This window comes from Saccostrea cucullata, unplaced genomic scaffold (genome assembly GCF_032062105.1).
Source record: "Saccostrea cucullata isolate Sc308-1 unplaced genomic scaffold, CSIRO_AGI_Scuc_v1 ctg689, whole genome shotgun sequence".
Taxonomy (NCBI): Eukaryota; Metazoa; Mollusca; class Bivalvia; order Ostreida; family Ostreidae; genus Saccostrea; species Saccostrea cuccullata.
The window spans coordinates 101,482-245,660 of NW_026929140.1; the positions used below are offsets into that span (position 1 = coordinate 101,482).

The window sequence follows — 144,179 nt, forward strand, 5'->3', positions numbered from 1 at the left end:
TGCAGAAATTCTGACGAAAGGAAACTACATGTAGTTTTAGGCAACGAAAATATCGTTTTCTGACTAGCAATCCGCAAAATAAATGTGAAGTTAAATCGAAAGTATTTCATCGTTCATGGTAGCTCGTCGGTAGAGCGCTCGCTCTGTGATCGGGAGGTCGTGAGTTTGTATCTCAGCCGCGACTGACCAAGTCGATAAAATAGGTAGCAACTGTACCTTCGCCATGCAGTCGGCAATTTGAAGTGAAAGTTGCGGGTCTTCCGGATGAGACCTTAAAACCGATGTCCCATGTCAGTGGCAGGTGTTCGCACGATAAAGATCTCTCACTGTTCAATGGCCCTGAATGCCGAGTAAAGGTCAAAATTTGAAGTACTTCACCGGCATACGTTGACGTCTGAATATGAGTGAACAGTTTTCGAGAGGGACGTTAAACACTATTATACAATCAATCAATCTAAAGTATTACTTGTAACAAATTGAAATATTGACAATTTTCATTATTGAACAATTCTGCACACTGAATAAAATGGATTTTTTGATATCTTGTGACTTTCATACCCCATGCTAATACGTAGGTACCTGAAAATTACTTGTTGACAGTTTATTTCACGCCCAAATCTCAGGCGGAACAAGCTTGTTAGAAAATGGCTTTCGGATGTAAGAGTCCGAGGTATATAAGGAGCGTAGGGACGTTTACCTAGGCTCTTACTTTTAGGAGTAACATTCTATCCACTGCAAAACACAGGCGAGTTTAAAGCAGTTGTTAATATATTTGAAGCAAAATACCCAGGTCTGTTTCGTTGCTGCGTATGTACAGTGTATGCGTAGGTTTAAGTTCCATCTGACATAAAACATGCACAGGTATGTTAAGGTTACAACCAAACATTCTACTTGCCTATATGATATGACGTCATAGTAAGCTAAGTGACGTGACGTTTAGAGACAACAATTTTTTTAAATCGATATCCAAGATTGATTTGAGATCGTAAAAATGAATCAAAATATGCAGAGGCATAATAAAAACGGAATGTTGACCTTTCTGGGTCTCTGTATTTATCACAGAAGTTCAATACCAAACCTGTGACGACATAACTGTTGATCATGCAGTAGCCGAGTGAAAGTGAAACGTAAGGAGAATTTAAGTAAACAAACACAAGAAAATGAAGCTTAAAAGCATTTAGAATGAACATAAAGTGTGATTCATGTGGGAATAAAGCTTATGAATAAGATATGCTAATATAATTCTACAATTTCTTCACAAAATAAATGCAGACAGGGTGTTTACTTGCCGATCAGCCTTTCCTCTGTCGTTCGCAACAAAAAAGATGCAAATAGTTCAACACTACGCTGCACTCTTTATTTTCTATCTAAAAGTCTTATTCTATTGTTTTTGGAAAGTGTTGCTAGAATCGTATGGTTTACTGGAATTGATCATTTTTTTCGATCTTATGATCAAAATGTAAAAATTTTAGCACGGTTTTGTCCGAAAGTGTTGAATGATTACTAAGTATTTCTGTGATAGGATAGTAGGATTCTAGCAGCACTTTTCGTTGTACAGAGATATTTTTACATAACTATTATTATAAATTGAAATTAATCATCCACGTTGTAGTGTTGAACTTTTCACGTTTTCATTAAGGCATATTTTCTAATTATAGACGTCACGTGGTGACGTCGTCGTGAAGTACTTTCTGTAATACAAGACCCATTGAAATCTACAGAATGCATAATGGTAGCAAAAGTTTTATCCATGACTTTTCCGATTTATAAGTTTTACATATTAGCAAAGGTGTTAATTCGCCGAATTCTGATCCGTGTGCGGCCTTAACAAATCCGTTTGTCAAGTATGTACCTTTCTCAAGCGTTAAAAAGACGTTTTTTACAAAACGAAATCTTAAAATATGCCATCTTTGATTTAAAATTCAAAATGTCATAATACAAATATTAATCCACGTGCTTATCTCATATCCAATATATCTTGGAACTATAAACTGAAGGTTGAAAAATCAAGAACAGGTTTGAGGAAGACCAAAAAAATTGATATGAACATGCATATTGGCCAGAACGGACCGATCGCGATTTCAGGCTTCCGTAGAACGTGTATTGCATGAATGTTAGATAACGCACGACGGATTTCGATATAGTGCTGATAGATGCAGTAGTTAAATTGAGAGAAAAAAATGTGTTGTTGCCCCAGAAACATGCTTGATAATTCCAGATAGGAAAACTATCTGTAAAAAAATGAAGGAATCTTGTGGTTTTTTTTAAAAATGGAATTAAATTAAAATGCTAACCGGGGAATAATACAAATGGTAAGTAAATGTATCATTTCCACAGACTGTTTTGATTTTTAACAAATCTAAACAAAAGCAACTTCATGCGAAGATTAATTTTCAATATTCATGTTATAATTTTTTTTAATTGCTCTTTTTTATTTCTCAAATTTTTCCTCAAAGATGAATAATGCTGGTACATTATTCATAAAAAAAATGAATAACGTGTATAAATTCTTCAGCAAGGGTAGACAACTAATCCCTTCTCTGCTATTTCCTGGGTTCTGAGTCTTGGCCCTGTTCTCGATTTTTTTTGTTAAGGAGATTTATGAGATTATATACTTTTCGTTATTTTTACCATTTCCATTGAAGTACTTAATTATATTCAAAAGGAATACCAAGAAAAGTACACACAGTGCCATTCAGAAAGAAAGAAATTGTTGTTTCTGATATAAGCAGTACATGCAATAGATCAATCAGTATAGCATTAAGATCTTGTAATTTGAGTGGCTCTTATTTCAATTTGAGACTAAATCAGAGAATAATCCGGATTTTTCTCTTGAAAACACATTTTTTTTAAATCAAACAATCTGACACCACTAGTTCATGCGTGTTCTTTCTGTTTAGTTTCTTAAAATTCTTTTCTCAATTATATAAGAATACTTGACTTATCATATTTTAAACATCCGCTTCCTATGTAAGATTAATAACTAAATGTTGGACTAAATTATTTTATTAAAATTTCCAAAAAATATTCATTTTCACTAAAAATATATTAACTAGCTTTGTCATAGATTTCTTGAAATAATGTGATCTGTGTCATACATGAAATACTCAAGGATTGCTTTTTTAAAAAATCATGTTATCTTCAAATTTAACATGTTTTATGTTCACATATTTTTAAGGGGCCTAGACACAGATTCAACTGATTTTTTAAAACCAATTTTTAATGTTTACAATTCCTTCTGAAAGCATCATCTATTAATTAGCAAAAGTCTAAACATGATTTGTTGATCAACAAACAAGAAACAGAACTTGTGGTTTTTCATGATGTAAACAAGGTTTGTGTCTTGTTTTTGTTTACTATAGAAAATACTATATTTATAACAAAATTGAGTGCATCATGTCAATAATAACTGTCGAATCGTATTTAAAATAAACCTTTAATTGAAATTATCTACTTTGAACGAACATATAAGTTTTAGTATATTAACCTGTGTAAACAAAAACGACACTAACCTTGTTTACATTATAAATGTTTGGAGCTCTAACTCTGTCTTGTATCTGGACAACTGGTGTTCAAATTTTTTGATGATCATTAGAAAAACCCTAGTTCAATATTTGTAAAAATGGAAAAAATAGGTTTTGAAATTTTAGCTGAAACTGTTTCCATTCCCCTTTCATATTTTCCCCATTTCTTCATTCGTGATATATCTGCTAAAATAACAATCAAATACAGAAAAAAATTCAAGAAAACAATTTATTACTGCGCAAAACTTTTAAAGATTAGTCATAAAGAGTTCATTTGACCCATTTCCGTCGTTCTCATAAATTAATGTTTGTAAGAGCTTCATGCTATTTATCACACAGGAAGCACATGAAATCTGAGATTAAGCGCCCTAGATGATTTTATCATAATGAATGAAAACTTTTTATTTGCTATAAAGTAGGCTGAGCGCCTAGGGATGCCTAATATATTGAGAAAAATATACATGTAGTTCCTTGATTTTTTAAGTAACATTAAATGAACAAGTTAAAGATATTTAAATGTCATAACAAAATAATGTATAAATAATGTAAGCTTTATTTGCACAAAATGTTACCGTTACGGTTTATTTTCATAACCTATGCACTGTATTAGTTCTGACTTTTTTCAAATGGTTCATAGTCATCAGATGGTTTTGATTATATAAAGCCTGTACTGTATATTATTCAGTTAGTGACAAGTGTACCAGTCAGATTATCATTATTTGTAGCAATTAACACACAATTATTAACACTGAGTAAAAGAATTAGTGATTAATTTTGTAGAAATGTAATGATTTCAGATGAAAGTGTTGAGTAAATATATTAAAAACTATAGATACTATGCACACTGAGCTCACAAAATAATACCTCCGTTTCGATCCAAAATGATTCAATAATGGCAAAGACAAAGTTTTGCTATGGGAGACCCCAAATTAGAGTCAGATCAAAAAGTAAAATAGGTGTACAATGACACTATGTAATAAAGAATCTGCAAAAGTACCATTGAATTTTATTCAGTTGTAAAGGCGGATAACAGATGGGTTAACCCTATAATATTAAAAAAAGAATGGCAGAATACTTGTTTTGCTATGGGAAACATGAATTACGACGTCTGATCAAATAGTTTGCAAACTAATTGAATTCCTTTCATAAAAGAATTAAAACTAGGTTTCAATGTACATTATTTTTAAAGTGTCCTCTCCAGTTTTAATGCACATCTGCCACCATTCTGTCCATGCGCGAATCACGTGATCCAGTCTGCCAGTGACATGTTCCTTCGTGCATTTCGCAGAAGCTAATAAAGATTTTCCCGAGTATTACATGTCTTACTTTGGAAGTAATTTTTCAGAAAAAATGGTCCTTTTGTCAGAAATGGCCATATCTCGGCAATAGCATGGGTGGATATGGATATTTTTTTCCAAAAATGAGCATGGGGACCATTACAATCCGAGTCCTCAGCCTAAAGAGCGTCATTTATCCAATGTGGACTAAGTATTGGCGCCTTCTTTTGTTACATCTTTTGTGTTTAAATTCTGAAGTAACCGATATTTTAATGATTTAATAACTCGTATATTATTGTTATAAAATAATCAACTATTTTGCTAACTTTAAAGATGAACACGATTCGTAAAAGTACTGTTTCCGCCATTTTAGTTCCCGGGTCTCGCTACCCTGCAGACCCCTATGAATAGGGCAAGAACTAGATGCTGTTTAGTTAAATCAGCTGACACTGGTGTGGACGGATGTATACTATACAGGACTTGGTAGCGAGAATAATAAAGTAATACTTCGTCTTATGCATGAAAATAAGATACCAAATAAATTTTAAATTATAGTTGTATAAGTCAGTGCAGTATAGAAACAATATAGATAAACGTAACTGCAATAAAATATAAACAAAGGCAATGCAAGATAACCAGCGCGAACACGGGTCGCCATTCCACGCCGATACCTGTGACAATAAAGCAGTCAGGTGTAACGAATTCTGATTTTTTTTTTTACCGTGTAGGTTAACTGTTGTTCCTTAATTCATGAATAATATTTACAGTGACGGTAATAATTTTCAAGCTTTGTCGCGTTGTAAAATTAACAAACTTCATGAACACATAATTATAAAATTCAGTATCAATAAAAAAAAAATACACGTGAGCTACTTTCATATGCTTCATTGGTCGATCAAATTAAATTTGTTTTATATGTTCGCTAAACATGTGTCTACAAAAACTTTAAGATATTTCTGGAGAGGAAATTGAACGTTTCAATTAGGTCACAGCAGGGTTTCAATGTCTGCAACATTTCATGTTATCTCTACGCTATCATTTTATAGTCGTGGACTGCTCCACAGAAGTGTGATTAATCATGTTCACTTCTTATCTCTTTTTAAAATCCTTAGGGGTATCAAGATCCAAGAAATATTTCAAGAATGTAAACTTGCATGTCTGGACTTAAATCAATTATAAATTTTAGGTGCATCTATTTTCTTTCTGAGCAAGAATTTTCTATAGAAAAAAATAATATATAAATTCAAAATTTTCATTTTGCAATACATTTTACCAACATCGGCATCATAGGTTTTCTACCCTATACTATTGAAAGTAGTATCGGAAACGGATAGAAAACCCGTGGGTTCCGACAATGGCATTTTACAAAACGACTCTTAATTCCAAACTTCTCTTCATACCTCAATTTGCATTCGTATGTAATATTTTTCTAAATATATACACATGGTACTGTAGATGCTGCTATATTTATACCTGTCACTAATTGTCCTGAATTATTTAAAATTTCTAGACAGATCAAGCATTGACAGACCAGAGCGGGGGGCGGGGTTCCATGGCTTTGATTCCCTTCTTTTTTTTTGTGCAGAGAGAAAGAGAGAGAATAACTTTTCTATAATAAAGATATTAATACGTCTAGTCATTTGAAAAATAAAAAAAATTGCTGTCATTTCTGCTCGCTAGATCTGTAGATTATCTCGTATATGCTTTCCGCCGTGTACCTTCACAACCCCGTCTATAAGGGCTCAGAACATCAAAAAGCTGTTTGATTAAAATCAAACCTTCACTAGCTCCTTTTTCTTCACTCGACAAGCAAAATAAAAAGGAGCTCACATCAAAGTGATTATACTTATCAAATTGACAAATAATTTTTATTTTTCTAAACGTGTGCTTCGTCCATACGTTTCGTCAGTAACATGGGTAACAAAGTAAACAAGTTTACCATTCGTTCGTTACGTGTTTGGTGTTCTCTAGTGAACATTTTCGGAATCTCATACACCTGACAGCGTACTACGGACTGCAGACTTTCGAACAAAAGACCGCTTTCAGGGAATGTATAGAAATTCGTTTTCGGTCTTTCTTAAAGCTGCTTAATCCGAAACAGGCACATGTTTTCTTACACAATAAAAGTACGTCATTACATAGAAAAAATAAATAATAAGATTGATTGAATAGTTTATTACAACAATCCTTACAAAGAAAACATAGATCAAAAACCTTACTGACAAACAGAACTTCCTGACGGGAAGTTAAGATCTGTTGTGAAGTCACCTTTGAAAAAAAAATAATTTATTGGTTTTATCCTATTATGAAGATAATTCAATCCCGAGTATTTTTTTCCATTAGTAGAAGTCATAGAAATCATAATATATATTTTAAAAATTAAGGAATTAATTGAATATAATCCATAGATCTACTTTATTTTTATATAAATATGCATATTTAAAGAATTAAGCCCAATTTAAGGAAAATCAGATATTTGTATAAGGAAGTTTGGTAACGAAGGGTAAAATGTTGTCTGTGTACAGGTATAAGTACTTTGTTGTGAAAACAAATATTCGGAATTGTTTTTCATGAGATAAGCGATAAATCTAATTTTTTCGAAGGTGGTTTCACGCGATATCAACATAGGAATATTTTTTGTGTGTCCTTACAAAAAAAATCTTTTTTTAACTTTTGAATTTTGATATTTTTTAAAAGAAAAAGTCCTTGGGGATATAATTTGACAAAAGTTGAAACAATTTATAGACAATTATTTTTCAAGAAGAAAAACGAATATATTTTTTGCGATTAGAATTGGACTAGGCGGCTTTAACTTTAGTGTACCAATTTTCACTATTCTGGGAATTTTTCCATGCATGTGACACGATTTAAACATGGCAACAGATAAAAGAATCAACAGAATTACAAGCGTAATTTGTGTTTATTAGGTGATAAATTGTATCTATATGCATTTTGATAATATGCACAAACGTGCAGGTATTGTACAAGTATCTGCAATATATATATTTTTTGGAAATATATATGGACCACAAGAACAAGGGACAGACAAAGTTGAAAACATTTCTATGGAAAAAGGAAATATGAAAGTCTAGAATCGCCGTCAAATATTTCACAAACCCTGTAAACTAGTAAATAATTTTTGTATTTTCCAAATGATGCCGAATTCAGTTATTGATTTCGTGAGAAAAAAGATAAAAGAGGGTGCATTTTTTAATACGTGTTTTTTCTTTAAATAAATATCTATAAATTGATCTTAGTCTAACATCCCACACCCCCCACCTCCACCACCCAAACCCACACCCACTATTCAGGTGATAGGTATTCACTGTCTACCTCATTACACTTAATGAGTAAAATCACTTATTAGTTATATACTCAACAATTGAAAATAGAATGTTGTGAAAGATACCATCATTAATTTATCATGTTAATCATATTTTTTAAGTTAAGTTATTGAGAAGTTTGGAAAATAAACACATATTCTGGATTAGATAAACAATAAGCAGTATGCATGTTTATCTAAGAAATAATGTTAAGAGGGCTTAAATTCTCTAGAATTTTGTAGGTTTGCAAGGGGTTAATTGTATCTTCATAAAAATAATTAATAGTAATTTTCTACACAAATAGTAGAATTGCAATAATCAATTTTAAAATGAAATGCGATACGTAGAGGTATATTCGTTTTACGCTCTTGACATGTTCCATCCCTTGTAAAGTCCACAGTCCATAGTACGTTGTCAGGTGTTCGTGATTCCGAAAATGTTCATTTGGAGATGATTTAGCAAAATCACTCAAAGAAGCAAGACAAGTTTGTAATGTTGGAAGAAATTTCCAGTCAAAAAACGGAAAACGATTCTGGAATCGCCCGAGAAAAGACTTCGGTTGGATTAGAACCGTGCAAACGAAGATGCGAGAAATCTAAAGAAATTCAAGAAAACATAAAAGAAAAACAAAGCACACCATCGATTGGGGTAAGCTTGGAAATCAAGCATGATTTGCATGAAAATATTACTGAATTTGAAAAACAATTTTGTGATTTTATTCAAGATGTAATGGCAGAGGCTCAGAGAAATATAAAATATTTTGAAGGTGCTAGAATAAAGCATTGTTTAAATCAATGGGAAGAGATAACATCTGACAAAGAGATTATAAAAATTGTCAATGGCATAGAACTAGAATTTAAATTGGGTCAAATGCCAATCCAAACAAAAATTCCTAAAGAATGACAATTTAAAGATGAGGAGAAAATAGCTATTGACATGGAAATAGATAAAGTAATAGCAAAAAAGATTGTCTTTGAAAAAGAATATGAGCAGGATCAATTCATTTCGCCAATTTTTCTTAGACATAAAAAGAATGGTACATTCAGACTTATTTGTAATCTGAAAGAATTGAATGAGTTCATAGTGTACAGGCATTTTAAGACGGAATCTTTGCAATCAGCATTACGTATGATTACAAAAGATTGTTATATGGCTTCTATTGATTTGAAGGATGCGTATTATTGTATATCAATTTCTGAAAAATATCAGAAATATATGAAGTTTGTGTTGGATTCAAAATTATACATGTTTAATGCTCGTCCCATGGGGTTATGTATGAGTCCTCGTTTATTTACGAAAGTGCTTAAACCCATTTGTTTCTTCTTTGAGGCAAAGTGGACATCAGTCTGTTGTTTACATTGATGATACTTATTTACAAGGAGAAACTGTTGATACAGTGTATATGTAACAAAAATGTAATGGCTACAATTGAAATGTTGTCAAAGTTTGGATTTGTTCCAAACACAGATAAGTCCGTGTTTTATGCAACACAGAAATTAGAATTCTTAGGGTTTATTTTGAATTCGAAAGAAATGTCAGTAGCATTGACAGAGCATAAAGTGAAAAAAATTGTATCATTATGTTCAGAATTTTTGAAAGTACGAAAGCAAACAATATAAGAGATCTTAGTGTATTGATTGAGAACTTAGTAGCAAGTTTTCCCGCAGTACTACATGGTCAATTATTTAACAATCAGTTAGAAAATGAGAAAATAAAGATGTTGAAAGCATCAAATGGGAATTTTGATGCTCAAATTACACTCTCTGAGTTAGCACTAAGCGATATCAACTGGTGGTCATGTAATATCTCTAAGACCAAGGCACCAATGACCAGATGTCAGCCTGACATAGTTATTGAAACTGATGCGATTCATTTAAGTTGGGGCTACAATTGTAAGAGTCTTGAAATATCAACAGGTGACCCTTGGTTAGAAGGAAAAAATAAATTTCACATCAATGTGCTCGAACTGAAAGCTGCTTATTTCGCCTCTTTGCCAGGACAAGCATTATTCCCATGTGAAAATTTTGATTGACAACACAACGGCTGTGGCTTACATAAAGGAACGGAGGGGGGGGGGCAGCAAATCTTTGCAATGTAATGAATTGGCCAGAAGAATATGGTTATGGGCTTATGATAAAAAATTTTGGTTATCAGCATCACATATTCCAGGTAAAGATAATTGTGATGCAGATTATAAAAGTAGACATTTTAAAATCGAGCATAAATGGATGTTAGATAAAGAAGTTTTACAATCTGCTATTAAGAAATTGAGGTTTGAACTAGAATACGATTTATTCGCAACTAGAGTCAACAAACAGTTTGAAAAATATGTATCTTGGAAGCCAAAACCCGAATCATTTGCCATTGATGTATTTTCTATATCATGGACAGATCTAAAATTTTAATGTTTTCCTCCTTTTAGTGTCCTACCAGCAGTATTACAAAAGATGTCAGTGGAAAGAGTAACAGGAATAGTTGTGTTAGAAAATTGGCCAACTCAGTATTATTATTCAACAGTTATGAAAATGCTCATTGCACATCCGTTGTATGTTCACAACAGAAAAACATTGTTGCAGATTCCGAATTCCGGACAAATTCACAAGATATGGGACAAGATAGATCTACTGATTTGCCTTTTATCAAGAGATCAGTTGAAAAAAGACAATTTCCGGAAAACGTTACCAAAATACTTTTATCATCATGGAGATCATCTACATCTAAACAAATTACAAAAGTTATAACGGAGATGGCAAGTTTTCTGTGGTGGACGGCAGATTAATCCGTTTTGTGCAAATTTAACAGACATTTTGGTGTTTCTTACGTAACATTCGGACAAAGGTAGGGGCTATTCTGGCATTTACACGGATAAAAGTGCTCTTTTAAATACAGTTACTTTGGCTGATAATGAAAATGTGTTAATCGGTGAACATCCTGTTGTAAAAAGATTTTTGAAAGGCAATATCGATCAAAAACCTTCTTTACCACGATACACTGAAGTTTGGGATGTATTATTAGTGTTAAATTGGATGAGGAATATAGACCTAAATGGAATTTGTGTGAAATTGTTATCATGGAAACTGGTCATGTTACTTGTTTTTTATCATGTGTATCTGGACAGAGGATACAAACATTAAAAAGTTTTTTTTTTTCAATTCACAGTTTGCAAATTACGGACGATACGGCAACATTTCGCATACAAACTTGACGAAACAAAATAGACCGGGTTATCATTTACCAGCTGTGTCTTTTTCATGTTATCAAGAAGATAGGAATTTGTGTATTATTTCACATTTAAGACAGTATATTTAAGAGACAGCAAATCTTAGAACTTCTGATCAACTTCTAATTAGTAATCAAAAACCTCATGCGGCAGTGTCATCTGACACTCTTGCGCGATAGTTAAGAAACGTTCTATAGCAGAGTAGTGTGGGCACATAATGTCACAAGTCGGTTGGTCAAATGAAAAGACATTTGCGAGATTTTATAATTAAGAAACTGTTAAATCATGCAAAGAGTTAGATGTGAAAGTATTAGAAACTTTACAAAATTAGTTTTGTGTGAAGTAGTATATAGAACTTAGTGCATTCAGATAAACATTGGAAAATATGTTGTTACTTGTGTTGTATTTTTATTTTTAATTGAGTGCAATGGAATAAAATTGATTCATTTCTTCACTGGATTTTATTTAATTAAAGGTGTAGGATTTATGAATAAGACATCATTTAACAGCCTTAGAGCTTTAACGTCTCATGTGGTTCTGGAATGACCTTAACTGTGATGAAGTAGATTTGAAAATTAAACGAGACTTACCCGGAAGTTGAATTTGATTGTACATCTACAAATCACTGGAAAGGAATGGAGAAATCACATGCCCGACCCAATATTTTTAATTTCCCTACCCTTGTTATAAATTTAATTTTCTTCTTTTATCGGCTATTAAGAGGCAGTCCACCGAAAAACCAGGCAGTAATGTATTAATAGGCGGCACATCGAATGTGAGGAATATTTGATATTTTATTAAAAACAATATCAATGTAGTCCAAAAGGAATAATGTAATTGAAGATTTGTTTGAAAATTGCTTATTTAGTAAAATATCCCTGTGTTTTGTGTTTTTGAATTCCCCTATATAAACCATTGACTGTAGGTCAGAAACAAAGAACTGTAATTTCTAATACATTTTTATCAGGACTATAATTCACACTTAACTAAATCTAGAAATATTTCATCTTTTTGTTTAAAAAATAAAATCGGTGGGAAAAACACTTTTGATAGTAGTTTTCTTGCAAAATATATAGACGTTTTTGTGAAATTTTGTGATGCAAGAGCTATCTCCCGTGGCATCGGTAAATCTGCTAAACACCTTTTATCGGAATCCTAGTGAAATATTTAGAATCGATACACTAAAGAAAATTATTAAACAAAAAATAACTCATTAATTTTTCAAAATATTATTCATTTTCGCCTCCAAACGTAATATTTAAATAAAAATTGGCTATATTATTCAGGTTGAAATTCCGTTGAAATCACGTTTCCATTGATGTATCAGTGACGTCATATACCTGACTAATATTGCGTCACAATGAAATAGCTGCAAGTTTCCCAGAGAAGTTTGTAAATACTTTGCATAAAGTGCAAGAAGAAAAAGATTTAAATAATTTCTCTTTTTCTGTGAAATTACTCTGCAGAATACTTTTTTTTCATACACGGGCGGCGTCTCATGTAGATGTATTAAAACAAGTCCGTTTTGATAAGTACTTTTACACATGTCTGAGAACTTTTTTTTCTTACTGATTTACTATGATATGCGTAAAAATAATTAATAATTAATAATAATAGTGTTTATAATGGACAATTCTTATAAAGTTTGGAATCAATCATGAATGTTTTAGATTTACGCAACATTTAATTCAACGAAGTTGAGATGTTTACTTCATGATATTTGTTTAAACTTAAATATATTTACCTATGCAGTCAAATCAAAAGAAACAACCTGCGGTACGATTAAAACTGAAAAAAAAAAAACCCACTGAAAATTGTAATAAAAATATATTTACTGAGTTAGATTACTGCTGAATTCCCCACTATAATTTGGCACTAAAACGGAAGATGGTTTAGTGAAACATTTCGTTTTTTTTTTTATTATTATATAATTTTTTTATTAGGCGATTGAAACAATCACACACTCACATTTAATACGGAATTTAATTAAACATGTGACTATATTGGCCAATTCTAAAAGTTTTCACATACAATTTAGTCATGTACCCCCCCCCCCCCCCACACACCTTGCTTTTTGTGAGCGATTTATTAAATAATGATACTATATCACTTATTATTCATTTATATAAAATCAAAATTTGTAAAAGAGGAAAATATGGGGGAAAACGCTTTACAGATGACCGGTTAAAAAAACTTGGATAAAGTCGAGAGTGTACAGTGCAGGGAACTAATTTTGTTACATAAACCAGCATCAGGATCAGCATAAGTAGGATCAGGATACAACTAGCATCAGCATCGGCATTTAAAAAATCAGCATTACTTAGATCAGCATCAGCAAGCAAAGGATAGAACTAGCATTGACCAAAGTGAAAACAGATAAAGGAAAGTCATTTAATACGAATTACAAATAAAAATTACCCCAAAAATTAATTTTAATGGCGATGCTGTTTTTGAATTATCCACTTCCGGCAGGATAATCCTACTTTCGGTAGCATTACTAGCATTGACCTAGTTTCAAACCAGCATCAGGATAAGGATCAAACCAGGATCAGAATAAGGATAACTAGCATCAAAATCAGCAAGCAAAGGAAGCATCAAAATCAGCAAGCATAGGAAGCACCAAAATCAGCATTGATGCTGTTAACAAAATTATTTCCCTGTACTGTACATGTATATCAAATATTTTCTGTATTTAGACAAGTTTAATTTCGTCACTGATAGAATTTAACTCTTTAATTCCTGAGAAAATAGAAAAAGAAATTTTACTTGGAAATAAGATAAATAATGAAGCTATAGAAAGCTGTCTGCTCTCAGTTGTTGCATGATGCATGTACAAATACATTTTTTTTTTTGAAATACCGAGTATCAAGAAATCAAACATGTTTTACAACATGTAATCTTCATGTACGTAAAAGACATTAGTAATTTAAATAATATATACATTGAATCTATGGTTACAGTCAATTAAAAACAGAAAGCTGACTGGAAAGAAATAAAAGACAAGCATATACTTCTGATTAATTATAATGAAGAACCAAATAGAGGAAATATTTCTAAATTTACGGTAAAAACCGACCCCGATTAAAATAAAACCGATCCCGATCGAAAATAATGCAAAATTAATAAATTTATCAGACTAAAGGCACCTGCCACCTATATAATATGTAAAAAAAAAATGAATAAAGAAATTCTAAAACAACGTTGCAACAAAAGAGCCAAATTTAACGAAACAGTTATAGTATTTTCTTCTTTATATAATTCCGATCGGGATCGGTGTAATTAGGGAAAAATCATAAATAATAGGTACATTGGACTCCTTTTATTTCTCTCAATATACCTGTTCCCACCAATTTTATCAAATGACTCAAAAGCTTGTACTTTGTATTCATAATAACATGAGGAAAAAATTCTGTCATAGTAATGTATTGGATTTTATAAGGTATCGAAAATTGGATGCTGAATTCAAAAAGGTACCTTGTTCAACTCAATTTTGGACCACATATCCTTTTTCTAAAGAAATAAAATTTGCAGTCTTGTTCATTATAAAATAAAAGGTAAGAGTCTATGCTATAAATAATATTGATTGACACATCCAGCTTTTGAGTATCTGTTACGTATTAAACAAAATAAAAACATAGTAATTTTTTTACCCTCAAGTTGACCTTTTTGCACTTAAAATTAGGCATTTACCAAAAATAGGACTAGAGGACCACTAAAATTTTTTTTGATGTTGTCATGTGTAAACACTTACTATACTAAGTCTACATGCAAAAAATAATTAAAATCCATGACATGCGATGTGCCACCTATTGCCTGGTTTTTCGGTGGACTGCCTCTTAAATGATTATTTTTAAACACTGAAGCCAGATAAGCTAGCGCTATCTCAAGTGATTCCTCCATTCCTTTCCAGTGATTCGTAGAATTACAATCAAACTTCAACTTCCAGGTAAGTTTCAATTGCATCGCTCATACATTAGAGAACGTCGTTCGTACTTCGGTCTAATATAGGCTAATGTTTGGTCAAACTTCGACCGATAATCGTCAGATGCCTGTTGCCCACCACTCAACTTCCCGATTACCTTAGATTCAACGGAAACTTGACGATGCTTGGAAAAAGATCGGCCAATCCTTGAAAGATGTGTTAATGGTGTGTTGCCGATGAGGAGCGAGGTTGTGAGGCATCGTTGGAAACATCGCTGAATTTAACTACGAATTATTTCCTACCGATGTACCCCAACGATTTGCAGAATGGTTTCAGTCACCGTCCTAAAAGTAGTGGTATCCGACCGGCAACCACGCCATTTCCATAAATAAACGCATCGGTTAAGTATCAGTCATATTATCCAGCGATGGGGTATACGATGAGAAACCGATGCGGTTTTTGATAAAAATGACATGGTTGCCGGCCAGGCCTCACTAGTGATCGGACGGTGACTGGGGCCATTTTGCGAATCGGCGGGGTCATCCGTAGGAAATAATTCGTAGTTAAAATTAAGCGATGTCCTCAACGATGCCTCACATCGCTCCTCATCGGCAACCCATCATTAACACATATTTCAAGGATTGGCCATTGTATGGCCGAGCATCGTCCTATATCCGTTGAATCTGAGGTCATAGGGGGGTTGAACAGTGTTCAACAGATAGCGGCAGATCATCGGTCGATGTTTGACCACGTAGTCGACCGATGTACGAACGATGTTCACCAATGTATTAGCGATGTAATATACATCGGCCGATTATCCTGGAACATCGTTTTATGATTAGCAATGCATCGCTGGGCCTTTGTAAGGCCGGCCGGCAAGCACGCCATTTTTATCATAAAACACATTGGTTTCCCATCGTATATCCAGCGTTGACAATGTAACTGATACTCTAAGGACTACTAGGATACTATAACTTGGATCAATGGACACAAAATATTGGTCGGCCGACAAAGGAAGAGGTCAAAATCGGGCAAGACAACGGCCGATGAACATGAATTAATGTGACTGCTCCCTCTAGCCCGATACTCATGTTGGCCGATCATGTTCTTTTAGCCGATAAGACCAGTACAATTTAGTCGCCCGACCATCGGCTTACATGTGACCTAATCATTACGGTCGTCGGCCGTTGATCGTTTTTGTAAATGTGACTGGGGTTTAAGGTTACAGGTGCTTTTCAAAATTAATGGGTCTGCACCATGTCGGATAATTTCTATTCCGGCCGTTTGTTTTTTCAGCCACTCAATCATAAAAAATTCTATTGTTACTCAACCATTGGTTAAGATGTGATTGAAGCATTACACAATATAAAACATGTGGTTGAATAGTTTCAAAATAAAAATCAAGGTTATAGCTATAAGAACTAAAATTATTTTAGTATAGGAAAAGATTAAGGTGGTACATAGGGAGGCACTCGTAATGTATTACTGAATTCATTTAATCCTGTTTTAAAAATATTTTGTTTCAGTTTGTGAGAATCAAAGATGGAAATCCTTTATTTGTTCTTCTTTGTCTATGTTCCTTTGTTAATTCAATGCAGTAAGTTGAAGTTACCTTAGATTTAATTTAGAATTATGATTTGTTTTATTTTCATTGGTCATTATTTTGAAAGCGAAAAGTCCACATGATCATAAAGAAAAGGGAGAGGGCTAAAATAGGCTTTGCCTGCTGCCAAATCCCATTCACTTATGTGAATAAAATTTTGTATAAATAAATAAAGAAAAGATTTAGTTATAATGTGTCATTGAAAAATTAATGAAATGCTAGTAATAATTAAAAAATCATAATGCATTTTTCTAATACATTTGTATGTTTTACATCCATTTTTTGTTTTCTTTATGGCTTTGGATGTAAACTATTGTTTTTGTTTTAATTCAGAGGAAGAGGATCCCTGTTCTTACACGGTGTACCGTAACCTTACTGACTTGCCAAAAAGAAATCCATCGTTCTTTATGGATTATTTACCTATCTGTGACATTAAAATCACAAAAGGATGGTACAGAGCAGAATATTATAAAATGTCAACTTCCCCACCTTCCCTTGGATATTGTGGGACTCTTTATCCTTTCTGGTTCAGTGGTCAGTGCTTCTACTTTATCTTCTTTTATCGTTATGTTACAATCATTATGTAATTTTAAACGCTGGAAAACTTGCACTAGATTTCCTCTGTGCACCTTTAAAATTACACCCAAAAAATGATGACTGTAAAATTTACCTCAATATCATGATAACTGTGCCTTTTGGACCATATGAAAGAAAAAACAGTATCGTTTTTCAAAGAAAAAGCAATATCTCACAAGCATAAAAAAGAGTGTCTATTTGGGTGATTAAAAAAAATTTTGTTGAAAGAGTTTTCCTGTATTTTAACAAAAACAAAATATTCTCAATTCGGGTATAATGGGATTAGAAGTAAACTTTAAAAAAAAAAGAAAAAAAGAAAAGAAAACATACATTTAAACAAAGTCCATACTAAAATGTTTTTTTTTTCTTTTTAGGTTCACATCCACCCACTGCTTCAGTAAATGACGCTACAGCATGTTTAAAGGGGTTTATTGAAAATTGCACACAGAAGATTGACATTAAAGTAAAAAACTGCACAACATACATGGTTTATCATCTGAAACCTGTTTTTTATTGTAACTCGGGATATTGTTTTGGTACGTTTGAAATTTCTGTCTATATATTATATATACACCATTCATCGGACAAACGATATTCAAACAGGAACGTGCAAGGTCGATGTCGATATGTTTTTCTGTGAAGCCGATATATCTGTTGATTGATCGAACTGGAAGAGCTGAATATTTTACATTATTTTGCATAGAGATTGACAAAACAAAATATAAAATAATAGAAATAAGTATGTTGAGCTTAGCAGATTGTTGTTTTACAGAAGAATAGATGTTTTTCATTTTTAAAACCATCAAAGGGATATGTGTTTCAAAATCTTTATTTAGTTACATAAATCGATATGCGGTAATTTACTTAATTATAATTCAATGCTACATATGTGTTAATTTTAAAAATCAGATTGATTTATATCCATTAATTAAACCATCCGTTATGTTAGGCTCAGTGTTACAGTATACTTGACAAAGGGTAACACTTTATAAATAGTGCCTGTTTTGGAGGATAAATGTTGAAATAAACACCCCAGGGAAAACAGTTGTCAACCGACTCGTCAGCGGAGGTTGACAATGGTTTTCCAAGGGATTTCAATTTCAATTGTTACCCTCCATTTATTTTATTATACTGAATGTCTTATATTGATTTAAGGATGTCAGCAAAAAAAAAAAAAATCTTTGATCGTCTAAAGGTTCAGGTTCAGAAAGTTTTCAAACTCCCTGCTACTTCGAAAAAGATTTACTGACCTCTTTTTTTAATTGATAATCTAAGTGTCCTTTTTCATCTAAAGTTTCATTATTTCTGCACTTGCAAGCATGTTTTGTCTGTCGTGTGTTGTTTCCAAGTAAGCTACAACGGACGCAAAATTTTATTGACGTCACGTTTATTCCGCTTCTTTCAAAGGCGTAACTGGCGTTTTGAGAATTCTATAGTGAACCGTATAAGCGCATAATGTTGCGTAGGTTGAGGATAATAGAACGGATTGTTAATTGCGTGAAAACCAATCAGGATTTAGTACTTTAGAACTTAGTAAGTTCTTCAATAGGTAAACAAGCTTCAGAATAAGACAGAAAAAGTCAATGTTATTTAATGACATACCGAAATTGTTATCGTACAGTCTATCCATAGTACCATAGTTTTCCCAGAATGTTAGACCGTGAATTTTTTTTTTCAGAATGACGCATGCGTATTCCAAAATTATGCACGAGCGTAATTGCTAGCGCTCGATAGCGCTAGCAATAAAACAAAATGTCACATGCGTATAAATCGTTAGTAGACTTCTAAACGTCAGTTGTGCGTTTGAAAGAAGCCTAATTAACGTGATGTCAATAAAGACTTGCTTCCGATGTAGCTTACCTGAAAAAAAAAACCCAAAATGAAACATGCCTGCGAGTGCAGAAATAACGTAATTTTACATGACAAAGGACTCTTTGGGTATCAAACAAACAATAAAGAGGTCAGTATATCATTTTCGAAGCTTTCTTATTGAGAAAAATTGAGGCGTTGAAATTGAAAGGTTTCTAAACGTGAACATAAAGACGATCGATGATTTTTTTTTTGCTGAAACCCTAAATGAATAAGACATTCAGTAGATAATGATTTTCCTTGGGTGTCAATTTCGATTGTTATCCTCCAAAACAGGCACCTTTTATAAAGGCCTATGATTATGTGACAAAGTTTTAGCTTATCAGATAGCTTTTAATAAAAGAGAACAACTAAATATAATATTTATTTTCTTACAGAATTGAGTGATAACTGTAAGTATTTTATAACTTTATATTTTTTAAGGGAAACGTACATGTATGACATTCAAAAGTTTTACACAAGTATACAGTCAACAAATTTAATTTCTTTCACGTTAAGAACCATCTCTACACTGTTCATTAAGGAGTTCTGCTTCTATCGTATTTTTCTGCAGTTAGAGTGATTTGCCCTTAGATTCAAATACCAATAAATAGAAATTCACATTACATAACTCAATTTGTAATCGATTTAAGTAAACGAAACATGTATTTTCTCCATGAAAGTAAACATCCGTGATTTCTATTCACCGTGTCTGTGCTGTGCTTGCACATTTTTCCTGGTGGTAAATGCCACGTAACATATATTGATTATTAAAAAAAAAAAATAAGCTCAATATTTACACCCTTGTCCAATACAATTTTCATAATGTCCCAAAAATATTTTGCACCGGTGTAGAGAGGGTACTTAAAGCGTTATATATTTGTTGAATGTCTTCAGGTGTAAAAGGAGTTCCATCAAATCTCAGTGTTTCCTACCACAATGTTTCTTGGGTATCAAAAGTTTTTGGAACATCTACATTACATTCCCCTAGTGTAATGTTCAAATGTAGCTTTACACCATTACCTGACACTTCATTATTTTACGAAATCTCGTGGTATGTGGACGATATCGAAGTTGTGAGGAGTGAAACGCTGTCATATAACTCACTGGAAAATGCACTGCTATCATCAAAACAAATAGCACAGAAACAGAAAAAAGCCGGATCAACAGTGCGTTAAATTTTACTATTCTTTGAATTGAAAAACATTTTCAATTGAAACTTTACTTTTCAATAAAATATCGATTTTTTTATTTGTGTAACTTTTTTTTTTCAGATTTCCTGTCTTGTTGGAGCCAAATATAAGGAAGATGGGTTTGCGTGTAAAACTGCTAGTAGTAAACCATTTTTTGCTGGCATAAAGGTATATTTTTATGCACCCGTAATCGAACATCCGGGGTTATGAATTTTACCCTGTCTTTGTCATCCGTTCGTCTGTCTGTTTGTTTGTAAAGAAAAAACACACTTTTACTTGGCCTATAACTTTTTATTGATTGGAACTACGGATTTCATATTTCGCATGTGATTTTCCTGTTACAAAGCCTTTCTTTGGATAAAATGTCTTTTGACCTGACCTTAGAGTTTGAGCCATTTTTACTTCAATCTTGGCCATAACTTTTTAAAAGTTGGTGCTAGGCCTTTCATACTTTACTTGTATATTCCTTGTGACACGACCTTTCCTCAAATACCAACAACTTAAATACTTATACATTAACATTGGAGTTTGGCCAATATTTAAGGAACCTTTAATATTAGCAATAACTTTGGTGGTAGGGTTTTCACACATTGTTTTATTTTTGTCAAGACAACACTTGGGCTACCATTAATTTGACGTTAAACTCCGAATTTGACATATCATACTTTTGGAAATCTTTAATCTTGGTCATAACTTTTGAACAGTTGGCACCAAGGCTTTTATTCTTTACATGTGAAATCCTTGCATCGTGACAATGCTTCTGACTTCTTTAACTGTCTTTGGAGTTGACGACTCTTTCACTGCTTGGACTTTGTCTGTGTCAGTTGATATTCCATTTTCACTTACAACATGTCCCAAGAACTTCACTTCTTTTCGAAACAGCTGACATTTCTCTGGGTTAAGCTTTAGATTAGCTCATTTTAACCTGTCAAAAACTTTTCGTAAGTTGTTAATATGTTCTGTGAATGACATTCCTGTCACAATGATGTCATCTAAATACACAAGACACAATTCTTTGTTTAATCCACTAAGAATTTGCTCCCTTAATCTTTCAAATGTAGCGGGGGCATTGCATAATCCAAATGGCATTGTACGAAACTGCCAAAATCCATTTTCACTAGTTGTAAATGCAGTTTTTACTCTGTCTTCTTCTTCAACCGATACCTGCCAGTATCACTTTTTAGATCCAATGCAGAAAACCATACTGATCCAGATAAAGCATTCGGACAATCATCTGTTCTTGGTAATGGATGTGATCTTTTACAGTTACATCATTTAGTTTCCTTATTCAATACAAAATTTTGTGTTTCATCATTTTTCTTTTTCACGAGAACAATGGGTGAAGCCCAAGGGCTAATTGATGATTATTCCTTGATCTTTCATTTCTTGAATAACTTTAGAAACTTCATCTCTCTTTGATAGTTGAACTCTCCTCGGTCTTTGTTTGATTGGTTGTGCAACACCAGTGTCGATTTTATGCTTGACAAGTGAGGTTTGTCCTAAATCCTGTGAATTTCTGCTAAAACTTTTTTCATATTCAAGCAACAATTCTCTCAAAACATCTTTTTCCATAGGAGTTAACTTCTTCGAAGAATTTTCAAACATTTGCTTGAGATGATCTGGCACGGTTATGGATAATATCTTCTTTCGCAAATTATTTACATCTACTGTACATCCTGCTGAGAGAAATCCATTATCTCACAGACTGGCTCACACATACAAACTAGTGAATCTTTGTACAACACTATGTATCAGTACTGTTCATTACTCGGAGAGGTATCACATCATTTTCCAGGTTGACCAATTCTTTAGCCATTATAAGATCACATTTGTCATTGAAATTTTCTGTTGGCTTCAACACAGCGGGTGTGTTTATTTAACCTGTCTGTTACAATAGCCAGGAACAACACTTTCACTTAAAGGAGGGATTTCTTTAGTTTTCGAGATTTTGATTCGGAAACTCTGCAAACTGTCACTTTGATTAACTGTAAAACATTCGACTTTCTCGCCTTTAATCTTCAGAATTCTTTCACTGAATAAAATGTCACAGTTATTTTTCTCTAAGAAATCAGCACCCATAATTCCTCATTCTTGATATCAGCTATCCAGATTTCATGCTCGATTCTTTGTTTTCCTATTTGAATATTCACAATGGCTCTTCTAAGAAGTGGTCACACGTCTCCTGTAGCTGTCATGAAATATTTATCAATCTCTGTAATGCATGGTATATGCTCTGGTTTCAATCTGTTTACAAAATTTTCACTCAAAATGTAATATTAGCTACTATATCAATCAAGAAGTCAACTTTTGTATCTTGCACTTTAGTTGTCACATATAATCCATCACAATCATCAGAATATTCAATCTCTAAAACTTGGGCTTGTTGTTTTCGATCGAGCTCCAGCCCCTGAGTTCGACCAACTCACGTTTCCCGAATTATGTACACTATCATTTCTCTGGTCCTTAGCATATATAAGAACTCTGTTTTGAAACAAGAGACATTTTACTTTCGTGAAATTCCATAGTCAAGCTGGCAAGGTCTTGTTTTAGTTTTTTTTCATTTCATCACTAAATGTTTAATTAAGTTTTCTGCCTGTTCTTTGATTTTGTTCCTTATACTTTCCTGCCCATTTTTGATGGGTTGATCCCAAAGATCTCAGAGGCGTTGATTTTGGGGTTGGTAGTCTTCTCTTCTGAGCTTCGAATTTTTCATCACTTTTAACAATTCTCACAAAACTACGATGTCTTTGTCTAATCAGCAAGATTGTGTGTTTCTAAACGGACAGCTAGAATTTCTGCATCAGTTATATTCTTTGGTCTTGACTCTCTTACTCTGTATCTCATGTCGGGGTCAGGTAAAGCATCTATAAAATGATCTAACGCCAATACATCCCTTATAACAGAATCTGCATTAGGATATGCTTGTCTTGTCATTTTACTTAATTATTGCTTGACCAAGTTCTGGAATTTATTCGTCTCTAGATTTCATCTTTGATTGTAACTTTGCTTTATACATTTCTGCACAATTCACTGATCCAAAGCGATTCTCTAATGATGTTACCAAACTTTCAAACTTTCTTCTCTCTGTTGCCTTTAATTCATTCAAATTAGTCCATTCTGCTCTTTTCAAACTTCCGCTAAATAAAATGCCTTTGTTTCATCATTCCACTTGTTAATTTCTGCTAAAATTTCAAACTGTTTTAAATATTCCTCCCAATCATCAGTTCCATCATTATGTTGCGGTTTCATTCTCACGGTTTTTGACTTTTCATTGCTACAATCTCAACAAGAATTTTCTTTTTCACTGTGCGTTTCTTTTGGTGATCAAACATGAGTCTCCATTGATGAATTACTTGTACTTGCGTTTTCAGTTTGACTTGTTTCTTGTCCCATGGAACTTAGTGTCGATTTTCCCATTTCTTCCAATTCTTTCTTTAGAATCTGGTTTGAAGCTACCTTAGGAGTTGAGGTCACTTGTGGTTCACTTTTTAAAAAGCCTGTGGTTTGACAAAAACTTTCCTTCACAAGGTTTCTTGTATCCTTTTTTTTTCATTTCTTTTAATTCTGAATTAAGATCACAAATCTGGTCATGAATCCCACTTTTCATCAAATTCATATTAGAATACATAAAATTCACTTGCTCATGCAGACTAAATATTTCTTTCTTGAAGAATTCTCTCTGTTGTTGTAACTGATCACAAATCTTTTCTTGAAACACATAGAAACTCTTCTTTAATTCTGTAGAAAAACCTTCCTTCTTTATTTCTTTGAGATTGATTGACTATGTGATGGTGTCTTAAATTCCTCTTGTATTTCATCTTCCCAGTTTTCTTGATCTTGAAGCGGAATGGTCTCTTCAAACTGTTCTTTATCCATGATAATTTCCAAATCCTCTATCTCCGATGGTTTCTTCAAAGTAACAACTTTAGAATATTCATCCATTTTTTTCACAGCACAAATAATCTCTGAAATTGAATTGCAAAACGTAAACAATAAAAATAACAGTCCCACCGCTGCCACCAATTTGTCAAAAAAAAGTTTGGGTTCGGATATTTAACGAGCCAAATGCGTAATGTAGCGTAACCTCTTCAGTTTGAAGAATTCACAAAAGAAATCCAGAATACTAAGACACTATGAAGTTTATTAAAATATAAAGATGATGTGGGATTGTTTATAACACAAGGAAATGAATATATATATATATATATATATATATATATATATATATATATATATATATATATATATATATATATATATATATATATATATATATATATATATATATTCAAACACCAATTAAACTATTTGTTACCCTTATATAATTAAAGAAAATTACTGGTGAAGTTTTTTATGCTAACTCTGGTAAATAAATTGTGCTGAATTGACGCTACCAACAATTATCACCAATACTCTTCTTAAGAACAGCTCTGGTGAATCAACGCCACCAACAGCTTCCTATAATCAAGTCTTATCACCTGTAACTCGGTGTAAAAACATCACCAGCACAAATGAGTTAATTCCTATTTAATAAGGGTTATGTTTCAAGAATTCTATAAGCGCACCATGTATAATCCAGATTTCACCTAAATTTACCAATGAAACTATTCCAATTATTAACCATAAAATCACCAGTTTAAATTAACAAATAATCCAAAAATATACCTCAAAAATATGCCTCTGACATCTTCGGGATTCTAGAAGAACTGCAAAGTCTAATGGTTTTTGTTACGGCTTTTAAGGTAGTCCGATCCTTAGGTTTATAAAATTAGCAGTTAAGTAATCAAAAGTACTCATGAAAGTATCGCTGAATCCATAAAGTTATGTAAATTTATCCACGGGATTTCTTTCAAGTTAAAAATTGAAGTTAATCATATTATGTAGGGAAAAATGTCAAATCTCCAATATTTTTGTAGAAAAAGCGAATTGGAATATGAGCAATGCATTTTCTTATTGCAAATTGATCAACAAATATATCTTAGGTTAAAAAACGATAGGTATCCAGGCCTTCAGAGAAATTGCCATGATTTTTATACTTTTTGGTATTTTTGGTCTTCTATTTCTGTCATATATTCTATAATACATAATGTAAAAGGCTTTTGCTATCATTGCAAGACACCACAAATCACTCTTTATATCATATCATGTTGATAAGCATTAGTATCTAAGGCTGGATTCAAGAAAACCTTATCTCTCTAAAACTGTATCATTTCCCCCCCTTTTATAGGGTATAAAAGTCAGCTTTTATAAGACCTATTCCAAGACTTCCAAAAACCTTGAATCTTATAAAGATGAATAAAATGAAAATTGTTGCATAAAAAAATTTCATTTTCAAACTTCATTTTGATGCATTTCAAATAAAACATTAATTTTTTGAGTTATCCTTCCTGGCTGAGGATCGGATATCCTAAAGTTGCAATCAAAGTACTTATTCCACCAGGAGGTCCCATCTTCCCATTTAGCCTGCTTGCTAAGATTCCGGCTGACCAATACACAGATCTTATCAATGCATCTTTGTGTAAAGCTAGGATTATATTCTATCTTAGAATTAAGATTGTTTTACTTACTTAATGTCTAACAAAATTAATCATAAACTTTAGAAATATTACCTAAGTTTTATATGACTGTATTACGTTATTTGTTGTCCCGAGTGCATTAATCTTGACGCCCAAATTCTTACTTGGCAAGTGATACCTTTAGAAAACATGTGTATCTAGATGAAAGTTAACTTGGCAAGTAGTAGTTACCCCATATCATACTGTTGGTTATGTGTAGATACCGGATGGGCGTGGTCATAATGACACGAGGGAGCGTAGCTCCCGAGTTGTCATTATGACCACGCCCATCCGGTATCTACACATAATCAACAGTGTGATATTGGGTAAATGACTTGTACCATTATTTTCAAAAATCATTCATATGTTAGTCAGCTTAGGAATCGGTCGGACTGGTTCGCGTGATTGAAACATTAAGTGTTTGGTTTCAAAGATGCATAAATGGATTTTATATGATTTGGATTTATATGATTTTACGCTCCTTTGTGTCCTTCTGACCACGTCAATATAGGGTAAGTGATTTGTATACAATACTTTTCAAATTTTGCTACAAATTTTGCCCCATACTCGGCACTCAAGGACATTAAGCAGTGGGGGATCTTCTTCCTGGCAAGACCTTCTGCGACATGGGACCTCTGTTTATACTCTATCCCAGCAGGCATTTCAACGTTGATTCAACGTTGAATCAACGTTGCACTTTAACGTTGAATCAACGTTGAATTTTGGTTGCATATGAAAGTTGAGGCAACGTTGAGACATAACGTTGTTTCAACGTCAATTTTCAACGTTGAATAAACGTTGAAAATGGGTTGAATTTTTGGTTGATATATGGTTGATTTTTGGTTGTAAATGAAAGTTGAGGCAACGTTGAAGCTTCAACGTTGTTTCAACTTCAAATATCAACATTGAACAATAGTGAACATTGGTTGAAATTAGGTTGAGATGTGGTTTAAATTTTTCGGTTGTACAAACGTTGATATTTGGTTGAAATCACGTTGAATTCATATTACATTTCGCTTTATAAGCAAATACATTTCAAATTCTAATAAAAAAATTTATTCAAGTTGCGTAATATTTATATAAGTTGTAATCCAGTATTACGATTGTGAGAGAAATTTTTTACATGTATTTTTAAGGCAAACAATTTGGATTCAATCACTGAATCTCAAAAATCACTGCTTGACAAAATTTATATTCCTAGTGAAAAGTGCACGTGGGTCACAGTAATCACATCCAGGTCCTTCAAAGTACGCGTCTGCCTTACACTTCTAAGGTCCAAAAAGTGGCGGATCCATTGATTTTAATCACGCATATAGTTAAGTCCCACGAATGAAAGAAATGAACAGGAGAATCCACCCTCTAAAGCAAAAGCCTATTGATAATAGAAATAAAGATGTTAAAGCCATTTGTTCGATAAAATGTACGTAACACTTTATTTCAAACGATACAAATAAATATACATGTACATGAATGATTTAAAAAATCAGACAAAGGAATATATTGCGGTACTTGGATTTAATTAACATGATTAAAAGAATTATAGTTGACTTTATGTTAAACTTCGTATGAGTATGATTACAAATAATTATTACTAAAGAAAAATGTTATAGAAACATATACATAGTGTACTTACAAAATGTTGCATTCCTTTGTATAATTTTCACGGGCGAAGAATCTGATGCAATCAAGGCTGACTATACAATCAATTCCCTGCACCACTGGTTGATTGAACCTTACGACGAACTACAATTAATTAAATTGTATAATATATTAATAGACTAACTTATATTTCATAACCAAATGAATATCAACAAAACACGTAATACACGAACCAAGGATGTGCATTTCACGCAGATTTCAAATATCCTTATAAAACAAGAATTAAATGATGAACAGATACTAAAAAACCTTAATTTCTTAAATTCATGAAAAGGAAATAATACTTATTGTAGCTTGAAAAACACATGAAATATGAACAGCAAAGAAACGCGCACTTTTTGTCCATCAGTTGAATTCAAATTTTGACCTAGATAAGCTGCAAACAGCTATACTCTGCCCAGCAAGAAAATTGCATAACAAGGTTATCCTGACACTGAAACTGACCAACTAAGCGAGAGGCACTCCCAACTGATATGTCGAAGGTTTTTGGGGAGTGGATCTTAAGTAATGCAACTTGACCGGGGTTAATTGTCAGTGTGAAAATTCTTATGTGTTTATTTGAATTTTTTTTATATTTTGTGAAAAGAAAGATTATAGAATTAATACACACAACAAAAGCACAATCTAATAAAGTAAGACTTCTTAGATTCGCTCTGTATACGTATAATCTGCGCAAGAGTATACGGCACGGATCCATATGAGTCTTATTTTAAGAACATTAATTCGGAATAATTATTTTTATTAATTCTATTGTAACATGGAATTACAGCGAGATATTGGATAAAGATGTTTTTATTTATTAAAAGCTTATATTTAACATATTTTATAAATACTTAAAAAAAAATAGCATTCACAATTTATTAAAAAAAAACAAACCATTTTTGAAACATAATTATAATGAAGTGTTAAATGTATATGCCATGCTTCATATAAACTCATATTTAAAATTTTATAATGGTACCAGCTATTGGCACAACTCTTTTGAGTAAATCAATTTATAATGCATGCGTTTCATTTATTAAGTATAATTAATATATATTTAATATATCCTAACAATGCATACAGCTGTGTGTATATTGCGAAAAATCGCATGGATTAGAAGTTAAAGACACCTTTATATTTTGAACTTAAAAACTAAATGCTCAATACTCGTTACCTGTTGTTTCAATGTTAAATTTTCCTAACTTTCCTAAAGTTGAAAATATTTTGCATTTTCCACGTTGTTTCAACGTTGAAATCAGGAGACATTCAACTTTGCATCTTTGAACCTTGTTTTAACTCTACAATATCAGAAAATACTCAACGTTGAAAACATGTTGAATCTTCAAGGTTGTTTCAACGTTGAATATCGACGAGCACTAGCATTCAACGTTAAAAATATGTTGCAGCTTCAACGTTTTTTCTACGTTGAAATATCAATGAACATCAAACGTTGAGAATGAATATGTGGCAGCTTCAACGTTGTTTCAACGTTGAAATATCGACGAACATTCAACGTTGAAAATATGTTGCAGCCTCAACGTTGTTTCAACGTTGAAAAAAGGTTGAGGATTCAACGTTGAAAATTGGAAATTAAACGAAACTTACCTGGAAGTTGAAGTTTGATTGTAATTCTACGAAATCACTGGAAAGGAATGGAGGAATCACATGAGATAACGCTAGCCTATCTGGCCTCAGTATTTAAATCCAATTAATAGCCGAAGATGTAAATACACAAAGGGTAGGGAAAAATAACAACTTTTACAGGGTCGGGCATGCGATTCCTCCATTCCTTTCCAGTGATTTCGTAGAATTACAATCAAACTTCAACTTCCAGGTAAGTTTCGTTTCATTTCCAATTCTACTTCATCACTGTCCAGTTCATTACAGAACCACATGAGATTTTAAAGCTCTGAGGCTATTAATGTAATAAAAAAACATTAATTGCAATTCAATTTATTGCTACAATGTAATCTACGAGGGTTGTCCCGTAAAATCGTGGACAAAGCGCTTTTCTCAAAAAGTAATGGGCGCACTAAGCTGAAATTTTCAGTAAATGTTTATTCATCATATTTAAGTGTATCATAATATTTTTGATAATATATATGCAAAAATAAAGATTTTATTCTGCTTGAATGTGCACAGGGTACGGTCCTACGGCGCACGGTAAAAATAACAAGGTTGTATTAGAGAATATACAAGTATTAAATCGTAATAAAAGTTTTAAACACACAAGATTAGGATGAAAATTGTTCAAATTAAATTCCTTACTCAATTCTGACGTCTTTTTGAAAATTTCAAGCATTTTGGTTAATTTTTGGCAGTTTCCCGAGCATTCGAAATGGGAAATTGGTAAACATAATACACGAAAAATGGCGACGTTTGATGACGTTACGGCGCACCGGAGAACAGTTCAGTTAGATTAGGATGTTGTAATGACACCTTAAGAGACTTTAAATGAATACAGAAGAAAGAAAATATGAAAAATATCACCAGATCTTTAAAATATAAATGAAATGGAAGTTTTCTTAGCGAAGTTTTCTCGATCGAGTCCCCAAGTAGTACAAAACATACGGACAGACTGCCATTGTAATAGCAAAAGCCGCTGTCACTGTCGACCGTCGATATGAGATTCTTTGTTAGTTGAATGATGGTGAGAATACTGTCCGTAACTTGCTAATAAATCTTCAGAAGATTGCATGAGTGTGCCACATTAGTTCCTTAACTGGTTATAAACACACACGTATGAAAATAAAAAAAAATTCTAGATTTAAGTGGGGCTTATCAAACTTTACATTTAAAAAACATGAAACGCGACGCTGTTTTAGACACCTTGACGTTATAATCCGTGCGCCGTAGGGCGAAACAGTACATAACATAAAATATCACAATTTGTTTATTTATGCATATATCTATTTGAAATTTGCTATGTATATTCATATTATATGTACTAAAGAGTAGTGAAAATTTCAGAACGCAGTGATGATTATTTTTCAAACTAGACAACTTGTCCACGATTTTACGGGACAACCCTCGTACTTATATAAGTATATATACATCACTGTATTTCAAAACATGGCATTATTTTTCAATGCACTTATATATTGTTTGTCCTAAAGACATGTTCTCCGCATTATAGTTTTTGTTGTAAAATTTGGCGAAAGTTTTTTCCTTAGCCCAGCCCACTTGTGCCAGTATGGTGTCTATTGGACATCCCATTGAAGCTGCGCAAGATGTTGACGCAGCACATGTACTATGCGCAGTGTAAACATTAACATCCACACCACTTTTGCTAAGCACCGATTTTATCCAGTGAGCAATAGTGTCACATGATACTGACGCATGGGGCTTTTGATAGCTAATTAATAATAAATCAGTGTTCCTTATTTCTTTTGCCATGTCAATGTATTTTCTCAAATGTTGGACTATACACAAATTTCTGTCCTCATAAGCCGGTAATACGAGTTTATTCAAATGAAACCCAGGCCTGCTTTGTTTAAGTAAAGATTCAACCCTAAATTCTACATAAGAATCCGTAAATTTTAAATTTTCCACTGAGAACGCTTTAAGGGTTTGTACCCTTTGTCCAGATAATAAAGCTAAAAGCATTACTGTCTTTAGCGTTAACAACTTCAAACACATGTCATCAAAATTAATTGTTTTCATCCAGTTGAACACTGCTGAAACATCCCAGATTTCTGAATATCTTGGAAAAGTAGGTCTCTTATTAAAAACACCCTTGAGAAATCTTTTAATTAAAGGATGTTGTCCCACTGGATAATGCACGGCATCAACAAGAGTAACTACTGACGATAAAGCACTTCTTGCTGTGTTTATCCCAGAATAGCCAATGCCACTCTCGTATAAAAAAGTTAAGAATTCCAAAACTTCCTTCACAGGTGTTGAAAAGGGATTAACTTCACTTCCACTACAGAATGTCTCCCACTTACGGAGGTAACACTCGTATTGTTTACTTGTTTTTTCTCTCCATGAAGACAACAAAATGTCTTTAGTTTGCTCCGATAAGTCTTTACTCTGGATTGATCTCCTGATAACAGACATATTGGTAAGTTCAACTTTTCCCATATTTTGTGTATCTGCGTTGTCCCCGGTATGCCCAACAGGGTTTTCCTCCTGTGAACAAAGATTGGATTTTCTGTAAGCATTTTCATTGTAGTTGCATAATATGGTTGTGTTGGCCAATTTGGCATTATTAAAATACCTGTGGCTTCATCTAACACTATTTTCTGTAAAACCGAAGGTATCAAACTAAAAGGTGGAAAACAGTATAATTTCATGTCAGCCCAAGAAATAGAAAAAGCATCAATTGCAAAAGACTCAGGCTCTGGTTTCCACGACACAAATTTTTCTAATTGACAATTATTGCGTGTAGCAAACAAATCAATATCTGGATTAAAATTCAATTTATCACAAGCTGATTGATAAACTTGTTTATTAAGCATCCATTCATATTCCTGTTTAAAATGTCTACTCTAAAAATCTGCCTTGCAGTTTATTTTCCCCGTAATATGAGCAGCTGTAAGCCAAATATTTTTCTCATATGCCCAAGTCCAAATTTTTCGGACCATTTTATTGCACTCTAAAGAACGACTACCTCCTTGTTCTCTAATATATGTTACAGCAGTTGTATTGTCAATTAAGGATAAATAACACAAACAAACTTTTTTCAGAAATCAACATTATTTTTCATAGATTTACATTTAACTTGACATCCTGAATAACGTTTACCAAGTAGAAAGAGAGAATTAAATAAGATTTTGTCATAAGGTTAAAAAATTGTGCAAAATTTTGCATGGAATTATATAGAAAGCAAAACAAAATCTCATATCTAAGCACCAAGGAAATCCTACGATTTCTTAATATTTCAGGGATTTATTATTTATGTCATTTCAAATCAAAATCAGTCAAAAAATATATATCAACCCGCGCATCCATTTTTTGTTTGTGGTAAGTACCCTTAAAAGCTTTATGTGCATATCTTTCTTATCATGACATATTGATTGCAATGCAAAATAAACAGCTTGAAGTTCTCAAACATTTATATGATAATTCTTTTCGGATTCTTTCCATGGGCCACCTGTTGATATGCTCAGTGATTGACAATTGCAACCCCAGCCTTGCAAACTTGCATCAGTTTCAATTATCAAATCTGATTGACCTCGGGTAATTGGGGCCTTAGAACCCACAATGTTTAGTTTCACTCTAAGTCATTAATTGCTAGATTTGATAAATGAACTTCAGCATCAAATTACCCCCTTGACATCTTTAAAGCCAAAATTTTCTCATTCTCTAATTGACGATAAAACAACTGTCCATGTGGTACAGCTGGAAAACTTGCCACAAAGTTTCCAATAACAGTGCTAAGATCTCTAATTGAATTTCTTTTTGATTTAAGATATTCATCACAAATTGTAACCACTTTCTATGCCTTTCTTTCTGTAATTGCAATTGTCATTTCTATTGAGTTTAGTAGGAAACCTAGATATTCTATTTCTTGGCTTGGCTAAAAAACAGATTTTTCAGGGTTAATGACAAATCCACAATTAACCAGCATGTTTGCTGTAGCAATTGCATTTTCCTGACATGCTTGAGCATTGTCACCTTGCAAATAAATGTCATCAATGTAAATTACAGATTGATGGCCATTTTGTCTAAGCCTTGAAAAAACTGGTTTCAGTACCTTTGTAAATAACCGAGGGCTCATGCATAAGCTCATAGGACATGCTCTATACATGTAAAGCTTTGAATTCCAATAGAATTTAAGATATTTCTGATAAACATCTGCAACCGGTATGCAGTAATATGCATCTTTTAGATCAATGGAAGCCATATAACAGTTTGGTGTTATCATCCTTAAAACTGACACCAGTGAATCCATTTTAAAATGGCGATACTGAATAAATTTATTCAAATGTTTCAAGTTGCATATCAACCTGTATTTACCATCTTTTTTAGGTCTTAAAAATATAAGAGACACAAACTGGTCTTTTTCCTCTTCACTTTCCACAATTACTTTTTTATCAGGTAATTTTTGTATTTCGTCACCAATTGCTTTTTTCTCTGTCATATTAAATTAGCATTGATGCATTGCATTAATGTTTTGAACTGGTTTACTAATAAAGTCAAGTTCAATACCCTTCACAATGCTCAATATTTCTGGATCTGAAGTGAACTCAGTCCATTGATCTATAAAATGCATGATTCTGCCACCTTCAAATTGTAATATGTCTCTTTTAGCATTCGAAATAGTTTTTTCTATAAAACTTGCGTATTCTTCAGATGTAGTAGATTGAAGTTTTACCTCAGTCAGGGTCTCTGTTACTGATCTTTCTTGAATCTCTTCTGCTGACTTTGATTCTTCTTTTTCCAAGAAAAATCGCTCTTGTTCCTTTGACTGAACCCAAATCTTTTCCCGTTTTTTTTAAAAAATCCCTTCCAACATTGCCTACTTGACGAGCCTCCTTCAGAGACTTAGGAAGGTCATCTCCGAAAAGCAAAGACGTAACCGGGACATTGCTGTCACATAATGCAGCATAATCACTTTTAAGTACTGGTCTTAATAAATCTCTCCGCTGCATAGACATAGTGGTATTCGCATGGCCTAATAGATAAATTGCATCAAGACAATTTCTTATTTCTGCATCATGCTTCTGGCCATCCAAATTCAACAACTTGTTTGCTACACTAACTATTGCACAAGTTGACTTAGTGATCAAACTCTGAACATTCATCAATCTTAAGTCACGCATTTTTGTAAAAGCTAAAAGCTTGTTTGTGCATTTGGCGCCAATTTTCTTTGTTGACTTTAGGCACAATAACTTTTTCACAATTCTTTAGCCTCTTGTGTGACTCTTTCTTTTTCTTTACAGCATCAATAGAATGCTGTTTAGAAAATGCTTTGTTAGTTATGTTGGCCAATTTTTCAGAAATTGCTGAACCAACATCATCATCATCATCTAAAAGAGCGTCCATTTCTTCTAACACTGAACCACTCTGCTGATCATCCAATAGATCAGCTTTGGCTCCGGAATTTCCGGATTCCAAAAGACTCTTAATATCATCAGTATCATTATACTCAGAGTCATCTGCCTCCTCCTCCTCCATTAAATCAGCAGAACGCTTGTTGGAAGTGGAAGGCTGGTCAGTAACCATAGGTTTGGGGCCTGCTGCCGCTAATGCGGAAAAAGCATCCCCCATTTTATTAATGCCAGTAGCAACTGTGTCCATAGTACTTTGAATTTTAGTCAAAGCATTAAAAATTTGCTTTGAATCTGATGTTAAATCATCATCAAATGACCCCAGTAGGGCATCCTCTTCACGGCCAGTAGCCATGATGAGTAATAAAACAATTAAATAAAAAATAACAAAATCCTTTGTTCACTAATAAACCGCGGGAAAATCACTGCTGCTTAAAATAAACACGTTTGCACTGAAGCCCAGATAAAAGCGCACTGAGGCCAGATAGGCTAGCGCTATCTCATGTGGTTCTGTAATGAACTGGACAGTGATGAAGTAGAACTCAACGTTGAAACAACGTTGAAATATAGTTGATCAACGTTGCAACCTATATCCCACCTCCTTTCAACGTTGAAACAACGTTGCGTGCCTGCTGGGTATAGGTTTCAACGTACCACAGTGGGATTCAACTCTTTACTTTGTGTCTAGGGCAGGCGCTTTAACCCCTGGGCCACTCAAGCGACATAAAAATAAAACATACTAGGCCCGTTTAAAAAGTATGATTTATGTAATTGAAAAAATGACGAGTTTGGTTTCAATGATATATGTTAAATTGATATGACTTTTTTTCTCGTAAATTTCAATTGTCACAATTACATACTAGTAATTTGAATTTATTATGAACTTGGTTTAACTTAAATTTTTGTAAACCTGGTACAAACTTTGCCGTGCACAGTTGTACGTTGATTGAATTGTTTGTTAGAGGTTATATATATTTCAATTTAATGAAAATTAGATCTTTCATCGGCTAGATCCGCAGTAGAAAAGGCTATTTAAGTACAGTAGTATACACTTGTTTTTACGTCAAGTATGTACCGTGTTTCCTTTGTTGGTTATCAAAAGAACGATATACTGTAATCAGCTAAGATAACGTCACCCTTGTCATTACAATATTTTACAAAAAAAAATGTTTAAAAAATCAAGCGATTTCTGAAGGTTTTTTTTCTTCACTTTTAACTCAAGTTAAAGTATTAATGACTGTTTTTAACTGTTATTTATTAAAAAATGTTGTATACAATTCAAAATTTTTAGTCCTATAAGAAAAAAGATAAAAAAGATGTCCTAAACATATGTGTTTACGGTATGTTTTTTTTTTCAGTAACGATCTAAGTTATTTTTTAATTGGGGCTCTGCAAGGAGGATTCTTAGCTTTTGATTTGAAAATGTTAAACAATATGCAGTGCATGAAAAACAAATTGTAATAAAATGTATTGCATTCAAAAAGTGGTACATGTGTCTATATTGTTTAGTAGTTAGATAGAAAAAATGGTCAGTTATAGGATTTCCTTCAGGCACCTCACATAAAAAGCTAGATTGTTTGCATGTTAATTGCAATGACCCACACATTGTATGGAGTAATGTTTGGACATAAAAACACATCATGTTTCATTATGTTGACAAAGTTGTAAGCTCTCACTAACATACGAATTTGATAATGTATATTGAGTTGTTTCTTTTAAACTATAGTTAACTATAGTTTACTATGGTATTTTTTTTGTTATGGTAGAGAGGACAGAAATGCACACTTTGCATATTTTTTTGGATTTTTTAAGGGTCTGCTGAACTCTGTTGCTGCGCAGTTCTAAGAAGCATATCAAAAGCATTTTTCTGCAAAAGTATAGATTATATTTTAACAACATGCAAGACGCTATGCATATTTATTTTATCTTTATCATAAGGACTTAAAATTTGATCAAAATAAAATGTATTTTACTCGTTTGAAGAAATGTTTACAATTTGTTCTTTCTGCACTAAAGTGGCCAAACACCCCCCTTAAACTGAGTATTCACCTCAAACCCACACTGTATACTGTTTGCACGCTCGATAGACGTCCCGCCTTCCCATTCAAAGAATACAATGGCCTACATAGCTATAGCCGAATGGCGAAGCTGTGATTTTACAATGAAGAAAAGGATCTTATTTAATCGATATAACATACATGTATAGATATTGCAAGTTTTTCTCCCAAAATCTTTCACGAATATCTATCTATTCAGACCCTACTTGAAGACTTTAAATAGTTCTAACATAACAGAATTCTGATTTCAAAAGGTTGATTTCTGTATTTAAAAAGAGGTGAGAAAGCAGTGTTATGAAGATTCATTCATCCTTTAATATAATTGTTAACCTTTTATTAACTTTCACATTATACATATTTAGTTTCCTCAATTTGAAATCAGTTTGTTTACAATATTAATCAACAGCTGAATAATAATGCCATTTGTGATTATTTTATTGCAGTGATTTGAATTTTTAGTACAATTTTCTTTGATAAAGCTTTTCCTTAAAAAAGTAAAAGATATAAATAAATTTTCCTGGACTAGCTTTAAAGTCCTGTTAACATGGACATGTCATAAAGACTAATTATTCTCTCTCATCGGGAATTTTCCTTATACCACCAAAGATGTAAGATTAATCACAGGCGCTTGGATACAGGATGGTGTATTTTGTGTATTTTGTGTTTTTCTATGTGTGCCTGAATAACCACCTTAAAATAAAAATAAAAATTCGCTGACATTAGCACGTTTTAAAAATGTCATATTTACTGTATATAAGAGTGAAGGAGCGCCAATCGCCATCTTGAATCATAGGGGGTACCACGGTTCACACTCAATTTTCATCTATATCTTCATTTTTCCTACCGGTGTCGGACGAGATCTAGCTTCGAAAATGATTGCATAACAACTTTCAAACCTCTGCCGATTTGAACTTGCCGTATAAAACATGCAGTTAACACAAAACGTCCTCTACACCATGTACAGACATCGAAAGCAACGTAAGTGCCGATTTCTAACGATGAAAAATATAGAGGTGTCCCGGAAGACACGGGAAATCTAGAGAAAACAAGTTTGGCGCGATTTCTGACCTCTCTAGAATTTCCATGTATTTCCGGGACGCCTCTACATTTTACATACTAGTAGTCGAAATCGCCGCCTCCGTTGCTTTCGATAAACAGGTGCAAGAATCGAGGACGTTTCAGTTCACTGCTTGTTAAAAACGGCATATTTATGTCAACAAAAGAAAGGGAGTTGTCGTTCAATCATTTTTGAAGCTAGATCGCACCCAACACTGGTAGGAAAAATGTAGATATAGATGAAAATTAAGTGTGATCCGAGGTACCCCCGATTTTCAAGATGAAGAGTGACGCTCCTTTACTCTTTTTATTTACATTAGATATGACATTTTTAAAACGTGCTAATTTCAGCGAATTTTTATTTTTATTTTGATGAGATTATTCAGACACACCTAGAAAAACATATAATACACAAAATATATCATCCTGTAACCAAGCGCCTATGAGTTTAATCAGTGCAAAAGAGTACTCCCCCCCCCCAAAAAAAAAAAAAACAACAAAAAACAACTCAATTGTGCTATATCAAGACTGCAGAAGTTCTATGAGCTGACTGAATGTGGCTGAAATGCACATGTAACAGATATACAGCATTTATTAACTAACCGACGCACATGTATTTAAACAAGAGGCCCAACGCCCGGGGTCATGATTTGAACCATTTAGAATCTAACCTACTCAAGGATGCTTTTACTTAAGCTTCAGCATTTCTGGCCCAGTGGTTTTTGAGAAGATTTTAAGATTTTTTGAAGACTTTTCTTAGATATTTCTAGGTTAAACTTTGATTCCCTATTATTGCCCCGCCCAACTCCCGGAGATCATGTTTTGAACAAATTAGAATCTACACTACCCCACGATGCTTTTGGTAAATGCTTAATTTTAAGTGCAAAAAGGTCAAAATGAGGGTAAGAAAATTACTTAGTTTTCATTTTGTTTTATATGTAACAGATACTCAAAAGCTGGATGGGTCGAAGAATATTATTTATAACCAAAACTCTAATCTTTTATTTTATTAACGAATAAGACTCCAATTTTTATTTCTTTAGAAAAAATTGTATGTCCAAATTTGAGTTTAGCAAGTAACTTTTTAAATTCACTATCAAATTTTCATTATGTTATAAAACACAATACATTACAAGGACAATTTTTTTTAAGGTCTTCCGTTTCCAACGGAAGACCTTCTACTGATTCTGTTGGTAAAGATTATTATTCTTTTTTTAAGGTCTTCCGTCTTCAGCGGAAGACCTTCTTGTTATTCTTCGGTTTCTTTTTCACTTTTTTCCTTACCTCTTATTATTCTTTTTTTTCTTACCGATTTCGTGCACGCGATTTCTCGAAAACGACTCGATGGATTTTTATGAAACTTTCAGGACTCATGTAACATTACTTTAACTTGATAAATTTTTTTCGTTTTGATGACGTCACTTCCGGTCCGGAAATATTGTCGATTTTATGATTTTTGAAGGGTCAGGTTGTCCGCGAACGTTCTAAAAATGACTATAGATAGAAACGTGAAAACTTCAGTTATGATAGTCCTAAGTCTATAGATGTGCAAAATGTATTTCATTTTTATCGGAAGTGCCGCACGTCGGCGCACGTCGGCGCTCGCTGTGGCCTGAAAAAAAGTCGTATCGTGAATTTCAAAATTTTAACACCTTTTCTTCGATATGTTTTTACCTGAAAATATTTTGTTAAGACATATAGAACAAAAGAAGTGAAGAATTCTAAGATCTTTCAAATCATATCTTGTAAAAAGGACTGGCCCCTAAATTTAAGGGCCCAGAGGGGCCAAAAGTTTTTTCTTCATATCTCAAAACGTATTGAGAATTTGTAACACGTCAAAGAAGCAAAGTTGTTCAAAATGTCAAGCTTAATCTATTGAAGTCGTCAAAATACGTCTGTCGTCGTCACTGCCGGCCGAACCGGAAGTAGTCAAAAAACGCGTATTTTTGCCTTCTTGACAAGTTTTTGGAAAACACATGTCTCTGGGAGCATAAAAATTAATTTTCCGTCCGTCGTCGTCACTTCCGGATAAACCGGAAGTAGCAAAAATTGCTTATTTTTGCATTAGTTAACAGCTTTAGAGGATTCAAACCATTTTTTCAGGGATTATTTCTCATTTTTGTTAAAAATGATAGCTACTTCCGGTCAAACAGGGCGGAAGACCTACTCGTTGCTTTGCAACGAGCTTTGCTCTAGTTTTTCTTCTACTTCCTAGACGCCAACTTTGAGGCCTCATATTTCACTCATTTATCAACGGATTTCGCTCAATTTTTCAGACATTATAGACATTATTAAACTCTATCAAAGTGATATCTAACATTTCAAAAATTCACTTCCGCTTTTGAGTTATACCCCTTGAAACGAAAATTTATAGGCTTTCGTTTCCAGATAAAGGCTCAGAGACCACAAAAGCTGGAGCAGAATTTTTACTGATTTTAGGTAACAGAAGGATTGAAGTTGTGCACATCGGTTTTTGTTTTTCGATTTCTGTATTCACAATGGCGCTATATAGGGGTCAAAAATAAGAACGCCTAAAAGAGCGAAAATTTACACATATTTTTCTTTTTATCTTCAAACCTAGAAATATTTTGTTAAGATATAATGAACAAAAGTTGTGCATAATTGCAAGGGCTTTCATATAATAATATTCAAAAGGGGCTGGCCCCTATAATAAGGGATCAAGGGACCTTGAAAGTCTTTGCTTTATAACTCAAAAACGGTAAATATTTCGGAATGACTATCGATTATAAAGTTGTCCTTTAACATCTTACTGATCTCATGAAATTGTTATTGTGTTCGAGTCTTGTTTTAAATGAGCTGGTGCATGACCTATAAATGCACAGGTAATTCTTTTCACTCAGCACGTAAACGAGAGCTTCTCATTCGTGTAACCAAAGCAAGCTTACTATAAATAATAAACATGGCTACATTGGATGCTAATATTCTTCAGAATAAAGTTCTCGAAGTGTTTACAAATTATCATGTTTATTCACTGACAACTTTCTTTTTATTTCATTTTTTTTTAAATCGTATAAACCAAGTCTACTAAAAAGGGAAGAAAATAAAATCTCTTCTTCTTATCACATAAAAGCAAACAATATAGTGAGAAAATAAAACATAACTAAAATGCACATATACTATTCACAGCCATTAAGTGCACGGCTTTAACATTCACCTTGTTTGTTTACAATTATATAACGCGCCTCCCTCGATAGCGGAGGGGCAAAGTCGGTCACCGTGAATCAATCGGCGTGTGATCCAGCGACCTGCAGTCACACACAAAAAAAAAAACCCACCACAGAATGTTTAAATCAATTCTTGATAATATTGTTCCTTAAATTCTTATACTATCTCTGTCCCTTGAAAATATTATTTTGTTCGAGTCTTACGAATGGTAGGAAAGAAAGCTAGATCCGTATTCACCGTAAACAAGGCTCCGTTCTCATTTTGATTTTGAAGAACTCTTAATGCGTATAATTGAAATAAACTTGCCGTAAGTAATAAATATTTTACCACGCTGTATCATATCTCTTTTTTTTAAATTAGGTTTTAAACGTGTTCTTTGTTTCCCGTTCAGAGTATTCGATGGTTTCATTTTCCTTTTATTAATAAGGATCTTTACAAGAGAAAGAGTAATAGAAAAAAAGCACGAATCTTTTTATTCGTTTAAATATGAACACCAACGATTTGAACGGAAACAATATTTGCCCGGATCTCATTAAAAAACTTTTAAGAGTCAAATAATACACAATTATTTAATGCGCGATTCTCATATTCACCTGGAACCCAGATTGTTTAGCATTACGTAATCTATCTTTCGATTACACGCGGCCGAGAATTTCTAAAGCGACACCACGGTGTAGTTCCTAAACGGCTGCTATCGGAACAAAACCGCGTTCAGTGCTGCTATTCGAAAACTTTACGGCTGCTAGCAGAAATAAATATGTTGAAAACTCTTAGAACAAGTTGTAAAACAGTGAAATCATGACTCCAAATCAAGATAATCTCTGAAAAGTCCGGGTGCACGGAACAAGTAAGGTATTTCTATAGATTGTTGTCATGTGTAATTTGCAGAATAACCCTCTAATAATTTAGAATTAGTAAAATTTCCAAAGCCTGTACCAAATCTTCAGGCAATAATACCCAGTTTTCATGCTTTTTTACATCATCTTTTATTCAGATTGTGGGTATTTTGGTATTTGAAGATGCGTCAATCTATAATAATTCTCAAAAATAATTTTTAAAAATTGACAAGTGTATTTTTAAAGAGATATTTGGACAAAACACGATTTTTTAAAGTTACGGTTGCTATCAGAGTCTTAGCATATATTGCACCGGTTAATAACTGAAAACATCGGATCGGCTGCTATTTGAAAATTTTCTTTATTAACAGAGATGTGAAACAAACTTATGGCAGCAAATGTCTAAAATATACATTTTAAATATCTAAAATTGCATGTGAAATAAGATGTCTATATATGCAGTTGACTTTTACCAACTTAACTCAGGGAAGTTACCGTGTAACTTTGATTTTGAAAAGGGGGGAGGGGGCAGAAAAATTCAAATCTATTTTTTTAAAAAGCAGACATGGGAAAAAAGGAAATTTGTCAAACTTATTTCAGCGCCATTTTTTCTCACGCGCTACTGCCTACCCTTCTTTGACTGTACTGCAATAAAAAAGGGGGCCTTCAATGAAAATTTTCAATATAGTAAATGTTATGCTTGGAAGAAAGTCAACAGACCTTTCAATAACATTTTAGAAAGTAAAGGTTATGCTTGGAACAAATTGTGGAGGGGGGGGGGGTCTGTAACTCGAATGTATCGAATTTTTGCAAAGTAGAGCTGATCTTCGAAAAGCATTGCTACACAAACCAAAAAGAAAGCTTTACGAAAGGACCCGTAAATCAATTTGAAATACATGTAGCACATAATATATTTTTACTATCATTTACAATCATTAATTTTCTTTAAAACCTTTCTTAAGTTAGAGTCTTTGGGGATTTTTGTAGCCTATACACTTAAACAGGTAATATCTAGAAAAGTTAAAGTGTAAGCTTTGTCAAATATTTCTAATTCCATATTTCTTTTCCGAAGTACGGTGATGCATTGGTTCGTTGTATGACTAACATGCAATATTCAAAACATCGACGCCCCCTTCCCCCATTAGGCTTTTAAGAGTTCTTTAAATTATATAGGCAATAAAAGACAAGCCCCCACCCCCACCCCGACTCAAGAAAAAAGCGTGGTTTTTATATTGATGTTTTCCACTTCTTTTTACTGTCATATTTCTTGTAAATTGACTTAATATATTTCATTAAAACAATTGTTGTTAGCTTATTTCTAAGTAAAAAAAATCTTTTTTTGTTCTCTCAAGAATTAAAGAGTTAAATTCTATCAGTGGCGAAATTAAATTTGTCTATTTTTACGTGCACCGTCTCGACTTTATCAAAGTTTTTTTAACCTGTTTTCTGTAAAGCCTTTTCCCCTATATTTTCCCCTTTTACAGAATTTAATTTAATATAAATGAGAAAATGAGTTCTTTCAAACATAATATCATTATTTAAGAGCTGATATATCGCAAGCTAAAATCTAAATAATATTTTGGTAATAATTAGCAAAAAGTAATAAAATGTAACTAAACAGTAAACAGTGGCGGATCCAGGAATTTCGTAACGGGGGGAGGGGGGGGGGCAGTAGAAGTCCGAAGGTTATTGAAGCCCACAGGGAGTATAAGACAAGGTCCTTTTGTGACGGAAGGACAGAAGGACGAAAGGACGGAAAGACAGAAGGCGGACACGACAAACACTATATGCCCGGCCATATTCATGGCGGGGCATAATGTCTACTTAGTAAAACTTTTTTAAGAGTGTTGGACAATGGTCATTATGAATCATTGTCAATTAGTTTACTGAAGTGTAATTATTTTCTTTTAGTTGTCTATTCACATTCTTATTTTGATTAGAATTATAGAAGATTAATTAAGATTAGATAGAGGATTCCTTAAAATCTGACTGACATTTTTTATACTTATTGTTAGTCAATTATTTACACTGAATTTACGGGTGATTTTTCCATTTTTTTTAATCATGACAAGGAGCACACTGCGGTATGACCGATTGGGAGGAGATGCTCACTCCTCCATGCCACCTCATCCCACCTCCGATATTTTGGAGGTCCATGTTTGCCCTGCCCCTATTTCGTATTTTTTATGGACTTTTGATCTTGAAAACTGTTTGTTATCTCCTTGTGTTTCCTTTTTTTCTCTTCCAAATATATCTCATTTTTATTCCCTTTAGGTTTTGACACCGACAATTACGATGACAAGAGGTGGGAGTGCGTCTATTCAGTTGCAATTTACCATCCCTTACGTTATGGAAAGCTTGGAAGTAAATCATGTGTTTGGGAATCAATTCTGTTTGTTTGTGAGTCTTGCCACTGTTGAAGGAAATCTAACTGCCTGCAGAGCTAAGGATGCAAAACACTGTGACATTGAAATTAAAGCTTACAGGTATAATGAACGTGAATATTATGCCACAGATAAATGGAAAGAAATTCATACAATGAACATTTATAACACGGACAATTCAGATTTCAAAGATGCTACTAGGGACGTAACTTTGCGTCTTCAGACTGGAGGTACCCACAGCATAGACAATATATTTGAAAACGTAACTTTGCCAGATATTCAGGCAAGTAAAAAATTGGAGTTGTGATTATGTTTTTATATTTGATGTTCTGCTTTGTTTTTTCTTATACTAAATATTGTACGTACTATAGTTAACACTAGGCTTATAACTCCCTAATAGATAGTTTTCGATAGGCCTGAATTTAGCGAAAGTTACCTCCCGTTGGCCGCCATATTGGAGGTCGACTCGGTGATTTTCCCTCTTTGTCTTACCAAGTTTAAGAAACTATAGCAGAAATATTTGGTGGAAAATCTTTATCAAATAATTTTTTTTTAAATAAAGGAGGCTTCCAAAAATTTATATACTTCAGAAAAATAATGATTTCTAATTCAGAATAGCAAATATAAAAATTTTAAATTGGTTGAACAATGAAGGAATATGAGCGTTTGGACCTCCAGTATGGCGACCAACGGGAAGTAACTCTTGGTCAATCGAAAACTATCTATAATGAACATGCTCCAAAAACTGTAACCTGGTCACTCATCCGGAAAATGTCGGTCAGATCTAGCACCCGAAGGAAGTTTGGTAGTGTCCATCCCTAGATGCATCATCCATGCAAGATTGGTTAACACTGGACTTATATAGTTACTTTAGAATTGACCAGCTCCAAAATAGAATGATGATATGGTGATAGAAATCCTTAAACAATGGTCTTCTTAATTTTGTGGAAAGGGGAGAGTGTTGCTATATTTAGTTTTCCTTGGTCATCTTGCGGATTGCACGTATGTGAGTAAATTTAATTATTAAAATTCAATGTTTAAAAAAAAAACCCTAAATGTATCCCCTGATTGGAAAACAAGTGTTTTCTTTATCATAACAATTTCTGTGTTTGCATTTAGTTCATAATAAGGTTACTATAACGGAGAAAGCCAATCATTTTACAGTCATAACAGCTTATTTCAAAGTGTCGGTCACATTCAGATATTTTTTGGAGAAACATTTTCTGTGCTAAATTGCAAACACATTGTATTTCTCCTAAGCTAATCCTTGTTTTTTTTTTTTTCAAATTCTGAAATAATTTAACGAGACTGTCGATATTATTGTCTCATCGACTTGTTTGTCAATAGCGTGCCTCGTTATGGACATTGTTCATATATAGAAAATTCTCTTGCATATGGAATCAAATAGGAGATATGTAATATAAACAGCATATGCAGGTGACAAGGGAATAATGATACATAAATAAGGGTTGTTGATGAAGGGAAAGTTAAAGTCATCACGTTTATGATAAATTTTGTTGTAAGGTAACAATTATCGTCATTTCCAGGAAAAAATCCAAATTATGAAACAGATGAGTCAGACTCTGTGGAGACTTTTATATCACAGGGATACAGGTTCACTGTTTATCGTTGTTGACATCTGAATGGGAGGGATTGTTGCCCCGAACGAAGTCGAGCGACATATTGCGATTGTACGCATGTTTTTGTTCTCCAGGATGTTTCTCGGAGATGGCTGGGACAATCTTCCTGAAATTTTTCTCAAAAGACGATCACTCGTTGTAGTTTTGTTGTGTGGTCATTATCAAGTAAAATATTCAAATATGAAACAGATGTGTCTGACTCTGTTTAATGATAATTTTCATTCTTATGTAGATATCATATACCCTGATGAGCTTGAGATAAAATATAAAACAGAGTCAGACACATCTGTTTCATATTTGAATATTTTACTTGATAATGACCACACAACAAAACTACAACGAGTGGTCGTCTTTTGAGAAAAATTTCAGGAAGATTGTCCCAGCCATCTCCGAGAAACATCCTGGAGAACAAAAACATGCGTACAATCGCAATATGTCGCTCGACTTCGTTCGGGGCAACAATACCTCCCATTCAGATGTCAACAACGATAAACAGTTAATTGACAATGCGTCGTCAACAGGCGCGCGGATCCATAATTTGTTTTCCAGAGGGGTTCTACCCCAGTCAAAAATGATTTTAAACTCAGAAATTTCTTGTCAAGCAAAAAAAAAAAAAAAAAAAAGAAAGATAAACAAAGCAAAAGCAAAAAGCAAATACAAAAAAAAAAGCAGAAACAAAAAGAAAGAAACAAAACACAACAAAAAGAAATGTAAATTATTTCCCAAACGTGAAAAGCCTGGGGGAGGGGGGTGGGGGTGGGGTGGGGGGGTGTGAAGTGCATTCTTCTTTTCGCGCATAAGCTTTTGAACTCTGCTTCATATGAAAACAAAAAAGATCTGCTAAGAATGAGGTGCAATGGTACTTATGGGTATTTCAATAGATTGTTGGAAGAACTGGTCTTCAAAAACAACAGATATTGTCAATCAGAAACATAAGCATCTTTTTTAAGTCCACTTCAGAGTACTTATGTTTGCAATCAAAATTTTTTTAACAAAATAATTTTGCAAATGGCTAATGACGAGGTCAATTTTTTATTGAAAAAAAAAACAGCTGTCAAAGATATTACAAAAAGATTGAACTTTGATTTATCCTTGGGAATGGTTTGTGTATAGAGTTTTTAAGCTGTAGGTTTTTGTGAGATCTTATGATTTCAATTTGTCCAAAAGTTCCCAGACCCTGGAATTTTTAAGTATCCTTATCCGATTAACACCGCCTGAACTTTCTACTTAACTACTATCAATATCTTAGCGAGGAGTAAAGAAAGAGGCCTGTTTGAACATTAACTGGAACACGCTATGTATTACTGTTTGAAAGGTTTCTTATGAAGTTTCTTAATCAAGCATTGAATTTATGTTTTTGGCTGTCTTCGGTCCTATAACACACCTGGCCGTGCCGACAAATTGAATAACGACCGAAGACATCCCAAAATATAAATTTAATGCTTATATTTATATTCTCTAATTTTGCTTCATCATAATTGTTTATTTCCTTCGTGTTTAATGTGAATTTAGCGCCTTTCGTTATTGGTGTGCTTAATAAACGTAATAGCCGTTCGTGACGTTGGAAAGTTAAATAACGCAAATAAACATTGCGAGGAAATAAAATGACAAATTAGTTTTTGATGCACATTTGCTGAATTTTATGTTAATTTTAAAAGGGTTTTTTTTTTTAAAAATGAAATTGAGTCAAAACAATATACATTTTGGTATTCCTAAATATTGAAAATGCATGTAGTTCCTACTGTGTATTCTACCGCGCTGTGACAAGGTTTCGCGTGTGTTATAGAAATTTGAACGTCGTGGATTTCTATTGGATTTTATAAAGAAAATTACACTGAATGTAAATATTCCAATATAAATATGGTTGTTCAAATTCATTTCATTTGGTTCTTTGGCATGTTAAAATATCCAAAACTGATATATGATTTTGAAGAATTTCTTCCTTGAAAAGGGTATTGTGAGATATTGTAAATCAGAATCCCAAACATAGTTTTAATTTTCACTTCAGAGTACCGGTGTCTACAATCACAATTTTTTTAAACAAAATAATTTTGTAAATGACCTACAAAAAGGTATTCACTAAATAAATTTATGAGTTCCATTTTTTTAAAGTCTACTGTCTACGATATGAATAAAACCTGGATTTTAATTTATCGTGTGGAAAGGTTCAATAAATTGATGAAAAGTCGTACGTTTTGACGTTATTTATTTTGGTAAAGTTTTGTTTTTTCAGGTCTCCATAAAGGAAACTAGTTCAGTGTGGAAAGCGAAACACTGCGAGTCTCACATTGATCCGCATATGGTAACTTTTGATGGATAGTAAGTACTTCACAAATCCACAGACTGAGGTTCTTGCTGTTTGCAAATCACTTTTTATTTTTTCCTTATTTCTGGTTTTCATGTTGTTGTCTTTTTTTCATCAGTCGCTATGAATGCCAAGAGAAGGGAATGTTCATTATGTATAGAAATGAAAAATTTAATCAGGAGGTAAGTTAAATTGTTACTTTTATAGACGCAATTCTGATTTTCCGAGGGAATGAAATACAATAACTTAAAATATGCATAATTTGTCAAAGGTGCAGGTGCAACATCGTTATTGTCTTAAACATAATCCACCGCCACATCCAACATGCATATGTGGAATAGTCGCAAGATCTGGAAAGGATATCTTTACAATAAATGGTTGTGACGGCATGCGTATTATAAACTTCCCCTTGTGTGAGGACGGATTTTTCAAGGTTTTAAGCAGTGACACTCGCTATCAGGTAAAAAAGTATATATTGTAAAGCAAATTAATTTAAATGTGATGTTAAAAAACAGAACCGAGCCTCAAATTACTCAATTTATCAAAGGCACGTACGAAGTAAATGTCATTTTTTTCGCATTATGAATTTTGGACCAATATTTCCTTATGAGTGTAAAATATTATCTCAATCATTTTCAAGAAGTTTTTTTCACATAGAATATACATGATATTTTGATCCAAACAAAAAAGAAAATACGCAGTAATGGAAAATATCCTGTGTTGGTAAAATTCCTCAAAACCTGTCTGCTTTCCCTGCATTTTTGAGTTCCCTTCAAAATGGAAATGTTTAATGTTCACGGTTGAAGTATCCATAAAGTGAAATTCTATCCTCTACCCCTTATTCCACTTTTCTCGTGCATTCTCATTCAATTCCATTTTTATCGGTTTAAATCTTTCAAATCTGTTTTTTTAAAAATCGTTATCGCTGACGACTGACCTACCGCTCTTTCAGTGTTTATTGACTCATTTCAGTAAGAAAATTTTAAAAAATCAGTTACATACATCTATGAAAGTCCAATGCAGAACTGTCTGTACCGTGTGTACCTTGGTAATGAAATTGAAATCAAAATTTTGACACCCCTCAAACATATCAGTATCAATCTTCATAGTGCCATAAAATTACAAAAAAAAATGGTATATTAGGAAATCAGGTCAAGTAGGCCTACCCCATTGTCAAAAGTAATCCCTGTAAGAGAAATAAAAAAAAGTGCTGTACGTATCATGGATAAAAATTTAAGGGGTGGAGACTCGTTCACCTCCCAAATTGTATCTAAAAAACCGGAGCTGAAATGGCTCTCTAAATAAAAGTTTTGGACCATCTGAAAAATTCATCCTTATACGGACTGACGCTTGTGGTTCCAGACAAGTAAACATGGGTTCATGGTTTGAGATCAAATTCAATTAATAATTTTGCAAAGTCAGTTTAAGTGACACATTATTATACCCCCGATCCGAAGAAGAGGGGTGTATACTGTTTTAACCTAGTGTGTTTGCCCGCCCGTCTCTCCGTTACAAATTTTATTCGATTCGCTGTTGTCGCAGCAATTACTCATTGCAGATGCTTAAAAAGCACAATCTTCTCTGAGGTATGCCGTATGGAGGGATTCATTTTTGTTCAAATCCGTTGTCAACTCCTGTTTATCCGTGCGTTCTCATTGAAAAGATTACAAGATTTGTTTCTTGATTGCTCAGATAAGATTTCTTTACTAATAGAATTATCAAGTTTATAGCTAAATGTGATAATTTTTCGAAAAATACCAACAAAATACCAAATCAAATTCAATTCTTTTACAGACTTTTGAAAAATCTGACAATGCTTGCAAAATCATAGAAATCTGTGGACAGTAAGAAAAAAATGCGTTGAATTGTTTCTGGTTCTAGTTCACAATATGAACAAAGTGGAGATTTCATTTTTTTATTTTTAGACATGTGGACGTATTTATTTTTACCTAAAATTCTATGAATCAGTCTATAATTGAACCATATCAGTCCTGAATCTTTAGTTAAGTATTTAAAGTATGTAAAAATACGAGTGGTGATCAAAAAGTTCTCGAACAAATTCAATAACTTCCATAAAACAAATAAAACTAGTTTCAGCATTCATTTTTGAATTTTTTTTAAAAAGTAGCCCTCTCGAATTTTAATTCGTATCTGCAACCGTTTTGCCCGTGCGCAAATCACGTGATCCAGACAGTCTCTTCTTTAATTGTAAATAAGGGTCTCTCCTGACACACTGATGAAAAGAATTCAAACTAGATGTTCATGTTAGCACATGAAGGAACTATTTAATTTTATGTACCTTATGTAACTCTACGAGGAGCGTTCAGTATTTTTCGTCCAAACATATTGCAGCAATGAAAACAAAATAGAAATTTGAATTATTTATTTAATTCCTATAAAGAATGTATTTGATACAGAGATGAAGTAGTTTAATTCAGTCCAAAACATTTGTAAGTTTTCCAGGTATAACTCTTAAATACTGAAAATAGCTGATCCCAGCGCTGACAGCGATTGAAAGAGATTTCCAGAGAGAACTTTCTTTAATTTTGGAAACAAGAACAAGTCACAAGGAGAAAAATCAGATGAATAGGCAGATTGTGGAATTCGATAACTTTGTTACGCTGTAAATTGCCCCAAGTAACTTTTGCTTTATGGGCAGGAACATTGTTATGCAGAAGTTTAATGCCTCTCAAACCGGTATAAGGTCGTCATTTTTGTAAAAAAAAAAATAAAGTCTCGGAAGTGTACTTGAAGAATATACATACTGAAAGGAAAAAAGAAACGCATAGTAGCATAATAGCGAAAAATATTTAACTATGTGGCCTAAAATTATTAAAATTAGTCAGATGTGTATTTTGGTTATTATGCACCAAAATCGCTGGTCAAAATTACTCAACTCTGAAAAGTATGGTGTCAAGTAGGGGGAGTGATAAAAAGCCAGATACACGTGCATTTTGATGATGACAATTTGTGATCACATTTTGTAGTACCCCGAGATGCATTAGAGTTATAGACATCGTTTTCCGATATTTGCAGTCAGTATAAATTTCTTGCAGTCATGGTATGGCTGACGGAAGTTACATTGGGTCTAGTAACTGAGTCGCATAAATAAATAAAAAGGCAACAACATGTTGCTGTGCAGTTTGTTTTAACTTTACAACCAAAAAAGTTTTTTTCCACCATGGGGGTGACGTTGGCGCGTAACAACATCACATCAAGATAGGGCTTTTCATCATGCTAACTCGGTTATTATTTAGTCATTATCAATGAAACCGATATTTTTTACGGCAGGCGATCCTACTCATATCTTTACCCTAATACTGACAGAAACTCTCTGATCTAATTTGGTACGCAAGCTTGGCAACTTTACGTCGATTTTACACTCACATGCGCACGTTGGCGCCGTATGCGTATGCATGTTCACCCTGAGAAAATGACTCCAGTGTTTGTCGATACTTCCTCACAAACATTCACATGTACCAAATCAGCTAGATTCTGTAAATTCTATCCTAAATCGAAAATTCTTTGGATTCATTGGGCGGGGGGATTTGTTGGCTTTGGAATAATACAGCTACTCTCAACCATTAAGACTACCGTCGGAAGGCTTGGATGATAATCCTTGAGAAAGATAATGTTCTGGTGTACTCAATGCACAAGAAAATGGAGGCTTTTTCTGATGCGCAAGGGTAATGATGAGAATTCTTATTTTAATTTTGGAGGGTATCGACATATCAATTTCAATAACCCAGTCAGTCAAAGTCACACAAGATTACGGTTACTTTTTGTTTAAAGTTGAATTAAAATGTTTGATAACAATACTAGAAAAAACATATTGGAATTAGAAGTTATTATTTAAAATTGAATTAAAATGTTTGATAACAATACTAGAAAAAACATATTGGTAATAGAAGTTTTTATTTTATTAAAAAGTTTATTATGCGTTTCTTTTTCCTTTCAGTATATTTCCATTGAAATGTCTACCCTATGAGACTGTACGTTGGACTACGAAGCCATTTGAGATAAATATTGTTGTGTATAGAGCTTTCTTAGAAGTTTGAGTTCTTTTTGCAATAGTTGGCCTCTTGATATTCTTACCAAACCAAACTTGAGTTTTTACTTGTTTTTCCTTTTTTTCTTGGTGGAAAAAAATGGATACATGTTTCATCACTTGTGTGACGATCTGACTTAGCTTCCAAGTGTCCATGTTTTTAAACATTTTCAAAAGTTTTTGGCTCTTTTGTAAACGATACCTCTTTTAACCCTGGGTAAAAATATATGAAATCCACCTAGCACAAATTTACGGCAATTTAATTTAGTTTTTAAAATAGTAACAATACTGGCCGTTGAAATTCCTACACATCTTACTATTTCTTTGACGGTCGTGCATCTTTCTTCAGAATATCACAGATTTTCCAAACATTACTTTTGGTGACTGCTCTTGGTGGTCTTCCTGAGTGTTTGTCGTCGGAAACATAAGTGTTCTACCACTCTTTAACTTGCTAACCCAACTATTACCTGTCGTTTTTTAAAATTACAGACCCACCATATATCTGAACAATTCCTTCACATATTTCATTCCGTTCCATACCAATGACACAACGAGCAAGAATATACCTTCTTATTCTAAGTGACTCCAGACTTCGTGTTTTACCCATATTAAATGCCCAATGTATTCGGGTAGGTCAGTTACAAATGTTAGTACGTGATTCACAGACTTGTTCCAAACTTTGACACAATGTCAATAACAGATACATTCATTCATGGATGACAAGATCCCGAATCGACTTATCTAATTTATATTGAAAACCATAAGGGACAAGAATTATTGAATGCCCCTTATATAGTTTTCTAAAAAAAATAAATAATGAAATAAACTTTTTTTGTAAAACACCTGAACCTATTACAGCAATACAATTATCAGACATATTCTAATGAAAATATATAATACATATTTTTATGCCATCGAGACAAAAATTTGGAGCTATAATTTTTTTCCTGTCCGTTCAAAACATTACCTTTACCATGTCTTTTGATTAAATGGAGCTATATCTTCCATAAATCACATGTGTATTCCTTGTCACGAGATCTTCATTTTCATCACAACATATTTAACTTCTTGACCTTAGAGTTTGACCCTCGTTTGCAAAAATTACACCGACTTTAACATTGTCCGAAACTTTAAAACCGTTGCTACTAGGTTTTTTTTTTTAGGTTTAATTGTATCATCATTATTGTATTATAATTTCGTTGATTTCTTCGACTAGTAGCTATTTTATCGAAGTTGTGACATTACTTTTAGATTAACCCTCGTACATGGGTTTTACATTACTAATGGCAATACCTTCATTTGAATACCAACAATTTAAGACTTTTGACCTTAGACTTTGATTGATTGATTACTGTACAGTTGTTTTACGCCGAGTCGGCAAAATTTCGGCGAGTTTGACCTACTTTAACTTTGCCATAACTTTTGAAGAGTTGGTACTAGAGCTTTTATATATAATTGTAAGTGTATTTCTTCCCCTGCATACCATAAACGATAAGAAAGGCTTAGCCCCTCTTTTGGCCCCTGGTTTGGGATGTCTTTTAGAATGATGCAACAGTGTATCATTAAAAACATGTTGTCACCTACGTTCAGAATGAGCATTGGATCTAAGTTATGGGATACACAGAGGTTACAGGAAGATCAGAAATTAAAAAATGTCAAGGAAATGTTGGGAAAATGTCATACTTATGCACCCTTTTGTGCCCTCGATATGAGCTTAAAAAAAGAACCATTTTTAGTTCTTAAGTACAAGCTAATCATATTTTTAACTGCATTCTGATTTTTACATCAAATAAAGGGTCTATTTGGTCGTTATCATACCTTGTCCTTTACTTTTTTCACCTTGACATTGAAGTTTGATCCACGTTTTGAAAATATGAACATTGGCCATAACTTTTGAAAAATTTGTCTTTGTCTTTCTTAATGACCAGGTATTTACCAGGCCTCAAGACCATACTGTAGAATTATCAATTTTCGTGGGCGACCAATGTTCGTGGATTTCGTTGGTCACCCTTACCAACGAATTTACATCCCCTCGAACGTTTAGTTTGTTAACATATTGATTCATTGAACTATCGTATTTACGAATAACCCACGAAATCATGTCTCTACGAACAGGTCAAATTTTGCTTGACCACGAACATTGACCCCCACGAATAAAAATGATTCCACTGAGAATGGACTTTAGTCAAAATTTTGAATTCAAATACTTTGAATTTTATTTAACACATGTGTTTTAAAATTTACAGGTTTGTATAATATTTAAAAAAAAAAGATGGTAAAAAATATTTCAAAATTTATATTGAATTTAAATTTGACATACGTCTGTTATCAGTTTATGAACTTGGGGCAAGATATACACAGTTACACAAGCCTTTTCTTTTTTTATCTTTATCGCTTGACCTTGGAGTTTGACGTACATTTGAGAAACATTAACCTTCGCCATAAGCTGCCATATCTGGCCATCTGGATTTCACCAACACATATTGATTTTTTAATATTAAAGTAAATGTATTTCTACTAAGTTTTACTTGATTTTTTAAATACTTGTAGGTCTTATTCCCAACAGGAACTGCAGTGGAGATTTCCATAATAAATTGGCCTTCTATGACCAGATTTCATATGAATGTTGACATTCGTCCCTCGTATTCAGATGTTGGTGAAACAACTGGGTTGTGCGGATTTCTGGATGGTAAAAAGGAGAACGATTTAACATGGAGAAATAAAACCGTTGAGGACCCTAACAAATATAGTTATTATAATCCTCCGCATGACTTCTCTATGTCTTGGGAGTAAGCATAAGTTAACATTTATATTTTTTAAATTTGTTTCATCTACTATAATACTCGTACTTTACTGTTAAACATCTTTTAAAAAAACAAAACCAATGAATATGTCGTCAAACCTAAATGTACACAAAAGCAGAAAAGTCGCACAGGAAGAAACGAGAACTTTCAGTTAAAACTGAAAGGCGGTTTTCAGTGACTTTCCATTAGACATTCAGCCACTTAATGACACATACCTTTCAGTGATCTTTCAGTTGCCCTCCAGTCACATTTCAGATACCTTTCAATCATCATTTAGCAGACGCTAAGTCAACTTTCAGTGACCTTTCCGTCAACTTTCAGTGATCTTTGCATCAACTTTCAGTGACCTTTCCGTTGTCTTTCAGTGACCTTTCCGTCGACTTTCAGTGACCTTTCTGTCGTCTTTCAGTGACCTTTCCGTCGACTTTCAGTGACCTTTCTGTCGTCTTTCAGTGACCTTTCCTCCAACTTTCAGTGATATTTTAGACTCAATTTAGCGATTTTTTCACTAACTTATTAATTTATAATCAGATATTTTTCCTTAAGAACGAAGCATAATTTGATAAAGATTTATTATTCAATGTTAATTGTGTTTTTTACTTATCGTGATGAAATTCGGCTACCTTAAAATATGTCTAAATAATTATTATAATTTTATAAAATAGATGATACTCATTCTAAATGATTTTTAATTTTCTAGTTAGATTTAGAAAATAAAAATATTTTCAAGTGATAAAAAAATGATGATCCGATAATCGAATCAAAATTTAAATAAATGCCGCATAAAATTCTATATTGCTTATACGTGTTTTTTTCATGAAAATATCTAGTTTTGATTGATGAGACAGGATTTATATTATTTACACCTTTTCTGAAAGATCCCTAATATTACTGATCAATTAAAAAAAATTGTTTCGTCATTAAATGTCAAAACCGCAGGATATTTTAGCTTTTGAAAGACATCATTTTAAAATCATTTAACATGAATAGAATAATTCATTAATACATGCCTCTTGTAGAAAAAAAAATTAAATATTGTAGATTTTAGCTCTCTAAATGATAAAGACCCTTTCACAATAACTGCGGTACTACTCTTTTGCAGGGCAAAATGATATAATTTGACGAAATATGACGTAAAAATAATTGTCTTATATAGGTCAATTCATTATCTATCAACAAAAACTTCGCCAAACGTCATTATTTTGCCCTGCAAAAGAGTAGTACCGCAGTTATCGCGAAAGGGTCCATTGTTTTAATAAAATTATTCAACTAAGTTTCTAGATAGAAAATTTACAATGATCTCAAATCTCGGACACTGGAACAGGTGTCCGTCATTAATAATTTTCATCATCACTATAGGAGATGTTTAATTAATCAGTCTGTCCCCGAAATCTGCGCAACTAACAAAGAATATACAAAAGATATACAGGATATATACACATCGCAGCTCCTCGATACAACAGGTGAACTGATTGTTCCATCGATTTCTACAAATTGATTGATTTTAAATCCATGTTTCAACACAAAGTCGTTGACTAATTGATAAGGTCGAGGACACCGGTGCAGGAGACCCGGGTTTAATTCTGACCATAAGCACTATTTTTCTTTCTTGAATTTTTTTCCCTCACTTTTTTATTAGGAATTTGATAAATTTATTGCTATAATACTAGGAGAAAGTGAAATACAAATTTTAAGTTAAAAAAATAAGCGGACTATTTAATAAAAAGAGGCAACTGAGTGATAACTGAAAGGTCACTGAAATGTATATCCATGTACCATTCAGTCGACTGAATGGTAACTGAATGATCACGGAAAGGTCACAGGAAAGGGTCTTTTCAGTGGCATTTCAGTGACCATTCACTTTCCATTCAGTCGACTGAATGGTGGATTTTCATCCTGTGTAGACTCTCCGAGCTTTATTAATCAATGCTTCATTTTACAATACATGTAAGTACCAATTAAAAAACAAACAATTAAAAAGCCACTCCATCCCCTCCCCTAAAATAAAAAAAGTAAACAATAAAAATTAGTTGATATCAAATGTACCAATGTTTGACCAAAACTGTAGCAACGTTTTTCATATTTCATTTCATATTTTATTCATTGTAATATACATGAAGTAACCATTGCAACGATGTTCGCCGAATCTTTTTCGAAAAAAACCTTCTGAAGAGAATAAGTCTTGCTTGTTGCATGTGAGAATTTTATTTAAATAGGACCCAAGCTCTAGGGAAAGTATTTTTATTAAAAGTTTTCAAAAACTCAAATGAACACACGAACGAAAACCTACATCCCAACATTGCCTGAGCTTTTAACTGCATGGTCTTTTAAAACAGTAATATGGTAAAAGTATCAAAACTTCATAACCAGAGGCATAAATTTGACATAACTTTAACATTTTTGCTCTTGTCTGTACTTTCATAATTTATTTTTAAGCTCATCTGAGTCGAAAGCACATGTAAAATTTCTGATCGAAGAGTGTCCTGTGTCTGTCTGTCGTCTGTAAATATTTTACATTTTTGGCTTTTACCCAAGATTCCCTGGACCATTTTCAACCAAATCCCCGTTCACACATGCATGCACTGATTTGCTCACTGTATGTAAATTGAGCTTACGAGCAAAATTTGCTGCCGGGTGTTAAAGTATATTTGCTAAGCTTTCACATGGTACTTAACAATAAGATCAGAATGCCAATGATTAACGAAGTTGAACAAAAACATGACGGATTATTTGAGGTTCAAAAGTAGGAGAACATTTCCTTACTGTGTACTGTAAAGCGAGAAAATTTTGCCACACTGGCAAGTGGGAATGAATTTGCGCAAAAACAAAAATTAGTGCTTGCGCTTGTCCTTGGAAAAAAAACATTATATTTTTAAATCTTTGATCCGGTTCACATGTACATATGCTTTGAACACACACAAAAAATAAAATCAGATTTAGAAATCCATTAGCACAAAATAAATTTTAGCGTTCAGGGGCTTTTGCGCCAAGGAAGTTAAGATTAGTAGTGCGCCATAATTTTTACTGTATTTTTTACAGTATTTTTAGGTTTTTGCGCTGGGATAAGTCATTAAAGGGATCAATGGGCTAGTGAAAGTTGAACAGATTGGAATGACAGAATTGCTTTACAAATGTTTGATGATTCTCAATGGACTGAAAACTTTGAAATGTAGATCTGAACTATTACTTGCTCCCAAAGAAAAATAATGTGTTCGCCAGCCAAAACCGGTCTGTTGTTTTTTGACATTGTTCTTGATTTCATCGACAACAGAATACCAAATAAAGCTACTTGTACTTTCCTTCTTCCTTTAATGGGACATATTTCTTTGACATGGAGTATGTAAAACAAAGGATTACTTTAAGATTTGGGTACATAGCACATACTGGTAGGACCTGTGCCTCCAAAGAATGAGGATTGTGGTGCATTCGAATTTGCGTTAAGCCACTAGGGACGCTGCCCAACAACCACCCCCATAATCAGATTCATCATTTTAAATTGTTGCTACCCAGCGTTCCTCTTAATTGTTTCTGTCGTTACGTCATTTTCCGGTTCAATCTTTTTTTCCTACCTCAAGTTTATTCTTTTTTAACATTGTAAGAATTCGTCCTCAGACTTTTCGTTTGTGGCCTTGAAACCTTCCATAATGGCATCAAGAGCTACCTCCAATTTATTGTTTTTTGTTTTTTTTGCTTTCTTTCTTTTACCGTTCTTTTCACTTTCCTTTCCTCGTTTTATGGTCTTGAATTCGGTCAAACTTTGTTCGCTGTTTCCTGTTCTTTGTTATCCCCAATCAATATTGTTTCTTTTCGTTTCCTCGGTCAGAGGACGTATTACATCCATGGTCACATCTCATGTTTTGTCTCCTTTTTCAGCAGGTGTTTCTTCAGATGCCTGCTAATGCAATACTCTCTGAACGCCTGTTGATATTGTTTTATTGTCCCCCGCTTGAAAGTGGGGGATATCAATTTGGGTCTGTCCGTCCGTCCGTCCGTCTTTCTGTCTGTCTGTAACGCTTTCGTTTCCACACGATATCTCGAAAACCCTTTGAGCTTTTGCAATGACATTTTGCTTAGCAACTTCCTATGGACTAGAAAAGACCCCTTTCGATTTTGAGGTTGAAAGGTCAAAGGTTAAAGTCATAAATTTGCAAATTCTCCCTTTTATAAGACATTCGTTTCCGCAAGATATCTCGAGAACCCTTTAAGCTTATGTAGTGAAATTTCACATAACAACTTCCTGTGGCTTAAGGAAGACCCTATTGATTTTGAGGTCAAAAGGTCAAAGTTCAATGTCATAAATGTATACATTCTGTTTGTGTGTAATACTGTCGTTTTCGGGCTATATTTCAAGAGGATTTTGAGCTTTTGCACTGTAATTTTATAGCAAAAGTCAGAAGGACCTCTTTTACCCATCTCAAAGTGTCCCGCCCCGTTTGTTTTATTAGTATTTATTGTATTACATGTTGCTATTTTTAGCACAGGGGCATGAAGGAGAGTTATTACGTATAAACATGTTCTCATCGGACTTTGTATTCTTAGTACATCTATTAAAACTGTTTAATAAGGGTTAAATTAGACACCATGCGTTGTGTAAAATTTAAACAATATATCGAACGTGAATATATACATGTATGTGACTTAATGTTTGCATATAATTCAGCATGTGAAATGATAAATTTATGAGGTTTGACTTGTACAAACTCATAAAATCATTATTACAGTGTGATAAATATATTATATAAAAAGAATCTTCTACACACATAATAAAGAATAATCAATCAAACCTTTATATCCATATTTGCATATTTTATTTGATTCAGAATACATTTAAAAATTCTACAAATTCAGTCAAGGGGACCCACACCCCCCGAACTGCGCATGGTTTACTTTTTCCCTAAGCGGGGAACACAAATTTTCTGAAATAGCTTGTTTGCTATCTGTTTTCGAGCGTCGCCGTGCGTTGTGCGTTAACATTGAAACATTTTCATCTTCTTCTCTGCAACAGTGCAACCAATTTCAACCAATTTTGACATAAAGCATCAACCGAAATTGTGAATTTCATGGTCCCTGCCCCCCTGGGACCTAGGAGGTGGGACCAGAACAACAAAAATTAAGGCAGCCTTTAAAAATCTTCTTTACTCCTGGACATCAAGCAGTCAAATTGTTGACATCATTGTAATCAGCATAGCAAGTTTTATGTTGCGACCCCTTATTCGTTTCTATCAGTGGTAACCTAGGGGAGAAACACGGTGAAAATACATGTAGTGCCTTACCCAGTTTTCATCTCTAGAAAGGAGAAAATCCAAGAGCTGTGATATACCCTCAGTCAGAGCCGCTCTTATCATTAACCCAAGCAGAGAAAAAGGGAAACATTTATATCCTTTGTAGAAACCTGATCATAGACGGTACATATTAAGAAAATTGTTTGAAATTTTTTTCTCAAGAATATCTTAGACAGTGTAAGTCATATTTATACAGAAGCAGTCTTAAAAAATGAGGGTTAGCACCTTTTTCAAATTTACCTGGTCCCAGGATCATGAAACATCTTTAGCTGAAGTCAAAATCTTTATTTTATTATAAAATGTTGTCAAGGTCGAGAAGACCAAAACTAAAATATTTTTCAATATTGGTTTTCAAAAAATTTGCAAATTTCTAATTAAATTCCCCAAATGAGTGAATATTTTATAGGTGATAGAAAATTCGACTTAAGTCTAAGTTTGTTTCATGATCCTTGGGCCTGGTCTTAGAACCCCTGTCAGTCACCTGAAATTAAACCTGGGATAGGATATGTTAAATCATGCATAATTATAATTTTAAAAGGGGGGATTTTATTTCACGATAATAATCGATAATTTTAAGTTGTCAGAACATGAGTTGACGTACATTATTTCCACCATACGTAAAAAAATTAACCGACCTGCGTTTGATTGACTGAATAGTGTTTAACATCCATCTCTAAAATGTTTCACTCATATGGAGACGCCACCACTTGCCAGTGGAGAGCTTCAAAATTTGTCCAATACTCGATACTTAGAGTCATTGGGGAGAGAGGGATCTTTTTTGTGCCAGCACCTATTTCGACACGGGACTTTGCTTTATACGGTCTCATCCGAAGCACTGGTCTCCACATCCCACAATGGGGTTCGAACCCGCGTCGTAAGGATCAACTCTTTTCTTCGCTTTAACCACTGTGCCACGCTTGCGACGACTCGCGTTTAAAGTATCATGGAATTTAATTACATTATTTTTTGTTTCAAAATATGTGTGACAACATTGTTACATTGTTCAGGAGTCAAGAGAAAATTTATGTTTATTTATAAGTCGAACACGGTAAAGTACGCGTCGCGATTAAAAACCAGTTTAAGAACAGAAATTATTCGGATTATAACATCTTGCTTTGCATTTAATATATGAAATTATGAATCCCGGAGGAAAAAAGTACAAAGCAGCGTGATTCCATTCCATATATATCACTTGATTTCATATTAAATCTTTATCCCTATCCTAAAAATAAAAATTGAAGAAAAATTCTCTGATTTACTCTTAGCGCATATTCTTTACTTAAAATAGATGTAACACTATTTTAGTTCTTTAATAAAAATAAATGGGTTTTCATGAGAAAGGATGTGTGAAACAAACCCATCATGTCATTAGGTCAAGGCCATAAAGTAAAAAATACATAACGTTTTCTAAAACATTACCCTGATAATCTCTGTATCTAAATTGGTCTCCTTCTTGCGTAACGTGAAGGAAATTGGAACCTGGATCTCTACGCTGTACTGTACGCAAACTTATTTCCTATTTAGATTGTAACACGAGCTTTGATTGGTTGCAAAGTCGGGTGTAAATATCCGTGCACCCGACTTGAGCCGAGTGTATATGAAACGTAACTTCACAATGCATACCTTCTCTATGACAAAAATTAAATAACATGACGTCACAATGCATTGTAGTACGTAGTTATCTAATCAATAGATTGAGACACACTCTTGATTGAACCTAGTTAACTAACATTATCCCCTGGTGTTTCAAAGTCATCATTGTGTGTATGAAGCCTTCCAAAGTGGACAATTTACTGTGCACATTTCTGGCAATAACCCAGGACAAATTTCTGTGGATCAGACCAAAAGGATCACCATAAGTATAGAAACACAGGCACCTGGAGGAACAGCCAGCTCGCGTCAGTTTGAAAGAGCAGCTGTTAAACGCTACAATATAACTGCACAGTATAGATGTATAGATGCAGATCCATCAGATAAAAAGTTCCATGACCCGATTTAGACTCAAAGACTTACCGGTAAGACATTCAGCAATTGGAGTCAAAAGCGGGATGTGGATTCAAGTGAATGTGTAGCAACGCAGTTATGATAAGGCTGTCCGAAGGCTTCAAATGTCTTAAAAATATACATTTAATTTTGAGCTTGATTTTAATTTCAATATGTGATCCTTGTTTGAAATTGCAGTCAACTTGAGATACCAGTTTAATCAGGTATTATAATAAAGCATTTCTGTAATGTCAGATGACTGTGTTGATCACGTTACGGACATTTTTGATATTCTTAAATGTTGCACAAAAATCACCTCGGCACAAATGAACGAAAATATTGTGCAAAGTTTGTTATATATATCAATTCATCGTGATCTCTGGTACATAAAAAGTGCTGGGGCAGGTTTCATTTTTACTTCTAAAGAAAATATTTTACGATGAATTAAAATTACCAACGTAAAGAGTGGTATTTTCCACACTTTATCGCGATTTATACAAAAACGGATAAACTACATACGATCCCCCAGCAAAATTCAGTTAGAAGACATACTTCCCTTTTAGATTCACGCAGAATATCTTCAATTTAACCTTGTCTTTCAATTGTGCCAGTCCAATATAATCACGATTCGTAAATTCTAACTCTGTCTACGGAAATGTAGGTGGAGCGTTTCAAACATAATCTTTTGCTATTGTTTGAATGTATGCATATCGGTTGTTTGAATGTATGCATATCGGTTGTTTGAATGTATGCATATCGGTTGTTTGAATGTATGCATATCGGTTGTTTGAATGTATGCATATCGGACAAGCAAAAGGAATAGAGACATTTTAATATCAAATGTTTAACATTATAACTGCACACACAAGCTTAAAAAACAACCCTTACTCTTAAATTAAACACAAATCCCCATAATAAATCTACATGCCGTGTAATAATTATGACACTTTCCCCGTCATGTCAGCTCAAGTATGCAGTGACTTGACGTCATATTCTATTATGACGTCATATCTAGGTAGTTCAGAGAAGTTACTACAGTTTGAACAGTTTGATATTTTACGGGCAGCCTTATCCTAGCTGCGAATCTTAAAAGCTGAAAGAACCTTGTTTGGTCGGAAAATTGTGATCACACAAGGTCGTTACCTACAAATGAAGGATATTCTTTCGTACCCACTAGAACCGTTGTCGTACGCTATATCCACAAGTGCCAGACTGGATGCTTCGAAAGACAGGTAAAGCTGCATTAGTAGCAGGGTTACAGAAGAATGTTTCTGAAGCTGATCAACTGCCAGAAAATTCTGCATCCAATTGGTTTACTAAGTAGTTCAGAAGTTTAAAGGTGATAACATTATACATGTATTTGGAGATATTGCATACACGGTTTTTTCACTTACCATACACGGTAACCTAGTGGTAGAACGTTCGCTTTGTGATCGGGACGCTCGGGTTCGATTCTTGTTCGCGGCGGAGCGTCAAAACTAAAACGTTAAGATAGGTAGTGACTGTTACTTCGCCAAGCGCTCGGCATAAGAAGTGAAAGTCAAGGGTATTTCGGTTATGACTTTTAAAACGTAGGTCCCGTGTCACAGTAGGCGATTGCACGATAAAGAACCTCACTGCTCAATGGCCTTGAGTTTCGAGTATAGGTCTCGAGAGGAAAGTTAAACAATATACAATCAATCAATGGTACTTAGGGCCTGGGTAAACAGTGACAGGATAGATGTTGTTCTTGACACATACATAGAGAACTCATCAAAAACAGCGAGAGACAGCGAGAGATGAGTTCGAATAGGAGAAAATGGCCATCATCTGTAGAACATTACATACACTAAAATCGTCAGACAGTAGACTAAACCGGTTTGTTGAGCACAATTAACAAAAAATATAGCTTCATAAAGTTTTTTTGTGAACGAATGCATATGAATGAAGCAAGGTTTTAAAGAAAGGCTGTATTGAATGGTTCTCTATGCAAACTTGATATAATCACATAACAAGACCACGAGGAGATAGCAGATATCCAGAGAGCCTGCAAGAAGAGGTAGATGGGCGCCTACTTCTTCATGCAGCAAGGCAGGGCAATAGTGCCATACAAATCAATTAAGAGGACTCTGCTGTTTTCATCATGGCATTGGCATTCACTGACAAATTTGGATTTCCGATATTCATGAAATGTTGGAGTAAAACTGGCACTAGAATTGTTGGCGTAAACAAAGTTGCCACCAACATCAGAACTGAAGCATGTCGGGGACTAGTTGGGTTGCATTCCTTCACTGGATACTTTAAGTGCATTTGCTGGTAAAGGAAAGGCAGGTACATTGAAACTGATGACTGGTAGCAAAGATATACAAGAAATGTTCCAAGGGAAGGGACCTCTCTGAAGATTTGATGACCAAGTTAGAAGAATTTACTTGCCATCTATATGCTCCAAAGGCATCAACCAGAAAGGTAAATGAACTAAGATACTAATATTTTGTGCTAAAAGGTGGATAGAGAGCCTCCAGCTTCCACCTTGCTTAGACTGTTTGAACTGCCTGAGAGCAAATTACCAGGCATCAATATGGCAAAAATAACTTTGGCAGGATACTGAAGTACCTTCTAGTCCAGTTCGAAGAGGATGAAGATGGAAAAGGCAGGGGGTGTACAGCATTTAGTAGTGTTTTGGATGGGCCTTCAGTCAGCTCTTGAGGCAGTACTTGATTTGTTAGCCTGTACTAATTCTCACTAGCTAGGGGTTTACCTTACCAAATATCACTATAAAATTTATTCACTAAAAATGGTGTCGACAACCCCCAGTGGCTCATGGACTATTTTACATCTACATGTACCTTGGAAAATAATAATCTCGTTTCCTTCTGTTGAATTTCAATATAAATGAATATGTTTATGCATTTCAAATTACTAAAGTTTGCCAACAATTACACGTAATATAATATATACATGGAACAAGCTAACATAATTTCAATAATTTTGTCCTGCATAAGTCGCATTGTACATGCCGACATGTACATCTATGGGTTTTTTTGAGCAAAATAGGCAAAACTAGTATGGTACAAATCTGCACAAAATATGAAAAATAAACCAATGAACAAAATTTTCTATGTTTTCAGAAAAGGATTTATCGAACATAAAATAAATACACGTTGGTCGACTTGAATATTACATGCTTGTTCAACTTAACCATTCATACACCTTTCTCGTTTATCAAAAAATCGTATGTATAAATTAAATATTTAATAATTTAAAAAAAAAAATAACAAAAGTTACAATTTAAGATTGTTCATGTGTGCCTTGTTCTTGTTTACTTAGTTCAGGTAAATAATTAAGCGTGAGGTGTTTAGCCGAGACACAGTCCCCACACCCCTTTCTGTTTACGATAATCGTAGAATATCAAGAATGTTATGTTTTACCCGTTCTCTTACTTTATGTTGCAATTTTTAACATGCATATTTTAAACTATTCCAAAAAGCAACTAATATTTGACATGATTAAAATATATCATTATGCATGTGTACTTTCTCAGGTAGGCAAGGGTAAACTTTAGGTTAGATCTTATTGTCTATGTTTAGATATGAATGTAAGTGAAGTTGTTGAGTGTGTTACTTGTGGGATTCATGTATATTTTGTTATTGTGGTTTGTTATCCGGTGAGTATACAGTGATTGGTCAAAATTAAATTATGATCAACATACATGCATTTAAATTGCAGATTTTTTTTCAAACCATATTTTAAAATATAATTTATATATACAGTGTAGCTAGTCCAGTGCTCTACCAAATAAGTTAAAGGATTAACCTGCTAGCCCAAGCTCATAGTAAGATTTGCATGTATAGTTTGTACTACCACAATAGGATTTTTTTTTCATCCAAATGTTGCTTATTTCCTTTTACTGTTGGAGTGATGTAGGTTTTTGTCATTTTCTTGAATTAAAAAAGCCATAAATTGGAAAATCTTTTAGAGGAAGAAAAGACTTTTATTTGAGTTTTGTTCTTTTTCCCTTGTCAATCATTTTGGTGCCCCCCCCCCCCCCTTTTTTTCGTTTTCCAAATATATACTAGAGTTTAAAATGTTAATTCTATTATTACGATGAAAAATCTGAACTATTGATATTTTTAAGGGAATCAAATCGAAAGTTAGAAAATATAAATATCATCAAATTATTATATAGCTTCACGTTATTTTACAATGTTACGTTATGAAAATTCATGCAGTTACGCATGCGTACACTTTACGTCAAAGTAAATAGCCACGTGGGCATCCGGGTTAGAATAAGTCCTCAGTACCCCTTGCTTTTCGTAAAAGGCGACTAATTGTGGCGGTCCTTCGGATGAGACCGTATAAACCGAGGCCCCGTGTCACAGCAGGTGTGGCACGATAAAGATCCCTCCCTGCTCAATGGCCCTGAGTGCCGAGCATAGGCCTAAATTTGCAGCCCTTCACCACCAATGGTGACGTCTCAATATCAGTGAAATATTCTGAAGAGGGACGTTAAACAGAATACAATCAATCAAAGTAAATATTCCGTCTTTGTCATGCGATATTTTATACATTTATACACAGAAACATATGTTATGTTATACATCAAATGAAAGAGGAAGAAAAACTCTACAAGACTCAATAAAAAGCTAAAAATGTCAAAGTTCTTCGTTTAGGGAGGTTTTTGCTTGGTGCATCGCATATATTAAGAAATGTAAAAAGAACTGCAAGTGAAAAAGATTAGAATATTCAACATATATTTGCAAACACAACGATAATTATTTGATGTTTTAATACTTACAGGTTACCTGACAAGGAAAATTTGTTCCTGAATAAGAAAGCTGTGTTTGAAAACTTACGGTCAATTTCAGAAACGTTTACGAAAGCCTGCGTTTGTAATGCATCACAAGAAGAAGGTTCAGACTGTAATGCTCTAAGCAGGAAAGCTCAGATTGTGTGTAATGTTGGTACATTTGAAAACTGCAAATATAAGGGAAGGAGTTATCAATGCATTGTACACGATTCTACGCGTAAAAGAAGGAAAAGGGATTTGTCACATCTTATAAACATGATGGAAAATGCTCCTTTGGATGCTGAAGAAATTAATATAGCGGTAAAAAATAACTCTCTTTTCAGCCGAAATGAACAGGAATTACATTTAATTTTATAATGAGAGAAAATTGTAACAATTTTAGGAAAGAAGCAAAAGACAAGTCTACGACTTGAGGACGGAAAAGGAATCCCAAGAATTTTGCAACAAAGCTTTTGAGGAATCCAAAGCCTTTAAAACCTGTCGGCAATATCTCTCTGATTTAAGTAATAGAGCTGTTGACAACTGCATTTCGGATCTGATGGTATGTTGCTAAACTATCTTACTCCGTCATTACCCTAACTCAGGTACACTGTTTGTAAATGATGCAATTGTGATGTCAGTTTTGCACACTAAAATTCTGGAATCAAATGCTTACAGATCATAACAGTTAAGTTCAAGAATGCATAAAAATAGATTAAAAATACCATTAATTTTTTTTATCACTAATGTTTTATGTTAAATTAGTATGCACATTTTTCATTATGTACTACATGTACATGTATTTCATCGGTTTTACAGGACATGACATCTTGAAAAGACCTTCAATGCAAGTGATTTTTCCTTATTATAGACACATGCCATGAATTGGATTTTTGTAAAATAATAATTTGTACTGGAAGTTGTAAGTATATATAGCAGAGGGAGGTTTATAGACAATTATGATTCCATCTAGTTTTACAAATCACGTACATTGCAGAACAGCAAAAAAAATCTCTCTCTCTCTCTCTCTCTCTCTCTCTCTCTCTCTCTCTCTCTCTCTCTCTCTTTGCCCCTCGAAACAATAATAATGTGGACGGTTTCTGCATGTGAAAAGGAATACAATGATCAAATTACGAACTAAACACCCCCTCCCAGTTCCTGCCTCTCCAAGCCAGTTTATTACATATTGCGTTGCTACAAGGGTATACACTGAACCAAACTTCTAAGTGTTCACCTAACATTTGTTAATTTAAGTTTAAAATAATAAATGCTTACAATAAATAATTTCTTAAATTCATGCTCAATGATGCATATTTTAGTTCGGTGAAAACAGTGAAAAAAATCAATGACAATTAACACGTGGACTGAAGGCATGCTTATGAAGCTTTCGTGGGTCTAAAGTATATCTTAAGACAAGCGTACGACATTTTGTAGTCTTAAGTGAGACCATCAAATTTGTCTTTTCTTTCGAGAGTTCTTAATCTTTGTTCCTACCTTAGAGCAACCACGAGCTTAATTGTCTTAAGACATATCTTAGGTGATTTTGTAATTTTAAGAAGCTCTGTAGTCTGAAAAACAACTAAGAATTAATTCTTTGCATAATTAAATCAAATATCTGTTGTATATTATCAATTTCTTTCTGAAGTCTAACTAGATCCATTAGGAAGCATTAAACCGTGTAATTGTATTAATGTGTATTGTGTTTTTCAAAGTGCTTTAAATTTCGGACCAAGTCAACGCAATTCGAAAAATTTTCAAAGTGCGTTAAAAGTCTACATCAATATATTTTACCATGGAGACACTTAACGCACTTTGAAAAAAAAATCATATTCTAGTAATGGAAAGGTTTTATTTTTTATTTATCTTTCAAAAAACTTGTGAATTGATTTACTCCCGCCGAAAAGAGGATCGAGAAGACGGGTATAAGATCCCTCAGTCCAAATCTTTATCTTTCCAATACATAGATGTAGGTAGCAAACGGGGGAGTCGAGCTATAAACCCAAAAAGGGTAAGCTGCATTTTCAATGCTTATAATACAATTTATATAATCTTTCCAAAATAAGTGGTGGACTTAGCCCTCCACCTCCCATGGGCCTACGCCCGGTCTCGATGTCTATGCTTGCTCAAAACATTTACATGAATACATGTATAATTATGTATTTACCTAACTGGTATGACGTTGCAAATTTTTTAATTTTAAATGAGTTAATTAAAACAAATGAAAGCTAGAAATTTTTTTATACAGTAAAACGTATGAGAGAGAAATAATTTTCATAGTTTTGAACAATCAAATTGCCCCCTTTTTATTATGATAAATGCTAATTGCTTTAAGCTGTCCACTGTTAGTGCCCCCTTTACACATTTACATCCACTTACATGTATCAAAAACTAGTATTAAAAAAAAAACGAATTAATGATCTTAAACTCTTTTTTTTTAAAAAGACCCTTTCCCCTTTTATTTGAACAAAACGTCAAATATTTAAAATGTCAATATCTTAGGTCCTGAGGTGACTTTATCATAAAAAGTTATCCAACCAGGATCTGTTATTTATCATACCGATTAATTGCTAGAATATTGATTAATCTTCACATTTTTTTCAAAGTGCGTTAATATGGTCGATATCAGCGCACTTTGAAAAAAAATTTCAAAGTGCTTTAGCTTTAACGCACTTTGAACATTTTTTTCAAAGTGCGTAATTTTTCAAAGTGCCTTGTAGCATTGCATACCGAAAATTTCTTGACAAGCAAAAAAAGAAAAACAAAAAAGATTATCAGATGTTTTATTGAGGGTGCACATTACATGTAGCTATGATTCCAATAGTATTCTATGCATGTATGTGGGCAAAACTAGTTTTGCTTCATTAGTTTTCTAATTTACTTAATACAGTAACTGTTATACAATAATACTAATAATAATAATATCCTTTATTTATACAGGATGGCAAAATTAGTTAACAACTAGTTCACATTGTGGTCCTGAAAACATTTATACAGACAGAGTATGAAAAGTCTATACATTGCATACATTAGCTGCGGTTCGTCAGCTCGATGATCTTAAAAATTGAAATGGACGACAATAAAGTGCCACCCATTTAAAAGTGTATATTTATTGTGCACAAAAAGCGCACCGTTTCTTGATTTATTTTGCTGTATAACAACAACTGCAGCACCCCCCCCCCCCCCTACATTCGCAATGTATATGATGGAAACTTGAAATAGGAACTTTTTATACCCCTAATTGAAAAGTGGGAGGGTATACTGTAAACAGTACGTCCGTCTGTCTGTGACGCTTTGGGATACCCATCTCTTAAACCACTGAGTGAAATTCAATGAAACATTCACTGAATCTTTTTACATATTGCCATTGTGAACCTCCTATTTTCCTTTTTGATCCGACACATATTTTGGGTTTCCCAGTCACAGCAAAACATGGTCTTTTCCATTATAATCATATGGGAGGCGGGGGGTATCATTTAGTGAGCTCATTGCTCACAGTACCTCTGATTATAGTTTAATTTACAAACCAAAAAAGAAATAAAATGCCTATGATGGAATTTACGATATCTTAACTTCGGATATTCCTAAGATGCTTTCGTTTTACAGCCTAAGATTTATATTATATTCCTAAAGAAGATAAGTCCTAATAAATATTTTAAGACGCGTCTTAAGGCACATCGTAGAAAATTTTCATAAGCATGCCTGCTGATTTCAAACTTTTATTTTTGCGTCAACAGGAGAGAGAGAGTTAGCAAAAATAGATGCTAATTTTTGAATATTTCATTCCATATTTTTTTATATTCATATTTTGTTGAATATAATTCATTTTTTTTTATCTTTAAACTCACTTGAAATATCGGGTATGCTTTATACAAAGCCATATGTTCAGCCCCAAAAATTTTATAAGCCCAATTATAATGAGTTTTAAAACAGGAATAGCTTTTACACATCTATTTTGAAAAGTGCTAGAGCTGGTTTTACCTCGTCCTCTGTTTTACCTCGACCGACAGAAAAGTTCCAATAGTATATATTGTAGTTTCTAATGACAGTTATAGCCTACAGAGTTATAGTTCAAAAAGATGTTGCAGTTAATTTTGGAGCAAAAAAAACTGTACCACACCATTGTATTTAAATGAAAGTAAAAATCTATATTTATTGTAAAGGTCATATACCACGTCAGGAATATTATACTTTGGGTGCTCAAACTTCAGTTCTGTCATAATAAAAGTAGCGAATATGCATATTTTACGAATACTTCTTTTTAATTAGCTTCAATGAATATGTTGAGTATTTGATGAAAAAGAATGATGCAGAGAAAACATCGAAAATCCATTTAATAAAGCACAATATTTTTACTGCTTTCATTAATTTTGGACAATACCTACCGTATTCATTTCTTTTGCCTTCACTTGTAAGCGAGTTTATAAAGAAGTAAAAATTGTACTTTGGTTTTGTAGCCTCGATGCTCTCATTAGCTGAATTGTTTGTTTCTTTGTTTGATTGTTTTTTTTTTATTTTCAACATGTTCCATCCTTATGTTATTTCATTAACTTCCCAGATTGGTTCATGTTTATCTGTAATTGTGAAGGGTTTTACATTGGATTTTTGTAATGGGTATTTGATTCTAAAATATGAAGATAGGAGGAGGTGGGGGGATAGGAAAAAAAGTTCTGACTTTTAACTTTTCAAAATAGGTATTCTTTCTACTGGTAATCAAATGAATGAACTGTTTATGATAAGGGCTAAGGATGCTGTTAAGAAAAAACATTTCCAGTTGGTCAGAGGAAATATGTAGATATTGTACCTTTATCAAACAAAGGCCTCTAACTACATCAGAAACTGGATCAGTGACAGTATTAATCATCCCATGGCAATCGCACTATCTGCCGTCTGTTCCTTATTAGAATTGGATATAATATAAAGTTCGAAAAACTTTCTGTGTAAAAAAGTGACGTAAACTATTTGTAATAAAAAGTCAGTCAACATGTGACTATATTTCACTGCTTACTATCCATGGAACCTGATTCCACCACATACTTTCAGGCGATTGTGTTTGCACTGCTCCCAGTTTATATGGTTGATATTCTTTATATTCAAATTTCATACATTAATAGCTGATGAGGGTCTCTAAATATTTCAATGGTCAATGGCCGTTGCTATATATCCCAAAATAAAATTTTGAAATGTTTAGAAGGAAGAAAAGCGCCCTCAAGTGAGAACCCTACCCAGACCTGTTTAATTGGTGATGTGTCCCCTCTTAGCTGTCCATGGTAGTTTCATTATCCGGAATAAGCTAAATTATTATTAAGATTTATTAATAAATACCAGTCAAACATTTTGTGTTCTCCTCTGATTCCACAATTTTAATATATAGACAGCTTTAACGCACCTTTATAAGTTAATGTTAACCGATCCCTCATATATATCTGTTTTTTAATTATACGTACATACGTGTATGTTTTTTTTCATTTACAGGGAGACCACATATTTGTCATCCTACGCGCTCGCCTGACCTATTTCATAATCATAAAAGAAAGATGACTAAATAGTGTTTAGAAGGGAGACATCACTAATTATCAGGTTTGGGTTGGGTTGTCACCCAAGGGTGATAATTGGTGATGTCTCCCGTCTTAACAGTCCATCATAGTTTTTTTTTATTCTGAAAAATCTAAATTATTAAGTAAATAGAGTAGAAAATAGTTATCAACCCGCCCATGATCCACTTCTCTGCTCTGATGCCAAACTGTCAAAATATGTCAACAGATAACTTTGACATTATCGTTAGAATTTATTGTTTACCGATGCCGCATATTTCTTAAATTATATATTTTTGATAATTAAAGAGTTACCTCGCTTAAACCACTCCAATTTCATTCAAAGGGTAACATCACAGTTATAAATGTGCGCTTGAGCTTTTCTATTGTAATCTAATGGGTTTCAACAGATGTCACCCAGCGCGTAAGGGAGACATCCTGAATTATCACACCTCAAGTGACATGCACGAAACCAATCAGATTGACTGTATAATTCTGAAGGATAATAATAATCAATATCGCCCGATAGATTTCTCAATGGCCATAGATAAGTGAATTGCAGCTAGTTAATAGAAATAGATTTGACGACAGCCAGAAAATATTTTTGACAGCCACAAGATAAATCATATTAATTTATATTTCTTGTATTTTAGGTAACCGGTGACAGAAATATTTCAAGGATACACATTGAATCAGCTCTACAGCAATGTTCTAGTCTTGTTCTTCTGAATTCAACCTTTCAAAATGAACAACCATCAGTGACACATTTCATCGAATCACTTTGTCCCAATAACTGTAGTGGAAATGGGAAATGTAATGAAGGTGATGCGAAGTATAGGGCAAAAATATATTCATTTCACCTTTTTTCCCTAAGTTATTTGTGAGAAAATAACCAGTTGATATTAGTGGTTCCATGAAATTCTGTCAACAATTACTTTAATTCCATATAAATATCCGTTCCTTAAAAATACCTTTGTAGTCCGTGAAATGTATAAATATCAGCAGAAAAAAAGTTCTCCATTTTATTTATAGATAATAAGAAAATCATCTGTTAATGTTGCTAAAATATGGATTTGTTATTATCTAATTCGTATCAATACGACAGAGAAGTCTAGATCCTTGGATCAAAATTTGACAAAATTATAGTCGATAGAGCTATAACAACATTTTTTTTACATTTAATTCATTACAATTAGTTTGTTGTTATGTTTACCAAAGTTTTGTATTTTTTTTTATCGTTTATACATGTATATTCAATATCATACACTTGTTAATGTCTTTCAGACATCTAAAAAGTAAACATAATGTTCTTTTATTGATAATTACATTTATTATAATTCTGTGAAAATGTTTCCTATAGAAATTTCAAAAGGTAAAATAGTTACCTTTGATAGTCCACGTATAGCAAAGCTATATCCCGGGGTATAGTTTTTGCTATCCAACCTCGGAAAATTTTCATGCAATATTTGCCACCGATTTTGATTTCCAGCGATAAATCTTTTGACTGATGATGTCATAATGACTTCAGTAGCATTGTAACGTCATCAGGATGTCAGATTATTCTTGTAGTATTATCTTACTCTAAAAAATTCAAACCTCAAAAATATTATATTATATATCAGTATAATAAAACATTTAAGGTAGAACCTATGTCTAAGACTTTGTCACAAGATTTTCAAACTTCTCATAAAGATAAATAAGCCCTTGCATATCAATGTCAAAAGCATATGACATGTTTCTTTGTTATTAAATGAAGTGCAGCCTGTGAAACATGAAGTGATAATTACATACTGCGACTTCACAATTTCAGTCATTTTAGGGGTACTTGTCATGCAAAGAAGACAAAAAATCAAAAAATTACTTCTATAAACATCTTTGTTTTTATTGTTTTATTAATTGAAAAGTATTAGGCAATATTTCCCGAGAATGAATTCTTTTTTATTCAATTGACATAAAAGATAAGTCTACATTTTAAAAACTATAGGCAAATGAACTCTATTCATTTTCAGTCAATTTTCCACCCTTCATTTGTAAATATTTTTGAGAAGTCAATGTCACAATGTTTTCAATCTTTAATATGATAAAAACATACCAAAATGATTACAAAAAGTGATTAAAATATATACCTTTCCCCTCATATTAATGAGAGATAGGTTATTTAGCGATGCTTATATTCTTGACCTTCTTGTACTTACACGAATTTTATTATTAATTAACTGTCTGGGGTTACTTTCAGATTAAAAATGTATATAAAAAATTATACTTTTAATTTAAAAGATCATATTTGATAGAAAAATTGTAATCAAACTCAAAGAATATGAATAAGTAACAAATTATTATGAAAAGGAATTCACATCATTTCATGATAGATATCACAAAATGTACGCTCGATCTGCAACACGTACATCTTTGACGTAGACACATTAATTCAAAATATTACACTATTTAATTGGCAAATGAAGATTTTATAGGCAAGGACCTTTGCATTCCGTCAGATAGTTACATACCATTTACATTATTACAGTAAGTTGTATACATTGTAATTTCATTACACAAGATATCATGATTTGTCAACTTATTTAAGGTCAAGATCTATTTAATGAAAGGTCACTACAGGTTTCTTTAATTCAAGAAATATATTGCCATTAGGCATTATAAGCAAAAAAATATATAGATCGAATTAAGATTATTTTGGCATGATTTTAAATTGAATTCTGTAAATTATAAAATACAGTGTTTTTTTAATACCATTTCTACTGAGGCTGTAAAGTTCGGGAAAAAGTGACATTGAATTAATTATGACGTCATAATGGATCTAGCACAGGCCAAACAAATTCACTAGTTATGATGTCATACGACGTAGGTTCTACGTTAATATCCACTGTCTGTGAGTGGGATATCTCTTTCATCAAACCCTTGACAGGGACAATTCCCCTCTGTCAGGCTTCGGGGAATAGTTCATTGTCGCAGGTTTGATAAAAGAGCTATCCAACACAAAAAATGGATAAGTGTATAATATTCCAGTATATCTAATAATGAATAGTTATAAAGAATGCAACTTACTACATCTTTTGACTATTGAACGTGTGAGTGTAAAAGCATCTATATCAATAAAATAAAAACCAGTTTACATTAATTTTATACACATATTTATATTTTTATTTTTACCATGCAATCAATATCTTTCAGGACAATGTACTTGCAACAAAAACTTTGCGGGAAGTGACTGTTCTTTTGATATACTTGGGCCTCCAAATATAAGACATATTTCAGACTTTGGTTTCTGTGACAAGTCTTATGAAGAATGCGATGAAATAACTATGTATGGAGAGCTGTTTTTAGAACAAATGGATACTGATTGCTATATGACAAGAAGAACGGTAAAGTTTTAATTAAAATTTAACTATACATAACTGCTTTTTAAAATCTTCGTAGCAATCATTTACACTGTATACCTTTTCGAAATGGTTATACCTAAATTCTCTGTTTATAAAACCGTTCACGGTAGCTCAGTCGATAGAGCGCTTGCTCTGTGATCGGATGGTCGTGAGTTCGAATCTCGGCCGCGACTGACCCACCCCTACTAATGTATTCCGAACCTTTTATATTTCGGTTTTCTGCAAATTATAAAACCCGATGATTTCAGAGTAGCTCTGACAGTAGCTCTGGCGAGAGTTAGATAGGGTAAAATATGCTCGGGAATGTGGCTAGGAAGTGACTAGCACGTGGAGACATGGTAAATAGAAAACAATGTTGCGTTTTAGTTTTCACCACCCTATAATATCATCAAGTCAAAATTATTTATTAGTATTCTCTTAAATAGAATTTTCTGCTGTCATGAATTAAAATTTCTTTTTGGACAAATATTTTGCATAGGAACCGGGACTATATTTTTTGGCGTCAGATTAGCAAATGAGGCACCAATTTAACTGACAAATCAAATGAATGAGAATTGCATTATTGGTTACTATACGAATACTACTGACAGGAATTTTACTCTTGATGAATTCCTTTATTGTACTATCGGTGAATACAAATGCCAGGTGGATTCCCTATCCAACACACGTGATTACGAGTATAGTTAAGTAAAAATGTTTTGTCCATTCTAATGGATACGATAAGCTACTCATTTTCCTTACCCTTGAAGTGCTGATGTTCTTTACTTCACACTAACTACGTGTATATATATACGTATAAATTTTATTAAACATATTTTTCTCTAGTTAACAACAAATTAAAAACGCCCTTGATATTTTTCTTAGTTTTCATTTTGTGCATAATTATATTTTTTTTTTTTTGCACTCAATTGACATGATCATAGATTGACCTGAACCAGAAGTAACATGTAAACATGTATTTGGCGTAAACGTATTCAATCAACAATTGGTCAGTTGCTCGTGGTAAGATCCTCTGTGCGCATTATTAGCAATAGCCATATAAGGCAAACAAAGGTTTGTCAGTGTTGATGATATTACAAATTTTTCTACCAGCGTATCGGTATCTTGTAAGCTGTAATTTTTGCAGTTAACTATAAAATGTATTAATTGGTATTTAACCCCCCCCCCCCTTCTTAAGCCACAATTTTTTGTTGAAAATCACGAAAGTCTTTAAGAAAGGTGCGGAAACACATTTCTCACAGGACATGTTTTCAGAAGAAATAGACTATAGCAATTTCCTGTTTACTGCCAATTTTATTTATAAAACTGGATCTACCCTATAACCTTTGAATATGTAAACCTAAACCAAGTGTCACAATAACATTAGTAGGGGGTGTGACCCAAGGCGATAAAAATGGGTATCAGCTTTCTTTCGCCATGCGCTCGGCACTTTGAAGTGAAAGTTGCGGGTCTTTCGGATGATACCTTAAAAATCGAGGCCCCGTGTCAGCTTCAGGCGTTGGGATGATAAAGATCCCTCACTGCTGAATGCCGAGTAAAGGTCGAATTTGAAGCCCTTAACTGGCATACAGTGACGTCCCCATATAACTGAAAATATTTCGAGAGGGACGTTAAACAATATACACTCAATAATTCAATTTAGTAATCAATCAATCAATCTATCTATAAAAATTAAATTAAATTAGTATTATCGTATTATGACATTTGTTTTATAAGTTTCAGCTTATTTTACTTTTTAATGCATTTCAGTTTCAGCAAGATGGAACATATTCCCAAGAATTCTTTAGAAGCAGTTTGGAGCCGAGAACACTATTTGAAGGATATTGTCTTTTGTCATACAGCATTGAATCCCACTGGTTGACAGAATTTACATTCAATGTTTCAAACGATGGGATCGAATTTACAGATAATTTTAATGTGTATACATATCAATCAGACTGTCAGGAAATGAAAAATGTCAGTGGAAACATCAGTTTTACGTTAAAGGTATGAATTTCTTGGTTTTTTTCTTCCAAATTCGATTCATTTTTGCACAAACGAACTGCATTTATCAGATACACTCATGCTTTTATATTTTCCGGTTATCAGTTTTGTATTCAGAAACCCATTAATATTTCAAAATTTTAGAGTGGCTACTGTTTCATCGATGGAAGATGTTATATAGATGGAGGTACAAATCGTGACAACCAATGCGATTTGTGTAATATCACTCAGGACAAATATAGCTGGTCATTCAATCCGGGTAAATAAGAAAGTAAAAAAAAATGTTAAAAAATACAAATTTTACTTATAATGATAAAAGTTATGGTCGTGTACGAGAGCCCGGCTTCGCGGGTACAACGTTACCATGTAACTATTCTCTAATAGAACGATTTTGATAGCAAAAAAGCTGATGAATAAATGATTGAATTTATTAGAAAAAAGTGACTTGTCAGAAGAAATTGATGAAAAGATAACTAAGGTTACAATTGTCGTAAAATTACTCATCTACCAATCTTAAAATACATGTATAGTTAATAAAAAGGGAAAATGGAAAAACTAGTAGTTTGAACAACTAATTTTGATCAGAAATGAGTTAGTAAAGGAATATAGTTATCATGATTTGCTATCAAACGTTTGGGTGGAGATATTGTTCAGAACGTTAACTAGATGAATTGTTATATACAACATAAAAAGATTTCTTTCATTCAAATCCATTCCACTGATATCAGTTTGAACAGTTCTCTTGGTTTTTGTTTGATTCAAAGACTGTGATTTGGGTGAATTTCAAATTTTACAGAACTCATATGATTTCATAGACTTAAAGATATTTGACATCAGCATTATTTCTTCATAATTATATATATGTATACATTACTCTGGATGATAACAGCCATTAAAACCTGATGAAAATAATTTCTTAAGATTCTACAAAACTAATAAGAAAATCAGGTACATTCACATATTTCAGATCACTGTTTAATAAATGGTGAGTGTTATAGAAACGGAGAAATAAGGGGGACAAATCCGTGTAGTGCATGTCTCTCCTCTGTGGACAAGTGGAACTGGTCAAATAACCCAGGTATTTCTGTGTAATACACTGCTTTACCATATACGAGAGTAGTTTAGTTACGCTATTATTATCCTTTCTGATGTAACAGTAAATAAAATCAAGTAAGAAACGTCCCTTTTTAATATGACACCCTTTATTGCTTTTTTTTGGTCCTTACTTATGATTAAGATTTTTTAAAGGATATTGTTACATTGATGACATTTGCTACTTTGACAACCAAACTCAAAGAAACAATGATTGTTATAAATGTAACTACACACGGAACAGGACGGAATGGACATTCAATGAAGGTAGATTTTAACTTTTGCACAATTATATCTTATTATAAAATCAGTATTTATGGAAAGCAATACATTTCTAATGCTGCTTTTTTATAAACATATTTTTTCTTATTTTTCTTATGCATTGTATTCACTGTTAAATTTAGATTAATTGTTTTCATCTAGGTCATTGTTTAATTAATGACCAATGCTATAAAGCGGGAGAGAATCATCAAATAAACGGATGTTTAATATGTGATCCCAATCAGTACAGGAATAACTGGACTCTGAGTATTGGTAATATGTGTAATTTTAATTTTAAAAAATTGAAGTCTATCTTGTACAGAAGACTTCATTGCAAGAAGATTATTACAATCAGCTTTGAAATGTACTAGTTTTCATTTCATTTTGCATTGATCTTGGTATCAGAAAACAAAAAAAAAGTATTTGATTTCTTTAAAAATGACATTGCATTATAATGACAACGGTAATGAAAGCAATACATTTTATTAATTTTAGGGTATTGTTTTGTTAATGATTCCTGTATACAGGACGGGAAGTCGGAAGAAAATAACCCCTGCTTGATTTGCAGCATCTCTATCAGCACTGACTCTCTGATTCCAAATCCTGGTAAAATACATTTCTCAATCATAATTCCAAATCTTGTTTTGATTTATTAACCTCTGTTTGTTTTTTACAAGATAACATATCAATAAAAAATACATCAAATTTATGAAATGATAATTTAATATGTTTTTTATTCATTCAATAAAAATGTTTAAAACTAGTGTACATGTGCATAAATACAGATCATTACCTTCGGGGTAAGAGTATAACTAAACTGTTGATCAAAGTAATACATAAGTTTACTAATAGTAATGTTTATATTTAAGTATCTTCATAGTGTGTTTAATCACGTTTGTTCCTATTATGATCACAGGGGTAAGAGTTATAATATGTGATAAAAGTTTTACATAAAAAAGAAAGTGTAAATTTTGATATTAAACAACTGCAGGCTATGGTTACTCACGTGAGTGTTTAAATATGTAAGTGTTTTGTTTCTCTTGTCATTGGAAACATGCACTTGAACCACCTACTTTTTTATAAATTCGAATACAATCAAATTAAGATTCTTTGATCTTTATTTATGTTTTGTCTTTGCTTTAGCTTCAAAATATTTAAAGCAGAATCCTTCCACTAAGAAATTGATATACAGTTACTTTTAAAGAATGTTCAGTTGTTATACTTTCTCTTTTCAAGTGTACTGTGATATTGATGGACTTTGCGTGGCGCATGCGTCAAAGAACGACGATAAATCTTGTTTATATTGCAACGTGTCAATCAACAGAGAAAGTTGGTCACTGGACCAAGGTAAAAAGATGTGCACATTCATGCCTATACCATAATCTCAGCAAAATACAAAAAAAAAACTCTTTAGGTCCATATTTAAAACGTGAATAGTTTGCCCTCTCCCGATAGACTGACGAAAAAAAGCTCTAATCATTTTTGTTTCTGGAAAGCAATCACTTTTATTTTTTTTATTCGTACTAAAGTTTTCTGATCCAATAAATACATATAATTCACATAATATGTATTTCTAATCCAAATGAGGCGAAGGTTCAAATGAGCTTTCTGATCACATTTTGTCCGTCATTTGTCAGTCCGTCTGTCCGTGTAGATTTCTGTATGTCTAGCTGTCCGTCCGTCTGTAAACTTTTCATATTTTTGACTTCTTTTCAAGAACCACTGAGCCAATTTTAACCAAACCTGGCACAAAGCGTTCTTTGATAAAAAAAAATTAAATTGTTAAAATGAAGGACCAAGGCCTTTTACAATGGGAGATATTCAAGAAAAGACAAAAATAGAGTGGGGTCATTCAAAAATCTTCTTAAAAGAACGGCTGGGCCAGAAAAGCTGAAACTTCTAGAAGCATTCTTAGGTAATGTAGATTCTAAATTACACAAATCATGTAGGGGTAGGGCGGGGCCGCAATAGGGGATCCAAGATTTACATAGAAAAAAGAATCCAATCTTTTTCTCAAGATTCACTGGGCCAAAAAAGCTGAAACTTATGTGGAAGCATCCTTGGGAAGTGTAGATTCTAAATTGTACAAATCATGAGCCCCCAGGGTAGGGTTTGGCCACAATTTGGAATCCAAGTACTGTATTACATCAATGTTGAAATGAAATTTTAAAACAATCTTCTCAAAAACCTCTGGGTTAGAAAAACTGAAACTTATGTGGAGCATCTTGGGGTAGTGTAGATTCTAATTTGTCAAAATCATGACCGCGGGGGTATATAGGACGTTGCCACAATTTGGAACCCACATTGTACATTGAAATATATAGCAAATAATCTTTAAAATTCTTTTTCTCGGAAACAACTGAACCAGAAAAGCTGAAAATTATGCAAAAGCACCGCTCTGTCGTGTAGATATTAAATTGTTTAAATTATGATCCTTGGGGTAGCGTGTGGTCACAAAATTGATTACAAAGGAGGGGCTCTAGTAAAGAACAGCATATTCCAAGCTATTCAGGTAAGCGATGTGACCCATAGGCCTCTTGTATTTAAAATCTTTCAATTTTTATCCTGAGACCGGAGAGGGCAAGGGAACATAACCTGATTATCAAAACACTTATTAAAGAAACAAGTAAGAAAATAGATCATTTTTTCAATTTCAGGATATTGTTTTGTCAATGATTCTTGCATACAAGATGGGAAATGGGAGGAAAAAAATCCCTGTCTGATGTGCAACATTTCCACGAGCAGAGACTCGTTAACTCCAAATCCAGGTATAATAATTCCTTTCCTTTTCAATAATTATCACAAGAAACATATATTGACGCAAGCGTCAAAAATCGGCCGCAAACCAATTACTTGTTCCTATTATGAACATAATGAAGCAACTAAAGACTGAAAGGGTGATCTGTTTTTAAAATATCTTAATATTTATCTGTTAATATAATTATATCCTCGTGACATTAAACACTTGTGCGACATTGCATGATTTTCTTAATTATAAAATGTATGTTCAGTATTACATGTATAAGCAAAGTACCCCTGGTCCTCTACGTCTACAAACCGTGGGCCTGTATAAGTTTAGGTAATATCATTAAAGGTTTAAAACTAAATTTTAATGTAAGCTACAATTTGATAATTTAATAAAAACGCGTCAAATATGTGGTGCTCCTTGCTCTCTCTTAGAGGAAAAAACTAAACCCCCTTTAGATCCGCCACTACATTTCTTCTCTTTCAGTTTCTTCGAGTGTAGCGGGAAAAATTCTTGGCACATTGTAAAACGTGATTATCCTCGTCTGCTACGGCCAAATCTTGTAATATTCTGTAGCCTGCTAGGTCTTTTGATGTTTTAACATTTAACCATATTTTTGAAAATGTTTATATATGTACATGTGTACATGTCCGATTTAAAAATAAATACTTACTTCAAATCTTTTTTAAATAGAGAAAGTAAAATTGTGTAATATACATAACGCGGTCTTTGCTTTAGACTATGCCCAACACGCGTCCTTCTCCGCACCTCAAACATGTCAACGTTTCTCAATCAGGATTGGATGAAATATTTACCCCATTCCCATACCCCATAAAGAATTTTAATTTTATGTTTATTATGCGTTCTTGTTAAACATTTAGACGCTCTTTTTAATATACTATTATATTAATGTTAAATATTTTTTATTAAAATTGTTTGAACCCCGCAGAAACGCACAGCGACTTCAAACTTTCATATCATATAACCGACCGCCTCCTGGCGGCCGGTAATAATTAAAAGTCCCAATGTTTTGATTAACATGTGATCGCCCCTTGCAAAATGTTATAAATAAATTGAGAGGAATTAATAAAAATAATCATGAATGATTTTTTAAAAGTATGATTAAAGTATTATTTATTAAGTATGATCTTTTGTCTATATGCCTAAGAATCACTTTTCAAAATTCGAGGAAAATCAATGGAAAAACATCATGCCCTTGTATATATTTATAAATAAATTAGTTAATGATTGGTTATAATTCATCTGATAAAAATCTTTTTTTTTTACTTTTCTTCACTAGGTTACTGTGATATTGATGGACTTTGTGTTGGTCATGCTTTCAAGAACGACAATAAATCTTGTTTATATTGCAACACAACAATCAACCGAAGAATCTGGTCATTGGATCAAGGTAATTTTTTTCTACAGAAATCTCAAATACACACATTAAGTCAATTGTAGAAATAAAAATTTTAAAACGTATATGCAAAATTCAAAAATTAAATACCGGTATTTGAAAATGCAATTTACATTCTTTGTACCTACTCGCTGGCTGTTTTATTGCCTCAAAATATCTGTTATACATTTCTTTTAAAAGTTGTTGATTACAAAATACTTTATCAAATATTGTTTTCTTCTAAATCTCTTGTTTATATTCTAAACCATTGTAATGATTTATGTATTTTAAGTACATGTATTTATAATATATGCGGATTTAATTGCTTTCGGAGATTTTTTTTTTTGATTTTTTTTAAAGCACGGTGTGCTTCATAAGTATTGTTTTCAATACATATTCAATCTCCTTAAAAATTTGTTGTTACCTTATCTAAAATCATAATGTAATGCTTACGATTTCTAATCATGCAAATTCAAACTTTAAATGAAGAAAAAATATTCCAAACCATTAATGTTAGAAAGTTTACAAAAATGAGCTAAATTAATGCATTGATTTTTCTTTTGATATTATTTATTTTGATTATTCTCTTTTGAACGTTCAGGGTATCTAAATGTAAAACACATCATATGTGTGCCTTTTGATGGGGAAATTTACCACTTTGTATTTGTTGTAGGTTTTTGCTTTATCAATGATTCCTGTATGCAGAATGGAGTGTCAGACAAAATAAACCCATGTTTTATGTGTAATACATCAGCCAACATGTACTCCTTGTCTCCAAATCTGGGTAAACACGAGATTTTGCTAGAAAATTATTTTTAGATCATCCATGTAACTGAATTTAAAATACGAAAAAAAAAAATACTGAAAAAGTATCAATAATGCAATATCTATATTTACCTGACGATAAGGATAGATAGAAAAAATTGATCAAGTAAATAATACCCCAAAAATTCCAATTTGGAATACATGTATCAGTTTGATTATGATTAAACATGTTTTTTTTTCTAAATAGTCAATCAAAATACACACGTTGACATAATAATATCATACCTCACCTCTCATTGCATTTTCTAAATAATGTAACCCATTGTATTTAATTATTTTATTTTTAATGTGTTTCCACCATCACAATTTTATAGGTTCAAAGTACAAAAACTGCGTTTATTTTCATTTAATATACTTTAAACTTTCCAATTATTGCAAAAAATGTATAGGTCACCATATTATTTAAGAAGCTAAACATAATTAAACAAGGTGTATGTCAACATAAAAAATTGCGCATTTTTTGTAAACAGTATTATGAAAAATATGTAAAAACTGGTTAAAATACATAATTCTAATGCTGAATGTTCCGAAACACTTTCTACTTATTAGATACTTTTGAATTGTGAATATCAGGGAAACTATATTACAATTAAGCAAATGCCTGAATGAAGAGACCTTAGAAGGAGTTATCGCCCTTGTCAACATGTTTTAAAGATTGAATAATTGATTGATTGATTGATTGTATATTGTTTAACGTCCCTTTTGAGAATTTTTCACTCATATGGAGACGTCACCGATGCCGGTGAAGGGCTTCAAATTTAGACCTGTACATGTACTCGGCACTCAGGGCCATTGAGCAGTGAGTGTTCTTTATCGTGCCAACGCCTACCGTGACACGGGACCTACATTTTTTAGGTCATATCCGAAAGACCCGTGACTTTAACTTCTAGTGCCGAGCGCTTGGCGAAGGAACAGTCACTACCTATGTTTACGTCTTAGGTGTGACGCGGCTCCGCGATCGAGAATCGAACCCGGGCCTCCCGATCACGAAGCGAACACTCTACCACTAGGCTACCGTGACCGGTTTGAATAATTGATTTAATATAGAAAATATGCATTTTTTAAATTCTTTAACTTAACAATATTTATCACTACACCTATTCTTAAAGCATTCTTCCAAGAGATATCGTTCTATTAGGTATGAATTTAAACTAATTACAGTTTTTGTAGAAACCTATGACATCATAGGAGGGTGGAATTACCTTAACTGTAGTATATAACAGTTACCAAGTTATAAATATGACATGACGGGAAGACGGGTAGACGGGTTGACATGTTGACAGGCTGACAGGTCGATTGATAGGCAGGTCGAAGGGTAGACAGGTTGACAGCTTGACAGGTTGACAGGTCGAGTGGTTAACAGGTCGATGAGTAGACGGGTAGACAGGTTGATGGGTTTACAGTTCGATTGATTAACTGTTGATAAACTAATGAGATGTGTCAACGGTGGACCTGTCGACCTTTGTGAATATTAACAGGTTGTCTGGTCGACAGTATGAGAGGCTGCAGGTCGACGGGTAGACAGGACGTTTAATTAACTGCTGATAAACTAATAAGAGGTGTCAACTGTCGACTTGTGGACTTTTTTTCTGTCAATGTGGAATTGTCAACCATTTTGTGAAAAAGAGACTTCTTATGGACTATTTTTTGAAGGATTCATTTGAAGTAAGAAGGCAAAATTTTCCCATTATCTACTATAAAAGAAACTATTTCTTACCTTATTTTAAATTTGAATGACGCAGATCGGTTTAACGGATCTACTTTTCCGCATACAAATACCCTAGTTAAACTAAAAGATAAGATTGATTAATCTGATATAATGTACTTTACAGAAGAAAAAAAAATCCAGGACTTTTATAGTGATGATTTTAAGAACACATTTGGTTCTCTTTCCAGGAACTTTATTTAAGAAACACCCCCCCTTTTTTAAATTTTGGCCCTTTTAATTCTATTAGAAAATGGGTCACTTTTTTCTACACCTATATTTAAGCAACGGTTAATCAAGGCTGTAATTTTTCTGAAGTAATTGATATTCAAGAGGGATGCAGACATGGAGATTCTTGGTCTCCGTAGATATATTTATTTATACGTGCAAAGATTAAACTATATAAATTAAGGTGAAAAAAATTAAAGGTATTACCATTGGAAATATTGAAAAAAGATTTCTCAACTGGCAGATGGTACTTATTTCATTTTTGATGGATCCTCTTTTACAAACACTGAAACTCTGAATTATTTCAGATATGTCTGGAAATATATAAATAACTTTACTCAAAAACACACACTGTATGAATTGGACCCCAAGTTACAGATATAGATATAAAGTTTTAACCCCGCATTACCAACTTAATTTGGAGACTACTGTATTAACTAGAATTGTCCAAAAGTGACAAAATACCCCCGCTGGGTTGTTCAGAAAAAGTGCCAATTTATGAATATTTTATGGACCTAAGAGAAAAGAAAAATGTTAACAAATTTTATGCAAATGTAATTGTCCATTATATTTTTTATGAATGAAACGAAGATAAATCCAAATTTAAAAAAAAAAAAAAAAAACTAAAGATATATACCAGACACACATTATTAACTATTTATACTATGATCTAAAACTTGCAATAATGACCTTGGTACAAAAACACACTCACATGTCATAAGCAATTTTTGTGTAAATGGAAACTCACCACGTTTATTCATAAAAAGATATGAACCAGGCACTAATTACAAGTTGAACATTTTTTTCTTCTCAATTTCTCTGTTATGTTTTATGTAAAGAGGGAATCAAATACAGCATTTATACTATAGTAAAAGCTTTAGGAAGTGTTATGTTATAGTAAATAAAAGATAAGTTACCAAAGAGTCTGATAATATCTTGATCTCAGTAATGGAATAATTTATTTTCTCTTTTACTTAATTCTTTAGCATTCTGTTATATCGATGATATCTGTGTAGCCAATGATCAGGGAAATGAGACGAAGTCCTGTTTTTTTTGCAACACGACAAGCAACAGGGAGAGCTGGTCATTGCGTCAAGGTACATTTTTTTGTAAACACTTTAAAAACATAGAGAATCAAGTACTTAAATTTCCCAGGAAACATTGAATAAAAATCAGTTTACTTCATTTAAGCTCTATTCATTGACATTCATACTATATGAAGCCTTTCACTCCAATATCATCGACTATCAAATATGAGTGAAATATTGCTGGAGATAAACCAAAGAAAAAAAAACAGATGGTTGAAAAATACTTCTGACTGATCTTTTTTTCACACCAATTCGATGGTCTGATTTAATATTATTATCAGCAATAAAGATTTGTTTTTTTATTATCTCACTGTCATTTTATTCTTACGTCTCTAAAGCTCATAATTTGTCATACTTTAAACAAATTTTATACAAAACAGATGGCTTATCTTGCATTTAAAACTTGTACATATGCCATATAAGTAAGATGCTATTTACAGTTTAAAACCTTATTATCAGATTGTATGAACCGGAATAATATGTATTTTATTTCTTGGATAAAGCTTAGAGAGCATGTACATTTCCAATAGGTTCAGAAACTAGTGAAAAAGCATATGCAATAATAACAAGTATTTTTCCTCAAATAATAAGGTCTTTATTTAAATTAGAGAAAACTTGAAGTACTTTATAAGCCTTAAAAGGGTTGCAAAATAATCTTTTTTTCTTTTTAAAATTTCATTCTATAATATGACGTTTTATAGACTTCTGTGTGATTGATGGAGATTGTATTACACATGGGAGTAGCGAAAAGAACAACGACTGCAGAGTTTGTGATGCATATAGCAACAACAGCTTTTGGCAAATAAAGGATGGTAAACATTTCCATGTTGCTTATGAACAATACATTCGTTAAGTTTTGTTCACATTATAATTATAAACTAAAAATATTTACACATGCACATATCTTTAAAGGTCACTGCTATATACATGAGACATGTTTTAAAGATTCGGAAGTGAATACCACATTTCCCTGTCAGATATGCAATTCATCAAGCGAAATCTTCGAATTTTCATCAAATGAAGGTATAAACATAAATTTATAAATAACGTTCTATGATGGGTACAGTGACATAATATTTTTATGCATTTTCTCTTAATTTTCAATTTGAAAAAAAAAAATTTTGTATCCTATTACCAGAAAAATATTTTAGTTAATGCAGAATGTCAATTAATCTTAATCGTTCATTGTAATCGTTTGCTGAAAAGAATATGTAAATGAAAATAAGATTGTTAAGACTTTATTTGTTAAATGATTGTAAAGATGTATTTTATAGATATGTTGCTGGAAAGTACCTCTGAGTAAAAAGTTTTTTCTCTATTTTTCCTAACACTGCTGTAATATTTTATTTGACATCACTATGTAACAAAATCATGACTGGTTTTTAAATAAAGAACTTAATTAAGTATAGAGTGTATAAAAACGGAAACTTGATTAAGAATTGAACATAAGTGCTTTTGGTTGTTATTCTTAAGCATACTGCAATATTGATGGTCTGTGTGTGCCTAATGGAAGTAAAAACCATCGCAAGTCTTGTTTGTATTGTAACACGTCACTAAGCCAGGAAATATGGTCCTTCAATCAAGGTAAGGCCACTGAAGACAAATCTCAGCTTGCATCTGGTAATGTCCATTTTATAATAATTATTCATTTTATTGAATCATATTATTCATTACAGAATATTGCATGATAAATGGGAGCTGCATAAAACATGGAAGCTCCGAACCGAACAAAGATTGTAGAATGTGCGATGTAAATTCAAACAAAACTGACTGGCATATAAAAGATGGTAAAGCTAAGAAATAAATCATGCCTTTTTTTTAATTATAGTTATTTTATTCATATTACAAGCATGAAACATGATTCTTTGAATAGGCTACTGCTACATACGAGAAAACTGTTTTAAGAATATGGAGGTGAATGTATCATTTCCCTGTCAGATTTGCAACTCAGATCAGGATGTTAATGAGTTTTCATCAAACGAAGGTAAATAAATCCATACATATATGTTTTTTTTCTGGAAAGACAAGAACTGTTAGCTTATTTACACTGTGCAAAGATACAAAAGTATACGTTTTGGAAATAAATATCATCAAACTCATTCATTAATCAAACCAATATTTGGCTCTTTAAGTACCGATTAATAGGACAAACAAAATGTTTGATTAATTTTATTTTCTAAATAAAAATATTTTTATAATTGATTCCTTTGAAGCGAATATTATTTTCATTTTTTAAGGCAAAATATTAAGGCGCTTTTAATGAAAATAAAGACCCATCTTAAATTAAATTTTAGTAGATGTATAGCAAAAAAATACTGTATCTTTATGTTAAAGGGTACTGTAACTTTGATGGTTCCTGCATTGCTGACGGACAAAAATTTTTTGCCAAACCCTGTTTGTATTGTAACACGTCACTCAGTTTAGACACCTGGTCTTTCAATCAAGGTAAAACCAATGAAAAACAAACTAGCAATCGAAAATGTTTGAAACCTAATAAAGCTTAGTACATTGTTAGGCAGAAACAGAATAGGATGTAATACATGTAAATATGCTTAAAGATTCTGATTAAACCTAAGGAACAAGCAATTACATGTACTGATGTTTGGAATTAATTAACACTGTAAAAATAAACAGTGGTATATGCTTTTATAATTCCCTTCTCAATCATGCTTCAGCATGTGCTAATCTGAAAAATTAAAAATAAAATAGAAAACATGGCAATATTTTATGTGAGGCTTCGACTTCTTTAAAGTGTTATTTTATAAAGCTGATTCAATTTGCAGAATACTGCATGATAAATGGAACTTGCATAAAACATATGAGCACAGAGACGAACAAAGATTGCAGAATCTGCGATGCATATACCAACAAAAAAGTTTGGCAAATAAAAGATGGTAAGGCCAAAAATATATAATGTTATAAAAGCTTATTGTGTTGTTCACGAAATAAAATCTATTTATCTTTTTACAGGCCATTGTTATATACAAGAAAAATGTTTCAAGAATTCTGAGGTGAATGTAACATTTGCCTGTCAGATGTGCAATTCATCCTATGATGTTTATAAATTTTCAGCGAACCCAGGTATTTACTTAATGTTTACTTTGTGAATAAGGACAATTAATCAGCACACTTTAATTAAAATCTACATATTGCAAATGACACAGTTTATCTTGAATTGATTGATTGATTGATTGTATATTGTTTAACGTCCCTCTTGAGAATTTTTCACTCATATGGAGACGTCACCGTATGCCGGTGAAGGGCTTCAAATTTAGACCTATACTCGGCACTCAGGGCCATTGAGCAGTGAGGGTTCTTTATCGTGCCAGCGCCTACCGTGACACGGGACCTACGTTTTTAAGGTCATATCCGAAAGACCCGTGACTTTCACTTCTAGTGCCGAGCGCTTGGCAAAGGAACAGTCACTACCTAGGTTTATGTCTTAGTTATGACGCGGCGCCGCGATCGAGAATTGAACCCGGGCCTCCCGATCAAGAAGCGAACGCTCTACCACTAGCCTACCGTGACCGGTATATCTTGAATTGATCTGAGCATAAACAAATTCATATTATTTTTTGAAAAGTCAACTAATTTACTCTTAACGTTCTATTTCCAATATGGAAAAGTCATTTTTTTTTATAATAATTAGTTCGCCCTGCTATGGATCCTGCTATCATATGAAAGAATTTTTTTATGTTTAACATATTTTTTGCATAATTTTGAGTTAACTTCCCATCCACCAGGCGCCAAATATAAACAGATATTTATGATCAAAAACCTTTAAAAAAAATTAATTTTTGTGACATTCCAACAAAAGCTATTGTACATTGTAATTTATACCAATAATTTTTACAACGTAGATAAGGTGCATATAATAAATTTCATATTATTGTAGTATATCATTATCCACATTATAAATCAGTACATCAAATCCCTGTAAGACATGGTTAACTTTGTCGATTTCTTTTTTCAAGCATACTGTAATATAGGCGATCTTTGCGTGGCTGAGGGGGAGAAAAACAAAGTCAAGTCTTGTTTATATTGTAACACATCAATCAGTAGGGAAGACTGGACATTCAATCAAGGTAATTATACGAATATGTCACGAATATAAGTTTTTGATACTTTGTAAAGTAATCAATGAATACGTATCTGCAGCTGTATACAAAGGTACGCTTTTAATCATGTTTCGTTCAAAAAGGGACAAGGAATACTTTTCATTTCGCAGCTATGATAAGGCTGTCCGAAGGCCTCAAATGCCTTAAAAATATATATTTTATTTAGAGCTAGATTTTAATTTCAATATGTAACCCTTGTTTGAAATTGCAGTCAACTTGAGATGATAGTTTAAACAGGTTTTATAATAAAGTATTTTTGTGGTGTCACATGACTGTTTTGATCACGTGACGGAGATTTATGGCATTCCTAAATGTTGCACAAAAATCGCTTTGGCACAAGTGCAAAACAAAAATATTGTGCAAAGTTTGTTACATTGATCGATTCATCGTGATCTCTGGAACATAGAAAGTGCTGGGGGCAGGTTTAATTTTTACTCGTTTAGAAAATATTTTACGAGAAATCCAACTTACCAACATAAGAGGGGGTATTTTCCACGCCTTATCGCAATTTATACAAAAATGGATAAACTACACACAATCCCCCAGAAAAATTCAGTTAGAGGACATACTTCGCTTGTAGATTCACGCAGAATATCTTCAATTTATCCTTGTCTTTCACTTGTGCCAGTCCAATATAAACACGATTCATCAATTCTAACTCTGTCTACGGACGTGTAAGGGGAGTGTTTCACACATAAGTTTTTTCTATTGTTTGATTATGTGCATATCAGACAAGCAAAAGAAACAAGAACATTTAAATTTCAAATGTTCAACTTCATAATAACATATCGGACCTTAAAAACAATCCTTACACTTGAATTAAACAATAAGGTCCTAAATTAAATCTACATGCCATCTACAAATTATGACACTTTCTCCGTCATGTCAGCTCAAGTATGCAGTGACTTGACGTCATATTCTATTATGACGTCATATCTAGGTAGTTCAGAGAAGTTACTACAGTTTGAACAGTTTGATATTTTACGGACAGCCTTATCCTTGCTGCGTTTAGCATAATAATAAACAAATTATCCATAATTCAACCTACCTTTTTCTTTAAAAAAAACTCAAATTTTTTATCATTTTATAATTTTTCTCATTTTTTATTTGCTTTTTGAATTTAAAAGTTCTATGAGGCTCTGTATTTTTAAGAGAACTGCTTTTCTTTCAGAATTTTGCATGATAAATGGTGTTTGCATAAGACATGGGAGTACCCAGCAGAACAAAGATTGTAGAGTCTGTGACGTTCATACCGACAACAGTGCCTGGCAAATAAAAGATGGTACTGGAGATAAATCATATTTGTGTTAAAATAGACAGGGTTGGACAGAAAATTAAGAGAAGCAATTCTTTTACAGGGCATTGCTACATACAGGACACCTGCTATAAAAACATGGAAGTGAATACAACTTATCCGTGTCATATATGCAATACACAGAACGATGTGTTTGATTTTTCATCAAATTCAGGTATATTTATTATAAAGTTACGGTGGAAGTTTTCATAGAAAATGCAGTTTATCTGTTTTCAGAATTCATAAGAATCAAATATCGACTTTCAATATCAGCGCGTTTTTGGGTAGCATGTAATTTGATGCAGTTCTTAAAGATTATTTTGATGTCAATGCATTGAAGTATTCGGATTTAAAAGTATAAGTCCAAGAACTAAATCTATTGATTTATATTTTAAGCATACTGCAATATCGGTGATCTTTGTGTGGCAGATGGTCAGAAGAACAATGTCAAAAACTGTTTATACTGCAACACATCACTTACCAGAGGAAAATGGTCATTAAGTCCTGGTAAATAATACAACTACTTTTTTCTGCGATATATAGAGCTAGTAATACCTACTTCTGACTCAATATTAATAAATATTTAATAAATGTAAGGGCCACGGAACAATTTTAGCTGAAAATCTTCAATTTTTTTTCCATTTTTCTGCTAACAATTCTATGGTATTTTTAATAATTATCAAAAATTTTAATCTTATTTATCGAGACACAAGAAAGATTTAGAGCTCTAAACTGCAGAATTTGTCAACAAAGAAATTAATTCTTATATCATAAGACTAGTTTCCATTGACTTACTGACTCTTGTTTTGTGATATGATATTATCTCTATGTAAGCATAAGCAAGCCACGAGCCTTGTTTACACTATGAAGAATTATAAGTTCTATATCTCCTTTGTATATTAACAAATTTTCAAATTTGTTCAAATTTTGCTTTTATTTGGAGTAATAAACATTAAAAAAATAAATTGAAACTGTGCCCATGTCCCTTTTAATTTTCTTAAGGGATGAAGGATGTAAACTTTTATATTTGTGGACACAACTTTTGATGTAATATGAATGAAGGAGTTTTTTGGTGCAATTGTTCTCTGTATTGAAAACACTTTATTTTTCCAAGAACAATATCACTAATATTGTTTTTAAGCTGTGTTTTATTTTTCAGGTCACTGTTTGATAGATGGACTTTGCGTGAATCAGGGAAGATCAGAACAGGGAAAAGATTGTAAAGTTTGCGATTCATCCAGCAACAAAAGTGTTTGGAAAATAAAGGATGGTAAACAGATTCAAGATAATAATTAAATTATTTTGAGTGATTTTCCATTAATAATAATAAAATAGCATATTTATTTTCTAGGACACTGCTACATAAAAGAAAGTTGTTTCAAAGATTTTGAAAAAAATCCTGATATTCCCGGCCAGTTTTGCAACTCATCAAACAATGTATATGCATTTTCTACAGACACAGGTTTGTGTTCAAATAATGTTTTGTCAAATTAAATGTCAAATTATTTTATATATCAAATTATGTTATGTCAAAGTATTTTTTGAAACATACTTTAAATAAAAAATTTAGGTCTACTGACCGAGCACCCATTTATTGGTCTCGGGTTAGGGGGTGTGCAGGGGTGGCTTAAGAAAATTACTTTTTGCCTACATGTTTTGACCAAATTTTCAATATAACTCGTTAAACAGACATTCAATACTGCTATGTGGAACACAAAAAGCGAATAATAATACGCTTAAATTGTGTTTTCAAAGTTTCTTTATGACTCGACATTGTCGAAACCAAATTTATTCATATTTATATCACATTAAACAAAACGAATGTTTTTTCAGTATCCATGTGAAAAAATTTCAAGAAAAACAAATAAATCAAAATCAAGGTTATAAAATATGATTCAAAGGATAACACTATTAAATTTAATAATACAGTATATGGCGATACATGTATTGCTATCTTATTCTAATTGAATACACTGTATTTCTTTTTTCAGACTGCCTGTCTTCAACAGAAGGAAATGTTTCACAAGAATCCCTATTTTCTAATCCAATATTTATTGCAACTGTGTCGCTAATAGTTGCTGTCTGTGTCATAACCATCGTCATAATAGTTATTTATAAAGTTAAAATGTGAGTTTTTTTCAGCTTACATTGAAATTTTATTTCTTTAAAATGTCCGAAGCAATCTACATGTATGATTGATTGATTGTTTGTTGTTTAACGTCCCTCTCTAGAATTTTTCACTCATATGCAGACTCCACCACCGGTGGATTGCTGCAAAAATTGTCCTTTACTCGGCAACTAGAGCCATTGTACAGTGATGTATCTTTTTCGTGCCAGCACCTACTGCGACACGGTTTATACGGTCTCATCCGAAGGACAGGTCTCCACGTCCCACAGTGGGATTCAAACCCACGAAGTAAAGATCAACTCCTTACTTTGTGACTCCAAAGCAGACGCTGTAACCACTGTGCCATCAATGTAGTAATAAAAAAATTATCAGATGTAATATTTTTTAAGCCTAAAGAGTACCATAAAATCAATTGGGAGTAATGTTGTAGACCAGATACATATTTAATTGTAACAATATTAATACTAATTATTCTTATTTTTTTACAGGAAAATGACAGAGAATTGGTCTATTAGAAACGAGGCAAGAACTAGAGGAAATGTAGGATTAACTCTTTACAAAAAGGTTAACACGGAAGACTTACCTCCTCTAGAAACTTAGATATACGTGTAAAATAAATTTTAATATTTTTTAAAATGCATAATATTTTGAGTTTTTGAGTTTGAATTAATAAATGAATGTCATTTCCGAATTTTGTCTTAATATAAACATGAAATGAAATGAATGAAATAAAACTTAAATGTAATTTGTTCTGTGCTTTTGTAAAATTCTTATCTAAGATCTTTCTAACACAGAAACAACCTCAAAATTTTTAATGAAAAGTAGAACCTAGATAATTAAGAAAATTTATTGAATTCTTTGAAATAAACTTTGCCTGCTTTTAAATTTCTTCCAAATTTAAAAATGCTTTTTTACACAAAAGGAGCCTTCATCAACCACGTAAAATATTTTGAAATCAAACTGTAATCAGGCAAAGAAATCAAATTTTACTAACTGAGAGAAGACAAAAGTCGGACCCTTGAAAATATCAGAGGGGGTACCAGAGCCAAACCAAGGTAATCATGCCCTGTACTTCAGCCAAAGCTGTAAAGGAATCTTCTTTTCATATGATTAAAGACTGACAAATTAGTAAGCAAATAAGTTAGGACTGTGGAACTGACCACATGTGCAATTTCAACATTTCACGACTACCTTTAATATCATTCAATATATTTTATCGATAATCTAATAATTCATACGTTCTTGCAGAACAGGCAGAAATAAGATGAATTTTTGTACGTTTAATGTTGAAAATATTTTTATATCGATGAAGATTAGTTATTAGCTGTAACATTACGATATCCAAATAAAGAGGCCCGAGTATCATAAACGAGAAATTTTCTAAAGTGGCATTATCTCTATAGAAAGTAAATCAATGCATTATGAAAATCTCTGACGTAAAACTTTAGAATATTTTGCAACAGAAATTTACGCATATTTGATTTAAACAACGTAGTATTTAAAAAAGTTATAATTTAAATGCAAACAGAAATTGGTCGAAGATACCCCTGGTATTGGGTAACTTCGACCAATAAAATAAACACAATACAAGTAGCTGCAAAAAGACCGGTGCATCTACTAGAAAGAATTCAAAACCATATAAAAGAAATAGGATAAACATAATTGATACCGTTTTGAAAAACAAAGTATTTATCAATTGTTTATCTCGGTGTAAAAATTGATGGTATACAAAACATGATATTGTGATCGGAAGAATGTAATAAATTGTATTTTTTTTTAGCATATCCCACTTTGTCTCAAAAAACAAATGTGCATCATTTACAACCTACTGACGAAAATAGCAAATGAACAACCATATATTCCGACAAACAAAGTTAATTTAGCTTTCCATCGTCAAATTTATTTTGCATATTAATATTCCAGTATTACTTTTAGATGGTAACTTCTCCAAAGCAGTAGGTTTTCAGGTTCATGCTGTTTGCACAGTTCTTTCTACTTATATACAAGTACCAGAAGCAGGGATTTTAACAACCTTGATTTATTTCTGTCCGAAACAACCTTGATTTATTTCGGAAGATAAAAAGAATTTCCCATAATTAGTAGTTAGATATGATTTCTTCCAATTTGTTGTGTGTTTTTATCAACTCGATAAGACAGGAGATCCAATTTATATTTTCTGTAAATCATAAAATTTTGAGGTATCGTCCCTTGTCAAATATAAGGGAATGACCAAGGAACTAAATGTGGATTTTAGCTGCAGTTTATTGCGACAGCCTCTACGCAGTACAGTTAAGGTTACAGATGGAAATATCGTCGATTTTTTTAGATAAAAAAATACATACTTTATAAGGATGGGCTATTCTTTTTAGGACTTCACTGATATCCAATAATGTAATGTGGTTCAAATCTACATATTTAGGGTATGAAGATTTTTTTATTTAGACTTGTCACGTTATGTCGGAGTCACATGATTATAGCATTGATACTTGCATTTTAGAGGTCATCTATAAATTCAAATATTGCAAGGGCATAACCAAATTAAAAAATGTTAGTTTAATTTATAATTCTTTTAAACACTATATATAGTTTGTGAAAAGTGCTGCGAACCTACATAGAATCTTATTTTATTGCTTAAATATAATTTGATGGACGGCAGGTTTAATATTTTGCTGGTCAACTACATTAAATATAGCTATAATGAATTTATTTGCAAGATTTCATGAGACATGTAAAAAGTTCAAGTTACAAATTATGATCACTTATTTTTTCCCTTCGTTGTGTCATATATATTGTTTTCCCTAAATGGTTAAGAATCACTAGTGACGTGCTTGACATTTCCGATGCAGTTCAAGGTATTTCCATCCTCCTATGATGTCATATGTTTTTGTAAAATCTGTTATCAATATAAATCCATACCTAAGATAACAATTTCTTTTGGAAGAATGCTTCTCAATAGGTGTAATAATAAATATTGTTCAATTTAAGAATTTAAGAAATACATATTTTCTTCATTTAATCAATTATTCCATGTTCAAAAAATGCTGACAAGGGCAATAACAACATATCAAGTGTCTTCATTCAGGCCTTTTCTGTTTTGCACTTCTAATGTAAAACAGTTTCCCTGATATTTACAATTCCAAGGTATCTGATGAGCAGCATGTAATAAGGAACTCTCAGCATCAGAATTATGCATATGACCCAGTTTTTAAATAATTTTTATGATACTGTTTACAAAAAAATGTACTATTTTATTATGTTGACATGTACGTCTGTTTATTTATGTCTCCCATCTTAAATAATATGGCGACCTAGCTATTCATTTTTTCATTAATTAGTAAATTTAAAACTTTATTAAATGAAAAAAATGCAGTTTTTGAACTTTGAAACATTAAAATTGCGAGGGTGGAAAAACTGTGACAGAAATTAGTACAACGGAGATGATGATTGCCGCTGCATGCGCATTGTCCAGTGAAAATCAGGTATTTTTTTAAAAACCTTGTATGCATTAAAAAAGGATCTATAAATAGATTGTATATCAAACAAGAGGCCGGCGGGCCTTATAGGTCACCTGAGTATCATATAACAACATTCCAGCGATTGTATTTGGTTTGCGTTTTAATCCAAAAGCCATGAAATTCACACCATTGCTTATCAAAGAGCAGATTTCAAAGCATTAATTTATTTTTAGTCAAAGTACCCCCTGGAACTTCTGACCCAGCGGCCCTGAAATTATCTATTTTTAAAGAGACCCCTTTCTTCATCATAAGGCCAGCATTTTTTATTTTTAGGTTTTAATCGTTATGAACATTAGAATGAAAAAGTCCTGAGGGAGAAGGAAATAAAAAAAAAAAATTTGATAAATCAATTATTAAGAACCCTCTCTACACTGCACACTAAAGAGTTCTAATTCTATGGTATTTTTTGGCAGTTAGAGTGATCTGCCCTTATATCTAAATTCTTAAAATTAGAAATTCACAGTTTATTACACAATTCTAAATCAATTCAGGCATTCTTAACATTTTAAAAGGCCAAGATAAATTAATTGAACATGTTATTTGCATGTATTTTCCCAAATGGAAGTAAACAACAGTGATTTTTATTCACTGATACTGTGCTGTGTTTGATTATTTTTCCTGGGGGTAAATGCCACGCACCATATGTTGAAAATCATATAATTAAGCTCAACACTAACACCTTTATAGAATATATTTTTCTCAATATCCAAAAAACATTTTATACTGGTGTAGAGAGGGTCCTTAACATTCGTACATTCTTTTTTATGCTATCCTTACCACTGAACACATAATGCTTACAAATAGGAAAGTAGAACATTCCTTATTATTATATGCTTTTTTAATAGTTGATTTTTTTTTTATTTCTTCAGGTTATTGTTTATTTCTTCCTTAAATAGACTTAACTTCTCCCATAGTTTTATTCATTCATCTGATGCATGAGCAAACCTTTTCTGAAGAATGATGCTTAGACTGTAAGCTATAACAGAGACCTAAACAATGTCGCTGGCAATATGCAATAGCTACCACGGGCAATTTAAAACCTATGGGAGGAAAATAATTTACAGACAGATACTTTTGAAACGAATACATAATTATCTCACCAGCATGTCATTGTGCAACAAAGTCGTCAGCATTTTATTTGTCCTTTGAACGAGTGAAACGTTTTGAATGGCACTCTTATCGATGAATTTTACACTAAACCAAGCTATCTTCGCAGATCTAGCTTTATTTACCTATTACCCGCCATTTCATCTTAAACCGGAAGTGCGAGTTCGTAAATTTGAAATCTCGATCCCGACTCAAATTTGAAATCAGAAAAAAAAAATATTTTTTTTCTGAAAATTCAAAACCTTGAGCGGAGGGTTTGTAAAAGTGAAAATAAAATAAATCCTGGCCTTAGATATGTAATTAGATCATTAGCATATTAACCAGGAGCAAAGGATAAGATGTTCAAAGAATTCATGCATTTCACTATATAATCATTAGAGCCCCACCCTAAAACAAGAACCCCCATTCAGGGGCCCTGAAATTCACAATTTTGGTAGAGGCCACCTTATTCAACATAACTATTTACTTGGTTAGTTTATTTAATGCCCATGAGCAGAGAAGAAGATTCTCAAAGAATATATGCATTTTCACTATGTAATCAATTTAGCCCCGCCCTAGCACTAGAACCCCTGACCCTGGGGTCATGAATTTCACAATTTTGGTAGAAGCCACCTTATTCAACATAACTATGTACTTGGCTTGTTTATTTAATGCCCATGAGCAGAGAAGAAGATTCTCAAAGAATATATGCATTTTCACTATGTAATCAATTTAGCCCCGCCTTAGCACTAGAACCCCTGACCCTGGGGTCATGAATTTCACAATTTTGGTAGAGGCCACCTTATTCAACATAACTATGTACTTGGTTAGTTTATTTAATGCCCATGAGCAGAGAAGAAGATTCTCAAAGAATATATGCATTTTCACTATGAAATCAATTTAGCCCCGCCCTAGCACTAAAACCCCTGATCCTGAGGCCATGAATTTCACAATTTTGGTAGAGGACTCAATGCTGATTACAATCATGCAAACAGTTTGACTGCTTGATGTCCAGGAGGAAAGAAGAAGATTTTTAAAGATTTCAATAATTTAACAGGTTTTTGCCCCACCCCTCAGGCCCCAGGGGGGCGGGGACCATGAAATTCACAATTTTTGTTCCATTCATCCATAGTTGCTTTGTGGCAAATTTGGTAGAAATTGATTGAGTGGTTGCAGAGAAGAAGCTGAAAATGTTCAAATGTTAACGCACGGCGCACAGCGCACAACGGACGACGCACGACGACGGACGACAATAGATAGCAATAGGTCACCTGAGTTTACTCAGGTGACCTAAAAATCAACTCTTATTTTATTGGACATCTTTAATTTTAAATGATTGCATGAGTTTAATTTAGAATCAGTGCACAGAAAGTAATCAAATATTTAAAAAAAAAATTGCAACATAAAGCATATTGTGTATATTGATTATAATTTGAAGATTTTCAGATAAAAGTCTTTTTATAACATATATACATGGATTTTTTAAGGCATGGTCGGTGACTGAAAAATTGTAAAAGTCTTATGAAAACCATCTATTTGTAAAAATATTAATAAATGTATCTTTTTAATCAATAAATATATATATAATATCTTTCTCAAAGCATTTGAATTTTATGCAAAATTATTGTAACTCAAAACTTCTGCTTCCAATCAAGTAAAATATTTAAGGGTGAAAAAATTGAAGGTCTGATGAAAGGTCTCATTCATTTTCTTGACACTTTTTGACCGATAATTCCATGTCGAAGTGTTGTAAATGTACGGGTTCGTTCTGCAAGGTCCAGTATTTCCTCTTTCTCCTATAAAGAGAAAAAACGATAAGAATTTATCATCACTAGATATATAAGTCAATCATGTTTCAATGAGGAATGACCAGGGAATTGATTCTTAATTATTATCATTGTAGATGTCGATTTCCTAACTTTAAATGAGAATACAAAAATAAAAATTATATAAATAAAATTATTTACATGAGAAAGTAAGAAAAGTAAAAATATCTTTAACTTTGTAAATATCGTTAATTTAAAGGTTGAATGATTTTCATGCCATAACTTGTAGGTTGCAGCCACTTTACTGAACTCAAAAATAGCATGTTTTACAAAACACTTGACAAAATATAGAGTTTAAAATGTTTGTATCTGGTTTTTCATAAGTACATTGTAATGCACCAATATTCTGCAACATAAATTCTCCTTTTAATTCCTTTTTGTTTGTGTTTTGGAAAACTTTTATCAAATTCCAAACATTATGCTTGTAAAATGAGATTAAACTTATTGTATTTATATTTAAAAATTCATTAATTAAAAAAAAATCAAATATCCGTAGATTGCTGCATGTTGCGTGAGACATATGGAGATAACGAACAGTATTTAAGATCAAAAGTACATAAAACGATACAGAATAGGAGCATAGCAAACACGAATCTCCAAAACATTAGAGGTTGGATCAGGTACCATGGAGGAGTGAGTCACACCCGCCGTGTGCTCCTTGTCATGACCGGGAATGTCGTTTCATCTGTGTATAGGTGACAACTTTGTCTACAATGAGACTTTTCACGGACTTAAAATTGAAATTATTCTAAACTGACCTTCTAAGACTCAGATGATTCTCTATTCAGATTGTTTATATGCAATATATGGAATGTATTCAAGAGGATAAGTAAAATCAGTTCCTTATCTAATTATATTCATACTTATTATAAACAAAAGACAATGCCTTTTTTCCTCATTTTTATGCTGGTTAAAATGTATACATGTATTCTTAGAATTTTCTTAGAAGTGTTCCTATGCTACCTTTATTAAGCGACAAGTTCTTCACACTGGCTGACGTGTTACACATCATACAGCTAAACTGATTGTTGTTCTCTCCATCTTGCATGCAAGAATCGTTTATAAGGCAATACCCTGCAAAGAACAATTAGTTATAAAAGACAAAAATATCATAACACTAAATTAGTCTATAAAGTGCATAGTCGTGTGTTCAAAATATTTTATGTACTAAATTATACAAATTTGGTGTCATTTTAGATATGAACACTACGTTTAGCACAAATAAAATCTAAGAGTCCTTGCTCATGAATAAAAATGTTCACAACGTGCTTGTTCACTCTAAAATTTCTTAGTTAATAAATTATAACAGACTAGTATAATTTCAAATTTCACGATCGCAAAGTATTCTTAATATCACTAAATGTTTTGGAGATATAATCATAAAAAAATACACCAGAATGCATTCTTGTCTCTATTGCTAAGTGCAAGGCTTCTAAAAGCTCAGTTGATCACAAAAATATTTTTGAACATGGCAAATAGAATAACACATGTAACGTTTGACTTATTTTAAATTTGCCAGTTAATGCAAAAATATATGAAGCAGATTTTGGATGAATATCTTACAAACCGGTATCAAGAGTCCACTGAAATCTATTTTGAGGAGGATCACAGACTTTACACTTCTGTTTGGCATGATTTTGTCCCATCTTGAAACACTGTCCTTCAATCAGACAATGACCTATAAAAAAAGGAACGCATTTTTAAAGAAACTTCCTTTATCGAGAGGTCTATAGGCCACAGCCTGAATCACTTTGGCTCTATTGTTCTTCATCAGTAGATTTCACCTATATATGGATTATTTGAATATAACTATTCTAATCTCATCCCATCCTTGCAGTCATGCATTTGTGTTCACTGAATAGGTAGCTGTATACTTGCTTAGAAATCAGATGTAACAAATGAAGTCTAATTGCTTGCTTAGTGTTTGCTTTTTTGTTTGATTTTTTATTCTAAAAAAAGCAATAAATAATAAACGAAGAGATTTATTATTGAATGTGGTATTTGTGTAACGTTAAAACATATTTAAAAGGACCATAATGAATTCCAAGTATGTTGTTTTGTTTATCCTTGGTTATATACTTCATTTATCGACGATTTGTTCATCTAAATAAATCAGTAACAATTGTTTCTTTTAAATAAAAGCACATTACATAGCAAAATATTCTTAAATGTTGCTAAAGAAGGTATAGTTCCTAAAGTAGACGTTCTGTTTTAATGCTTATTTTGGTCTCTGTTATATGTTATGAGAAACGCCCTACCAAAACAGAACCATTTTTTTTTATTATTATCCTTCTAGAAGAATATCACAAAAATATATATCAAACTGAAATTAAGCACATTTTACTCGATTATTAGGAATTGAAAATTACCAGGATTTGAAGATAATGAGAACGTGCTGTTTAAAACGTTGCACTTCAAACACGGATTTACTTTGTCAATTTCTCCATCTTTTATACATGTTCCATTGACAAAGCAAGATCCTGCAATTAAAAAACAGTGAACAAATGCATTATTTTTGCTTTGTTTTTATTTAAAAGAGCAAATGTTTTAAGAATGTATCCATGATAATAACATATTCTGGACCAGGCTAAGGCGTCAATATAAATTCTTAAAAATATCTCTACGAGGGCTTATCAAAATATTAGGTAAGAACCGCAAGAAATTCGTTGCAAAAACTGACCGAAATGGTGACGTCGGCCATTCGAACGGAAACAGCATCAAAACATAAAATTGTATTTTAATTAGATTAAAACAACACCAGAGACAAGATATTTATATATTCAAGCAACTAGTTTTCTCACTGATTTAAAATTATTATAAAGATTTTTTAACGGTACACACACAATTAAGTAGATACTACAAGAATTAAAAATCTACTGTTATGTGACAAAAAATAGGATATTTACATTAAGAATGCTGTTATAAATCCAGCGCAAGGCCCTACTGGCCTTTGTATATGAAATTTTGAATTTTAAAAAATAAAATCAAATTAATTTTATACATATTGGTCCTTTTGCAAGATAAAAAAAACGTAACGTGTGTCTATAGACACGTGAATAAAATTCAGAGTCCCTATATTTGACGTTATTCTAAAATTATCTTTACTTCAGACAGGGCCGTGCAACTTGGATATAAAAAAATATTTACACCTTTAGCTTCCGTAAAATACTGTGTTTTGATTTAATATTTTAAAAAGTGACCTGAACTCTTTAACCTCATGCCCATAAAAAATTGAATATTGATTTTCGTCATAAAAAATCGTCCGCTAAAATTTGGGCTGTTTGGGGGGATTTTAATTTTCAAATTTCAATTTTCTATTGCTGTAAAATCTAAAATGCTGCTAAAGAAGGAGTGGCCATGTTCGGCAGACGTTTCAAACAGCGTAACAACAATGTGGTCTACTTTGTACTGCTTCCAACGATGCTTCATAGAATTTCAAACATAAACCCTAATATGCTTGTGTTCTTTAATTTTTCGATTTTACCAGTACTCAGAGTCCAGTTGTATTTGTCTTGATGAGGATCACATTTTTTACACACTTCAGTATCTTTGCTTTGATTCGCTTGGAAACATTGACCATGGATCATACAATAACCTAGGGAAACATTTGAAATCTTTTATTAAAGATATAAATAATGCAATCACTAAAATAAAACACAGAATTTATTCTCCAAATTTTTTTCTAGAAGATTTTATAATAATCAAAAGGAATTGGTATAAGAAGATTATTACATGTTAATGATTGGTTTTCTTTCAAGATCATTTACCTGAGCTTAAAGACCACTTTTTTGTGTTTAGAGATGAGTTGCAATGTAAACAGGATATTGCGTCATTTATCTTACCGTCAACGAAACATAGACCTCCAATATTACAGGAAGCTTAAAAAAGATTTTAAAAATAGTAAGTCACGTATTCTAGCCAGTATGTCCCTTTCTTTATGACTATTTTGTAACCACCTATTTGCTTTTTAAGTGTTTTTACCATTATACTATTGGCTAGGCTGTTTTTGTGTCATGTGATTAGGAAAAATTATGACATTTGACTTGTCTGTATGTTTAACTAGGCAATTTTCATTCATTGTATATTTTGTTATAGGCTCAGCAAATTAATTGTAATAAAACTTTTTTTGTAATATGTTATGTAGTGTTTAGTTTTAGTCATTTGTTATTTCAATAGATTACAGTTTCACTACATTGCGTTTTTAATGATTTATACAAGATGTTAAGGAAAAACAAGCTTCGAATAGCCAGAATTGTCTGGTCTCATTATCATGAAAAACTTTGGATTAACATATTTATGTGTTTTCTATCGGTTCAATAATAAAGATTTTTCATACAATTTTTCGTTCCGTAGATTGAATCAAAACCTTTTTAGGAAATTAAAGCATATCTTTTGAGCGTTACAGTGACCCTATATTTTCCCTATTTACGACATCCAATTTAAAAACATGTTCTAAGTGTGATATCATACAGAATAATTCTTCCTTAGTTGCATAGATATTGCAAAAATGAAAATAATGAAACTGAGAAACTATAGTTCGAAGATACATATGCATTCCCAAAACACTGCTCAAAATTTAATCGCTTTATCATAACATGTAAAGATAACAAAGAGTTATAAAACTTTACAGTCCATTGAAAAAATTAAATAATAAAAAGAGCACACAAAGGCGCTTTAAATAAATATAGCACTTGAATTTGGACCAGGTGACATTGAGGAGAAAAATTCCTTGTGCTCCTTGTTATTATCAAAAAAAATTGTTACAACAATTAAGTGTGAGAATATGAAAATCTATGGTCAACATAAATGACTTATATTTGGAAAGCAATACTCTGTAAAGATGTTTTGTTAAACAAGAATCGATGATGGGTATATTTTAATACATAAAAAACATTTTTGTATTTCTCGAGTAGACGTTTTCTGTTTTAATGCTTATTTTGGTCTCTGTTATATGTTATGAAAAGTGCCCAGCCAAAACAGAATCATCTTCTTTTATATTATCCTTCTCGAAGAATATCACAAAAAAAATATTTACCTAATTGAAATTTAACACAATTTAATCGATTATTAAGAATTGAAAATTACCAGGATTTGAAGATAATGAGTAAGTGTTGTTTAAAACGTTGCACATCAAACATGCATTTTCTTTGTCGATGTGTCCATCTTGTATGCATGTTCCATTGACAAAGCAATACCCTGCAATTCAAAAATAGTGCATAATTCATTATCTTTGCTTTGTTTTAAATTAAAAAGAGCGATTGTTTTACATATATGTAAGAATGCATTCATGTTCATTATTCTGAACCAGGCTAAGGCGTCAATATGAATATGTTTGTTGATTTAGCAAACTAAGCTTATGATTTTTCTCAAATTATCTCTATGTATGTCTTTTCGAATTAAAACAAATCATAAATATTATGATTATTTGCTTACTTGACATGCGATGCAAACAAACGTATACAGAATTGCTAAATACGTTAAACTTCTAACTGTTATTTAATGACGTTGGATCCTGATATTAAAGTCTTAATCATTTTTTGCCAAGTATATTTTTAGCTTCTACATACATAGCTTAATTAAAGTTCAAACCAAAAATGGGGCTCAATATGCTTCTTTTGGCGCTACAGTACATGTACATTTAATATGACCTTTGTGCACTGAAATTTGTGTCTTAATTAAAAATTACATCTTTGACGTTTTACCTTCAATATTTTTATTCAATTAAAGTGTGAAACAAAATGAACTTTAAGTCTATTTAAAAAAGACACTTTCAAATTGTGACTAAGAAACAGTTTCAACTTTCTTCGCATAGTCAATTACTTGACATTTCTGCGCTAATAAAATGTGCTTTTTCTGGCACTGAGAATTTAAAAAGCAAGAAAACTATGGTAAAGTCTAAATGGGGGATATGATGTAAATTTTCAGATATTACTAAAAAAGTGACAATTTTACGTTAAAAATGCCTCAATTTTTTTCCGGATTTTCAGATTTACATAGACTATATTTATCACACTTCGTTGAAAATATCATAAGAAATAATTTATTATTATTATAAATACGTTTTTAAAAAACTGAGAGAAAAAGTGACGTTGTCCGTCCGAACACAACAACGTCAAAACAAACGATTTTAATTACATTTAAACACCGGCAAAAACAAGATATTTAATCAAGCAACAATTTTTTTCATTGATTAAAATTTGGTATAAACAATTTTGCTACAGTACGTTCAAATTGGAAGATACTACAAGAATTAAATATCTACCGTGATGTGATGAAAATAGGATATCTATATTCAGTGTGTTGCTATAAATCTAGAGCAAGGTTCTATTAACTTGTGTATGTGAAATGTTTATATTGATGACGCTAGTAAGTTTTGAATTTTAAAATTAAATCAAATATATTCTATACATATTTGCACTTTTGCAAGATAAAGAAAACGTATAGTAGCTTGCATCCATGAACACTTGAAACGAGTCCCTTCTTTTAACGCTATTTCGAATTTAGCCGTTCGGCTTAAATATCAAAAGCACTTACACTTTTAGCTTCCATGAAATAGTGTGTATTGATTTAATATTTAAAAAAAATGATCTTGAAGTTTTTAACCTCAAGCCCAAAAAATTTTGAATACTGATTTTCGTCATAATCTGCTAAAATTGGGGCTGGTTTGGGGGATTTATTTTAAATTTTCTCATACTGTAAAATATAAAATGCTACTAAAAAAGGAGTGGTGATGTTAATCGGACATTTCGAGCAGCGTTGCAACATAGTGGTCAACACTGTACTGATTCCTATGATGCTCCATAGATTTTCAAACATATACCTTATATGCTTCTGTACTATAACTATTTTATATTACCAGTACGCAGAGTCCAGTCGTATTTGTCTTGATGAGGATCACACTTTTTACACACTTCAATATCTTTGCTTTGATTTGTTTGGAAACATTGACCATCGATCAAACAATAACCTGAAGAATCATTGAAAACATTGTATAAATAATATCAAGAAATGCAATCACTAAAATAAATCACACAATTTATTCTCCAAAATTTTTTATGAGTTATAAATGGTGAAATGAATTGGTATAAGAAGATTATTACATGTAAATGTTAATGATTGGTTTTCTTTCAAGATCATTTACCTGAGCTTAATGACCACTTTTCTGTGTTTAGAGATGAGTTGCAATGCAAACAGGATATTGCGTCATTTATCTCCCCATCAACGAAACATTGACCTCCAATATTACAGGAGGCTTAAAAAAGAATTTTAATAAACATTTTAATGTGTTTTCCTTTGGATGATTAATAAAGTTTAAAGTGATAAAATTCATCGTTCTCTAGCTAGTTCTCTAGGCTAGGCATATTTTTGAGTATAAGTTCGACCCTAGAGTTGAAAATTATCTATGGGATGTCCAATATAAAATGGGTTCTAAGTGCGATATCATAGAAACGGTTCTTTCTTAATTGAATAATGGTATTGTAAAAATGAAGATAATGAATCTGAGGAACTGTAGTTAGAATATGCATTTACTAATCTCTTCACGACCTTAATTTCCTTAATCATGAAACATGAACATAACAGATAGTTATCAAATTTAAGAGACAAATATTAAAATATAAAAAGGAAAAAAAACCACAAACTTAAGGCGCTTTGAAAGTAAGATTAGAAGTTGGATCTGATTTCGACATGAAACAGCTTCTTCGAGCAATTCAGTAAGAAAAATGACCTAAAATGTCGTATGAAAATCCCCAGTGAGCATTACGGCGATAAATAACTTGTACCTGGTAAAATGTATCCTGTTAAACAGGAATCGCTAATGGACATATTTTTAAAACATGCAAAACGTGTGTTTTTTACGAAGAAGTTTTTTAAATTCATATTTTGATCTGTATTTATATGGTTAACGAGGCCAGATCTACTTGATCTGCGCATACCTTTTAACTCAACGTCGACTGAGGCACGTCACAATACCCTTGACTGCCGTCACATTTGAACATAATAACGTCACAATTAAAATGACGTCAAATTGCGCTAAAATGTTTCGCTGATCTTGATTACCTGGTAGCTCTATAGACTATGCATTGAAAGCTGGCATTTCTATAATTTTCTTTTAAAATATTTAAATGAATAAACAACTTTGGAACCTAATTTATTTTGACGGACCAATTTTTTGGTACAGTTTCATTAATTTTATCCTGTTTTATTTCAATTTGTGAGTTAAAAAAAACAAACATTGCAACTAAAAGTAAACGATTTTAGTCTATCTCTCTGAACATGTTGAAGTGTTTATACACACTCTTTTTTATTGCGTCCTTAAATATGCATGGATTATCTTCAGATTTAAAAAATAAAATAAGTCTATAAATCGTTTAAATTGAACCCCCGAAATATTTTATTTTTCTATATATTACGATATTAGTGAAAATCGCAATTTTGTCCCCCCCCCCTCCTCCTCCCTCTACCCCTTTTTCCACGTAAAACAACGTTGCGTGTTGAGAGAAAAATAAAGCATGGCGAGAAAATTATTTCATAATGTAGGAAATAAACTAATACAGTATCACAATCGTTTGTTGGTGTTATTTAAACCCATTGCGACATATAAAATACGAAGTTGGATAAAATAAATCCAAATTTTGTGTTTTGACATGCCCCATTTTCACTGCAATAATGGCTAACTCCAATTTTCTTTTCATTTTTTAAAAGAAGAATGAACCTAGCATGATATATGTGAAAAACAAAGAATTTCATCATGTATTTTTTTTGATTTGTAAATTTCTTTGTTTATTGAAGAGTTTTAGTATGTAATTGTGTATAAAAACAAGACAAAATGGTCCATATCTTGACAGTGCCCCCATTTCACTACAATAAAGGCAAGGTAACAAAATTTCATTCTAATTTTTCTAAGCATAAAACATACAAGTATATTTCCAAGAATTAAAATTTTTTATCATTCCGTTTTCGTAATTTTCAACTAGATCAGGCCTCGTTAAGAAGTGCTCTGCCAAAACAGAACTATCCTCTATATGTTATACTTCTAGAAGAGTATCACAAAAAATATATCACTGATCACTCGATTAATAAGAATTGATAATTACCAGGATTTGAAGAAAATGAGTAAGTGCTGTTCAGAACGTTGCATTTCAAACAAGGATTAACTTTGTCGATTTCTCCATCTTGTATGCATGTTCTATTGACAAAGCAATATCCTGCAATTTAAAAATAGTGAAATAATGCATTATCTGTGCTTTTTTTTAATTTTAAGATAGATTGTTTCGAGATTTCCTTCATGTTCAAAAATATGTACTCTCTTTAAACCTCAATATTAATATTGTTTTGTTTTACAAATCTAACATTCCGAGTGTTTTCTCTAAATATCTGTTTCTATCATTTTTCGAAATAAAACAAATCATTAATTTACGTCGTTGCTTACTTCACATGCAGTGCAAACACACGTATACAAAAATTGCTAAATACGTTAAACTTATAACTATGATTTGAGAAAATGAAGATTGCCCATAACGTTTGTAGAGAATGAGACATTTGTTACAATGAATAGTTTTAGATATACGAGGGGTTATCAAAAGGTTCGTGGACTGAGGCTATAAAATCAGTACTAAGTGGTCTGAGTTTACAAAATTTTAAAGGAACATAAAACAACAAAAAATAAAGAAATGTTGAAAATTTTAGCTTGATACGTTCATTATTTGCCAAATTATTATAAAATAAAAACGACAATATATGATCACCCGGCGCTGCCGTCATTTATTTTCATGACGTCCGACAATGTCATTGTTTTTTCAATGTCCTCTTCTTCTACCTCATGTACTTTTTTGGATGGAGCTGAGTAAGGACTTAATCCCGCCTTGTTTATATGACTTTACAATGTCATGAACAGCGGCTTTCAATGAATATAATATTCCAAATGGATTTATACATTGGGAGAGATCCTCGCTTGATTGTGCCAGTATACTTTGATTTTGGGAGTTCAATACCTACAACATATGATCAACGTCATTTTTTGACGCGATTGATTTTTCACACTTTGACTACAAATCGACATTAACTGTGTATCCCTTTTCTCTCTGAATCTATTTTGAAATTAAAAGACAAGTATTCTGGATGTATCTTATTTCTCTGTAGCCAGTTTAAACATTTCTTAGGTCTATATAAGTTTTTTCAGGGGCAAAACTTGATAGAATGTTATAGATAGTTACTTGATGGAAACCCCACCCCCCTTTTGACGTCATTTGCAAGGCCTCATTTAGTTGGACATACCAGGTAAAATTTACGATAAAATTTCATAGAACATAGGACAGAATGAATTGAAAATTTCATATTTTATGGAACAATTGTGTCCCGACACATACCTGAATTAACGAGAATATCGGATGTCAAATGTTCATAGCAAAAGAGTTTTTTCTCAGCTACACAAAGGTCGCAAAAACGTCGTGTTCGAGGTTGCGCCGCCTGGACATACCATTGCTTACAAAAAACATTACTCGTTTATTGAAAAATAAAATTTATGATTTATGGTTTATTCTTTAGATAGAAAAGAGGATGCTAACTAGATATTTTAAAATTGGTTGATGTGCCTAAAGCAGTTTTAATTTGATGCCGCTAGTCCACGAACTTTTTGATAACCCCTCGTATTTAAGATATATGTACATGTATCTATATTATATCAAAATATTTATAATTTTGTAAAAGTCGCGTAGGTAGCAGAGACAGAGAGAGAGAGAGAGTACATGCCCCAGAGTTGAAATGCGAAAAAAAAAAACGTTTATGAAAAATTGTTGTTACCGATAAAGCAGTTATACAGTGTGTAAATATTTTCTGATTTCTATAGTATCGTTTTTTATATAGCCAGTGAAATATTAGGTTTTGTATTTTGAAAGAAATAGATTAAATTTATATACATTTATCCTTTTTCTAAATAAAATAAACTTAGCGTGAATACAAACAAATATGAAAAAATTCAAAATTCCTATTTTTGACGGTAATTTGTAATCAGCTTAATGTCAGACTATGCTGTACAGCCTGAATATACAAAGTACTTACAAATTTAGTTTGAATAATAAAGTGTTTTAATTCAATATTTTAAAAGATTACCCTTCAGGGTCTTTTGCCTCAGGGCTGCAAAAAATTTTAATATTGATTTTCCTCCAAGTATACTAAAGATTATGGGCGGTTTTTTTTTGGGGGGGGGGTTAATTTAATATTTTCTATTAAAGTAAAATCTAAAATGCTGCTAAAGAAAGAGTGGACATGTTCATCGGACATTTCGTGTAGCGTTGCAACATAGCAGTCAACATTGTACTGATTCCTATAATGCACCATAGATTTTCAAACATAAAACTTATATGCTTCTGTACAATAACTTTTTTTTATTTTACCAGTACGCAGAGTCCAGTTGTACTTGTCTTGATGAGGATCACATTTTGTACACACTTCAATATCTTTGCTTTGATTTGTTTGGAAACATTGACCATCGATCAAACAATAACCTGAAGAATCATTGGAAACATTGTGCAAATAATATTAAGAAATGCAATTACCAAAATAAATCACACAATTTATTCTCCATAATTTTTTATGAGTTATAAATTGTAAAATGAATTGGTATAAGAAGATTTTTACATGTAAATGTTAATGATTGTTTTCTTTCGAGATCATTTACCCGAGCTTAAAGACCACTTTTCTGTGTTTAGGGATGAGTTGCAATGCAGACAGGATATTGCGTCATTTATCTCCCCATCAACGAAACATTGACCTCCAATATTACAGGAGGCTTAAAAAAGAATTTTAATAAACATTTTAATGTGTTTTCCATTGGATGAATAATAAAGTTTTAAGTTATTTGATTCATCGTTCTCTAGCTGGAATCAACACCGCTTTAATAAGGATATGCATATTTTTTTTAGTATAACGTTCACCCTAAAATTGAAAATTATCTATGGGATATCCAATATAAAATGGGTTCTAAGTGTGATACCATACAAAACGGTTCTTCATTAGTTGATTAAAGGTATTGATAAGAAATGGAGGATATGAGACTGAGAAACTGTAGTTTGAATATGCTTTTCCTAATCTATCCATGAACTTAATCTGCTTAATCATGTGATATGAAGAAAACAAATAGTTATCAAATTTAAGAAAGAAATGTTACAAAATAAATAGAAAAAAACACAAGGTGAATGCACTTTTTAAGGACGTTCGGTCCTGTGCTTTTGAGTGATTTTGGTCAGGACCTTTATTTCTAAAATTCTGCATCTTATTCTAAGTTTTAATATTGAATTTAGATTCTAAAATGAAAATCGAACGATATTCAATGAAAAAACTGCAATTAAATTCCATTCAAGTAGGATTACGCCGGGAACTATATTTTGTGGCAGAAGGTTTTCTAGAAGAAAAATATTAATTTCTCCCTTTTGACCTACATACAGTACCGTTAAATTTAGATTCCTATTTTTCCATGCCGGTTGCACACAAAGCTTTTTTTGCAGTGAAATGCGTTATATATGCTTGTTCTGAAATATCTATTAAATCGTTTTTTTTTTTTTGACGAATTATGATAGAAAATATATTCTAAATGTGCAGGAATTTTTTTTTTGCCAATTTTAACATAAATTGACACATTTTTAATTATATTTAGATATTGTCATCATATATTCCCACTTTTGAAATATTGAGACTTATTATAATTTTTCTTTTTAAATTTTCAAATCCAGAAATATCACATTTGGTTTTTGCAAAAAAGTCAAATAATTGATTATGCAGAGCAGTTTTGAATTTTTTCTCAGTCACAATTTTAAAGTGTCTTTTATTTTTAAAAATAGGCTTAGGGTATATTTTGTTTCATGCTTTATTTTGATAAAAATATATGGGGGCAAACGTTGAAGATGTAATTTGTTTTATTAATGCCTAGGTCACAATTCCCGGTCGGTAGCCGTAAACCAGTAGTAATCGGATGTGTTAACGATGCCCCAACATCGGTCCACATCAGTTTAGTAGTCCTTAAAGTATCAGTCACATTATCCAGCGATGGGTTTACGATGGGCAACCAATGCGTTTTATGATATAAATGGTGTGGTTGCCGGCCGGACTTACAAAGGCCCAGCAATGCATTGCAAATTATAAAACGATGTTCCAGGATAATCGGCCTATGTATATTACATCGCTCATACATTGGTGAACATCGTTCGTACGTCGGTCGACTACGGGCCAATGTTTGGACGAACATCGACCGGTGATCGGCCGTTACATGTATCCGTTGAACACCACTCATATCACTGTTGACCTCAGATTCAACGAATTATTGGACGATGCGCGGCCATACATCGGCTTATCCTTGAAAGATGTGTTAATGATGGGTTGCCGATAAAGAGCGATGTGAGCATCGCTGGAGACATCGCTGAATTTTAACTACGAATTATTTCCTACCTATGACCCCACCGATTCGCAAAATGGCCTCAGTCACCGTCCGATCACTGGTGGTGTCCGGCCGGCAACCACGCCATTTTCATCAAAAAAAGCATCGGTTTCTCATCGTACACCCCATCGCTGGATAATGTGACTGATACTTAAGGCACATATTTTAGTGTAAAAAGGTTATATTTAATGCACTGTAGCGCCAAAAGAAGCATATTGACCCCTATATTTTGATTTGATTTTCAATTAAGTTATGTGTGTAGAAAGTAAAAATATACTTGACAAGAAAAGTTTAAGAATTTAAATATCAGGAGCCAAACTCCTTAAAATAAAGAAGTTGGATCAGATTTCATTGAGGAGAAATAAATTCTTTGAACAATTCAGTTTGAATAATGACTGTAGAAATTGTACGAAAATCCTCAGTCAGCATTACGGCTATAAATGACTCACATTGGAAAAGATGTATTTTGTTGAACAAGAATCGCTATTGGGCATTTTTTAAAATATGCAAAACGTGTGTTCTTGAAGATTTTTTTTGTTTAACGCATATTTTGATCTGCTTTATATGGCATAAGAAGTGCCATGTCAAAACTGAACCATCCTTTTATGTTATCCTTCTAGAAGATTATCACAAAAATATATCACTAACTGAAATTAAGCACATTTTACTCGATTAATAAGAATTGATAATTACCAGGATTTGAAGATAATGAGTAAGTTCTGTTTAAAACATTGCATTTCAAACATGGATTAACTTGGTTGATTTCTCCATCTTGTATGCATGTTCCATTTACAAAGCAATACCCTGCAATTCAGAAAAGTGAACAAATGCATAATTTTTGCTTTCTTTTAAATTGTAAGAACGGTTGTTTCGCATTCATGTTCATAATTATGAACTCTGTTTAAACATCAATATACATATTGTTTTGTTTTAGCAAACTAACAATCGAGTTTTTTTCTCTAAATATCTGTTTCTATCATTTTTTGATGCAAAACAAATCATTAATAATATTTCCTGTTGCTTACCTGACACTTAATACAAACAAACATATACAAAATTTACTACATGTAATTACGTTTAACTTAGAACTATGATTTGAGAAAATGGTGATTGATCAACATTTACTGTTTTCTATAGTATCGTTTTTTATACAGCCAGTGAAAATATGAGATAAAAACCGCAAGAAACACGTTTAAAAAATGACAGAGAAAGACGACGTCGGCCATTCGAATGGACCGACATCAAATACAAAATTGTGTTTTAATAAGATGGAAACAGCTTCAAAGAAAAAATAGTTATTTAAGCAACTTCAAAGTAATGTAATTTCTTTTTGGTCATTGGTTTAGAAATACAATATCAGATTTTTCAACGGTATGTAAAATATCGAAGACACTACAAAAATTGAAAATCTTGAATTATGTGATAAAAAGGATACCCATATTCAGAATGTTGTTTTTAATCTAGCACAAGCCACAACTGGCCTGCAACTGGCCTGCGTATTTGAATTTTTTATATTGATGACACTCGTAAGTGTTGTATTTTGAAAGAAATAAATTAAATTTATACACATTGATCCCTTTGCAAAATAAAGAAAACTTAGCGTGAATACATACAAATGTTAAACAAATTTTTGACGGTATTTTGAAATCAGCTAAAATATGACCATTCACGATCTTTTGCCTCAGGGCCGCAGAAATTCGAATATCAATTTTCCTCCTAAAATGCTACAAATTTGGACTGGTTTTGGGATTTTATATTATATGTTCTATTACTGTAAAATCTAAAATACTGCTAAGGAAGTATTGGTCATGTTCATCGGATATTTCGAACAGCGTTGCAACATAGTGGTCAACATTGTACTGATTCCTACGATGCACCATAGATTTTCAAACGTTAACCTTATATGCTTGTGTACTATAACTGTTTTTTTTATTTTACCAGTACTCAGAGTCCAGTTGTATTTGTCATGATGAGGATCACACTTTTTACACACTTCAATATTTTTGCTTTGATTTGTTTGGAAACATTGACCATCGATCAAACAATAACCTAAAGAATCATTGAAAACATTGTATAAATGATATCAATAAATGCAATCACAAAAATAATCACACAATTTTTTCTCCAAAATTTTCTATAAAAGTTATTAATGGTGAAAATAATAGGTATAAGAAGAATTCTACATGTAAATGTTAATGATTGGGTTTCTTTCAAGATCATTTACCCGAGTTTAAAGACCACTTTTCTGTGTTTATGGATGAGTTGCAATGCAGACAGGATACTGCGTCATTTATCTCCCCGTCGACGAAACATTGACCTCCAATATTACATGAGGCTTAAAGAAGAATTTAATATACATTAATAAACATTTGCATCGGATGAAAAATAAAGTTTTACTCATACAATTCATAATTCTCTAGCTGGACACAACACCGTTTCAAGAAGTATAAACATATCATTTGAGCTTTACTATGACCGTATATTTGAAACATGTCTATGAGATATCCGTTGTAAAATGGGTTCTAAGTATGATACAATACAAAACGGTTCTTCCTTAGTTGATTAAAGGTATTGTCAAAAATAGAGATAATGAATCTGAGAATCTGTATTTCGAGGATGCATTTCCAAATCTCTTCACGAACTTAATCTGCTTAATCATGAAACATGAGTATAACAAGTAGTTATCAAACTAGAGCCGAGCTCGTTGCAAAGCAACGAGTAGGTCTTCCGTCCTGTTTGACCGGAAGTAACTTTCATTTGAAAAAAAAAAGAGTAATGAAGTCGAAAAATGGTTTAATCCTCCAAATCTATGTTCATTTTTGCAAAATCAAGCCATTTTTGGCAACTTCCGGTTTGACCGGAAGTACCGTCAACGGACGGAAAATTAAGATTTAAGCTTCCAGGGACATATGATATCCAAAAACCTGTCAAGAACAACAAAATATGCAATTTTTTTACTACTTCCGGTTTGACAGGAAGTGACGTCCCCGGACGTATTTTGACAACCTCATTAGATAAAGCTTGACATTTTGAACAACTTTGCTTATTTGACGTATTATAAATTCTCAATACTTTTTGAGATATTAAACAAAAACTTTCAAGGGCCCTAGATTCCTAATTTTAGGGGCCAGCCCCTTTTTAATGATATCAAATGAAATTCCTTGTAATTATGCACAACTTTTATTCAACATGTCTTAACAAAATATTTTTAGTTTTCAAGATAAAAAGGAAAATATGTGTAAATTTCGCTCTTTTAGGCGTTCTAATTTTTGACCCCTATATAGCGCCATTTTGAATGCAGAAATCGAAAAACAAAAACCGATGTGCACAACTTCAATCCTTCTGTTATCTAAAACAAGTAAAATTTCTGCTCCAGCTCTAGTGGATTCTTAGCCTTTATCCGGAAACGAAAGCCTATGATTTTTCGTTTAAAGGGGAATAACTCAAAACCGGAAGTGACTTTTTGAAATTTTAGTCATTATTCTGATAGAGTTTATAAACGTCTATAACCTCTGAAAATTTGAGCGAAATCCGTTGAGAAATGAGTGAGATATGAGGCCTCAAAGTTGGCTTAAGTCAAGAAAAAAAAAAGAATAATAATCTTTACCAACAGAATCAGTAGAAGGTCTTCCGTTGGAGACGGAAGACCTTAATTAAAGTGCCACATGTTACATATGTACAATATAAATAGGGAAAAGAACAAACAAGCTTAGGACGCTTTGCAAATAAGATTAGAAGTTGGATCAGATTTCATTGAAGAGAATAACTTCTTCCAACAATTCAGTGTTTAAAATGATTTAAAATATTGTTTGAAAATCCACATTCAGCGATTAATAACTTGTACTTCGAAAAAGTGTTTGTTAAACAGGAATCGCTAATGGGCATATTTTAAAAAAAATTCAAAACTTGATTTTTTTTTGTTTTTTTACATAAACTTTTTTTTTTTATTTAATGTATATTTTAATCTGAATTGTATGTTATGAGAAGTGACTTGACAAAATAGAACCATCTTTACCATGCTATCCTTCTAGAAGATTATCACAAAAATATATCACTTACTGAAATTAAGCACGTTTTACTCGATTAATAGAAATTGATAATTACCAGTATTTGAAGAAAATGAGTAAGTGCTGTTTAAAACGTTGCATTTCAAACATGGATTAACTTTGTTGATTTCTCCATCTTGTATGCATGTTCCATTGACAAAGCAATACACTGCAATTCAAAAATAGTGAACAAATGCATAATCTTTGCTTTCTTTTAAATTGTAAGAACAGTTGTTTCGCATTCATTTTCATAATTCTGTACTCTTTTTAAACATCAATATACATATTGTTTTGCTTTAGGAAACTAACAATTGAGCTTTTTTCTCTAAATATCTGTTTCTATCCTTTTTCAAATTAATACAAATCGTTAATAGTATGTCTTGTTGCTTACTTGACATTCAATACAAACAAACGTATACGAAAAATACTAATTACGGTAAACTTAAATCTATGATTTGAGAAAATGATGATTGCCCATAACGTTTTTAGACAATGACGTATTCGTTTTAATGAATAATTTTAGACATATTTAAGACATATCTATAATATATCGAAATATTTAATCTGAAAATCCAAGACAGAATTGTGTTTTTATTTTTGTGTGAACTTAATAATGTTGTAAAAGTCGCTTAGGTAGTAGTCAGTGTTTAAAATGATTTAAAATATTGTAGTAGGGATGCAAAGTGTAATAAAGAGGGAGACTGTGGAATTCAGAGAGAAAGAGAAACAGAGAGTGCATGCCCCATACAGTGTTTAAATACGAAAAAAAAAATTGTGAAAAAAATGCTATTTCAGAAAAAAGCAGCCATCAACACCTACAAATTCTATAATATTTTTTTATATATAGCCAGTGAAAATATGAGGGAAAAACCGCAAGAAACACATTTCAAAACAAAATGACAGAAAAAGGCGACATCGGCCATCCGAATAGATCGACATCAAAATATAAAATTGTGTTTAAATAAGATGGAAACAGCTTCAGAGACGAAATAGTTATTAAAGCAACTTCAAAGTAATGTAATTTCTTTTTGTCATTGGTTTAGAAATACTAAATTAGATTTTTCAACGGTATACGTACAAATGTACAATTTCGAAGACTCTACAATAATTGAAAATCTTGAGACCTTTATGTGATAAAAAGGAAACCCATATTCAGGATGCTGTTTTTAATCTAGCACAAGCCAGAACTGTTTATATTGATGACGCTCGTAAGTTTTGCATTTTGAAAGAAAGAAATTAAATCTATATACACCGATCCTTTTGCAAAAAAAAAAAAAGAAAACGTAGCGTTGATACATAAATATGTGAAAAAATTCAAAATTCCTATTTAAAACAGTATTTTGAAATAAGCTTTATGGCAGACTGTGCCGTACAGCCCGAATTTACAAAGTACTTTCAAATTTATATTGAGTGAAATATTGTTTTAATTTAATATTTAAAAAGAGAACCTTTCAGGATCTTCTGCCTCAGGGCCGAAGGAATTTAAATATTGATTTTCGTCCTGATATGCTACAAATTGGGACCAGTTTGGGGGATTTATTTTAAATTTTCTCTTACTGTAAAATCTAAAATGCTGCAAAAGAAGGAGTGCTTATGTTCATCCGATAACAGGAAGAAACAAGACCTTTCAGTTAAAATTGAAAGGCGACTTTTCAGTGGCCATTCAGTTACCATTCAGTCGACTGAATGGTGGATTTTCATCCTGAGGATATTTTGAACAGCGTTGCAACATAGTGGTCAACATTGTACTGCTTCCTACGATGCATCATAGATTTTCAAACATAAACATTATATGAATGTGTACTATAACTTTTTTTTTATTTTACCAGTACTCAGAGTCCAGTTGTATTTGTCTTGACGAGGATCACATTTTTTACACACTTCAACACCTTTGCTTTGATTTGTTTGGAAACATTGACCATCGATCAAACAATAACCTAAAGAACCATTGGAAACATTGTATTAATCAATATCAATAAATGCAATCACAAAAATAAATCACACAATTTATTCTCCAAAATTTTCTTTAAGACATATTAATGGTGAAGTGAATTGGTATAAGGAGAATATTACATGTAAATGTTAATGATTGTTTTCCTTTAAGATCATTTACCCGAGCTTAAAGACCACTTTTCTGTGCTTAGGGATGAGTTGCAATGCAGACAGGATATTGCGTCATTTATCTTCCCGTCTACGAAGCACTGACCTCCAATATTACAGGAGGCTTAAAAAAAGAATTCATAAAACATTTTAATGTGTTTTTCATCGAATAAAAAATAAAGCTTTACTCACACAATCCATAGTTCCCTAGCTGCAAACAAGACCGTTTCAAGAAGTATAAGTATATTATTTGAGCGTAACTATGACCCAATATTTGAAACATGTCTATGAGATATCCATTGTAAAATTGGTTCTAAGTATGATACAATACAAAACGGTTCTTCCTTAGTTGATTAAAGGTATTGTCAAAAATAAACTTTTTTTAAGATAATGAATCTGAGAATCTTTATTTCGAGGATGCATTTCCAAATCTCCTCACGAACTTAATCTGCTTAATCATGAAACATGAGTATAACAAGTAGTTATCGAATTAAAGTGACACATGTTACATATGTACAATATAAATAGGGAAAAGAACAAACAAGCTTAGGACGCTTTGCAAATAAGATTAAAGTTGGATCAGATTTCATTGAAGAGAATAACTTCTTCCAACAATTCAGTGTTTAAAATGATTTAAAATATTGTTTGAAAATCCACATTCAGCGATTAATAACTTGTACTTCGAAAAAGTGTTTGTTAAACAGGAATCGCTAATGGGCATATTTAAAAAAAAATTCAAAACTTGAGTTTTTTTATTACATAGACTTCTTTTTATTTAATATATATTTTAATCTGTATTATATGTTATGAGAATTGACTTTAAAAAATAGAACCATCTTTTCCATGCTATCCCTCTAGAAGATTATCACAAAAATATATCACTTACTGAAATTAAGCACCTTTTACTCGATTTATAGAAATTGATAATTACCAGGATTTGAAGAAAATGAGTAAGTGCTGTTTAAAACGTTGCATTTCAAACATGGATTAACTTTGTTGATTTCTCCATCTTGTATGCATGTTCCATTGACAAAGCAATACCCTGCAATTAAAAAAAAAGAAATGCTTGTTGCTTACTTGACATTCAATACAAACAAACGTATACGAAAAATACTAATTACGTTAAACTTAAATCTATGATTTGAGAAAATGATGATTGCCCATAACGTTTTTAGACAATGATGTATTCGTTACAATGAATAGTATTAGATATATTTAAGACATATCTATAGTATTTCGAAATATTTAATCTGAAAATCCAAAACAGAATTGTGTTTTTATTTTTGTGTGAACTTACTAATGTTGTAAAAGTCGCTTAAGTAGTAGGGATATAAAGTGTAATAGAGAAGGAGACTGCGGAATAGAGAAAGAGAAACAGAGAGTGCATGCCCCATACAGTGTTTAAATACGAAAAAAAAAATTGTGAAAAAAATGCTATTTCAGAAAAAGCAGCCATCAACACCTACTAATTCTATAATATCTTTTTTATATATAGCCAGTGAAAATATGAGGGAAAAACCGCAAGAAACACATTTCAAAACAAAATGACAGAAAAGGGCGGCATCGGCCATCCGAATGGATCGACATCAAAATATAAAATTGTGTTTAAATAAGATGGAAACAGCTTCAGAGACGAAATAGTTATTAAAGCAACTTCAAAGTAATGTAATTTCTTTTTGTCATTGGTTTAGAAATACTAAATTAGATTTTTCAACGGTATACGTATAAATGTACAATTTCGAAGACTCTACAATAATTGAAAATCTTGAGACCTTTATGTGATAAAAAGGAAACCCATATTCAGGATGCTGTTTTTAATCTAGCAAAAGCAACAACTGTTTATATTGATGACGCTCGAAAGTTTTGCATTTTGAAAGAAAGAAATTAAATCTATATACACTGATCCTTTTGCAAAAAAGAAAAGAAAACGTAGCGTTGATACATAAATATGTGAAAAATTCAAAATTCCTATTTAAAACAGTATTTTGAAATCAGCTTTATGGCAGACTGTGCCGTACAGCCCGAATTTACAAAGTACTTTCAAATTTATATTGAGTGAAATATTGTTTTAATTTAATATTTAAAAAGAGAACCTTTCAGGATCTTCTGCCTCAGGGCCGAAGGAATTTAAATATTGATTTTCGTCCTGATATGCTACAAATTGGGACCAGTTTGGGGGATTTATTTTAAATTTTCTCTTACTGTAAAATCTAAAATGCTGCAAAAGAAGGAGTGCTTATGTTCATCCGATAACAGGAAGAAACAAGACCTTTCAGTTAAAATTGAAAGGCGGCTTTCAGTAACTTTTCAGTGGCCATTCAGTGACCATTCACTGACCATTCAGTTACCATTCAGTCGACTGAATGGTGGATTTTCATCCTGTGGATATTTTGAACAGCGTTGCAACATAGTGGTCAACATTGTACTGCTTCCTACGATGCATCATAGATTTTCAAACATAAACATTATATGAATGTGTACTATAACTTTTTTTTATTTTACCAGTACTCAGAGTCCAGTTGTATTTGTCTTGACGAGGATCACATTTTTTACACACTTCAACACCTTTGCTTTGATTTGTTTGGAAACATTGACCATCGATCAAACAATAACCTAAAGAACCATTGGAAACATTGTATTAATCAATATCAATAAATGCAATCACAAAAATAAATCACACAATTTATTCTCCAAAATTTTCTTTAAGACATATTAATGGTGAAGTGAATTGGTATAAGGAGAATATTACATGTAAATGTTAATGATTGTTTTCCTTTAAGATCATTTACCCGAGCTTAAAGACCACTTTTCTGTGCTTAGGGATGAGTTGCAATGCAGACAGGATATTGCGTCATTTATCTTCCCGTCTACGAAGCACTGACCTCCAATATTACAGGAGGCTTAAAAAAAGAATTCATAAAACATTTTAATGTGTTTTTCATCGAATAAAAAATAAAGCTTTACTCACACAATCCATAGTTCCCTAGCTGCAAACAAGACCGTTTCAAGAAGTATAAGTATATTATTTGAGCGTAACTATGACCCAATATTTGAAACATGTCTATGAGATATCCATTGTAAAATTGGTTCTAAGTATGATACAATACAAAACGGTTCTTCCTTAGTTGATTAAAGGTATTGTCAAAAATAAACTTTTTTTAAGATAATGAATCTGAGAATCTTTATTTCGAGGATGCATTTCCAAATCTCCTCACGAACTTAATCTGCTTAATCATGAAACATGAGTATAACAAGTAATTATCGAATTAAAGTGACACATGTTACATATGTACAATATAAATAGGGAAAAGAACAAACAAGCTTAGGACGCTTTGCAAATAAGATTAGAAGTTGGATCAGATTTCATTGAAGAGAATAACTTCTTCCAACAATTCAGTGTTTAAAATGATTTAAAATATTGTTTGAAAATCCACATTCAGCGATTAATAACTTGTACTTCGAAAAAGTGTTTGTTAAACAGGAATCGCTAATGGGCATATTTAAAAAAAATTCAAAACTTGAGTTTTTTTATTACATAGACTTCTTTTTATTTAATATATATTTTAATCTGTATTATATGTTATGAGAATAGAACCATCTTTTCCATGCTATCCCTCTAGAAGATTATCACAAAAATATATCACTTACTGAAATTAAGCACCTTTTACTCGATTTATAGAAATTGATAATTACCAGGATTTGAAGAAAATGAGTAAGTGCTGTTTAAAACGTTGCATTTCAAACATGGATTAACTTTGTTGATTTCTCCATCTTGTATGCATGTTCCATTGACAAAGCAATACCCTGCAATTAAAAAAAAGAAATGCTTGTTGCTTACTTGACATTCAATACAAACAAATGTATACGAAAAATACTAATTACGTTAAACTTAAATCTATGATTTGAGAAAATGATGATTACCCATAACGTTTTTAGACAATGATGTATTCGTTACAATGAATAGTATTAGATATATTTAAGACATATCTATAGTATTTCGAAATATTTAATCTGAAAATCCAAAACAGAAATGTGTTTTTATTTTTGTGTGAACTTACTAATGTTGTAAAAGTCGCTTAAGTAGTAGGGATATAAAGTGTAATAGAGAAGGAGACTGCGGAATAGAGAAAGAGAAACAGAGAGTGCATGCCCCATACAGTGTTTAAATAATACGAAAAAAAAGTTTGTGAAAAAAATGCTATTTCAGAAAAAGCAGCCATCAACACCTACTAATTCTATACAGCTCAACAAACTTTTTAAGGTCACATGGTTTTTCGCACAAATTAAGGTCACATTGTTATGATGTAATATTGTGTATCGAGGCATCAAAATACATTTTAAAAGTATTTGTTTAAATTATTTGAGTTTTACCGGAGGTATTTCATTTACTAAAACATAATTCACACATATCAATTGGTAGAACTTTGATATTTTCATGGCTGAAAAATAACAACTACTCTCATTTGAATTTTTGTGGTTTCTTGCCAATTGCAATTATCTTTTTACCCGTTCTTTTGAAAGCTATAGCTCTTTGCAGAAACGTAGACATGGGCACAGTTTAGCTACATAAACTTGTATTTTCTGTACATTTTGACTCTTTAGCTCGGGGTGATATTAGTATTTTTCATCTGTTTGACTGCTTTGTATGTTAATAAGGTGGGATTTTTCAGAGTCAACTTCTAAATTCTGGACTCATGAAAGATTCATCCCACTGCAAAATTCTAACCATTCAGACCGTAAATGTAGAGGAATTTTCCTTTTAATAGAAGGAATTTACTATTTCAAAAAAATAAACAATACTTCATTATCCTACCCTTCAGTGTGGTTTCCTTTTGCAGTGTTATCCCTTTTCGGCGCTTAATGTCGACGAAACCAAGAGGAGTATGGTAAATGAACAAAGAATTTTAAAAACTAATTACCTTTAAGAATAAAATTTAAAAATTTCAACTACATGATATCAAGGAAAGCTCGTTTTATACAATTGTTAAAAACCTATGGCAGAATCGTATAGTCGAAACATCGTACCATTTACATATAAATTCCCCTTAAAACATCCATTTTGGAAACTTAAGATAATAATTTTAAAAGACATCTATGATTGAAAATTATAAATGTAATGTAACGTAGGGTTATTCATTGTACTGCAGTTCGAAAATGGTAATTTTTATTACAACAATGTGACTTTAATTTGTGCGAAAAACCATGTGAGCTTAAAAAGTGCGTTGAGCTGTAATATCTTTTTTATATATAGCCAGTGAAAATATGAGGGAAAAACCGCAAGAAACACATTTCAAAACAAAATGACAGAAAAGGGCGACATCGGCCATCCGAATGGATCGACATCAAAATATAAAATTGTGTTTAAATAAGATGGAAACAGCTTCAGAGACGAAATAGTTATTAAAGCAACTTCAAAGTAATGTAATTTCTTTTTGTCATTGGTTTAGAAATACTAAATTAGATTTTTCAACGGTATACGTACAAATGTACAATTTCGAAGACTCTACAATAATTGAAAATCTTGAGACCTTTATGTGATAAAAAGGAAACCCATATTCAGGATGCTGTTTTTAATCTAGCAAAAGCAACAACTGTTTATATTGATGACGCTCGAAAGTTTTGCATTTTGAAAGAAAGAAATTAAATCTATATACACTGATCCTTTTGCAGAAAAGAAAAGAAAACGTAGCGTTGATACATAAATATGTGAAAAAATTCAAAATTCCTATTTAAAACAGTATTTTGAAATCAGCTTTATGGCAGACTGTGCCGTACAGCCCGAATTTACAAAGTACTTTCAAATTTATATTGAGTGAAATATTGTTTTGATTTAATATTTAAAAAGAGAACCTTTCAGGATCTTCTGCCTCAGGACCGAAGGAATTTAAATATTGATTTTCGTCCTGATATGCTACAAATTGGGACCAGTTTGGGGAATTTATTTTAAATTTTCTCTTACTGTAAAATCTAAAATGCTGCAAAAGAAGGAGTGCTTATGTTCATCCGATAACAGGAAGAAACAAGACCTTTCAGTTAAAATTGAAAGGCGGCTTTCAGTAACTTTTCAGTGGCCATTCAGTGACCATTCACTGACCATTCAGTTACCATTTAGTCGACTGAATGGTAGATTTTCATCCTGTGGATATTTCGAACAGCGTTGCAACATAGTGGTCAACATTGTACTGCTTCCTACGATGCATCATAGATTTTCAAACATAAACATTATATGAATGTGTACTATAACTTTTTTTTATTTTACCAGTACTCAGAGTCCAGTTGTATTTGTCTTGACGAGGATCACATTTTTTACACACTTCAACACCTTTGCTTTGATTTGTTTGGAAACATTGACCATCGATCAAACAATAACCTAAAGAACCATTGGAAACATTGTATTAATCAATATCAATAAATGCAATCACAAAAATAAATCACACAATTTATTCTCCAAAATTTTCTTTAAGACATATTAATGGTGAAGTGAATTGGTATAAGGAGAGTATTACATGTAAATATTAATGATTGATATCCTTTAAGATCATTTACCCGAGCTTAAAGACCACTTTTCTGTGCTTAAGGATGAGTTGCAATGCAGACAGGATATTGCGTCATTTATCTTCCCGTCTACGAAGCACTGACCTCCAATATTACAGGAGGCTTAAAAGAGAATTCATAAAACATTTTAATGTGTTTTTCATCGAATAAAAAATAAAGCTTTACTCATACAATCCATAGTTCCCTAGCTGCAAACAAGACCGTTTCAAGAAGTATAAGCATATTATTTGAGCGTAACTATGACCCAATATTTGAAACATATCTATGAAATATCCAATAAAAAATTGGTTCTAAGTATGATGCAATACAAAACGGTTCTTCCTTAGTTGATTAAAAGTATTGTCAAAAATAAAGATAATGAATCTGAGAAACTGTAGTTTGAAGATGCATTACCTAATCTCTTCACGAACGTAATCTCCTTTATCATGAAACACGAAGATAAAAAATAGGTATCAAATTTAAGAGGAAAATGTTACAATATAAATAGGGAATAAAACACAAGATTAAGGCATTTGAAAATAAGATTAGAAGTTGAATCAGATTTCATTGAGGAGAAATAACTTCTTCCAACAATTCAGCAATGACCTAAAATATTATATGAAAATCCCCATTCAGTATTATGGCAATAAATAACTTGTACTTAGAAAAATGTATTTGTTAAATAGGAATCGGTATTGGGCATATTTTTAAAAAAAATGCACAACTTGAGAATTTTTTTTTTTTTTTTTTTTTGACATAGATTTTTTTTTTTGTATTTAATACATATTTTGATCTGTATGACATGGTATGAGTAGTGACTGGACAAAACAGAACCATCTTTTTTTGTAATCCTTCTTGAAAATTATCACAAAATATATCACTGTCTGAAATTAAGCACATTTTACTCGATTAATAGAAATTGATAATTACCAGGATTTGAAGAAAATGTGTAAGTGCTGTTCAAAACGTTGCACTTCAAACATGGATTAACTTTGTTGATTTCTTCATCTTGTATGCATGTTCTATTGACAAAGCAATATCCTGCAATTCACAAAACATGAAATGATGCATTATCTTTTCTTTCTTTTGAATCATAAGAACAATTCTCTTGCGAGTAATCTAATGTACATTATTCTGGATCCTACTATGACCTCAATATAAATATGATTGTTGACTAAGCAATCTAAAATTACGAATTTTTTCCTCCAAATATCTGTTTATATCAGTTTGCGAATTATAACAAATCATTAATATTATGATCTTTTGCTTACTTGACATGCAATGCAAAAAAGGTTTAAAAAATTGCTTTGATTTGAGTTATGAGGATTGCCCATAAAATTTATTGACAAGGACGACGTTTTGCCATAATGAATAGTTATAGATGTATTTATTGTATATTGAAATAGTTGTTATGAAAATCCAAGACAAAATAATGATTTTATTTTTGTGTGAACTTAATAATTTTGTAAAAGTCGCGGTGTATACAGGTCGCAAAAGTCGCGGGGTATACGAGGGGCGTTCAATAAATAATGTCATCAGCTCAATGACATACAACATAGAAATCATATGAAATTGACTTTTTCTAATTATTGAATCTTTATTGCATTCATAACCGTTTATGTGACCACTTTTCATCGCATAATTTCATTGTGGGAAGCTGGAAAACAAGGGCTACTCGAGACACTGCGTTAAAAATGAATGGCCAAGAATCAGTAAATTAGAGTAAAATTGAACGCGTCATTAAAGCTGCTGTAAAACTTGTTAATTTCCCAACAATATATTAACTGAAATATGTGAAATTTACAGCAACTTATGTCTGTTTCATACACACATGAACAGGTGGATTTCAATTAACAAAAATCATATAATGGTCATCAAAAATGGGTACCCTCCTTGTCAACAAGGACATACAACAACCAATGTATATTAGTGATAATTCAACAAATTATCACAGATTTATGTTTTATTGACTTTAAGTTACATAGCAAATTTGATAGACATCATATCGGGGGTAGTTCACACTGTTTTAAAGAAACATTTGATTGTAAGAAAGTTTAATACTCAAATGTCACCCTATATTTATAAATATGAGTGAAAACGAGAGCGTGTAGAAAATCTAAACAATTATGTTTAAAAAATCAAAAATTGTTCTTATCCACGTTTTTTCTGAAATTCAAACAGATCATGAAACTTGAATCCATTTTGCGTTGAACCCTCAAAACAAATTTAGAATAAGAAGTCCTTGACAAAACTGCAAAGGCCTAAGAAGAGCAAAAATTTGCAAGAACACAAAAACAGTTTTATACGCTTTTGTCTTAAATATTAGCGGTCTTGTTGTTCAAATACATATATAGGGAGATAGTTCAATTTCTGGAGGAGTCTAGTAAGCAAAATATTTGCCAAAAAATTGAAAGGTTTATGAGAGGAAGGAAACAGAATGAGGAATTCACTACATTAAATGTCTTCCTGACAGCGTCCAAACCCACAGGCCATGAAGAGTAAAGGAGGTTTGGGGTAAACAGAAAGTTAATGTTTTGTCACATCAACAATATTCGCCAGACTTTTCAATCTTTGACTTGTTTCATTTCCCAAACTTAGGAAAACACCTTTCAGAAAGAAAAAAACAAGCACAGCAAATCATAGGATCTGCCATTTTCCAGTATACGAAGGGTCATACTCAAAACTGTGTTCTAAAAACAATTAGAAATTGAATAAAAATGTTACGGACATGTCTTTTAATTAAAAGAGAATATTTTAGTTAAATCATTAAGACGAAATCATGGAAAAGCGATTTTTGTTTCTTTCCGAGCCCTGATGACATTATTTATTGAACGCCCCTCGTATATGTGGTAGAGAGAGAGAGAGAGAGAGAGAGAGAGAGAGAAAGAGAGAGAGCACACTTCATGGTTCAATTGCAAAAAAAATCAATGTTGCTACAGATGGAGCGGCTGTCAACATTTTCTGAATTCTTTAGTATCGTTTTCTATATAGCCGGTGGAAATATTAGGTACAAAGCGCACGAACCAAGTTGAAAAAATAACAGAAAAAAAGACGTTGGTCATCTGAACGGGACAAAATCAAAGCATAAAATGGTCTTTTGATAAGATTGAAACAACTTCAGAGACAGAATATTTAAGTAAGGGAATTTATTTTGTTCATTGATTTGAAATTGGTATATACGATTTTTCTACTGTTTATACATTTTCGAAGAAACTGCAAGAATTTGAAATTTTATGTTATGTGATAAAAAAGGACATTCAAGGTAAAACTGGTCTGCGCATATGAAGTTTTTATATTAATAACGCTCATCAGCTTTTATAAAAAAAAAAAAAAAAAGACTAACTCAAATCTAGAATATACATATTTACACATTTGCAAGATAAAGAAAACATAGCGTGAATACATACAAGTGTAAAATGCAAAATCCCTATACACGTATTTGACGTTTTATGGCAGACTGGGCCGTGCAGCCTGAATACACAAAGTACTTACAAATAAAGATTGAGTTAACTAGTGTGTTTTATAAGATGACCCTTCAGAATTTAGCCTCAAGTCCAAAGAAATTTGATTATTAATTGTCATCCAAGTATACAAAAATTGAGGCTGGTTTTGAAATTTTATTATACATTTTCTATTACTGTAAAATCTAAAATGCTGCTAATTATAAGGAAGGAGTGGTCATGTACATCGGAAATTTCCAGCAGCGTTGCAACATTTTGGTCAACATTGTACTGCTTCCTATACATTTTTACACGATTCTCCATAGATTTCCAAAAATATACCTTATATGCTTGTGTGCTATAACTTTTTTATTTTACCAGTACTCAGAGTCCAGTTGTATTTGTCTTGATGAGGATCACATTTTTTACACACTTCAATATCTTTGCTTTGATTTGTTTGAAAACATTGACCATCGATCAAACAATAACCTAAAGAATCATTGGAAACATTGTATTAATCAATATATGCAATCACGAAAATAAATCACACAATCTATTCTCCAAAATTTTCTTAAAATGTTTTGTAAATGATTAAGTGAATAGGAATAAAATTATAATATGTATATGTTAATGTTAGGGTTAGAAAAATCGCTATTTAATATTTTTTTCTTTATCTTATTCCTAACTGTAGAACGCATTATATGAATATATATTAGTATCGAAAATAAAATAAAATGCAGAATCAATTATGCTTCAATCGATTTTCAAAGATGCACGATCCCTGAAAAAAATCAAAAAAAACTTTACGAGCTACGTTTCAACGTCGTTTGTGTTGCGTCGACACCTATTTTGAAAGATCAATTTACTAAAGAGAAATGGCTTACTGGATTAACAACACCTTACGAACGAACGTATGAAAAATGGGGATCGTTCACTGCATACACAGTTGCTTCAAAGAATTCACCAATTTTATTGAGATTTCAAAAGAATCTCTGCAAGATACGAGGGGCGTTCAATAAATAATGTCATCAGGGCTCGGAAAGAAACAAAAATCGCTTTTCCATGATTTCGTCTTAATGATTTAACTAAAATATTCTCTTTTAATTAAAAGACATGTCCGTAACATTTTTATTCAATTTCTAATTGTTTTTAGAACACAGTTTTGAGTATGACCCTTCGTATACTGGAAAATGGCAGATCCTATGATTTGCTGTGCTTGTTTTTTTCTTTCTGAAAGGTGTTTTCCTAAGTTTGGGAAATGAAACAAGTCAAAGATTGAAAAGTCTGGCGAATATTGTTGATGTGACAAAACATTAACTTTCTGTTTACCCCAAACCTCCTTTACTCTTCATGGCCTGTGGGTTTGGACGCTGTCAGGAAGACATTTAATGTAGTGAATTCCTCATTCTGTTTCCTTCCTCTTATAAACCTTTCAATTTGTTGGCAAATATTTTGCTTACTAGACTCCTCCAGAAATTGAACTACGTCCCTATATATGTATTTGAACAACAAGACCGCTAATATTTATGAAAATAGCGTATAAAACTGTTTTTGTGTTCTTGCAAATTTTTGCTCTTCTTAGGCCTTTGCAGTTTTGTCAAGGACTTCTTATTCTAAATTTGTTTTGAGGGTTCAACGCAAAATGGATTCAAGTTTCATGATCTGTTTGAATTTCAGAAAAAACGTGGATAAGAACAATTTTTGATTTTTTAAACATAATTGTTTAGATTTTCTACACGCTCTCGTTTTCACTCATATTTATAAATATAGGGTGACATTTGAGTATTAAACTTTCTTACAATCAAATGTTTCTTTAAAACAGTGTGAACTACCCCCGATATGATGTCTATCAAATTTGCTATGTAACTTAAAGTCAATAAAACATAAATCTGTGATAATTTGTTGAATTATCACTAATATACATTGGTTGTTGTATGTCCTTGTTGACAAGGAGGGTACCCATTTTTGATGACCATTATATGATTTTTGTTAATTGAAATCCACCTGTTCATGTGTGTATGAAACAGACATAAGTTGCTGTAAATTTCACATATTTCAGTTAATATATTGTTGGGAAATTAACAAGTTTTACAGCAGCTTTAATGACGCGTTCAATTTTACTCTAATTTACTGATTCTTGGCCATTCATTTTTAACGCAGTGTCTCGAGTAGCCCTTGTTTTCCAGCTTCCCACAATGAAATTATGCGATGAAAAGTGGTCACATAAACGGTTATGAATGCAATAAAGATTCAATAATTAGAAAAAGTCAAGCTTAATGTCATATGATTTCTATGTTGTATGTCATTGAGCTGATGACATTATTTATTGAACGCCCCTCGTACCTCAAAACTATTTCTTGTAGCCGATACCGTGAGGCTACATGAGGCTACAGTACACTAAAATACATTTCAATTGACATTCAAACGAGTAAAGTCGTTCCGAAAAGTAATAAGAAAATTTTGAATCATGAAGTTTGTCTTTAGAAAAGAGGGTGAGGGGAGATAAAACAAGGTCTTTCTGTACCTACTGCTAGCTAAACTGTGAACTTGTAATCATAAAGACAGTTTCGATTGATCTCGAGTACCAGATATTGTTTTGTTCAATGACTGTTATTGTGCACGTTCATCAATTTTCTACGGAAAAAATTAGTAAATTGGGTTTTTGACCCAATATTATAATATATACACTTACTCAACAGTTAGGGACCATCACTCTTTTGTGAAAATCTTTAAACATTTCATAAAACTAAAATCTATCCAATTAAATATTATAATTTTCGTTTTAAAATCTACGTAGATCTATACTTTCCTTAGTCAATGCATGTTTCGAAATCATCTGATAATTAATGAATTTTATGCAAGTGATAATTTTCCAATGAAAGGAATTCAAGTCAAAAAATGTAAAATATAAAGTTTCACTTTAATTTGTTGTTGACAAAAGTTGCTGATAATAAGCATATTTAACATTATTGGCATTGAAAGAGCCATCAATGTTCAACATTTTATAAGCATGGATATTTGATAATGTGTATATCCACCACGACTTTAGTACAGTTCTTTCACACACCTTCTCATACTGTGGACAAGTCGTCGTAGGCGGTTTTGGGGAAACTGTCTCCATTCCTGAATTAAAGAGTCTTTCAATTCTTGTATGTTTTCACATCTTAGGGTCCTCTGATTAATTTTACGACCAAGATAATCCCACACATGTTCAAATGGATTCATATCTGGGGACATGGCGGGCCAAAGCATGGGTTCAATGGCTTCTTGGCGAAGATAGTCTTGAACTATTCGGGCCCGATGAGGTCTAGCGTTGTCATCTATTAGTACATTTCGACTTGCTAATGAATGATCATCGAAATGAGGCACAATTAATGGGCTTAGTATGTTGTCTCTGTACTTTTGGGCAGTTAAGGTGCCATCAAGAATGTGTAGCTCTAGTTTACATTGCAAAAAGAAGCATCCCCATACTGTTACACCGCCTCCACCAAGGGCCTTCGTTCCCAATACATGCTGTTGTTTGTATGCAGAATTTGGATGTCTCCATACCTGAATCCTGCCGTCTACCGGGTGAAGCAAGAATCGGCTTTCATCTGACCAATGTGTTCTCTGCCATGACCGAATGTTCCACCTCCTATGCTGTCTTGTCCATTGTAATCTTGCTTCTTTGTGTCTTTGGGATAATAGTGGAGTTTTATTGGCCGACATAATCGCATCCGTTCTTTGTTTAGCCTCCTGTTCACCGTGCTTCTACTGATTCGAGCTTGGGTGTTCCAATTGCATCTCAGTGTGTTTGCAGTGTCAAAAGGACTCCGTTTAGCAAGACGTTTAAGAAGTCTATCTTCCTTTTCTGTGGTCTTTCGGGGTCTTCAAGATCTTGTAGCTTCATCCACACAACCAGTTCTTCTCCAGCGATGTACCAGACGCAAAATAACAGTGAGACTGACATTAAAGTGATCTCCAACCCTCCTATACGTCATTCCAGTTCTAACCATTCAAATAGCCTGCCAACGCTCAGCATCCGATAGTTTCCGACGAGGCATGGTTGCACAAAACTTGTTACATTGTTTCCCTACCGGTAAAGCTCATGCGAACATTGGTATGAACACAATTGAAAACAGGATTATTCGAACGCGCGTTGATAGACTTGAAGAAACCGGTTTTACAAGTATTTAAACAGAGAAATCCAGGAAACATAAAAACAAATAATAAATAAGCGTTTGATTGACCAGAAAATTTTAATATATTCAATCAAACTATTTTTTTTACTTTCAATTGTCACATCAAAGTCAATGGTCCTTAACTTTTGAGTAAGTGTATATATAAGAGTTATATAAGTAATATATACGTTATATTAAGATATCTTAAAAGAAGATCTATCATCCGAATAAATACGAACATGCATTTTCCTCCGCATTCATGATATGATTATATAATGCATGTATATTGAAACCAGTATTAAATTTTTCACAGAATACAGTATTTCGAACAATACATGAGATGAAATATATGACATATTTTAAAACCGAAACTCATGAACATTTATAATTAATTCAAAATTTTTAAGCGTTTTTTTCATATATTTAAAGGATATGTATGCAAATAAGCTGAGTAGAAATTGTCCTAAGTAAAATCCAGACACGTAGTACATGTATACATATCTACCAGAGGTAACATGTAATATGATATTTTATGAAGAAAATTTTGTTTGGAAAAAATGTTCGGCAGCAACCTTCAACCCCGAACATAATATGATTTTCTAATTTAAACTATACCCATAATGGGATTTTTTATAATCCACGGATATTTAATATATACAATGATATCCAGCCGCAAAATAAATTAGGTTGAAATTGTCCAATATTATAGATCATCTAGGAACTTACTGTCTACCATATGATTGAACGAGTTTATTTTGTGGGATCTATTGCCAATGCAAGTATTACCCTATACCATTTTAAGGATTATAATATATAGAAATAAGTAGTTTGTTTATTTAGTTTAATGTGATGAAAATGGACAAAACATTTGGTGGACTTTGCACCTCTCCTTACCCAACACATATACTTTAAAAATATTACTTTTTTCAAAATAGTGTCTTTCAAATTTTAATGACTTTTGAAACATTAGAATACAATTATGCTAATTAATTACACATGCATTGCCTATTCTACTTCTCTCTTTTTTCATTTTTTCGCTCTCCTTAGTTTACACATAGATATACACTTTTGATACAGGACACTATAAAATCGCATGGCCATGTATCTTTTTGCTCTGCACGGATTGATACAGCTACGGTGTGATTTTTTTTTTATGCTATAAAACATAACTTTTCACAGCGCATGGTTGTATATAATTTCTTATACGTATAATCAGTGACCCATAACAAACGTGTTTCCTATTCAATCTGAGGTATTATAGCGTATTTTTTTCATATGTCCACTTTTAATTACATTGTTTGTGATTGCATAAAAATAGAAAATAGAAATATCATTAATAATTTAAGTGATTTTAACACTATTTGTTCTATTTTAATCATATACTTAATTATTCCAATTTTAAAGTATTCATAAGTACAATTACTGGTCCTGGGGTGGGTGGGGGGATTACCAAGATACGGGAAGTAAGGGAGAGTAACGTTCGTTCGTTAGATTTCGGCATTTCTCTTTTTACATAGTTAATTATTTGAACTGTCTGCGAATCATTTAAAACATGTCAATTTAAATGCATGTCGATTTTCAACTTTACCATGTAAGTGAAAAAAAAGATTATGAAAAAGTTTGTGTTTTTATGGGACAACTCTTGCATGTAATAATTGAATCAATTCAAATACAATTAAATTAATGCAAATTAACACAGTCTAAAATTTATCCAAACCTATTCAACTTTCTAGTTCATTTATTATTATATAATGTCTTGAAAGAAATATATAAATTAAAGAATAGATTTGCAAAAAAAATTATGTATACATGTATCTCTAACGAACCTGCATTCAAGGTCCAGTTACTTTTGCTTTGAAGTGGATCACATACTTTACATCCATTTGTTGTATGATTCTGCCCCGCTTGGAAACATTGTCCATCAATTATACAATACCCTGTTACATAATATCGGTAGTCATTCAAATTGTATTCTATAATTCTTATTTTAAAATAATTAAAAAAAAGCATTTGATTCTCCCGAAATATTTCTAGAAAAGTTACTGCAAAAGGTTTGTCACAACTACTTCGATCAATTCAAAATAACTTTTTTTTTCAAAATTTCTAAAACCCTTAAAGAGAAGCAGCCTAAAACTGAAAGTTTAAATCCCGCATTGTTAAATTTTATACTAAATCTAATAGAAATACCTTCAGTTAATGACCAGTTATCTCTGTCTAGTGAAGTGTTACAATAAAGACAAGAATTGGAGTTGTTTTTCTCTCCATCAGATATACATTTGCCATCAATATCACAGTAAGCTGAAAAAAAGTCGATTTTAGACATATGACATTTTAATGTTAATTGTTCTATGAAGCTAAAAGTAAATCTGTATAAATACTTTAAAAGTATTAGAATATCATTGACATTAAACTGTAAAAGTTGACTGAATTTTTAGAATGAAAAATATCAATCACGAAGTAATTAGGTGCAAAAGTCCGTTGAAACAATAAAAAACGTGAGATACATCGCGCTAACTAATACTCTTCTGCCCTTGCTATCTTCCTGAAAATAGCCTTTAATGTAAACATATCATTTATATATTTATCAAAATAAAATAAACATATGATCTCAATGTCAATGTAAAGCCTCTTTCTTTACTCCTCACTAAAATATTAAAAGGAGTGAAGTAGAAACTTCAAGAGTACTGTGCAGCAATATATTCAAGAAATGGTGTTAATCAGATGTGTACTTGAAAATTCAAAAGAACTTTTGAACAATCTGAAATCAGAAGAATTTATCAAAATCAACAGCTAAAAAACTTATGACTTTTAAACATTTAAAACAACCATTCCCCACGATGAATTAAAGTTTGGGCTTTTTTTATATCTTTGACAGCTTTCTTTTCAATAAAAAATGAGACTCGTAAATATACTTACCTTGTCGTTGGTAATTTGCAGAATTAAAAACAAAACATTCTGATTGTACACTCTTAAGTTGAAATCAAAGAGATGCTTGCGTTTTTTATTGACAATATCTATGTTGTTTCTAGAGACAAGGCCTTCTGACAATCTGTTGGAATCCTCGTGGGTTCCAATTACACCCCGTTATAAGCAGGCATATTTTTGTATTCATATGAAGCATAATTTGTCCAAAATGGTATGCATGAAAAGAATAAAAAAAACAACACTTGTTGTGGCCTTCAACTCTACGTTAAGATATATCGACGACGTATTGTATATCAATCAACAGCGGTAATTGATATTCTATGTCTATACAATATACCCTTTTGAAGCTTGAGATAAAAAGGTCTGACAGATCTTTTTCATACTTGGATATTTTACTTGAAAAGACGTTTATGCTAATTTAACAACCAAGCTCTTTTATAAACATGATGGCTTTAACTTTTCAATCGCTAACTTTCCTTACTTATGCAGCAATATACCATCATTACCTGCATACTGAGTTTATATATCTCAGTTGATTCGATAGGCAAGAGCATGCTCTACGTATAAACAATTTCTAAAACGAGGTACTTTATTGACAAACAAATTTGATGAAACAATAATATCAGCAGTCTCGTTTAAAGCCATCATTTCGTAAGTTCTGTGGTCGAAACAATGTCCTTGTCAGCAAATACAATTTATCATTGAGTCAAATGCTGACTAAAGTTTTTCATACTTATTTTAAGTCCATTATTTAAACACTGCATCGATCATAACAAAGAGCACAGGTATGACCGCTCGACAGGGGGTACGCACTTCTCCATGGCACCTGATCCCACCTCTGATGTTTTGGAGGTCTTAGTTTGCTCGGCTCATATTTTTTTATTGTTTTATAGATTTTTTTTTATCTTGAATAGTGTTCATTGTCTCCATATGTTTCATTCTGCTTAAGGAATTTTGACAAACGGATTGACATACCATGATAACAACAATATACCTAAACTTTTTTTAACAGTGTATATACATGTTAAAAAAATATTTCACATAGAAATACATTAAAAGGAACACAACTTTACCAGGATTTGGCGAAAAGAAGTAAAGGCTAGAAGAAGCTTTACACATCCAACATGGATTTGTTTTATCTGATTGTCCATCTTGTATACAGGAATTGTTAAGAAAACAATATCCTACAAAGAAAAGGTGCTGTTTTAAAAACCAGATCTTAGGGAAAATATTCTTTTAAGACTGTTCAGTTCAATGCCTTTTAATTGTATATGTGTATTTCTTCTGCTGCTTAAATTCCTTCAGAAGTGTGGAAAAAAGCAATGATAGTCATTAAAATTCGTATTTTTGACAAGTTTGTCTATCATAAGATTATGTCTTAAACCCTATTAAACAAAAGATATTTGCATATGAGAATAAATTACTGACATACCTGTTCTCAAGGTCCAGTTACTTTTACTTTGAATTGGGTCACATACTTTACACTCATTTGTAACGTGGTTTTGTCCAGCTTGGACACATTGTTCATCAATCATACAATACCCTATTGGTTTGAAATATTTTGGTCAGAAAAGTGTATATGAAAAACTAAAAATATACCAAACAGGTTTTGAATTTTTCATTAGGATTTGCATACCTTAATGTCTTCAAAGAAGGTCACAGTTAAAATCGAAATGTGACTGGACGAGCAAAACAAAGAATGCATCTTGAGAAAGCTTATTACTTATAATGTACATTTAGACTGTATAATAAATTTGAATTGATGTGATTTTTGTAACTTTCTTATTCATATAATAAACATTACCCTGACGTAATGACCAGTTTTCCTTGCCCTGTGAGGTATCACAAAATAAACAAGACATGGAATCGTTTTCTGTACCATCAGGAATGCACATACCTCCTATACTGCAGAAATCTGAAATTATATTGTTTTTTCTTTTTAAATTGTAAAGGGTATCTATTGTTTTTCATAACAAATTTTGAAAAATAATGTAATAATATTATGAATGATATAGCATGGTACACACACACACACAAAAAAAAACTCGCGATAAATTGATATTTTTTTGTTATGTACCAGATGGATTTTATCATCTTCAAAAAGAAAGAAATATCGAAATCATCTGTTTTATTTCCTTTTCTGTCTTCCTGTACACTTCACTACGTAAGGTTAATGAAACTAAAGTGACTGCTGGCCAAATCAATAATATATACGATAAGAACATGGTTGCATTTTAAAAAGTTGGAAGTACTTAAAAAAATATATTTTACAAGGAATTACCACAGGTAAAAACATTGGATATTAAACATTGATTTGTTTTTTAATTTCTTCGTCCTTCAAACAGAAACCATTGACAAACCAATAACCAACGAATATACTTCAAACTCAGATTGAATTACAGTGGAACAAGATCTGTTTATGAAACACTGATGCCCTTATATGGCAGTTTTCCTCGAAAGTTTCTCAATTGCAAGTCAAACTCTGAGGTTAATGTCGAGAGATGAAAAATGTTGTTTCTGAAAAAAAGACTTCGTGTCCAATAATTATACCAGTGAAATATGATATCGTGTGCACCATCAATTCAAAATTTATAACAAAAATTAAACTTTTCTTAAAATATGTGTCAAACTCGTAAGCTAAGGTCAAAGTTACGGCCAAAGTTAAAGTTTGAATCTTTTGCAAAAAGGGTAAAACTGTCAAGATTAAAAGGTCAAATATGTTGGTACCCCAAAAAAGCCTTGACACAAGAAATACACATGTGAAATATAATTGTCATAGCTCCGAGCGGTCAAAAGCTATGGCAAAAATATGATTTGTGGACAGACAGACGGTCAAAAAACTATATAGCCCCAAATCTTCGATTTATTGTATAAATTGTACCGGTAATTTGGGTCTTACTTCATTTCATAGAAACTCTTAAAAGACAATTCAAACACTTTGCATACAATAACAACATAAACTTCAAGGTGTGCGTGAAAAAATTCTTACTTACCCGCAATCACTGTCCAATTCCTTTTGCTTTGAAGTGGATCACAAATTTTACATTCATTCATTGTATTCTTTTGTCCCTCTTGGATACATCGACCATCAATCAGACAAAACCCTGTTATATTTTACTTTTCTTATCATAATTCCGTTCATGCAAACAATTTAAAAGGGAATCTATGACGCTCGTTATTAGGTTTTTCTGAGCTTTCAGTTGCAGTTAATTCTGTATTTCACAACACACAGTCAGCTAAATTTTATATATTATTTAATTAGCAGCAAAATTAAAATGTACTTTCTGTTATTAAATTAATAAAGTTATTTGAAGGCTTTAGGTTTGCTCTGGATGTGAACTCTCACAATGCTCGCTTTATTGTAGATAAAAATTACTGTGAACTTATTTTTTAAATTTATTTACTGAAAATTACCTTGATGTTGTGACCAGTTCTCCATGCTGAGTGAGGTATTACAAAATAAACAAGAGCTGGAATCACTTTCTTTACCCTCAGGCACACACAAACCTGCTATATTGCAGAAAGCTGAAAAGAGAGAATGTTTTGCTATACTTTTTTCTGCCCTGTTAATTTGTAAAGTGAAAAAGTAGACTTTCTAAAACACAATGTAACAGAATGTGAAAACAGTCTCGATTTATGATACACAATTCCCTATGAAAATATTCTTATGCCTTTTAAAGCAACACTTTTAAACATCGAGACAAGAAAAATGGATATATTCGTGTATATAAGTCAGAAACATATTTCTTAAAGTATGACTTTATTTCCATAAAGTAAAAAAGAAAACAATTGACATTTGAACACAGAATAATAAACTGGTTAGGAACCTCCCTAAAAATGTTTTTGACTTTGAGAAAATTATATTGAATAAAGATAAAAATGTTGAGCCTATCTATTTAATTTTCAATATAAAAAATATATATTGAAAATATTTTCAAACACAACACAGTATTAGTGAACAGAAATCAGTGTTATCTACATCCACGAAGATAAAACATGTAAATAACATGTTCAAATCATTTGTCTTTATTTTGGCCTTTTAAAATGTGAAAAATACTTAAATTCATAATTAATTGAGTGATATATTGTAATTTTTTTATTTACTAGAATTATATATAGAGGCAAATCACTCAAACTGCATAAAAATACCGTAGAAGCAGAACTATAAATGTGCAGTGTAGAGTAGGTTTTCGAAGAGCTGATAATGCCAATTTGAGGGTTAGGTAATAATCATTAAAATTTCTATATTACCAGGATTTGCAACCAGAGAGTAATTGCTGGCAGTAGCGTTGCACATCAAGCAAGGATTGTTTCTTTCTGACCCTCCGTCTTTTAAACAGGAACCATTGACAAAACAATATCCTAAATTATCAGAAATTTGATTGAAACATTAAGACAAACTAGTTTCTTACATATCATAAAGAAAAAAAATCGTTTTTTGCGTTTGCAGCAGCAACGTAAAGGTTAAAACTGCCGATATTTTATGTGGAACATTGAAACATACTGTGGTTTACAAAATCTTTAAAATACATTGAAATCAAAACTAAATTTGAAAGGAATGCCTACTTTAATGAAAAATAAATTTTTCAGATTCTGATCTATTGTTAAAGCTGAACACTACTCGTAAAAAGGCATAGTCTGCCATATTTCCCGTTCTTCAACGCTCTCCCTACAACCAATATATAAGGAGCAGATCGCCTGTCAGTTCAATGTATTTTGCTGTAGGGATTCGACGAGTGTAGACGTACATCTTACACAGCCGTGCTACTCGGTCGCGATGAAATTATCACGGTTAACGTATTTTTTCCAAAACAGGACAAAAGTATCATAAAAAATACAGGTCAATACATCAATTACAAACAGAAAATGCACATAAAAACAAGAAATAAACGCAAAAATTCTAAGACCACGCAAGAAGTACTACATGTCTGCCACGAGTTTCGAGTGTGCATTCGGGTGAAACGAAATCGAACGGTTTGTATACCCGTCTGACAGTGCCTATTTATGAGAAGTGTTCAGCTTTAAAGTATTCTATAATTCATGAACATTTATTCAAGGTCCACTATTTTTTGCTCTTAAGTTGATCACAGAATTTACTTTTCTTTATTGTATGAATTTTTCCCTCCCGGAAACATTGCCCATTAATCATACAATAGTCTATAATAATGCATTCTTAAAAAAAGCCCATTTAATAGAAGATGTAAAATGCTGAAAAGAAAATCATCATGCGCATTTTTATTTTTTATTTCGTCAGTTTACCAATATTTATTTATTTTATAGACAAACAATAGATTGCAAAGCAGATCCAAATCTAATTGATAAAGACGCAACGTGCTATGCGTATCCACTATAAAAAACTGAAACCCAATATGCAGTTGGTGCAAAGATCCATAAAGTTACATGTACGAGGGGTGATCAAAAAGTTCGCAAACTATCTCTATATTTACAAAACCACAATTTAGATTAGAATGAAATTTAGCACACATAGAGTCACACACATGTTCTGTAAAAAGCATATGTAATGGAATGTTTTGCGCCATGTTTGTGAAAATGATGTCATGAGGTAGATCACTTGTGACAAAAAATGCTTGACTTAGTTGTATTCGAGAAACGAACGCCTGTGAAGTTAAAGGTATGTCCTGGAAATCCCCTTGAAGATTATAATAATTTGTAAACGGTTTATGAAGACAAAAAACTTGCCAGAAGTTCTGTCATTAATTAGATTGATTGTTAAACTGAAGGAAGGGAGATGTTTAAAAATGATGTTTGTCTTGTTGCCCAGTGAAAGCAAACTGGGAGAGAGACGTGTCCTTTGTTAAGCAATTTGATATGAAAGGTCGCCAAGTTATAGTTAGAAAAATGGATGAATATCTTAACAATAATTTAATTAATAAATCCCTAAAATATTGTTTCCTTTATACATTAAACATATCAGATATTATAAAGTGAAGACACCCATATCCACATGAAATAAACGACGTTCAAAAGACGAAGGACTTATAGGTTTTGATGGTCATTATGCTCATTCTGCAAAAGGATATCACTATCCACCCATACTGTTGCCGAATTTAGGCTATTTCTGACAAAGGGGCTGTTTCTGTTGTAAAAAATAACTTGCATGGTGGGAAGTATAAGAGTCGGAAAAAATTTTAAGCTTCTGTGACGGAACGCTAAGAAGCATGTCACGTGACCCGGTGACCGCCTATGTCACTCGATCCGCGCATGGGCAGAATGGTTGCAAATGCGCATTAATATCGGAGAACACTACTTTGAAAAAAATTTTACACTGAAACCATATATCA

General features: G+C 32.3%; 3 protein-coding genes across 7 annotated transcripts in view; 2 read left to right on the top strand and 1 right to left on the bottom strand.

Annotated features, from left to right (window-relative positions):
• Positions 1–2,112: 2,112 nt before the first annotated feature.
• On the top strand, positions 2,113–44,503 carry LOC134279891 (von Willebrand factor D and EGF domain-containing protein-like). Its single transcript, XM_062762304.1, has 8 exons — positions 2,113–2,312; positions 16,793–16,863; positions 17,203–17,403; positions 17,820–17,981; positions 19,692–19,706; positions 20,191–20,462; positions 20,568–20,654; positions 44,087–44,503. The coding sequence occupies exons 2-8, from the start codon at positions 16,809–16,811 to the stop codon at positions 44,501–44,503; spliced, it is 1,209 nt and encodes a 402-aa protein (XP_062618288.1). The 5' UTR covers positions 2,113–2,312; positions 16,793–16,808.
• Positions 44,504–48,070: 3,567 nt separating this feature from the next.
• LOC134279893 (uncharacterized) lies at positions 48,071–95,524 on the top strand. Of its 5 annotated transcripts, XM_062762306.1 has the most exons (35): positions 48,071–48,155; positions 48,260–48,323; positions 48,413–48,601; positions 54,740–54,978; positions 67,035–67,344; positions 67,427–67,585; positions 73,208–73,376; positions 75,744–75,934; positions 77,702–77,938; positions 78,080–78,194; positions 78,903–79,013; positions 79,184–79,294; positions 79,451–79,561; positions 79,784–79,894; positions 80,525–80,635; positions 81,946–82,056; positions 83,335–83,445; positions 84,104–84,214; positions 87,175–87,285; positions 87,978–88,088; positions 88,189–88,299; positions 88,750–88,860; positions 88,953–89,063; positions 89,150–89,260; positions 89,611–89,721; positions 90,060–90,170; positions 90,247–90,357; positions 91,251–91,361; positions 92,566–92,676; positions 92,753–92,863; positions 93,085–93,195; positions 93,848–93,958; positions 94,040–94,150; positions 94,680–94,815; positions 95,305–95,524. In XM_062762306.1, the coding sequence occupies exons 1-35, from the start codon at positions 48,136–48,138 to the stop codon at positions 95,414–95,416; spliced, it is 4,494 nt and encodes a 1,497-aa protein (XP_062618290.1). In that variant the 5' UTR covers positions 48,071–48,135; the 3' UTR covers positions 95,417–95,524. The 5 variants fall into 5 exon arrangements, with proteins under 5 accessions (XP_062618290.1, XP_062618293.1, XP_062618291.1 ...); XM_062762309.1 differs by lacking the exon at positions 91,251–91,361; XM_062762307.1 differs by lacking the exon at positions 90,247–90,357.
• A 6,650-nt stretch (positions 95,525–102,174) lies between these two features.
• LOC134279895 (uncharacterized) overlaps positions 102,175–144,179 on the bottom strand; it is a 147,629-nt gene continuing 105,624 nt past the window's right edge. Inside the window, exons 23-55 of the mRNA XM_062762311.1 lie at positions 142,129–142,239; positions 141,292–141,402; positions 140,871–140,981; positions 139,682–139,792; positions 139,310–139,420; positions 138,951–139,061; positions 137,140–137,250; positions 136,779–136,889; positions 131,171–131,281; positions 128,283–128,393; positions 127,365–127,475; positions 127,078–127,188; positions 124,512–124,622; positions 123,608–123,718; positions 123,321–123,431; positions 121,750–121,860; positions 120,832–120,942; positions 120,545–120,655; positions 118,777–118,887; positions 116,897–117,007; positions 116,611–116,721; positions 115,366–115,476; positions 112,921–113,031; positions 112,637–112,747; positions 110,339–110,449; positions 108,385–108,495; positions 108,100–108,210; positions 106,329–106,439; positions 105,011–105,121; positions 104,728–104,838; positions 103,613–103,723; positions 102,811–102,921; positions 102,175–102,317 (exon numbers count right to left, since the gene is read on the bottom strand). Coding sequence (XP_062618295.1) covers positions 102,175–102,317; positions 102,811–102,921; positions 103,613–103,723; positions 104,728–104,838; positions 105,011–105,121; positions 106,329–106,439; positions 108,100–108,210; positions 108,385–108,495; positions 110,339–110,449; positions 112,637–112,747; positions 112,921–113,031; positions 115,366–115,476; positions 116,611–116,721; positions 116,897–117,007; positions 118,777–118,887; positions 120,545–120,655; positions 120,832–120,942; positions 121,750–121,860; positions 123,321–123,431; positions 123,608–123,718; positions 124,512–124,622; positions 127,078–127,188; positions 127,365–127,475; positions 128,283–128,393; positions 131,171–131,281; positions 136,779–136,889; positions 137,140–137,250; positions 138,951–139,061; positions 139,310–139,420; positions 139,682–139,792; positions 140,871–140,981; positions 141,292–141,402; positions 142,129–142,239 — 3,695 coding nt within the window. The remainder of the gene's footprint in view (positions 102,318–102,810; positions 102,922–103,612; positions 103,724–104,727; positions 104,839–105,010; positions 105,122–106,328; positions 106,440–108,099; positions 108,211–108,384; positions 108,496–110,338; positions 110,450–112,636; positions 112,748–112,920; positions 113,032–115,365; positions 115,477–116,610; positions 116,722–116,896; positions 117,008–118,776; positions 118,888–120,544; positions 120,656–120,831; positions 120,943–121,749; positions 121,861–123,320; positions 123,432–123,607; positions 123,719–124,511; positions 124,623–127,077; positions 127,189–127,364; positions 127,476–128,282; positions 128,394–131,170; positions 131,282–136,778; positions 136,890–137,139; positions 137,251–138,950; positions 139,062–139,309; positions 139,421–139,681; positions 139,793–140,870; positions 140,982–141,291; positions 141,403–142,128; positions 142,240–144,179) is intronic.

Bases quoted from the DNA above. Each gene is read 5' to 3' on its own strand.
- LOC134279891 (XM_062762304.1), top strand. From the start codon at position 16,809: ATGGAAATCCTTTATTTGTTCTTCTTTGTCTATGTTCCTTTGTTAATT. The intron at 17,404-17,819 runs GTCAGTGCTTCT...TTTTCTTTTTAG, and splicing joins TTATCCTTTCTGGTTCAGTG to GTTCACATCCACCCACTGCT. The intron at 20,655-44,086 runs GTATATTTTTAT...TATTCCCTTTAG, and splicing joins CATTTTTTGCTGGCATAAAG to GTTTTGACACCGACAATTAC.
- LOC134279893 (XM_062762306.1), top strand. From the start codon at position 48,136: ATGGTAACTTTTGATGGATA. The intron at 79,014-79,183 runs GTATTTCTGTGT...GATTTTTTAAAG, and splicing joins GAACTGGTCAAATAACCCAG to GATATTGTTACATTGATGAC. The intron at 87,286-87,977 runs GTACATTTTTTT...GACGTTTTATAG, and splicing joins GAGCTGGTCATTGCGTCAAG to ACTTCTGTGTGATTGATGGA.